The 144,179-nt window shown below is 43.1% G+C and overlaps 1 protein-coding gene across 1 annotated transcript; it reads left to right on the forward strand.

Annotated features, from left to right (window-relative positions):
- Nucleotides 1-42,973: 42,973 nt before the first annotated feature.
- Nucleotides 42,974-105,265, forward strand: LOC137378035 (bactericidal permeability-increasing protein-like). Its single transcript, XM_068048076.1, has 16 exons — nt 42,974-43,028; nt 43,333-43,476; nt 45,340-45,439; nt 50,361-50,489; nt 60,388-60,543; nt 65,021-65,084; nt 65,235-65,295; nt 69,664-69,755; nt 70,330-70,506; nt 73,269-73,328; nt 73,482-73,649; nt 73,753-73,820; nt 93,873-93,915; nt 95,524-95,587; nt 96,479-96,555; nt 101,497-105,265. Exons 2-16 carry the CDS (start codon nt 43,347-43,349, stop codon nt 101,536-101,538), a joined length of 1,431 nt encoding a protein of 476 aa, XP_067904177.1. The 5' UTR covers nt 42,974-43,028; nt 43,333-43,346; the 3' UTR covers nt 101,539-105,265.
- Nucleotides 105,266-144,179: the final 38,914 nt, after the last annotated feature.

The raw sequence follows: 144,179 nt of genomic DNA on the forward strand, positions 1-144,179 counted from the left end.
CCTGGGCTGAATTTTACGCCGCCCCAGCGGGTTGGATGGTGGCGTGGGGGCGGCGTAAAATTGAGCGGGAGGCTCCGGGGGGCCTACCAGCCCTGCTTCCACCTCCGGCCACGTTTACGGTGTCGGGCAGGGGGTGGGGAACGGCCTGCCTGCCCAAGGCCAATCAAGGCCCTTAAGTGGCCAATTAAGGGCCCTCGCCCACCTCCACGGGTATTTTACCCGAGGCAAGTGGGCATGCTGCAATAGCTGCCGGCTTTCCGCGCCACGGGGTTGGAGGGTGGTGGTGCCATGGCAATCAGGCACAACGTGCCCGATTGAGTGCCGACCCGCCTCCCAACCCACCCCCTGGACCCAAGACACCACCCTCCCCTTTCCCCCAAACGGCCACTCCACCCTCACCAGAGAAAGACCGATCCCCCTGGTGAGGCAATCTTAACTTACTTTCCCTCGAGGCTCCCAGGTGGCGGCTGGGCTGCAGTCCCAGCAATGGCCACCGCTCATGGCGCTGCTGGGGCTAAGAGCTGCCGCCCCACTGATTGGCCGGCAGCTCACTGAGGGGGGACCTCCTCCCTCAAGTGGGTGGAACTCCCGCCTCCGGACAGTTAAAGCCCAGGGATCCATAAAATATGGGACGGATCCCCAGGCTAGACAGAATTCCCGTCCGCCCAAGGTAAAATTCAACCCCCCGACTCTTGCTGTGGTAAAATTCCATGGAACCAGTGCATCACTCAAGGCAACTACTGCACCCCCACTGCTGACATGAATGATATCCGTGGCTTCTTCACTGCCACAAAGATCATTTATGGCCCAAGTACTCAAGGACCAGCTCCTTTGAGGCCTAAGCCTGGGGGAGATCTGATCAAGGAAAGGGAAGCTGTCAGCGCTCTTTGGAGGGAGCATTTTGAAGACATTTTCAATGAAGAATCCATTGTTTTCGAGTCCATCCCACAACATCCAGTTAGAGACGCGGTTGGAACTCCAGCAATGCCTGGGAGGTGATGAAAGCCAAATGAAGAAGAACAAGGTGGCAGGAGGTGATGGAATTTCCGCTGAAATCCTTAAGCACAGAGGAGAGGAACTAACATTATAGATCTGGAATGAAGAGGAAGTCCCGAATGATCTCAAGGATACAAGGATTGTGACAATCTTCAAGAAAGAGAACAAATCCAAAACGATTACAAGAACTCTCCTGAACCGACTCATTATACTTGCTGAAGAGCTACTCCCCGAATCTCAATGTGGGTTTAAGAGACACTGCTGACATGATTTTCACACCTCGCCAAGAAAAATGTCGAAACGACGTCAACCTCTCTACATAGCATTTTTTGACTTGACAAAAGCCTTCGACTGTGCAAATCATGAGGCATTCTGGAAGATTCTGTTGAAGTATGGCTGCCCTCCAAAATTCGTCACCTTCCTTTGTCTGCTTCATGATGATGTGCAAGCGATGATCCTTAGCAACTGATGCATTACAGACCCCTTTGAAGTTAAGACAGGAGTTAAACAAGCTTGTGTCATCGCCCCAACTCTTTTTTCGATCTTCCTAGCAGCCATGTTCCGTCTGACTAGAGACGAGCTCCCTGCTGGAGGGCAGCTTATTTATCAAATGGACGGTAAACTATTTAATCTCAGGCGACTCCAATCAAAAACTAAGACCACCCCGACTTCAGTTATTGAGCTTCAATACGCTGATGATGCTGCAGTAAGTGTTGTGTCGGAAACGGATTTTCAGAGAATCATCGACGTATTTACTGAGGCATATGAGAAGATAGGACTTACACCGAACATTCAGAAGACCAAAGTCTTCCAAATCAGCAAGTTCCAAATGCACAAGCCCCAGCCCCATTGATTAGGATTCATGATAAGTGCCTGGCAAATGTAGAACACTTCCAGTATCTTGGAAGTTATCTTTAACAGAAGGCTGACATGGATGAAGAAATCCAACATCACCTGAAATCTGCTGATGCAGCCTTTGGCCACCTGAGGAAGTGAGTGTTTGAAGATTGTGACATCAAAACTGAAACCAAGCTCATGGTCTTCCATGTGGTTGTGATCCCTACCTTACAGTATGGGGCTGAAACATGGACAACGTATAGGAGGCACTTCAAAGCACTGGAGTCATGTCATCAACGCTGCCTGTGGAAGATCCCACATATCAAGTGGGAGGACAGGTGCGCCAACATCAGTGTCCTCTCACAAGCAGGCACCGAAAGCATCGAGGCTATGATTATCCACAATCAGCTTCGTTGGGTTGGTCATATGGTTCAGATGTCAGATACAAGGCTGCCAAAGCAGGTCATCTTCTTCATGCTCAGTCAGGGCAGACAAACCAGAGGAGGACAGAAGAAGCTGAAACCCAACATGAAGAAATGTAACATTGGCATCAACTCCTGGGAGACCATCGCCCTGGACCGAACCAGATGGAGGCAGAGTCTATGGGAAGGATCCCAGCATTCTGCGATCCAATGACGACAAAATGAAGAGGAAAAGTGAGCGGTGGAAAGAAGAAGCCATGACCCAAACTAATAATACATGACCAGACATCCGACATGACAACAAAAACACTTTGTGCCATAACGTCTGTAGATCCCGAATAGGCCTCATTAGCCATCTTCGGACTCATGGAAGACAATCATTCTCACCTGCAAGGGATAGCCAATAACAATAATATTAGTATCCCTGCTGACATCAGTTAACTCAGCACAGACCTGGGATTTAGCCGTCCTGCTTGGCTGAAGCACAGCAAATAGTGTTTACCTTTGTTATGACCAAGGCGGGAGCAACACACTGTCAATTCAGTCCCATCACTCCACAGGTTGCAGCGTATTATTAAAGTTTTCCCACCCAACTGGAAAACGGCCAAATTAAACACTCTAGTAACCCCCAGAATAAAACAGACCAAACCAGGTATCTTCAGACAATAACAAATTAACTATTTATCAAAACTAAATCTGAAACATTATTAAGATAAACCTATGCCTAAAGCCCTTATAACTTCTTATTTTGACCTAACTTCCCCATTCACACACATAAACAAAAACTATCGGTTAACCATTTAAAAAAAATGTTTTATAGATTAGCTGTTTCTTAAGAATAAATAAATAGCTGGGTTAACAAGTCTTTGTGGGCTATGTTCCTGATGGGTGAGGTATCAAAGTGTAAAAATAACGAAATGCCACTTCAAGTGTCCACGCGGATTTGATGAAATAGTCTGTTGGTAGATAGGTATTTGGCTGCAGCAGGCATCAAACAGTTCTTTAAACAAGAAGTATAGCAACGGATCCAGTAGGATTTTAAAATTGACAGTCTCTCAGTCACAACTTTGCTCCAGCAATAAAAATGGTCTCTTCAAAGGATTTTTTTCCTCCTAAGGCAATTAACATGGCCTATAGCTCCTTGTAGAATTTCTGTTGAGAAATAGACCGCTGTTTCCTTCAGGAGCATGCTTCACTGGTGAGTCTCTAAAAACTGGTTTCAGCTGGTTTTTATACACAGTTAAGTTGAAACATTATACCATGTGACCTCCCTCTCCTGCTGTTGCCTAGGTAGCAAGTGCAGCTGGTACACTGTGCCTCAGAAATCCAAAAACATTTTGCTTTGCCTTAAAGGTACACTGTTTTTAACAGCGTCTTAAAGGCACATTGTTTTAATCTGAGGAGAGAATAAATACGGTTCCCCATCATCAGACTAGCAGGTGGAGTGGCCCCTTCCTGTTGCTAATGCCCACAAATACCATCATGGTGTCAGTTGTGGCTCAGTAGTAATATTATTGCCTCTGAAGGTTGTGGGTTCAAGTCCCATTCCAAAGACTTGAGCACATTCTATAGGTTGACACTCTTGGTGATGCATTGTCCTTTTGGATAAGACCACTGTACTAGAGGAGCAAGAGAGTTGTCCTTGGTGTCATGGCTAATATTTATCTCTCAACCAACATCACTTATTTAAATAAAACTATCTGGTTATTATCACTGCTGTTTATGGGATCTTGTGTGCAAATTGACTGCAGCATTTCCTACATTACAACAGTGACTGCACATGAAAACTACTTCATTGGCTGTAAAGCACTTTGGGATGTCCTGAAGTCATGAAAAGCTCTATATAAATGCAAGTCTTTTTTTTTAATATGGGTGATCTTTGAATTCAAACTCTGAGTACACTTAAACATTTTAGACTACGGTATTTCTGATCACAGTGTTAGGTATTCAAAGGGAAGGATGTTGGGTGTGTTACGACTGAGGCAGGAGGAGTGCACTGTTTATTCTAGTCCTACTTCACAGGTCACAACACATATTTTAAAATTTCCCACTTACCGATACGATCAATCACATACTCTATTTTTCCCAGAATAGAACACACTAACCAGGTTTCTTTAATGAACAATAACATTATCAGTTTATTATAAAACAAGTCTTAACTAGTAATGAAGTAAAACATAAGCACACAGATTGAAATTTTAAAGTCCCCTTTTAACCCAGCCCCTCACACTGACACATACACACACATACATACACCTGTTAGCCAGCAAAATAAGAGGGATTTTTTTTTTAATTCAGAGCTCTGTTACAGACAAAAAAAGCACTTGGGTTGAATACTTGCTCATTCCTGAAGAAAACAATAGATGAGATTTGTTGTGTTCCCAAACTGGCATACAGTCTAACTTCCAAGTACATGTAGACAGGTCACTGGGATCTTTTAGAACAGTTCTTTTCAGGTGGAATTTAGCAGGCTTTTCTTCAAAGACAGGAGACAAGATGAATTGACACAGTGGACTTCTCAGAGTTGTTGGAAAGCGAGCTGGGTTGTGGTCTTCTCTCTTTCCCTGACACTTCTTCAGCAGCAGGCTAACTTTATATCATTCCAGAAGGTAAAACACACTGACACTATAACCAGAAACTTCTGAATTTTCTGCCCTCTCAGGTGCGTGTTGCTGCTCTGAGGCTTGTCCTATCAAGGGGCACTGTCACATCTCTGCCCATATTTTCCCTGTTACCAGGGTTTCTGTTCTATTTTTAACACACTTCATGTGACAACCAGTAAACATTGTTGCCAAACCAGTTCTTTCAGTCTCCCCTTGATGACCCTCTTGAAAAAAACTGCTCCAGCATTTCTTCAGTTTGACTATGAATTCCTCAAAAAAAATTTAACAGAGAAACAGAAGCATTTTCATGGCACCTCTACCCTTGGAAGAATGAAACACCATTGTTAAATGCATTTAATTATAAAGTGTGGAAAAACTAGAATATTAAAAATTTTAAAACATATTTTCGCACTCATACTCATTCACTCTTTTCTTGTAGTTAACACAATTCTGCTCTGTACCCTCTTTTCATTCAGATAACTCAAACAAAGTTAAATTGTCGATAAAGCATCTACAACAACATATTTTTTGCCCTCAATGTGGATAATCTTTAAGTGCTAAGGTTGTAATAGTAAACTCCATCGGAATAGTCTAGCATTCAGGTTTTTACATTTTTCCACCAAGTTTATTGCCAATCAGCCGACTGCAACCTTCCAAATGGAGCCTTCAGTTTTTCCAAGTGAGAAATTGAGTAGGAGTCTGTCTTTGTTACTGCATTAACTTTTCTGTAGTCTATGCAGAGTCTAGTTGAAATGTAAGGTTTAGGCACTAATAACACTGGCGAGTTCCAGCGGCTTTGACTGAGTTCTATTAGGCGGTTTTCCAACATGTATTGGATTTCTGCTTTTACCTGGGCCTATTTCTCTGGACTTAAGTGCTAAGGTTGCTGTTTTATATGAACAGATTCCCCTACATCCACATCACATGTGACTCGGGTTGTACGTCCTGGCTTATCCCTACAGACTCTTTTAAATACTGAGTAGCTTGGTCAGGTGGTCTTGTTGTTCTGCATCTAAATATGAAACCATAGTGTCCAATCTCATTGGCAATTCAGTATTAGCTAACCGGATAGTAGAGGTTCAATTTGACAATTGTCTAGGCCTCCTTCTGCCTCATCCTCACTATCCCTTTCATCCTTCATTCTCCCTACTGCTTGACATACCTTTGCTTACTTATCCTCCTCCTGGCGATGATATTGTTTCAATATATTGATATGACACAGCCGATTCATTTTCCAGCAATCTGGGGTGTTAATCAAATAATTTACTTCATCAATTCTCTTGACCACTTTATATAGACCACTGAACCATGCTTTCAATGGTTCACCCTGTAAAGGCAGTAATATTAACACCTCATCCCCTGGTTGAAATGTTCAGGTCTTGACATGCTTGTCTGCCCACTTCGTCATAGTTGTTTGGGAAGCTTTAAGATGTTCCTGAGCCACTTTGTTCTCGTCAGCCATTCCCGGAATGCAGATACACAATCTAGCACAGAACATTCATCCCTCTGTTCCAAAACCCTTTAATGAATTTGAGAGGACCTCTGATCTCATGTCAATAAACTAATTCAGAAAGGCTAAAACCTGTAGATTCATTAGGTGAATCCTTAGTGCCAAACAAAAGAAATTCTAGCCCTTTATCCCAATCAGATTCATGACAGTATGCCCGGATCATTGTTTTGAGGGTCTGCTGATAGCTTTCTAAAGCTCCCTGTGCCTGTGGGTGGCATGATGAAGACTTTAACTGTGTTAAATCCAAGTTACCCATAACATTCTGAAAAACTTTAGACATAAAATTGGAACCTCGATCCGACTGGATCTCAATCGGTAATCCATGTCTAGTGAAGAACTGGGTTAACTTCTCTACCACTACCTTAGCAGAAACTGTTCTCAAGGGAATGGCCTCTGGGAACCAAGTAACCGTACCCATGATAGCACGTGTCCTTGATAGGTGTCCCACTTTCGTTTTCAGTAAAGATCCTACACAGTCTACCAACACCCTACTAACTGGTTCTTCAATAACTGGTATGGGAATTAGAGGTGCCGGTTTATGGCAGGTTGCGGTTTTCCCACAATCTGGCACATGTGGCATGTTGTACAAAACTGCATCATGTCCTTGGAAAAACTTGGCCAGTAAAAATGTTGATTTATATGTGGTTGGTCTTCTGGATCCCGTATGCCGCTCTATAGGAATTTCATGCGCTAACCTTAACAATTCCCAGTGATACTTTGGTGGTCTCACTATCTGATTAACCACCGTCCATTCTTCATCCTCAGCTCTGTGAGGAGATCTCCACTTCCTCATCAGAATCCCATCTTTAATAAAATAGCTTTCTGGAACTTCTTTTGCCTCAGCTTCCGTTAGAGCTGATTGTGCCACTTAATTTAACTCTGGATCAGCTTGCTGAACCAGGATCAGAGAAGATAAATAACATTTCCTTTGGATTATCCAAATCCCCAAAGTAAGTTTCAGATATTCGGCTATCTGACGGTAGTGCCAGTTTTACTTCCGACAATGGAACCTGTTTAGCCATTGCTCAGGTTACTACATATGAAGACAAAATTCCTGGAACCTTTTCCTGTAACTGTTCTGTCTCTTTAACTTCATTTGTTTTTTTTGTGATTACTGGAGATGTTACTACTTTTGTTCTGGCCAAATCGTTTCCCAGGAATAGGTCAACTCTGTCTCCCGGCAAACTATGGATAACTCCTACAGTTACCGTTCCAGACATTAGGTCACACTCCAGGTGCACCCGATACAAAGGTTTGGGTATATACTCCCCGCCAATACCATTCACTAAAATTTTAGTGTTCAATGCACTCTCTGGTGGAAATGTTGTGCCTTTCCCCAGCAAAAGAGTTGGGTTACTCCTGTATCCCGAAGTATAACTATAGGTTTACCTGCCTCACTTGAGGGATAAGGAGTTACTTTTCCTTTTGACAAGAATTCCCTATAACTTTCAGGTACCTTATTCACAACCCCTACACTCACACTGGTTTTTGTATTTAGGCTTACAGCTGCAGTCAGAGCTACAGTCTGATCTGTCATACTCTCCGTCAGGGCCCCTTTCACTACATTGGCTTTGTGCACCCCAATAAGTCCCATGGTTTACCTCGCAACTTCCAGCATTCTGCACGAAGGTGTCCCACCTCGTGACAATGATAAGATTTAGGCTTGTGGACCTCACCTCCACCCTCAGCATCTTCCTTTCTGGCATGAGAAGGAGATCCCAGTGCATTCCCAGCTGTCCCTTCTTGTCCCCAGCTACTTGCCTTCCTTTCACCCTCCCACCTTCTATCCTTCTCGGGTTTGTTGGGGTGACGGACAAAGGGTTTGGGCTTATACACAAGCTCATAATCATCAGCAATTTCCACTGCCTGTCTGTCCGTTGAAATCTTCTGGTTCTCTACGTGGGTTCTTACTAATATAGGGAATGAATTTTTAAATTCTTCCAGGAGAATTAATTCCCTAAGATGGGTTCCATCTTTCGTGCCCAGATCCAACATCAAAATTAATTTGCTTTACCCTCTCAAATTTTATATAAGTCTGCCCAGACAGTCTCCGGAGGTTCTGAAATTTCTGTTGGTAAGCTTCAGGGACTATCTCATACGCAGCAAGAATAGCCTTTGTTGCCAATTCATAATCTGCAGAAGTCTCCTCAGAAAGCATGGCATAAACTTCATGAGCTCTGCCCATCAATCTGCTCTGCATAAGCAGTGTCCAGCTTTCCTTCAGCCACTTCATCTGTTTGGCTATCTTTTCAAAAGAAATGAAAAATGCCTCTACATCCCTTTCCTCAAATTTCAGGAGGGCTTCTCCAAATTTAAACAGCTGTCCTCTTGATCCTGAGTTGGACACAGATCTTCCCTACTAAAACTTTCACTGGAGTCAAGACCACCCTTTTGTCTTAGTTCCATCTTGTTAAATTCCAAATCCCTTCCTTCTCTTTCTCTTTCCCTTTCTTTTTCCTCAAGTTCAAGTCTTTTCATTGTCAATTCTCTTTCAAGCTCAAGCTCAAGATTTTTTAAATTTCCATTGCTTTTTCTTTGTCAAATTCAAGCTGCTTCATCTACGGTTGGCACTGCTGCACAGGGGCGGAGTAAAAAATGTAGGAATGCAATAGTTATGGGGATTCAATTGTAAGGGGAATAGATAGGCATTTCTGTGGCCGCAAAAGAGACTCCAGGATGGTATGTTGCCTCCCTGGTGCTAGGGTCAAGGATGTCTCTGAGCGGTTACAGGACATTCTGAAGGGGGAGGATGGTCATGGTACACATTGGTACAAACGACATAAGTAAAAAAAAGGATGAGGTTCTAAAAGCAGAATATAGGGAGCTAGGAAGTAAGTTGAAAAGTACGACCTCAAATATAGTGATCTCAGGATTACTACCAGTGCCACGTGCTAGTCAGAGTAGAAATAGCAGGATATATCGGATGAATACGTGGCTGAAGAGATGGTGTGAGGGGGAGGGTTTTAGATTCCTGGGGCATTAGGACCGGTTCTGGGGGAGGTGGGACCAGTACAAACTGGACTGGTTACACCTGGGCAGGACGGGACTGATGTCCTGGAGGAGTATTTGCTCGAGCGGCTGGGGAGGGTATAAACTAAAATGGCAGGGGGATGGGAACCTTTGCAAGGAGTCAGAGAAGGGGGGATCAAAGACAAGAACAAAAGACAGTAAGGGGAATAAGAAAAGTGATAGGCAGAAAAATCAAGGGCCAGAATCAAACAGAACCACAGTGAAAAATAGTGGGAAGAGGACAAGTAATGTTAAAAAGACAAGCCTTAAAGCTTTGTGCCTTAATGCGTGGAGCATTCACAATAAAGTGGATGAATTAATCGCGCAAATGGGTGTAAACAGGTATGATATAGTCGGGATTACAGAGACATGGCTGCAAGGTGACCAGGGATGAGAAATGAACATCCGGGGATATTCAGTGTTTAGGAAGGACAGACAAAAAGTAAAAGGCGGTGGAGTTGCATTGCTGGTTAAAGAGTAAATTAACGCAATAGTGAGGAAAGATATTAGCTCTGACTATGTGGAATCTGTATGGGTAGAGCTGAGAAACACTAAGGGGCAAAAAACATCAGTGGGGGCTGTATATACATCCCCAAACTGTCGAGGTGATGTTGGGAATGGCATTAAACAGGAAATTAGAGATGCATGCGATAAAGGAACATCTGTAATTATGGGTGACTTTCATCTGCATATAGATTGGGCAAATCAAATTAGTCACAATACCATAGAGGAGGAATTCTTGGAGTGTATACGGGATGGTTTACTGGACCAATACGTTGAGGAACCAACTAGAGAACAGGCCATCCTAGACTGGGTATTGTGTAATGAGAGAGGAATAATTGACAATCTAGTGGTACGAGACCCCTTGAGGAAAAGCGACCATAATATGATAGAATTCTTCATCAAGATGAGAGTGACGCAGTTGATTCTGAGACAAGGGCCCTGAATCTTAATAAAGGAAACTATGAAGGTATGAGGCGCGAGTTGAACATGACAGATTGGGAAACATTACTTAAAGGGATGATGGTGGATAGGCAATGGCAAATATTTAAAAAGTGCATGGATGAACTGCAACAATTGTTTATCCCTGTGTGACGCAAAAGTAAAACGGGAAAGGTAGCCAAACCATGGCTTACAAGGGAAATTAGAGATAGCAAGAGATCCAAGGAAGAGATGCCAGGAAAAACAACAGACCTGAGGATTGGGAGCAGTTTAGAATTCAGCAAAGGAGGACCAAGGGATCGATTAAGAAGGGGAAAATAGAGTACAAGAGCAAGCTTGCGGGGAACATAAAAACTGACTCTAAAAGTTTCTATAGGTATGTGAAGAGAAAAAGATTGGTGAAGACAAATGTAGGCCCCTTACAGTCAGAAACAGGGGAATTTATTATGGGGAATAAAGAAATGACTGACCAACTAACTGCATACTTTGGTTCTGTCTTCACAAAGGAGGACATAAATATCATACCAGAAATGTTGGGGAGCACAGGGCTTAGTGAGAGAGAGGAACTGAAGGAAATCAGTATTAGTAGAGAAATGGTGTTGGGGAAATTGATGGGATTGAAGGTTGATAAATCCCCAGGGCCTGATGTTTACATCCCAGAGTATTTAAGGAAGTGGCCCGACAAATAATGGATGCATTTTTGGTCATCTTCCAAGATTCTATAAACTCTGGAACAGTTCCTACAGATTGGAGGGTAGCTAATGTAACCCCACTATTTATAAAGGGAGGTAGAGAGAAAGCAGGGAATTATAGACCAGTCAGCCTGACATCAGTAGTGGGGAAAATTCTAGAGTCCATTATCAAAGATTTTATAGCAAAGCACTTAGAGAACAGTGGTAGAATCGGGCAGAGTCAGCATGGATTTACGAAAGGGAAATCATGCTTGATAAATCTACTAGAATTCTTCGAGGAGGTAACTAGTCGAGTTGATGAGGGGAGCCAGTGGATGTGGTTTATTTGGACTTTCAGAAGGCTTTCGACAAAGACCCACATAAGAGATTAGCATGCAAAATTAAAGCACATGGAATTGGGGGTAGTGTATTGCGATGGATAGAAAATTGATTGGCAGACAGGAAACAAAGAGTAAGAATAAATGGGATAAATGGGTCTTTTTCTGAATGGCAGGCATTGACTAATGGGGTACCGCAGGGATCGGTGCGAGGACCCCAGCTTTCACAATATATATTAATGATTTAGATGAGGGAACTAAATGTAATATCTCCAAATTTGCAGATGACACAAAACTGGGTGGGAGGGTGAAATAAAAACAAGAAATGCTGGAACCACTCAGCTGGTCTGGCAGCATCTGTGGAAAGAGAAGCAGAGTTAACGTTTCGGGTCACTGACCCGAAACGTTAACTCTGCTTCTCTTTCCACAGATGCTGCCAGACCTGCTGAGTAGTTCCAGCATTTCTTGTTTTTATTTCAGATTTCCAGCATCCACAGTATTTTGCTTTTATTTGGGTGGGAGGGTGAGTTGTGAGGAGGATGCAGAGAGGCTTCAGGGTGATTTGGACAAGTTGAATGAGTGGGCTAATGCATGGCAGATGCAGTATAATGTGGATAAATGTGAGGTTATCCACTTTGGTAGCAAAAACAGGAAGGCAGATTATTATCTGAATGGCTATAAACAGAGAGAGTGGAATATGCAACCAGACCTTGGTGTTCTCGTACATCAGTCGCTGAAGGTAAGCATGTAGGTGCAACAGGCAGTAAAAAAGGCAAATGGTATGTTGGCCTTCATAGCGAGAGGATTCGAGTACAGGAGCAGGGATGCCTTGTTGCAAGTATACAGGGCCTTGGTGAGGCCACACCTGGAATATTGTGTGCAGTTTTGGTCTCCTTATCTGAGGAAAGATGTTCTTGCTATAGAGGGAGTGCAGCGAAGGTTTACCAGACTGATTCCTGGCATGGTGGGACTGACGTATGAGGAGAGATTGAGTCGCTTAGGATTATATTTGCTGGAGTTCAGAAGAGTGAGGGGGATCTCATAGAAACCTATAAAATTCTAACAGGACATGACAGGGTAGATGCAGGAAGGATGTTCCCCAAGGTGGGGGAGTCCAGAACCAGGGATCATAGTCTAAGGATATGGGGAAAACTTTCCAGGACTGAGATAATGAGAAATTTCTTCACCCAGAGAGTGGTGAGCCTGTGGAATTTGCTACCACAGAAAGCAGTTGAGGCCAAAACATTGTATGTTTTCAACAAGGAGTTGGATATAGCTCTTGGGTCTAAAGGGATCAAAGGGTATGGGGCAAAAGCGGGAACAGGTTACTGAGTTGGATGATCAGACATGATCGTAATGAATGGCGGAGCAGGCTCGAAGGGCCGAATGGCCTACTCCTGCTCCTATTTTCTATGTTTCTATGTAACCCAATTTTAGCCAATTCAACTGCTCTATCTGCTGGTTTGCTTTCTTCTTCCTCCAGTTTCAAATAGTATGCTATTACTTCAATTAGGTCTGCTTTCTTAGAGTTAAAACCAGGAGCTAACACAAACAGTTCTGCAAAATCCTTTAGTTTAACCTTGGTTAAGTTCCTCAAATCACTCAGGGATACATCCTCCTTCCCCAAAAAAGTCACAGCATCTGTTAAAGACATTCCGGTGGTGTAAACATTACTCTATTACACAAGAAACATGGTTCTTTTTTATTTTTCTTTTCTCAATTATTATTACCCCACTTACAATTGTATCTCATCGGCATTGGGGGTTTATCCCGGCAAGAGAGCCCCCAATTATATCATGTTATGATCGAGGTGGGAGGAGTGCACTGTTTATTCCAATCCCACTTCCCCACTGGTCACAACATATATTTTAAATTTTCCCACTCACCGGTACGGTCAGTCATATACTCTATTTTTCCCAAAATAGAACACAATAACCAGGTTCCTTTAATGAACAATAAAATTATCAATTTATTATAAAACAAGTCTTAACTAGTAATGAAACAAAATGAAAACAAAGATTGAAATTTAAAGTCCCCTTTTTGCCTTAGCCCCTCACACCAATACACATACACACGTATACCAGTTAACCGGAAAAATAAAAGGGATTTTTAAAAATTCAAGGCTCTGTTACAGACACAAAAACACTTGGGCTGAATACTTGCTCATTCCTGAAGAAAACAGCAGATGAGATATGTTGTGTTCCAAAACTGACATACAGTCTAACTTCCGAGTACACGTAGACAGGTCTCTGGGATCTTTTAGAACAGTTCTTTTCCGGTGGCATTGAGAAGTAATTTAGCAGGCTTTTCATAGTCAGGAGATGAGATGAATTGACACAGTGGAGTTCTCAGGGACTTTTAGAGAGTTGCTGGAAAGCAAGCTGGGTTGTGGCCTTCTTTCCATCCTTGACAGGCTAACTTCATTTCATTCCAGAAGGTAAAACACACTGACACTATAACCAAAAGCTTGTGTATTTTCTGCCCTCTCAGGTGCAAACTGCTGCTCCTGGGCTTGTCCTATCAAGGGGCACCTGTCACTTCTCTGCTGACATCTTCCCCTGCTACCGGGATTTCTGTTCTATTTTTAACTTGATTCATGTGACAACCAGTAAACATTGTTGCCAAACCAGTTTTCAGTGTCTCCTTGATGACTCTCTTGACAAAACTGCTCCAACATTTCTTCAGTTTGATTATGGCATCATCGAGCCCTAGAAAAACTGAAGTCAATGGGAATTGGGGGAAAAACTCTCCGCTGGCTGGAGTCATACCTAGCACAAAGGAAGATGGCTGTGGTTGTTGGAGGTCAATCATCTGATCTCCAGCACATCACTGCAGGAGTTCCTCAGGGTCGTGTCCTAGGCCCAACCATCTTCAGCTACTTCATCAATGACCTTCCTTCAATAATAAGGTCAGAAGTGCAGATGTTCATTGATGATGGCAGAATTTTCAGTGCCATTTGCGACTCCTCAGATACTGAAGCAGTCCGTGTAGAAATGCAGCAAGACCTGGACAATATCCAGGCTTGGGCTGTTAAGTGGCAAGTAACATTCGCGCCACACAAGTGCCAGGCAATGACTATCTCCAACAAGAGAGTATCTAACCATCTCCTCTTGACATTCAATGGCGCTGAATACCCCACTTTCAACATCCTAGAGGCTACCATTGACCAAATCCTGAACTGGAGTAGCCATATAAATGCCGTGGCTACAAGAGCAGGTCAGAGGCTGGGAATCCTGAGGCAAGTCACTCACCTCCTGACTCCCCAAAGCCTGTCCACTATCTACAAGGCACAAGTCAGGAGTGTGATGGAATACTCTCCACTTGCCTGGATGGGTGCAGCTCCAACAACACTCAAGAAGCTTGACACCATCCAGGACAAAGTAGCCCGCTTGATAGTCACCCCATTCACCAACATTTACTCCCTCCACCACCAACACACAGTGGCAGCAGTGTGTACCATCTACAAGATGCACTGCAGCAATGCACCAAGGATCCTCAGACAGCACCTTCCAAACCCGCGACCTCTACCAACTAGAAGGACAAGGGCAGCAAATGTATGGGAACACCACCACCTGCAAGTTCCCCTCCAAGTCACACACCATCCTGACATGGAACTCTATCGCCATTCCTTCACTGTCGCTGGGTCAAAATCCTGGAACTTCCTTCCTAACAGCACTGTGGGTGTACCTACCTCACATGGACTGCAGTGGTTCAAGAAGGCAGTTCACCACCACCTTCTCAAGGGCAATTAGGGATGGGCAATAAGTGCTGGCCTGGCTAGTGATGCTCACATTCCATGAATGAATAAAAAAAACTATGAATTACTCAAAAATGTATTTTAACAAAAAACAGAAGCACCTTCATTACAGGTGGAATTTTACTTGAGTTAAAAAAAATGGAATTTACGAAAATAGTTAACTGTATGGTGTGTTCAGATTCACGTGTTGCCTACATTTAACGCAGTTTTGGGTTTTAGCAACAGACAGGGGTTATACTTCTCTGCTGGTCAGGTGGCATAAATTGCCAGCTATGATTCTGAGACAGGCCCAGTGGCAAGGTTCAATTCCTGGACTCTGCTGAGTTCCTGATCACAGTCTGGACTGAGTAGGGCAGCAGTAATTCCCTTGATGCAGTTAAGCAAGAAATATTTAAAAATCAGCTTCTCTCAGTTCCTGATTGCACTCCAGTAGCTTCAGACAGAAAGTGAGTGTGCGTGTGTGTGAACAGTGGGTGAGAGTAGAATTGTGCTCGCTTGATCCCTTTGAATAACCTGTGGACACATTCACTTGAGTCTGGCACTGTGCAGCATCTAGTGCCCTGAGAACTACATCGCAGCAGGTGTTGAGAGGTTTCAGCAAAGGAAAAAATAAACAGAGTTTGTAGGGTGTTTCCAATCATGGGGTGGGGGGTCATTCAGTCTTGCTGGTGACGACCGAACCCACTTATTTCTGGTCGAAGGCTTATCCTTATGAATCTCACACTGAAGGATGATGAGTCATCTCTCCCCAGACAAGAAAGATTTGCATGTCTATAGAACCTTCCTTGTCTCAGGACAACCCAAAGTCATTTCAAACCCATGAAGTACTTTTTGAAGTGTATTAACTGTTGTAATATAGGAAAAGTGGCAGCCAATTTGTACACAGCAAACTCCCACAAACAGCAATGTAGAAATGAATGAATCATCTATTTTATTGATGTTGGCTGAGGAATAAATGTTGGCCAGTGACACAGGGAGAGTCCCCACGTTCCTCTTTGAATGATGTCATGGGATCTTTTATGTCCACCTGAGAGGACAGACAGGCCCTCGATTTAACGTGTCATCCGAATGGCGGTACATCAAACAGTGCCGCACTCCCTCAGTACCACACTGTTGTGTCAGCTTAGATTTTGTGCCTAAGTCTCTGGAGTGGCCTTGATGACATTCTGACTCAGGCAAGAATAACTCACTGAGCCATAACTGTCAATCATTAAAACATACTAAAGCATCTTTATCTTATGCACTCTTACACTACAGGGTTTCCTTTGGCCAATTCATTCTGATTCTGTCCTTACCTGGGAGATTCTGGCCGTTACAGTGCTGTCACAACAGCTTGTGCAATACAGCATTGAATTTATTGCACAAGTATCAGTTCCTCTGCCCTAACTGTTAAATTCCCCAGGGAGAGAGCTTGAAAGTCGTTTGTTGCGACAAAACCCACAAACCAACTGAATCAAACAGTACAAAGTGGAAATGGATGTATCATGTGCACACTCTGAAATGACTGGCTACATTCAAATCTGCTCCTGGTTACAGACTTACTGCTATTTACACTAATACAGATTCTGTAGCTTATACAATGGGTTCAACCCTCAACAGAAACAGTTGAAATCAAGGGTAGTATTAGGACTTCTTAAATATGCAAAATGGAGCCTATTGAAACAGGCCGGTTTATGTGTATTAATGAGATGGTGCAGAGTGTAGCTGGTCTATCGGAGAGTCCTGCAGCATAGTTTGGTTTGTAATTGAACGCAATTCCTTGTGGCTCAGTAAAGTGGTTTTGCTTATTATCATCATTCATTCTCCCTGACACTCCCACCTAATCTGGTTCCCAAAAAAATGAGCAGCAGTAGGCCATTCAGCCCTTTGAACCTCTTCTGCTGTTCAGTTATATCACGGCTGATCTGCATCTTAATTCCACTTACCTGCCTTAGTTCCACATGCCTTACTACTCTTGCCCAATCAGAATCTATCAATCTCAGTTTCAAAATTTTCAACTGATCCCCAGACTCAAAAGCTTTTTGGGTGAGAGAGTTCCAGATTCCCATTACCTTTTGTCTGAGGAAGTGCTTATTTGTCATTAACCCTCAAGAAATGAGCTCTTGTTCTGGACTACCCCTGCAGAGCAAATAGTTTTTCTCTATCTACCCTATCAAATCCTTTCTTCTTCCTAGGCGGTCCTTTGGGAACGAGGATGACTTTCTTCCACTCCAGGGTTATGGGTCCTTAGGTGACTGAATAGTCTAATTCTGGATCCACACACTCTGCCACAGGTGGGGCAGGCAGTGTTTGCCGAGGTGAGTGAATGGGACGCTTGAATTTCTGAGCACTCCTACCGCTGTTTGCACTTGGTCGCTGCCTGGGCATATCAACATTGTTTGAACTGACTGGCACTGTTGCAGATGCTTCGTTGAGTCATAGAGCGATACAAACATTGAAACAGGCCCTTCGGCCCACCAAGTCCATGCTGATCATCAACCATTTATACAATCCTACATTAATCCCATTTTTCCCTCTCACATCCCCACTTTCCGTCAATTCTCCTACCACCTACCTACACTAGGGGCAACTTTTACAAAGGCCAATTTACCTATCAACCCGCAAGTCTTTGGCATGTGGGAGGAAGCCAGAGCACCCGGAGGAAACCCACGCAGTCACAGGGAGAACTTGCAAACTCCACCCAGGCAGTACCCAGAACTGAACCCAGGTTGCTGGAGCTGTGAGGCTGCAGTGCTATCCACTGCACCACTGTGCTGCCCTTTCATCAGTTCTGATGAAGGGTCACTGACCTGAAACATTAACTCTGCTTCTCTCTCCACAGATGCTGCCAGACCTGCTGAGGATTTCCAGCACTTTTTGTTTTTATTTCAGATTTCCAGCAGCTGCAATATTTTGTTTTTGTATTAATATAGTCTTCAGCTCTCTTTCACACTCTCACTGTGTTTTCTTTCCACAGGGCACACGTCTCACTAAGAAAAGAAGAGAACATTATGGAGGCTGTACTATCCCAGCAATCACAGCAGTAATTGTTACAAATGTTTCCATTTTTGGTAAATTTTGAGAATTTGTGTTTAATACCGAAAAGGATTCCATAGATGCTGGAACTTTGGTTGTTTCTTTTGAGAAAAGGTCAGCAGAAGGTTTGGGTCAGAGTTTCAACTGTAAGCAGTTACTGGAAGGCACCTGTTTTCAAAATAAAAACCCAGCAGGGGTTGTTTTTTTGACTTGGAAAGATGTTTGCAAAGGAATGACAGGCAAAGATTTATAGACATCAGGGAACTTGACTTCTGGAAAGCCTTGGTTTCAAGTGGAACTGTTTAAAAAAAGCCAGTTGGTTGCCTGCAACAGAAGAAGGTCCAGCCAGCTTAGCTTTTACTCTTGAAAAGAAATCCTGCATCAAGTGTGTTTCCTATTTCCTCCTGTATTTGAAGAAACTGCTATAAGACCTAACTGAAACCTCCTATTGCTGCATCTCTTGTAAAGCCTACCCAAACTAATCTTCAACATCGCCTGGAAGGAATTATTCTGGGAAGATCCTAGTGACAGCCACCTCTAAGCATTTGGGACGCCTAATCAACACAAAGGACATCTTTCCATACCTTCCTTTCAAACTATGTGTTTTTTTCATGTGTGTGTGTGTGTGTGTGTTGATAATAAACGGATAAACTTTTTAGATTTAGATTTTTTAGATTTAGAGATACAGCACTGAAACAGGCCCTTCGGCCCACCGAGTCTGTGCTGACCATTAACCACCCATTTATACTAATCCTACATTAATCCCATATTTCTACCACATCCTCACCTGTCCCTATATTCCCCTACCACCTACCTATACTAGGGGGCAATTTATAATGGCCAATTTACTTATCAACCTGCAAGTCTTTTGGCTGTGGGAGGAAACCGGAGCACCCGGAGAAACCCACGCAGACACAGGGAGAACTTGCAAACTCCACACAGGCAGTACCCAGAATTGAACCCGGGTCGCTGGAGCTGTGAGGCTGCGGTGCTAACCACTGCGCCATTGTTTGTTAAAGAAACCTCGTTGGTGTGCTTTCTTCTCAGGAAAAATAGAGTCTATCATTAACTGTTTCAGTAAGTGGGAAGATTTAAATATATGTTTATTCCTGTGGAGAAGGTGGACTAGAATAAACAGTCCTGTCCTCCCGCCTCAGTCACGACATATATTTGCAGTCTCTTGCTGGGATTAACCCAGTGCCGACAACGTTTAATTGTATGTGGGGTAATAATAAGGAGAATAAAAGAACCAGGTTTCTTGAGTAATGGAGTAAGATCTATACCACTGGAATGTCTTTAACAGTAGCAAATTTTGGGCGGAAGAAGTATGTATCCCTGAGTGATTTGAGGTACTTAACTAAGTTAAGCTCATCGTATTGGCAGCACAATTGGGGTTAGAGTTAAAACTTGCAGCTAAGAAAGCAGACTTAATTGAAGTAATAGCACAACATTAAGGAATTCAAATTTAAAAAGATGGAACTGAGATAAAAGAGTGGTTTTGACGCCAGTGTAGATTCTGGTGAGGAAGAATCTGACTCTAGCCCAGGACCTCGTGGAAAGCTGATTAAATTTATACGAGCTCTTCCTACATTTGAGGAAAGGGATACAGAGGATTTTTCATTTCTTTTGAACGGATAGCCAAACAAATAAAATGGCCAAAGGAAAGCTGGCCACTGCTTATGCAAAGTAGGTCGATGGGCAGCGCTTATGATGCTCCTCCAGATTATGAGATGGCAAAAAAGGCTACTCTCGCAGCATATGAGTTAGTCCTTGAAGCTTACCAACAGAAATTTCGGAACCTCTAGAGATTGTCTGGGCAGACTAACAGAATTTGAGAGGGAAAAGCAAGTTAATTTTGATCGTTAGATCTGGACAGCAAAGATGGAAGCCACTTTTGAGAATCTTAGGGAATGAATTCTCCTGGAAGAAGTTAAAAATTCACTTCCTCCATTAGTAAGAACTCATGTAGAGAACCAGAATGTTTAAATGCCAAACAGGCAGCAGAAACTGCTGATGATTATGAGCTTGTTTATAAGCCCAAACCCTTTGTCCATCACCCCCACAAACCCGAGAAGGATAGAAAGTGGGAGGATGAAAGGAAGGCAAGTAGCCGGGGACAAGAAGGGACAGCTGGGAATGCCCCAGGCACTCCTCCTCAGGCCAGAAAGGAACATGCTGAGGGTGGAAGTGAGGTCTGCAAGCCTAAGTGTTATCATTGTCACAAGGTGGGACATCTTCATGCAGAATGCTGGAAGTTGTGGGGTAAACCCATGGGATTTATTGGGGTACACAAAGCCAATGTAGTGAAAGGGGTCCTGACCGAGAGTATGACAGATCAGGCTATAGCTCTGACTGCAGCTGTAAGGCCAAATACAAAAACCAGTGTTTGTGTAGGGGTTGTGAGTAAGATACCTGAGAGTTATAGGGAATTTTTGTCAAAAGAAAAAGTAACTCCTTATCCCTCAAGTGAGGCAGGCAAACCTACAGTTAACCTTCGGGATACAAGAACCACACAAACTCTTTTGCTGGGGAAAGGCAGAACATTTCCACCAGAGAGCACACTGAACACTAAAGTTTTAGTGAATGGTATTGGTGGGGAGTATATACCCAGACCTTTATATCAGGTGCACCTAGAGTGTGACCTAATGTCTGGAACAGCAACTGTAGAAATTGTCCATAGTTTGCCGGTAGACGGAGGTGACCTACTCCTAGGGAATGGTTTGGCCGAAACAAAATTAGTAGCTTCTCCCGTATTTTTACTGGCCAGGTCTTTCCAATGACATGTTGCAGTTTTGTAAAACATGCCATACGTGCCAGATTGTGGGAAAACCGCAACCTGCCATAAAACTGGCACCTCTAATTCCCATAGCAGTTATTGAAAAACCTTTTAGTAGGGTGTTGGTAGACTGTGTAGGACCTTTACTGAAAACTGTTGAAAGCACAGTTCAGTGTTCCATTTAAAGTGGTCAAGAGAAGTGGTAACATAAATTATTTGAATGACACATCAGATCACTGAAAAAAGAATTGACTGTGTCATATCAATGTGTGAAAACAATATTATCGCCAGGAAGAGGATAAGCAAGCACAGGTATGTCAGATGTAAGGACAGTGAAGAATGAAAGGTGTCATGATCCTGTAGGTTTTTTTCTGGGAATATGGGGTGTACCTTTAAGGTTTGCAAAGGATCAGTACTGCTTTAAGAACCAGCAAGCCTCAGGAGTTAGAGAAAATGCATTTTTGTTGCCTTGGATGCAGCCATTTGGAGACTGCGATTCAAAGGGTTACCATAGATACAGCCACTGGGAGTGGGCATCATGCGATACATTTGTTACAATTCAATTTTGAACTGGCTTTTTAGTTGAAGACAGTTTGTTCTAACAGGACACACACACACACACACACACAGACAGCTGTGGCGTTTAGCACCTGAAGAAGAGCTCTCAACCATTTAAACTGAAGGAATAGGATTTTAGTCTGTTTAATTATTATTATCTCTCAAAATTCTAAAAAAAAAGTCAAGCCAAAACGGAAATCTCTGGTGATTCGAATTGAAGAAAGGGAAGTTAGACTGTGACAACTTTTTTTTCCCTCAAAAACTCGAAAGTCAAATTAATTCATTTAAAATATGTTTGCAAGTCGTTAATTGTTGAAATTTGCTGGAGAAGGAAAGCATCACATACTGCTAGAATTAGACTACATTCTACTCTGGAAGAACCTTTTTTTCCAATCAAACGGCAGTGAGGACTTCAAGTAACATTGGACTGTAAATTTGCAAGGACTCTAATTTTTTCTATTTTAATTGTTGTATATATCTTCATAGTGTTTAAGAATCTAGTTTTTCTAATTAAATAGTTAATTTGTTGATTTAAAGACACCTGGTTTGTTTAGCCTCATTTGGGGGTAATAGACGGTACAATTTGGCTGGGTCTTTCTTTAATTGGAATGTTTAAATGATATGTTATGCAATCTGTGGAGCAATGAGATTGAATTAACAGTGCATTTCTCCCACCACAATCAGAATCGTATATTTTGATTGGGGGCTTTGACTGGAGTGGTTGGTTGTAACAAAGGGATAGAGAGGATGAGGCAGAAAGAGGCTAGACAATTCTCAAATTGAACTTCCTACTCTACGGTTAGTTAATACTGAATTGCTAGGAAGATTGGACACCAAGATTTCATATGTGAATGTAGAACAAGGAGAAGACCTAACAGTATCAGTGCAGTGGTGAGTCGTGATATAGGTATAATAGATTGTGATGTGGAATCAGTTTGGGTGGACATAAGGAATAGCAAGGGGAAGAAGTCATGGGTGGAAGTTGTCTATAGGCCCCCAAAAAGTTGCCTCACTGTAGGACAAAGTATAAATTGGAAAATAACGGAGGTGTGTAAGGAGGGTGCTACAATTGTCAAGGGTGATTTTAATCTGCATATTGACTGGACAAATCAGATTGGCGGAGGTAACATGGAAGACGAATTTGTAGAGTGCATCAAGGATTGTTACTTAGAGCAATACATTGCAGAACCTACAAGGGAACAGGCTATTTTAGATCTCGTAATGTGTAATGAGGTAGGATTAATAACAGATATCGTACTTAACGATCCTCTAGGGGCTAGCGATCACAACATGGTTGAATTTCAAATTCAGTTTGAGGGCGAGTAACTCAGGTCTCAAACCAATGTCCTGAACTTAAACAAGGGCAATTACAGAGGTATGAAGAAAGAGTTGTCTAAAGCGTGCTGGGAAAATAGACTAAGGGGAAGGTGAGTGGATGAGCAGTGACAGGCATTTAAGCAGATATTTAATAATGCTCAGCAAAAATTTATCCCAGTCAAAAAGAAGGACTCAATGAGAAAGGTGAACCACCCGTGGTTAACAAAGGCAGTCAAGGAGATTATCCAATCAAAAACTAAGGCATACAAAGCTGTGAAAAATAGTGGTAGGCCAGAGAATTGGGAATTTTTTTTAAGGAACCAGCAGTGGATGACTAAAAAGCTAATAAAGAGGGAGAAAATTGATGAAAGTAAATTGGCAAGAAATATAAAAACAAACAGAAAGAGCTTCTATGGGCATATAAAAGGAAAGAGTAGCTAAAGTGATTGTGGGACCCTTGGAGGATGCGACTGGAGAATTGATAACAGGAAAAAGGGAAATGGCAGATAATGTAAACCAATATTTTGCATCGGTCTTCACGGTGGAGGACACTATAAATATCCCACAGATATCAGATAAGCAAGGAGCTAATGGGAGGAAAGATCTTGTCTCGATCACAAGGGACAAGTAATTAAGAAGGCAAATGGAATTTTGGCCTTTATTGCTAGGGGGTTGGAGTTTTAAAATAGGGAAGTCTTGTTACAACTGTACAGGGTGTTGTTGAGGCCGCACCTGGAGTACTGTGGACAGTTTTGGTCCCCGTATTTAAAAAAGGATATACTAGCATTGGAGGCAGTTCAAAAGAGATTCACCAGGCTGATTCCTGGGATGAAGGGGTTGACTTATCAAGAACGGCTAAATAAGTTAGGCCTTTATTCAGTAGAGTTTAAAAGAATGAGGGGTGATCTTATTGAAAGGTACAAGATTCTGAGGGGGCTTGACAGGGTAGATGTTGAGAAGATGTTTCCACTAGTGGGGGAATCTTGAACTAGGGGACATAGTTACAGAATAAGGGGACACTCATTTAAAACTGAGATGCGAAGGAATTTCTTCTCTCAAAGAGTAGTGAATGTCTAGAATTCTCTACCACAGAGAGTTGTGGAGACTAGATCACTGAAAGTATTTAAAGAAGTAGATAGATTTTTGAAATATTGGGGAGTTGAGGGCTATGAGGAGCTGGCACGAAAGAGGAGTTGAGTTCTGGGGCAGATCAACCATGATCTTATTGAATGGTGGGGCAGGCTTGAGGGGCCAAATAGCCTATTCCTAGTTCTTATGTTCTTATAAAAGCCAGTTGGTTGCCTGCAACAGAAGATCCAACCAGCTCAGCTATTTCTCGTGAAAAGAAATCCTGCATCAAGTGTGTTTCCTATTTCCTCCCGTATTTGAAGAAACCTTTATTGCTATATTTCTGCTATAAGACCTAACTGAGACCTCCAGTTGCTGCAGCTCTTGGAAAGCCTATCCAAACTGATCTTCAACATTGCCCGGAAGGAGCTGTTCTGGGAAGATCCCAGTGACAGCCACCTATAGGCATTTGGGACGCCTAACCAACACAAAGGACATCTTTCCATACCTTCTTTTCAGTCTAAGAGGTTTGTTTTTCCTTCTATTTCGTTGCAACAGTTGTAAACAACAATCCCTTTTATTTTTTTCCCAGTGCATGTATGTTTTTGTGTGTAAGGGCTAGGATAAATAAGGGGCTTTAATATTTCAATTTGTGTGTATGTTTTACTTCATTATTGGTGAAAACTTGTGTTACAACCAGGCGTGGAAGAGGTCTAGGGCTCCCCTCTCGGCCTTTTCCTGGTTTGGCCGTAAAAGGGTTTAACTTTTAAAACACTGTGTTTTTAGTTTCCCCTCAGTGAGTCCTTGCTCACTGCTCTCTAATTATAATTGTAAAGGAATCAACCAGACAGGTTTTCTTAGATTTAAACAAGAAAGGTGTAAGTTTATTAACCTTAAAACTCTATCTCAGGTAAAACTACTAAAAATACGCGATGCTACCCTGCTAGCAGACATAAGTGATAAACACACACACACAAATAGATACAGAGGAGGAGAAAGGATTAAAGGGGAAAGATTTGAAGTAGTAGATGGAAATCAGTTACTGGTTTTGGGTTGGATGTAAAGTCGTTAATTGAAGTTAAGTCTTGCAGTTCTCATTGGCGCCCAGTGTACACTTTCAAATGTTTCGCTGGTACCAGAAGTTGCAGGGGTCTTCTGTCTTGAGGATTAAGTTAGTTTTAGAGATACAGCACTGAAACAAGCCCTTCGGCCCACCGAGTCTGTGCCAACCATCAACCACCCATATATACTAATCCTACACTAATCCCATATTCCTACTACATCCCCACCTGTCCCTATATTTCCCTACCACCTACCTATGTGGAAGTGAGCAGAAAGGTATGGCACTATGCTTAATGGGAAATATAGCCAAGTTAGGAATAGTAGCTTTGCTGAGCTTTGATTTTAAGTGGCAGAAACCACAATGAAATAGTTAAAAGTAAAGGCAGAGAGTGTGAGACAGTAAAGACTAGCCGACACTGGTAATTGCAAGGACATCTGTTCTTTATGGCCTGATTGTGTGACTCCCTCTGGTTTGGAACAAATGGACTCATATGAATCAAATGATGTCCATCCCTGTGTGAGTGATAAGGAGTGCTAGGCCCCTCTTATCTTCGTGAACTGCCACTACTTGATGTTGCTGCAGACTGCACGAAACACCCAGGAATGTACACCTAATAGAGATAGCAGGATGCGCCGCAATTACTTTTCACAGGGTAGAGACAGACTCATGATCCATGTAGGGAGTGAGACCAGCATGGTTATTGATGATTCCTATGCTCTTGTTAATTAGCTTGCTTATCCGCTTTGTTTTATCTTGCTGGTACAAAACAATATTTTATTAGTCACAAGTATGTATTGAGAATGGAGTGTATTGTAACCTCAGTAACAGATGTACTGCATGTCACCACGTGGGTGAAGTCGAATTGTACCGCACTGATTGGTTAAACAAGGAGGTGTAGCATGAATCTTAATGTATAAACAGTGGTACCTGTATCACAAACTTTACTTACTCTGGGGGGGACCCGACAGACTCTGGTGGAGTCAGTGCCGCTGTTCTCAGAGTAAGTCCGCTGGCGACTGCGCAAATAAAGTAATTGATTTTACCTACACATCCGACTCGGTATATTTACTGAACCAGACTGAAGGCAAAAAGAACTCAGATTCACATTTTGGTGTCAGAAGTGGGATCTCAACAGACGACCGCCGATCATCAGCGAAATCAGAATCAGACTAGTCTTGGACGGAGAGAGAGGAAATGGGCCCCCGACGTGAGTAGTTGATATATGACCACGTCGGTTTTCCTCTGTCCCGTAGTCCGATAAAAGTTTGATCACTCGCTGATGGTCAGGTAAGATCGTCTGGACGAGATCAATGATCAGTCTGGCGGATTAGAAAGACAAGGATCAGTCGGTATAGGTACCGACTGAAGGTTAAAGTTTTATGTCAGGTTCAGTTGGATAGTTTAGACTACGGCTGATGGGGACTGAGGTTAAAGTTAAAGTAGGTCGCGACTGAAGGTTATGGAGGTCGTTTTAGAATGGCTGAGATTAAGGTTTTATTATTTTATTGTGAATAACTGTGTAGATAATTTGTAAGTAATTTTGACTGTTTAGATAATAATTTGTAAGTAAATTTTACCTCTTGGACTGGAGGGGCGAACAACGCAGTTTGTAGTTTGTAATAATAGTTCGTGATGATAGTTGTGAAAATGGGAAACTGTTTAGATAATACAAGTGATCCATCCTGTCCATTACAAGTACTGTGTGATAAATATCCGGATAAAGGGAAAGACTTTAGACAATTATCGGCAGCCTTGTATAAGAAATTAGGAGATCAATGGCCCTTAGGAGGGACAAAAGATTTGGAAGTGACTAAAAAAAACCCAAGAAAAAATATGGAAACAAAATAAAGGCAATAGGGCCAAAGAATTAATTGGATTATGGAGACAATATTGTCAGGAGGAAAAAGATAGAACCCTCCTATCAAGTTGGCACGAAAACGCCCTTAAATTAGGAATACCGATTAGTGAAGGGGGAAACCAAAAGACTCTAAAAATTCTGTTGATCCCAACATTGACTGCGCCTGTTCGTCTCCTTGTGTGTGGTTCGTCCTTTGTTTGTGTTACTGTGTCTATTCGTTTTCTTGTGTAGTTTGTTTTCTTTCGTTTTAATGCTGCTTGATTCATAGAAAAGAACTAGGGTTTGAGAAAGTAGAAGGAAGAATGGGCTCGACGGCTTGTAAGGAAGAAGGGTTGCCCCCGGGGACAAGTAAATCATGTCCTCTGGAGAAAGGCGACCCACGTCCGTTTGGTCCCTCGAGAAAGACGCAGAAGCGCCACGGTAAAAATGTGTTTTAAAGATAGGTATGTTTTAGAGTAAAAACGAGTTACTGTGTCTTTGATTTGAATGTGAGAATGTTGGAAGCTTCCGCGAATGAATTGAATGTCTGGGATGTACAACTTGTGTTCTGTACAACTGACTGTCGTTAACTCTTTGTTGTCTGGCCTTAATGATGAGAGAATGAGTCTGTTACTTTTTCTATTTTTACAAGTGTATATTTTGTGGGAACCTTGAGTCATGTTTTGGTTGTGAATTAGTTGAACCTGTGTGTGTTCCTTGACATTGGGACAGGAAATTTTGAAAGAGATTTGGTATTTTGAATTCCCCATTACAGAAATCAATTTTCGAAGTTGTTTGGAATTGAATGAGTGTGAAAAGTGGTTGTTGAGTGTGTTCATTTCGATTTAGTGTTGTGCACCCAGGAATGGGATATAAAATTGAATTATATTTTAAGTTAAAATTTCATTTTTTTTAAAGTTGGTTTTGCAACTGTGAAAAGGCAATGAACAATTTTCTAAGAGATAAGCTTCAGCCTTGAAGGTCTGAAGAGGTTTGGCAGAAATCCAATTTGAAGTTTACCACTCCTGCTTTAATTGGAGTTCCAGGTTAAAATCTGTTCTAGTTTTTGGAGTTTAAATTAAAGACATGTTTTACTGACTGTTTTAAGTAGCAAATGTTAGGAATTGGATATTGGTCTAAGGGAGAGAAGGATAAACAAAGGAGATATAGGAAAGATTCTGTCTGTTTAAAGTTTGTTTAAGAAGCTGGTGTTAAATATTTTGTGTTAAGAATGTTAAATAACTTTTTCTTTAGTTTTTGGTTTTATTACAGTCATTTGAAAAGGCGCCTGAAGAAAGAACAAGAAAATGACATAATTTACCTATCTTTTAAAATAAGCACGTGCTATTCTGTTCTGTGTGTAGTTAATAAGTAGTATAAGTTAATAAGTTTGAATTGAATTAATACTGTTAAGGTTAATTGACCTGTTAAGTTGAAGAACTGGAAATTTCATTTGTTGCCACAATGAACTTTCAAGTTTATTATGTCATGTTTTGGAGGAGTCTTCAGTTCCGGACAGAGGACTCACTCACATAACATTGGCAGTTTTGATTTTTAAATATTATTGCAGTGAATTGGAATTTGGAATCATCTTTGTTAAAAAATAAATAATCCTTGGATTAGAAACCTCTTATAAAAGATGAAAAAATAAGTTTGGAAACAATTGGAGTTTAATCTAAAATGCTGTCTTTCCTGATGGAGATGGTTTCCTTTGAAGTTGATAATGTTACTAAGGATTTTGTTGTTTGAAAATCCTAAGGATAAAAAAAAACATTTAAAAAGGAGTTTAGTTCTTTTCCATTAAAAAAAAGGGTTACGTAAAGCGGCGCAGCGGAGAATGCTCTGCTCCGCCCCCTTGGAGACAAGCAAGAAATTAACCCTGCTGCAACCATCCTTATCAATGAGACAAAGTGCTTCAGAAGGAGAGATAGTTGCAAGCACTTCTGTCTTTAACGTACAAAAAGTACAACCAAGTCTGGGCATAAGAAATTGGAATCGATAAACAAAATTTAATTGATATGAGTGGTTATTTAAAGCATTCAAAGGGAAATTTACTGTTATTTGAATTTGGAATAATCTGAAATGTTGAAAATCCAGTTTAATTTGGCAAGTGATTTAAGGAATTAAAATGTCATCTAAGGTTAAAAAAAACATAAACAATATACACTAATGTCTGGAATCAAATGGAAATGTTTGATTTCTGTTTTAAGGAATTATTATTATTAATTGTAAAGGTTCTCCAGGGCTCAAAATGAAATAGAATTCTAATTAATGGGAATTGGAAATCAGATCTGGCTGATGCAAGCGCTAATAAAGGAATTCTGGGGATAAACAAATAGTGAAATAAACAGCTAATTTCCAAGAAGCCTCGAATTTTCCAGTGAATGTCAGGAAAGTGTAGATAAGACTAGCAATTGATAGTTTTCTCTTGGAGATATGAGTTTTTAAGAGAGCTACATTTGAAAGTCTGGCCATAACCTGGGACATCAGGATCCTGCAGGGGGAGGTAAGCAAAGATCTCAGATAGACACCACCAGCACCCCCCCTTTTCCTCACCGCTGATATTTGATCTTTTGATAACATCACCTGAGAGTTCAGAATATGTGGGATGACAGTGGGATACCAGTGTAAGTGTGCAGATGTGATTTGTTAATTGGAAAGTAACGGAAGCATTCGTGGCATTTTCAACTTCAACCCTAAGGATACCAAAAGGATTGAAAAAAATAGATTAAAATGAAGTGTGTTTTTTCCGATCAGAGAAGAAAAAGGTTTTGTAAAGTGACGCAGCTGAGACAATTTTGCTCCGTCCCTTGAAAAACCCCGCTGCAGCTGCTGTTTTTCCATTTAACCCACCACACAATTTTGCATTGCTGAGAGTAAAATGTATACATATTGGACATTGTTAAATTTTAAATTTCTAAATTGACAGATAGAATTGGACAAATTAACCCATTGGGCTCAGGGGCAGAGCCACAATGGATTCTTTGTGGGGTTTTTTTAAGCAGGTGACGACAGGCCATGTGAGAATTGATGCCACGGCAAAAGATCCAGCAGCTTTGAGAATTTAAGACCTTAATTGCAGACATCAAATATCACAGCATCTTTATCAATGAGACAATTTTCAGCATCTGCAGTATTTTGCTTTTATTTTAGTAGACAATTTAATCTACCAGGTGTGTCAGATTTTGACAGCAAAGGCCCTCAAGGGACCTTTTGTGTCAAAATCATTGGGGGGGGTGTACAAGGGAAGGAGCCAACAATCAAACCAGCATTCAAAATTTATTAAACGGACAACAAGCACCAATCACCCCGATTACCCCCACATTTTAATTACTAACGAGTAAGGTTACGACCCAACAGCCACAAGTGACTGGTCTCCCTTGCCCGGCCTTGACTACAGGACCAGAAAATGGACTTGCAATAATAAAAACTAATAAAATTGTATATGATAACATAAAACTTGAGTTGGTACCGGTAATATTGAATATCTCAGATATCCAGCTACCTGGCTGGTGCCCTAAGACCCGAGAGTTGTACAAGGTATTACTGTAACAATTGCTGAGACAGGAATTTGGTAATGAGGGAATAATAAAGGGAAAGAGACATAAACGCAGCTTAGTGAATGACGCAGCCACAGTCCTTAATAAGGGAACTTCAATTGTCAATACTACGATTAGATTAGAGATACAGCACTGAAACAGGCCCTTCGGCCCACCGAGTCTGTGCCGAACATCAACCACCCATTTATACTAATCCTACACTAATCCCATATTCCTACCAAACATCCCCACCTGTCCCTATATTTCCCTACCACCTACCTATACTAGGGGCAATTTATAATGGCCAATTAACCTATCAACCTGAAAGTCTTTTGGCTTGTGGGAGGAAACCGGAGCACCCGGAGAAAACTCACGCAGACACAGGGAGAACTTGCAAACTCCACACAGGCAGTACCCGGAATCGAACCCGGGTCCCTGGAGCTGTGAGGCTGCGGTGCTAACCACTGCGCCACTGTGCCGCCCTATAGATTTGGAAAATGTGGCCCAGAATGTGAGAACTCTTAGTCAGCTAGTAAAGGATATTTTGAAAAAGGAACAAATGGGACTGAGTGGTGTAGCTAAAGTAGGAAAGACTTGATGAATACGGTGACAGGAAGGGCAATGAGGTTGCCAGGGGATGTCATAGCAGGAAATAGGACCCGCAAGAGAAAGGGTTAAAGATTTGTGAAGGAGCTGTGCAGACAACTGCACAAGGTGAGGCAGGAGGTTCTATAGAAATATGAGAGAAACAGACAAAGGTGCCTGTTGTGGGAGACAAAGTAATGGTAAAGGGAAGGGTCGATAGAAATACATGGTCCCAACTGAGAAAATATAATCAAGGGAATAATGGTAGTATTGATAGGCATTTGGATTATTATTAGATGGGTTACTAACTGGGCAAGGATTGTGGGGAATGAAACCCGAGCACAACGGGACCATATAGATAATTTCGAAAGAGTAGAGATGATAAGAATATAAATTAACTCCTGGATTCCCCAGGACATGTTCGGTCCCCACAGGTAGACATGTATCCCTCATCGGAGGATACTCACAACATGGACAAGTACTAACACCTGGTGACCACCAGGGCAGTGTGTTTAAATTACAGATATAACCACTAGTGGCGAATGGGAAAGAACCGGACTGCAGTGGCTGTGGGGCCTGATACTAATATCCGGAGAGGAAGAACAAAGACCCGGTAATGGATGCACAACGGATTAATGAAAGGAGTATTAATATGGACTATATGAACTATGGGGCATTGCACAACATGTTGGATGGGAAGTGTGTACGGTGTTCCACAGATGACCGTGCTAACTGCGTGACCAGACAGAAAGGGGACAGGGTAACTGAGAGCTGTGTCTTTGGAATTGTTTGTGCCCCTCCCATTGGGCAACAGATCATAAGGAAAGTTGAAAGGAACATGGATGTGTGTGGGTACATCGAGCCCAAGGGAAGCGTTGTATGATAATGTTAAACATGAGATTGTGCCTGTCCTGGTTAATATCTCAGGGATGCAAATGCCGGGATATTGTACGGAACAGGCAAGAAATATGTATAGTGTATTAAGTAAGATTGTAATGCAGCAGGCTGCTGATGCCATGGGTGCCGTCAGATTTCGAGGTCAGAATCAACTTTATAGGACAAGGAGAGGGATAGTTAATGACGTTGCTACCGGATTCAATACCGGTGCCTCCATTGTAAAATACAGTTAATACTGGCCATAATATGGGGCATACTAGCTTGCCGTTCATACAGGCGCTATGTGCAGCGAAGGAGGATGAAAACCAGAGCAAAGGCAAGGGAGACAATTTGTCTATCTAGAAATATTCTTTTAGTAACCAGTAACATATAATATTAATGAACAGTGACATTTCAAATAATGAGAGTGTTTGTAGTACATACAGTTTGTGAATGTTAGAACAAATTCGAGAAAATTCGAGGCAAATTGATGCAAGACAGGTGCCAGTTTGGATCAATGACACCCAGTTGGAATACTTAACTAGTCACACAAATGATAAAATTACCAGGTGCCAAATCAGAAAATTTAAAGTATGGAAAGATCAGGAATGTGTAAATACAGGATCTATGAGTATTGGAGTAGTGTTGGGAATACCTGTAATTCTGAGAGATAAGTTAGGGATGCAATTATACAAAGTAGAAAATACAGGAGTGATAAGGGGAAAGATTACATAAAATACAATGATATTTTACCCTATATTATGGAAATTGGAAAAGAGGTAATTGGAACAATATTGTCCATTGACTGAGTGTAGTCTGGAAAACCAGGTGGTCATACGTCCTCATCCTAAATATAAAACGGCAGAATCAAAATGTGGGTTTAATGCCACTGTAAATTACACCATGGAGACTGGGAAAGCATTGTCAGAGCTAACCCATGTGGCCTATATGGGAAAGGGGAGATATCGCTTAACCACCACAGTGAAGGAGTACCAGTATGGACATAAACGGACCTGTCTGGTGAGCAACAGTACATTTTGGTTCAACCCACAAATACCAACCCGAGTAGGGAAGATGGCGTTGGTACAGATACATAAGCAAAAGACAGAAACAATAACTGTGACAGAAAGTTTTAAGGTGGATTTGACTATTCAGCCATTGCCCACACGCTTGGGTAAAGAGAGACAGCAGCTAGAAGTCATTGCTGTAGTGTACTACAATTTGGAACAACAGTCGAAGATGCAACAAGATGAGATTGACAAGATAAATGATTCTACCTGGCAGGAGAACTTATGGAACTGGGGGTCAGACGTGCAGATACACCCCTGGTTTAGAATTATCTCCCATGTCCTGATAGTGGTTTTGGGTATCATGGTGTTATATGTGACCTACTTAATTTGGCAACTTTAGAACTTAATTAGGCGATATAAGAGGATGTATGAACTCAGGTTGGACAGCTGCCCAAAAAGGCAATCTGCATTCGAACTTACTCTATAAATGGATAGGCAATTAGTTATGCCACACAAGGGTAAATGTATAACCTATTCAAATATTGTTAAAATGAATTAGTGAAAGATCAGTATACCCTAAGAATGAAATTGCGACTGTATTATGTTCGCACAATTGATTGATTATGTAATAGTGATGTTTAAATTGTGCTTTCTTCAATATTACACTGCTTATGCTTATGCTTTGCGAATGAAATTGTAATTGTACAAGTGTACCACCTTTTATTTTGTAAGCATATAGTTGAAGCCCCTGCAAAACTTTTGCCTTTACAGAGTTCCCGCAGGTCCCTATTATGGCACAAGCAGGCAACGTATTGAGTGCGACCCCTCTGGGTGTTGAAGGCTGTTTCTAGACAAATAGAGACCATTAAAGGCACCTAGGTGGGATGAAGGGATTGACTTTTAAAAATGTTTTGAAGAATCAAAGGGGGGACTGTGAGAACAGAATTTAGATGTTAGAATTTTTAAGAACAGAATTACATGGGAACATTTAAGATGGAACAATTAATCAATCATGTATTGCTAACAAGCTAGCTTCAGTGCTGCAGGGAGGGACAGCTTATCAGAAATGACTTCATCACTTCAGGGCTGCAGAGGCAACGTGGCCTTGCAGCTGGTACAGTGAGAGAGAGACAGAGAGAGAGAGAGAGAGAGAGAGAGACATTGTACCTCAACAGCACTCTTCTTATCACCCTGACATGACAATCCTAGGGAACAGTTAGAATGAAAAACATAATGACCAGGCTAATACATGCCCCCTTGTTCGAGGGTGGCTCAGCCTACCCTTCTGATTCAGCAGTTGCTGAGTTTTTTCTTTATTTGCTTTAATATTTTACTGTTTAAATGTTATTTGAGTAAATAGATCCATATAATCCTAGTGACGATATATAATCATATACAAGTTGATCGGTAGAGAGAAGGTTATCATAGAATGATAAAAGGGGGGAATGTGGAAGTGAGCGGAAAGGTATGGCACTATGCTTAATGGGAAATATAGCCAAGTTAGGAATAGTAGCTTTGCTGAGCTTTGATTTTAAGTGGCAGAAACCACAATGAAATAGTTCAAAGTAAAGGCAGAGAGTGTGAGACAGTAAAGACTAGCCGACACTGGTAATTGCAAGGACATCTGTTCTTTATGGCCTGATTGTGTGACTCCCTCTGGTTTGGAACAAATGGACTCATATGAATCAAATGATGTCCATCCCTGTGTGAGTGATAAGGAGTGCTAGGCCCCTCTTATCTTCGTGAACTGCCACTACTTGATGTTGCTGCAGACTGCACGAAACACTCAGGAATGTACACCTAATAGAGATAGCAGGATGCGCCGCAATTACTTGTCACAGGGTAGAGACAGACTCATGATCCATGTAGGGAGTGAGACCAGCATGGTTATTGATGATTCCTATGCTCTTGTTAATTAGCTTGCTTATCCGCTTTGTTTTATCTTGCTGGTACAAAACAATATTTTATTAGTAACAAGTATGTATTGAGAATGGAGTGTATTGTAACCTCAGTAACAGATGTACTGCATGTCACCACGTGGGTGAAGTTGAATTGTATCGCACTGATTGGTTAAACAAGGAGGTGTAGCATGAATCTTAATGTATAAACAGTAGTACCTGTATCACAAACTTACTTAAAAGCAAAATACTGCGGATGCTGGAAATCTGAAACAAAAACAAGAAATGCTGGAATCACTCAGCAGGTCTGGCAGCGTCTGTGGAAAGAGAAGCAGAGTTAACGTTTCGGGTCAGTGACCCTTCTTCGGAACTGACAAATATTAGAAAAGTCACAGATTATAAGCAAGTGAGGTGGGGGTGGGGCAAGAGATAACAAAGGAGAAGGTGCAGATTGGACCAGGCCACATAGCTGACCAAAAGGTCACGGAGCAAAGGCAAACAATATGTTAATGGTGTGTTGAAAGACAAAGCATTAGTACAGATTAGGTGTGAATACACTGAATATTGAACAACAGCAAGTGCAAACCTGAAAAAAACAGTGGGTAAGCAAACTGAACAAAGTAAGATGAAATGAAATAAATGCAAAAAAAGATTGTAAAAGATGTAAAAAAGAATGTAAAAAAAAAGGAAGAAAAAATAACTAAAAATGAAAGTAAAATGGGGGGCTGTCATGCTCTGAAATTATTGAACTCAATGTTCAGTCCGGCAGGCTGTAGTGTGCCTAATCGGTAGATGAGATGCTGTTCCTCGAGCTTGCGTTGATGTTCACTGGAACACTGCAGCAATCCCAGGACAGAGATGGTAGCATGAGAGCAGGGGGGAGTGTTGAAATGGCAAGCAACCGGAAGCTCAGGGTCCTGCTTGCGGACTGAGCGGAGATGTTCCGCAAAGCGGTCACCCAGTCTGCGCTTGGTCTCCCCAATGTAGAGGAGACCACACTGTGAGCAGCGAATACAGTATACTACATTGAAAGAAGTACAAGTAAATCGCTGCTTCACCTGAAAGGAGTGTTTGGGGCCTGGGATAGTGAGGAGAGAGGAGGTAAATGGGCAGGTATTACACCTCCTGCGATTGCAGGGGAAGGTGCCCTGGGACGGGGACGAGGTGGTGGGGTAATGGAGGAGTGGACCAGGGTGTCACGGAGGGAACGATCTCTTCGGAAAATCGCATCTTCCCCTCCCTTCCCCTGTCAGCATTCCAAAGGGATCGTTCCCTCCGTGACACCCTGGTCCACTCCTCCATTACCCCCACCACCTCGTCCCCGTCCCAGGGCACCTTCCCCTGCAATCGCAGGAGGTGTAATACCTGCCCATTTACCTCCTCTCTCCTCACTATCCCAGGCCCCAAACACTCCTTTCAGGTGAAGCAGCGATTTACTTGTACTTCTTTCAATGTGGTATACTGTATTCGCTGCTCACAGTGTGGTCTCCTCTACATTGGGGAGACCAAGCGCAGACTGGGTGACCGCTTTGCGGAACATCTCCGCTCAGTCCGCAAGCAGGACCCTGAGCTTCCGGTTGCTTGCCATTTCAACACTCCCCCCTGCTCTCATGCTACCATCTCTGTCCTGGGATTGCTGCAGTGTTCCAGTGAACATCAACGCAAGCTCGAGGAACAGCATCTCATCTACCGATTAGGCACACTACAGCCTGCCGGACTGAACATTGAGTTCAATAATTTCAGAGCATGACAGCCCCCCATTTTACTTTCATTTTTAGTTATTTTTTCTTCCTTTTTTTTTTACATTCTTTTTTACATTTTTTACAATCTTTTTTTGCATTTATTTCATTTCATCTTACTTTGTTCAGTTTGCTTACCCACTGTTTTTTTCAGGTTTTTTTTCAGGTTTGCACTTGCTGCTGTTCAATATTCAGTGTATTCACACCTAATCTGTACTAATGCTTTGTCTTTCAACACACCATTAACATATTGTTTGCCTTTGCTCCGTGACCTTTTGGTCAGCTATGTGGCCTGGTCCAATCTGCACCTTCTCCTTTGTTATCTCTTGCCCCACCCCCACCTCACTTGCTTATAATCTGTGACTTTTCTAATATTTGTCAGTTCCGAAGAAGGGTCACTGACCCGAAACGTTAACTCTGCTTCTCTTTCCACAGACGCTGCCAGACCTGCTGAGTGATTCCAGCATTTCTTGTTTTTGTTTCACAAACTTACTTACTCTGGGGGGGACCCGACAGACTCTGGTGGAGTCAGTGCCGCTGTTCTCAGAGTAAGTCCGCTGGCGACTGCGCAAATAAAGTAATTGATTTTACCTACACATCCGACTCGGTATATTTACTGAACCAGACTGAAGGCAAAAAGAACTCAGATTCACACCTATACTAGGGTCAATTTATAATGGCCAATTTACCTACCAACCTGCAAGTCTTTTGGCTTGTGGGAGGAAACCGGAGCACCTGGAGAAAACCCACGCAGACACAGGGAGAACTTGCAAACTCCACACAGGCAGTACCCAGAATTGAACCCGGGTCGCTGGAGCTGTGAGGCTGCAGTGCTAACCACTGCGCCACTGTGCCACTCTGTGGGTCCCTGGAACTTTGCATGAGAGAGAGAGGGAGCCATTGCTTCTCTTTCTTCTTCAAAATGTAGTCTGTCTCAAAACTTTACTGTGACCACAATTCAAATAATTCCCAGGTTGGCCAACAGGTTAGTCAAGTGACTAGCTCTTTGTTTCATACAGCATCCCTTGCGAAGTTTGTTAATTCTTCAGAGCTTACCAGGCACACTCAGTAGGGGGAGGGGGGGAAGGCGGAGGCTGGAATGCTGGCTCTTATACCTTCAATGACTCTCAATGTCTCTTGATCATCACTATTGACAAAACCCATCCAGCTAACTGAATCCAGGAGTACTTCCATAGTGTCTCTGGGCAACTGTCTCTCAGAAGGCAAATGTGCAGCCATGTTTTCAGCCACTGCTCTGTGGTCTTTTTAAACAAGTTATTTCAATTACCAGTAAACGTCCAAATAATATTCCATATGACGAAATTAATATGTTTCCATTTGGCAGGAGTGGTTTCTGTCACACTTGATTTATAATAAACTGATAATGATGTTGTTTATTAAAGAAACCTGGTTGGTGTGCTTTATTCTGGGGAAGCGAATCACAAACCACACACGCAATCCAGTTGCTCAGCATTTTTTAAAATTCCTGCTTAGGTTGTGAGGCAGAGATTGATCAGCTTTTCAGAAAAAACACAGAAAACAAATCGAAAAGAGCCTGTGTTCAGAACTTTGTGATTGATTGTGAATTGTTCAGAAAAGACTGAGAGGCTGTTTCAAGGAATGAGGCAACTGGTCTCTTCAGGAAATATTGCATAAATTTAGCTCAGGCAATGGCAGAACTGGTTTGTTCAGGTAATACTATACATGGCTGTCTCTCTATCACAACCTTTCTCCACTCTTGATTTTATTGATACTATACAGTCGTCCTTTCTCTGAACTATCTTATTCCCCATGCATTTCAAACATAACCTTTGTCCTACCTGGCGACTTTGAAAGAAATAACTAATGCCTGTAAAAATGGTACGGCAATTATCATGGGGGATTTTAATCTACATGTAGATTGGTCGAACCAGCTCAGTCAGGGTAGCCTTGAGGAGGAGCTTGTTAAGTGTATCCGTGATAGTTTTCCTGAACAGTATGTAATGGAACCGACGAGGGAGCAAGCTATCCTAGATCTAGTCCTGTGTGGTCAAAACCTCCCTGTACATGGATGACGTCGCCGTCTTCTGCTCGGATCCGCTGTCCGTGCGCAGACTGATGAGCATCTGCGACCAGTTCGAACTGGCCTCGGGAGCCAAAGTTAACCACGGCAAGAGCGAGGCCATGTTCTTTGGGAACTGGGCTGACCGATCCTTTGTCCCCTTCACCGTCAGGTCAGATTACCTGAAGGTGCTGGGGATATGGTTCGGAAGTGCCGGGGAGTGCACCAAAACATGGGAGGAGCGAGTAGCCAAGGTACGACAAAAGTTGGGCATGTGGGGGCAGCGATCTCTCTCCATTGTGGGTAAGAACCTGGTCATCAGGTGCGAGGCGCTCACGTTGTTGCTCTACGTGGCGCAGGTCTGGCCCATACCCCACTCCTGCGCCGTGGCAGTCACCCGAGCCATTTTCCGCTTCGTCTGGGGATCTAAAATGGCCCGGGTCCGGAGGGACACGATGTTCAAATCTCTGGACAAGGGCGGGAAAAATGTACCCAACGTGGCCCTCATCCTGATGACCACCTTCGTGTGCGGCTGCATCAAGCTATGTGTAGATCCCCAGTACGCAAACTCCAAGTGTCACTACGTGCTGAGGTTCTATCTGTCCCCGGTGTTGCGAAGGATGGGCCTGGTCACATTGCCGCGGAACGCACCATGCAGTTGGGCGGCGCCGTACCACCTATCCTTCGTGGAGCAGTTTCTGCGGAAAAACACCTTTGACCACCGGTCCATCAGGCAGTGGTCTGCACGGAATGTCCTCAAGGCCCTACGGGAAAAGGAAACGGTGGATCCTGTCGGATGGTTCCCCGAGCAGACCGTCAAAGTCATTTGGCGGAATGCCTCATCACCAGAACTTTCAAACAAGCACCAAGACGTAGCTTGGCTGGTGGTGAGAAGGGCCCTCCCCGTCAGATCCTTCATGCACACCCGAAGTCTCGCCCCCTCCGCACAGTGCCCCCGCGTTGGCTGTGGTGGGGAAGAGACGGTCGCCCACCTCCTCCTGGAATGTGCCTTTGCAAAGCAGGTGTGGAAAGAGATGCAGTGGTTTTTGTCAAGGTTCATCCCAAGCAGCTCTGAAACACAGGAGTCTGTGCTCTACGGGCTGTTCCCAGGGACGCACACCGAGACAAACATCAACTGCTGCGGGAGGACTATCAATTCGGTGAAAGACGCCCTTTGGTCTGCCCGAAACTTGCTGGTCTTCCAGCGCAAAGAGTTGTCCACCACCGAATGTTGCAGACTGGCACATTCCAAGGTCCAGGACTACGTGCTGAGGGACGCACTAAAGCTTGGGGCAGACGCAGCAAAGGCTCAATGGGGAAAGACCACAGTGTAAGGTTCCCCCACCAAGCTGGACTGAGGGGCTGGAACCATGGGAAGCCCCTCGAACTGTATCGTTAATATTCTCAATTGCTGTAAATGTAAAACTGTAATTGACATGACAATTGTGAAACGGAAGGGTTGGGAAGAAACTCATGACATTATTGAAAGAAACTGATCTCTTTTGCAATGTTTGTATTTTTTCGTGCTGTTTGGAAACTGTTTGGCAATGTAATTTTTACAGATTTTTATGAATAAAGTATATTTTGGAAAAAAAAAGATCTAGTCCTGTGTAATGAGACAGGAATAATTAATGACCTCATAGTTAGGGATCCTCTTGGAAGGAGTGATCACAGTATGGTTGAATTTAGAATACAGATGGAGAGTGTGAAGATAAAATCCAATACCAGGGTCCTGCGCTTGAACAAGGGGGACTACAATAGAATGAGGGAGGACTTGGCTAAAGTAGACTGGAAACAAAGATTTTATGGTGGGACAGTTGACGAGCAGTGGAGGACTTTCAAAGCAATTTTTCAAAGTGCTCAGCAAAAGTATATTCCAGTGAAAAGGAAGGACTGGAAGAAAAGGGGTAATCTGCCATGGGTGTCTAAGGAAATAAGGGAGGCTATCAAATTGAAAGAGAAGGCATACAAAGTGGCCAAAAACAGCATGAAACTAGAAGATTGGGAAAACTTTAAAGGTCAACAGAAAGCCACAAAAAGAGCTATAAAGAAAAGTAAGATAGAACATGAGAAAAAATTAGCACAGAATATAAAGACAGATAGCAAAAGTTTCTATAAATATATAAAACGAAAAAGAGTGGCTAAAGTAAAAGTTGGTCCTTTAGTGGATGAGAAGGGGAATTTAGTTATGGGATATGATGAAATGGCCGAGGCATTGAACAGGTATTTTGTATCGGTCTTCACAGTGGAGGACACTAATAACATGCCAGTAATTGACAAAGAGACGAACGTAGGTGAGGACCTGGAAACAATCATTATTACGGAAGAGGTAGTGTTGGGCAAGCTAATGGACCTAAGGATTGATAAGTCTCCTGGCCCTGATGGAATGCATCCCAGGGTACTAAAAGCGATGGCAGGAGAAATAGCAGGTGCACTGGCGGAAATTTTCCAAAATTCACTGGACTCTGGGGTAGTCCCAGCTGATTGGAAAACAGCAGATGTGACGCCACTGTTTAAAAAGGGAGGTAGACAAAAGATGGGGAATTATAGACCGGTTAGCTTAACCTCTGTAGCGGGGAAGATGCTTGAGTCGATGATCAAGGAAGAAATAGCAGGGCATCTCATTAGAAATTGTCCCGTTGGGCAGACGCAGCATGGGTTTATGAAGGGCAGGTCATGCTTGACAAATCTTTTGGAATTCTATAAAGACATTACAAGCAAGGTGGACAATGGGGACCCAGTGGATGTGGTGTACCTAGATTTCCAAAAGGCCTTCGACAAGGTGCCGCACAAGAGGCTGCTGCATAAGATAAGGATGCATGGTGTTAGGGGTAAAGTATTAGCATGGATAGAGGATCGGTTGACTAACAGGAAGCAGAGAGTGGGGATAAATGAGTGCTATTCTGGCTGGCAATCAGTCACTAGTGGTGTGCCTCAGGGATCGGTGTTGGGACCGCAATTATTTACAATTTATATAGATGATTTGGAGTTGGGGACCACGTGTAGGGTGTCAAAGTTTGCAGATGACACTAAGATGAGTGGCAGAGCAAAGTGTGCAGATGACTGTGAAACTTTGCAGAGGAACATAGATACATTGAGTGAGTGGGCAAAGGTCTGGCAGATGGAATACAATGTTAATAAATGTGAAGTCATTCATTTCGGTAGGAATAACAGTAAAAAGGATTATTACTTGAATGGTAAAAAGTTGCAGCATGCTGCTATGCAGAGGGACCTCGGTGTCCTTGTGCATGAATCGCAGAAGGTTGATCTGCAGGTACAGCAAGTAATTAGGAAGGCAAATGGAATTTTGTCCTTCATTGCTAAAGGGATTGAGTTTAAAAGCAGAGAGGTTATGTTGCAGCTGTATAAGGTACTGGTGAGGCCGCACCTGGAGTAGTGTGTGCAGTTTTGGTCTCCTTACTTGAGAAAGGATGTACTGGCATTGGAGGGGGTGCAGAGGAGGTTCACTAGGTTGATTCCGGAGTTGAGGGGGTTGGCTTATGAGGAGAGACTGAGTAGATTGGGATTATATTCATTGGAATTCAGAAGAATGGGGGGGATCTTATAGAAACATATAAAATTATGAAGGGAATAGATAAGATACAAGTAGAGAGGATGTTTCCACTGGCAGGTGAAGCTAGGACAAGAGGGCATAGCCTCAAGATTAGAGGGAGCAGATTTAGGACTGAATTGAGAAGGAACCTCTTCACCCGAGGGTTGTATATCTGGGGAATTCCTTGCCCAGTGAAGTAGTTGATGCTACTTCAGTAAACGTTTTTAAAGCTAAGGTAGATATCTTTTTGAACAATAAAGGAATTAAGGGATACGGTGAGACAGCGGGTAAGTGGATCTGCGTCCACGAAAAGATCAGCCATGATCTTATTGAATGGCGGAGCAGGCTCGAGGGGCCGGACAGCCTACTCCTGCTCCTAGTTCTTATGTTCTTATGTACTCTAGTTCATCCAGGACTTCAAAATTGTAGGTCTCCTCATTTCCCTCAGTCTTCCTTTAGAAACTTTGAAAACCACGCCCGGCATCATCTAACTGCTGTATCTACATTTATCCTATCATCTCTTTACAACCTTGGTGTTGTACTGCATTTTGGCTTTGGTCCTTCCATGTTTCTCAATTTAAAAGAACAAGGAATGGGGCTGGTTCATTCGGTGAGACAGTAGAGTCATAGAGGATGTAGCCCCAGGCAATAGAAGTGTGGCTCATTCATTAATAACAACAGCTTGCATTTATTTCTGGGTGTTAACCTGGAAAGACATCCCAAAGAGTTTCACAGAGGTATCAGAGAAGCAGATGTTGATCCAAAGAAGGAGAGATTAGAAAGGCTGACTAAAAGCTTGTTCAAAGAGGTGGGTTTTAAGGAGGGTCTTAAAAGAGGAGTGGGAGGCAGAGAGGCTTAGAGAGTGGGATCTAGCTAGCTGAAGGCATAACAGTCATCTGTAAAGGGAGCAGGTTTTCACAACAGGCAAGTATTAGAGGAACTGAAGGGGGAGGGGGCTGGTGGGGACATGTTGCAGGTCATTAAGAAATTACAAAGATTGAGAGGGTGGAGGGATATAAAAACAGGAATTAGAATGAATTTGAGGCACATTGTGGACTGGCTGCCAATGTAAGTACATGAGGGCAGAAGTGATGGGTAAGTGGGATGAGCTGAACTTTAGAGAGAGTGGAGGAAAGAAGGCCAGTCAAGAGATTGTTGGAATAAATGAGTCTGGAGGTGACTAAGGGTTTCAGTGACAGATGTGTCAGGACAAGAGATGTTACAGTGGTGGACATAAGCAATCTTTGTGATAGAGAGGATGTGGGGGCAGAAATTCAGCCCAAAGCATTCAGGCTAAAAGTGAGAAAATAAACCAAACTCTCAGATGTCTAAAAGTGAAAATAACATTTCTCTGCCACCTCTGCATTAACAGTGTGAGTCAAGGTGATGGTGAAGATGATCTGGATTGTGAAGATGATCTGGATTGTGACAGTCACTGTCCTGTTTTTCTCTTCGCACACCTTGTGTACAAACCCAGGATTGAAAGTGAGAGTAACACAGAAAGCCTTGGACTATGGTAAGTGTGGATAAGCCATTTATCCTAACTCTCTCTGCTTTTCTTGTGTAAGAGTTGAAAGACTCTGAGCAATTATGGTGTCACAATTCAAACTGCTACACTTGGCCATGTATCAGCTCTCACAGAGTGATCTCACTCTCAAGCAGTTGGGTTGAGAAATCTAACTTATTTTGACATATATGACCGTTTTAAAATAAATGTGATGTTGTGGCTAACATTTCCCCAATGTTGACACCTCTTGGACCTTGAAGCAATCCTAATCAGCTCTTAGATATGTGTGCTTACAAATCCATCAACTTCCCCTATTGCCCTTGAGCTAAATCCAATGTGCAGAGCTTGATTCTGAAATTTGGTTTTTGCTTGATCCATTGCACCACCAGGATGACTTTTCACCTTCAAAACATCACCCATCTCTGCCCCTACCTCTCTCTCACTGCTGGTGATACTCTAATCCGTGCTTCTATCACCATGAGGCTTAATTTATCTAATGCTCTTCTATTCTCGATATTTTGCAACTAACTCGGAATATTGCTGCCATTATCCACTCACAACATTGCATTTCTGTCACTCTCCTTCTCACTGGGCTCCACTGGCTCCCTGTCACCCTTTACTGACTCTTTAGACCCCTGTGTACCACTGACGCCCTGTATCCATCCACTGGCTCCTTGTATACCTAGCTCTTTTTACTCCTCAGTATCACAGACTCCCTCTACCCCTGTGTTATCATTGACTCCCTGTACCCCTCCACTGGCTCCCTCTGCCCCTCTGATCAATTTCCCTTTCTTTTGAATGCCTGCACATCCTTCCAGTACCCTATCTTGGGACCCATTTGACCTGGTGTCTCCTCTTGCACTCTTCGATCCTGTGACTTTTCATTCCACGTCATCTCCTATCCTCAGCTGGTGGCTACACTTGCAGCTACTACATTCCTGCCCCAGCCCCTGGAACTTTCTCCTTAAATCACTCTGCTGTACCTCCGAACTCTCTGCTTTCAAAAACCTTCTCTACAATTAACCGTATCCAAAATGTCCACAAATGGATATTATTGTGTAATTGTCTTTACTGATATATAATGATCTCACCAAGTGGCACCAAGGTGTATTTGTGGGCACTAACATGGATTGCTGTGCGTGGATCCAATGTAACACGCATTCATGTGGACGAATCTATGTTGTCATGTACAAATCCAGTGTCATCCAATAGAAATAGCTGACTAGCCACATGTGGCTATTGCAACACCATTTTATCCAAAGGCGCTCAATTTATACCCAATACAGATAAACATAATTAACATGTGTATATTTACTAAAACATCTAGCATCATTCAGTAACAAAAGGAAGTATCTCTCACAATGATCACAAACTCTCACACACCCTGCTTTTCATGTTACCATTTTACCAACAAATGCCTAAAAAGGTTAAAGTTCACATGAGAATATGAGTATTATAATCCCAAATCCAACATGCCTATTACTCATTGTTAATTTACTAACCAGAAATGCCACACTGGGATTCCTGATTAGCCATGTGTGCCTCATGGTCAATGTTTACACCAGTGTTAACTCTGTGTACTTGTATGTAATGGTCGTTGAAACATATCCCCACACTTTCCCCTCGCACAAAGCTACAAGTGACTTGGCAGCATCATGATATGTGGCAATGCCAGGGGCCTTACAGGACTCACACAGGAGTTTCCAGTGGAGCAGATGATGTGGGGAGTATAAGATGTTCCAGTTCCCAGTAACAACCAGTAGCTGAGGAGATTGTGTATTGTTGTGTGGCTGAGAGCATGTGTTGACTGGTTTGTCCTCCAGTGTATACTGGAAGGCTCTGGTGTTCTCTAGCATCTGGTTTGTCGTGCAGGTCGGCAGGTCGGGATCCCGATGTTGCAACAGAAACTGCGGGAGATTCGGATTCCAGACATCAGAGGCAAGAAACATCACCTCCGTTACCAAGTCACAGGGTAAGTGAGTGCAGTGAGTGCAGTGTTCTCCAGGAAAATGTTTGAGGATAATTTGCTCCAAATTGACCACATTCATTTTTGAATGATCGAGAAATCTGGTCGCGTTGTGTCTGTTTCTCAGGTGATAAATGGTTACCAAGTCCCCAGTACGGTGGGCAGAAATTGCACACACAGTTGCAGCTAGAAGTGGACCACCCACCAATTTGGGTTAGAACAAATGAAAGGAATCCTTTCCCCAGCCCTGTAATGTGCATTAGACTCACAGCTTGTGAAAATAAGAGGTTTTCGAATAAGACAAAAATCAACAAGAAATCATAGAATCTCACAGCAAAAAAAAGCAGCCATTTAGCCCGTTGTGCCTGGACCAGCTCTTTGAAACAACTTTCCAATTAGTCCCACCCCACCTGCTCTTTCCCTCAAAGCTCTGCAGAATTTTCCTTTTCAATTATGATTCCAATTTCCTTTTGAAAGCTACTATTGAATCTGCTCCCACCAGGCAAATGATTATATCATTGTTATGCAGACACCTCTATCACATGTGCAAGTCACTCCTGTCCTTACACCCATTTTGTGTATAAGGAGAGGAATGAGATAAAAGGGAAATTGATTCACATAGATATGCACAGACCAGGGAAGCCATTCAGGGCATCTAGCTTATCCTTCTGTAGAAACCTATGATCCTCCCATTAGAGCATATCAAATAAAGAGATGTAGGAGTAGAACATACGGCCCCTGAAGCCTGCTCCAGACAAACCAAATATAATGAACTGCCTCTTGAGTGATTCCAGACCTTCTACATCCTACCCAGCAAACAATTCCAGGTGTTGATCACTCTTTCTGTGAGGTTCCTATCTATGTTACCTCCTCCAATCCTAGAAATCCGAGATCCTGCATTCCTTTAATTCTGCCCTTTTGTGCATCCTCAATTTCCTTCCCCACACCCCCCTACCACCCCCCAGCACATTGGTGGACATGCTTTCAGCTGCCTAGGCCCAAAGCTCTGGAATTTTCTACGTTAACCTTTCTGTCCCTCTACTGCTCTCTCCTCATTTAAGACACTCCTTAAAAACCCACCTCTTTGACCAAGCTTTTGATCACCTGCCTGAACATCTCCTTATGTGGCTCAGTGTCAAATTTTGTTTGATAAATTACTCCTGTGAAGCACATTGAGACATTTAATTATGCTAAAGGTACTACATAAATGCATGTTGATGTTGTAATGTTTGTTAATATCAGTCCTGAATTTGCCTTTTGCCTGTTTACATCTGTATCCCTCTGTCTTGTAATTGTGGTTTAACTTGAAATGTTGCTCAGGATTGACCTACTCTATTCCGCTTGCTATCTTATATAGCAGTGCAAGGTTCTGACTCATTTACCTCTATTCAAGGCTGAATAGATTAAACTTTCCTAACCTTTCCGAATAACTCAATCCTCGGACCCTTGAGATCAGCATCTTGGCCCTGCCCTGCACTATTTCCGTTGCTTGGATATTGCCTGTGACTCAATGACCAGAACTGAGCACAGTATTCAGGATGTTGCCGAGCCAGACTATGACACAGCTTCAGTGTGACAACCCACACCTGGTCAGACCCCCATCAACAGTACTGCATTAGTTCTGGGCACCGTGCCTCAGGAAGGATTTATTGTCCTTGGAGGAGGTGCAGTGCAGATCCACCAGAATAATATCAGGGCAAAAGGGTTAATTTATGAGAATAGATTGCACAAACTTAGCTTGGGGAGAGTTCTGATCAATGAGTTTAAAGGGATTGGATAACGGGATTCAATAGGGTAGATAAAGAGAAAGCATTTCCTCTGGTGAGGGAATCAAAAACGAGGAAGTTAGAGCTATATCAGTTAGATGTAAAATCAGGAATCATAAAGCCAGTCTCTCTCTCCAAAAGGCTGTGACACAGATACTGAGAGTTAATTGTAGCTATCAGGACTGAGGTAGATAGTTTTTTTTTGATAGGTATGGGTATCAAGAGATATGGAACAAAGGGGTGGAAATGGGGTTGAGATACAGGTCAGCCATGATCTGATGGAATGGCTGGAACAGACTCGAGGGCTGAATGGCCTATCCTGTTCTTATGCTCATGACTTGGCAATGTAGAACCAGAGAATCATGGAAAAATTATGGCACAGAAGGAGGCCGTTCAGCCCATCATGTCTGCGCCGGCTTAAAAACTAGCCCACCTTCCAGCACCTGGTCCGTTATCTTGCAGGTTACAGCTCTTCAGGTGCAGGTCCAGGTACCTTTTAATGAGTTGAGGGTTCCTGTCTCCACCACCATTCCTGGCAGTGAATTTCAGACGCTCACCACCCTCTGGGTGACAAAGTTTTTCCTCAGGTCCCCTCTAATCCTTTTACCAATCACCTTAAATCTGTGCTCCCTGGTAATTGACCTCTCCACTAGGGGCGTCCTTCCTGTATACTTTATCTCGGCCCATTATAATTTTGCACACCTCAATTAAGTCACCGCTCAGCCTCCTCTGTTCTAACGAAAACATGCCTCGCCGATCCAATCTTTCCTCATAGCTGCAACTTTCAAGCCCTGACAACATTCTTTTAAGTCTCCTCTGTACTCTCTCCAGAGCAATTATATCCTTCCTGTAATGTGGTGACCAGAACTATATGCAATAATCCAGCTGTGGCCTAGCCAGCATTTTATACAGTTCCAGCATTACATCCCTGCTTTTATATTCCATACCTCGGCCAATAAAGGAAAGCATTCTATATGCCTTCTTCACTACTCTATCTCCCTGTCCTACCACCTTCAGGGAGCTGTGGACATCCACTCCAAGGTCTCTCACTTCTTCTATCCCTCTCAATATCCTCCCGTTTATTGTGTATTCCCTCACTTTGTTTGCTCTCCCCAAATGCATTACCTCACATTTCTCCGGATTGAATTCCATTTGCCACTTTTCCGCCCACTCAACCAAACCATTGATATCTTTCTGGAGTCTACGACTCTCCTCTTCAATATCAACTACATGATCAATTTGTGTGTCATCGGCAAATTTCCCAATCATGCCTCCCACATTTAAGTCCAAATCATTAATGTATACAACAAAGAGCAAGGGACCCAACACTGAGCCCTGTGGAATGTCACTGGAAACAGCTTTCCATTCGCAACAACATCCGTCGACTACTAACCTTTGTTTCCTGTCCCTGAGCCAATTTTCGATCCAACCTGCCACATTCCCCTGTATCCCATGGGCTTTCATTTTACTGACCAGTCTGCCATAGGGACCTTGTCAAGTGCCTTACTAAAATCCATGTAGACCATATCCACTGCACTACCCTCATCAATCCTTCTTGTGACTTCCTCAAAAAACTCAGTTAGTAAGACATGACCTTTCCTTAACAAATCCATGCTATTGCTGATTAATTGGTGCCTTTCTAAGTGGCAGTTTATCCTGTCCCTCAGAATTGATTCTAATAATTTACCCACCACTGAGGTCAGACTGACCGGCCTATAATTATTTGGCCTATCCCTCGCACCCTTTTTAAACAATGGTATAAGATTCGCAGACCTCCAATCCTCTGGTACCTCACCCGTATCTAGTGAGGATTTGAAGATGATCCTCAGCACATTCACTATTTCCTCCGTGGCTTCCTTTAACAACGTGGGATGCAATATAGTTAAGCAGACTGTAATGTGCTGCTCTGCAATGGTTGGTTTAGAATATCCTGTCCTCCACAGATCTCTTTTGGTCCCAATATTTTTCCAATGTATTGGATTTCACTGTCATCGTTCTTCCTGCTTGTCTAGGTGGTGCATTGGAGCCAGTCACAGGAAATTCGCCAGTAACAATTAAACAAAGAGGAGCTGCATGAGTTGCTGCTGCCTGAGACCAGGAGCTGGGCTTCTGGGAGTTTTGCTCCGGGAAACTAGCCCAGTCATTTAATTATCAGGAGAGGGAAGTGGCCTCTACCTCTACTTCACTGGAGACCAAGGATCAGCCTATGCTTCATTGTGCAGGGTGTCAACCATGTAGCAGTTTGTGGATTCTGACACAGAAGGTAGTAAAGTCCCACTCCAGAGACTTGAGCTCAAAATGCAGGCTGACACTGCAGTGCAGTACTGATTGAGTGCTGCACTGTTGGAGGTGCTGTCTTTCAGATCTACCCTCTCATGTGGATGTAAAAGACTACCAGGCACTAAAAACCGATTATCCGGTCATTACCATGTTGCAGTTTATGGAATCGTGCTGTGTGCAAATTGGCTGCTGTGTTTCCTATATTACGATAGTGACTACACGTCCAAAGCATTTCATTGGCTGTAAAGAACTTTGGGATGCCCGAAAGATGTGAAAATACAAATTCTCTCTTTAGAGATAGGAAGACGCCAGCATTTAAATAGGACAGCGCTGTCATGAAGACAGGATATTCTAATTCACCTCAATCACGGGGTAATTCACCAACTCAGCTTTCAGCCATCTCTTCCCCCGAATAGTTCTTGTTAAATCAAAGTCATTGAGCGTTAAAGCTGTTTTGTGTAATATACTTCCTCCAGAGATTTCTAATGTTCACCTGCGTGTTCCTTCTTATACTCCCACCCAAATCTGTAACTAACAGGGGAGCAAACATAGTGAGGTGTACCAGTAGGTTTATGTTATGTCGACATTACAGGAAATACTGTGTATCAGCAGTTGATATTAAGCCTAATATTATGGATCCTGCCATGGAGGATTTATTGGGAAGGTAATAGAAATTAGTAGGATCTTGTGTAATGGCATTGAACAAATTAAGCTGCATTTTAATGCTAGGGTGAATTTGCTTTTAAGTTAATATTTCTGGAAATAACATTATAACAATTGTGACCTCCTTAAACTTTCTATTCCATGTAACTCACTGCACTCAGACCCTGCCCACAGCTGTGATGAGAATTAAACAATAACTTGTGTAAATGTCTTTACAGATTGCGCATTACAGATTTTGGTCTGCCTCAGTCTGCAATAGCATTCTCTGCGGGGACAGGCATTAAGCTCGCCATTGTCAATGCCTACATACGCATAAGTGGAAAATGGAGAGTGAGGTATCGTTTTGTGTAAGTATTTAATCTTTGTTTTATTTTTTAATCACTTTCCTTCTGTTCCCTCCTGAAGGGGCTGATTCATTCCACGGTGCAGTTTTGTCTACTCAATGTGCTGTGCCTAATCTGCACTTACTCTAAAGAATTCACAACAGCAGTCTGGTGAAATGTATCTCAAATGTTTTATTCACACATTAAATCATCAAGTACAAGCACTCACAATCAATAGATCAACAGATCAACTGGGAAAGTGGGCAAGGGATTGACAAATGGAATTTAACGCAGACAAGTGTGAAGTAATGCATTTTGGGAAGTTAAACCAGGGCAGAACACATACAGTGAATGGCAGGGTCCTGGGGAATGTTGTTGAGCAGAGAGACCTTGGGGTGCAAGTGCATAGCGCCCTGAAAGTGGCAACACAGGTAGACAGGGTGATGAAGAAGGCGTATGGCATGCTTGCCTTCATCGGCCGAGGCATTGAGTACAAGAGTTGGGGCGTCATGTTACAGTTGTATATAACGTTGGTTAGGCCGCATTAGGAGTACTGTGTGCAGTTCTGGTCGCCGTACTACAGGAAAGATATAATTAAGCTAGAGAGGGTGCAGAAAAGATTCACAAGGATGTTGCCTGGCTTGGAGAGCTTGAGTTATAAAGAGAGATTGGATAGGCTGGGTCTGGTTTCCCTGGAGCGAAGGAGGCTGAGAGGGGACATGATAGAGGTATATAAAATTATGAGAGGCATAGATAGGGTAGATAGCCAGAGTCTGTTTCCCATGGTAGGGGTGACTAAACCTAGAGGGCATAGATTTAAGGTGAGAGGGAGGAGGTTTAAAGGGAATCAAAGGGATAAATGTTTCACACAAACAATAGTGGGTATCTGGAATGAGCTGCCTGAGGTGGTGGTGGAGGCAGGAATAGTAGCGACATTTAAGAGGTATCTGGACAGGTAATTGAATGAGCAAGGCATAGGGGGATATGGAATTAATGCAGGCAGGTGGGATTAGTACAGTTAGGCATTATGGTCGGCATGGACGCGGTGGGCCGAAGGGCCTGTTTCTATTGTGTACGACTCTATGACTATGACTCTATGACTCTACAACTTTCACAGTATACTACCCATCAAAATATGAGGTGATCAGTCTCGGACTTGTGGCTGTCCTTTGTTCTCTGAATCCCAAATTCAGGGTAATTCTTGTGAGTGTTGGTCCCGGATTATCGTGCCGTCCCAAGTTTCAGTCAGGGGTTAAATCTTGTTTCCAAGACCCACCCCTCTTACTTACTCATAGGGGTCTTGTATAATGACATAATGATAATTCCTTATTTAGCTTCGTCAGAGCCTGGTCAGCACTTCTCATTTCTTACACTCCCTCATTGTCTAACTGTAGGTCTAATCATATCTTGTGTCCAAGGCAACTCCTTATCTGGCTTGTGCAAGGACACTGAATCTGCTAGCACCGTGGCTAATCTCATCCTGTTTTCCTGGGCTGTCTGCAACTCTCGGGGCCATCTGTTTGCTGCTCCCCTTTTTACACAACCCCCACAGTTTCGACACACTGTGTATTGTTGTATAACTGGCTCAGTGTCTCAACTAAGTTCTTCTATGTTTTTACTGGGTCCACAGTGCCCCCTTTGATCTTGCAGGGCTATGCCTAAGGGGTCCCACTCTCACATCTCTTAGGTAGTACACTTGTGCAATTACTATCTCATTTCCAAGGCAAGAGCGTAAACAGTGTCATGTTAAAGAAAGCACAATTTAAGCATCCCCATTACATAATTAATCACTGTGTAAATACAGTCGTAATTTCATTGTCAGAGTACATTTACCATTCATTAAATTCATTTTAAGTACCCACGAATAGTTTATATGATTACCCTCATGTTACATACTTAATCATCTATATTTTTATAGAGCAAGTTCGAATACTGATTGCCTTTAAGGTTACTGTCCAACCTGTGTTCACACATCCTCTTACATTTCTTAATTAATTTCTTAAGTTTCCAAATTAAGTATGTCACATATAACACCATGAGAACCAAAACCACTAGCAGGACATGGGAGGTAATTCTAAACCGGGGGTGTAGCTGCACCTTTAACCCCCAGTTCCATACTAAAATAAAAGCAAAATACTGCGGATGCTGGAAATCTGAAACAAAAACAAGAAATGCTGGATTCACTCAGCAGGTCTGGCAGCATCTGTGGAAAGAGAAGCAGAGTTAACGTTTCGGGTCAGTGACCCTTCTTCGGAACTGACAAATATTAGAAAAGTCACAGATTATAAACAAGTGAGGTGGGGGTTGGGCAAGAGATAACAAAGGAGAAGGTGCAGATTGGACCAGGCCACATAGCTGACCAAAAGGTCACAGAGCAAAGGCAAACAATATGTTAATGGTGTTTTGAAAGACAAAGCATTAGTACAGATTAGGTGTGAATATACTGAATATAGAACATCAGCAAGTGCAAACCTGAAGAAAAGAAAACCTGAAGTTTTTTTCAGGTTGTTTTTCTTCAGGTTTGCACTTGCTGATGTTCTATATTCAGTATATTCACACCTAATCTGTACTAATGCTTTGTCTTTCAAAACACCATTAACATATTGTTTGCCTTTGCTCTGTGACCTTTTGGTCAGCTATGTGGCCTGGTCCAATCTGCACCTTCTCCTTTGTTATCTCTTGCCCAACCCCCACCTCACTTGTTTATAATCTGTGACTTTTCTAATATTTGTCAGTTCCGAAGAAGGGTCACTGACCCGAAACGTTAACTCTGCTTCTCTTTCCACAGATGCTGCCAGACCTGCTGAGTGAATCCAGCATTTCTTGTTTTTGCCCCAGTTCCATACGTTGTCCCACCAAGTGGAATCATCTATCTCGTCGATCTCATCTTGTAGCATCTTCGACTGTTATTCCAGATTGTAGTACACTACAGCAATGGCCTCCAGTTGCTGCTTCTCTTTACCCAAGTCTGTGGGCAATGGCTGAATAGTTTATTCGTATTCCCGGTGGTAATTTATCAAGTCCTCCTTCATACTTTCTGTCACAGTTACCGTTTCTGTCTTTCGTTCATGTACGTCCACTAACACCATCTTTCCTACTCTGGTTGGTATTTGTGGGTTGAAACAGAACATACTGTTGCTCACCGGACAAGTCCGGTCGTGTCCTACTGATATTCTTTTGCTGTGGTAGTTAAGCAATATCTTCCCTTTCCCATATAGGCCACATGGGTTAGCCCTGACAATGCTTTCCGCGTCTCCATGGTGCAATTTATAGTGGCATTAAATCCACATTTTGACTCTGCTGTTTTATATATAGGATGACCACCTGGTTTCCCAGACTACACTTAGACAAGGTTGTCTCAATTATCTCCTTTCCAATTTTCACAACATAGGGCAATATATCATAGTATTTTATGTAATCCTTTCCCCTCATTACCCTTATATTTTCTATTTCATCTAATTGCATTCCTAACTTATCTTTCAGAATTACAGGTATTCCCACACTACTCCAATACTCATAGATCTTGTATTTACACACTCCTGACCTTTCCATACCTTAACAAGTTTTCTGAGTTGGCACCTGGTAATTTTATCATTTGTGTGACTAGCTAAGTCCTTCAACTGGGTCTCATTTATCCAAACCGGCGCCTGTCCTGCAGCAATTTGCCTCAAATTTTCCCGGGTTTGTTCTAACATCCACGAACTGTACGTACTACAAACACTTTCATTATTTTGAAATATCGTGAACCGCCTTTACCTTTTCTATTATCTCATTAATAGTGTAGCATGACCTTCCAGTACTCTTACCAGTCCTGTCACCACATCCTTCAAATCCTGTCCTACTTTATCTGCACCACTCTGTCCCTTTTGCTTCTTTTTCAAAATATCTTTTACTAGCTGGCTGAGAGTTCTAACCTTCTGGTCCACACTTTCCAAATCTATAGTATTGACAATTGCAGTTCCTGTATTAAAGACCGTGGCTGTGTCATTCACTAAACCACATTTCTGTCTCTTTCCTTTTATTATTCCCTTGTTACCGAACTCTTATGCCAGCAATTGTTGCAGTAGTACTTGTACAACTCTCAGGTCTTCTCAGGGCACCAGTCAGGTAGCTGGATATCTGAGATATTCAATATTACCGGTACCAACTCATGCTGTATATTATCATATACGATTTTATTCGTTTTTTTATTATCGCAAGTCCATTTTCGGGTCCTGTCGTTAATTCTGGACAGTCTGGGTTCATCCAGGATGTTGGGGCTGGGGTTTCACCTGTCATGTCAGTTAACAGTGTGGTGGTATGAGGTGGAATTGTGGACTGGGGCGGCTTCCAGTAAACTTGCCATAGTCCACTCCCACTGCATTGGGAGATCTGATCATCCTTGATTTTTGGCCTAAAGGGGTGAGGTTACTTAATCCTTTACTGCATCCACTCCTCACATAGCCTTGTGGTAGGGACCAACATATGCTAGCATGGCTCCCATTCGCAGGGCAGCCCTGCTGCAGTTTTTGAAAAGGCAAAGCCTTTGGAACACATTGTGACGATGCTGTGACATTTGATGTCTGCAATTAAGTTCTAAAATTCTTAAAGCTGCTGGATCTCTTGCTGTGGCATCAATTCTCATGTGGCCTTGGAACCTACCATCACCTGCTTCTAAAAAACACAAAGAATCCATTGTGGCTCTGTCCCTGAGCCCAATGGGTTAATTTGTCCAATTATATCCGTCAATTTAGAAATTTAAAATTTAATTATGTCCACTATATATAGATTTTACTGTCAGCAATGCAAAAATTGTGTGGTGGATTAAATAGAAAAACAACAGCTGCAGCGGGGTTAATATTTTGCTTGTCTCAAAGGGGGCGGAGCAAAACTTTCTCCGATGCGTCACTTTTCGTAACTTTTTTCGAAAAAAAGCCTTCCCGATTGAAAAGAACTCAACTATATTTTAAACTGTTTTTTTCCAATTATTTTGGTATCCGTAAGCTTTGAAAACAACAAAATCATTAGTAACATTATCAACTTTAAAGGAAAGCATCTCCATCAGGGAAGACAGCATTTTAGATTAAACTCCAATTGTTTCCAAACTGTTAGCATCTTTTGTCAGAAGTTTCTAATCCAAGGGATTTTTTACAACAAAGATGATTCCAAATTCCAATTCACGGCAATAAACATTTAAAAATCAAAACTGCCAATGTTATATGAGCAAGTCGTATGTCCGGAATTAAAGACTCCCTCAAAACTTGACATAACAAAATTGAAAGTTCATTGTCATCACAAATGAAATTCCTGTTTTCTCAACTTAACAGGTCAGTTAACCTTAATAGTATAAACTTAACTCAGACTCATTAACTACACACAGAACAGAATAGCATGTGCTTTTTAAAAACAAAATGGTAGATTACATCATTTTTCTTGTTCCTTCTTCAGGCGCCATTTCAAATAACTGTAATAAAACCAAAAACTAAAGAAAAAGTTATTTAACATTCTTAAAACAAAAGATTTAACACCAGCTTCTTACACAAACTTTAAACATTCCAATCTTTCCCATATCTCCTTTACTTATCCTTCTCTCTCTTAAACCAATATCCAATTGCTGACAATTGCTCCTTAAAACAATCAGTAAAACAGGTATTTAATTTAAACTGCAAAAAAAAACAGATTTTAAACTGGAACTGCAATTAAAGCAGTGTTTTAAACTTCAAATTGGATTTCTGCCAGACATCTTCAGGCTTCAAGGCTGAAGCTTATCTCTTAGAAAATTGTTCATTGCCTTTTCACAGTTGCAAAACTAACTTTTCAAATAAAAATAAAAACTTTAATTTAAAATATAATTCAATGTTATTCCCCACTTCTGTGTGCACAATCTTAAATTGAACTAAACACTCCAACAATCACTTTTCACACTTACTTAATTCCAAACAACTTAGAAAAATTGATTCCTATAACAGGTTATGAATTCTAAGTACTGAAAATCTGTGTCAAATTCCCTTTCCTGATGCCAAGGAACACTCAGGTTCAACTAGTTCACAACCAAAACATGGCTCAAGGTTCCCACAAAATCTGGCTTGTGTAAGGACACTGAGTCTGCTAGCACCATGGCTAATCTCATCCTGTTTCAGCCTATTTTTCTGGATTGTCTGTAATTCTCTGGGACATCTGTGTGCTGCTCTCCTTTTTACCCAACCCCCACGGTTTCGACACACTGTGTATTGTTGTGCAACTGGCCCGGTGTCTCAACTAAGCTCTTCTATGTTTTTACTGGGTCCACACTGTCAATCCTCTCGTACGTCATCCAAAAGGTCCCTGTTTTGAGTTGGGCCTATAAGCTGAGGGTTGAACACTGATCAGGAGTGGTAACCTGGCTGATTTTACCCCCTCTAGGGTGCACACAGCCCAATTTGCCACTACTGCCCAGCTCCCATCATTTAACACAGTGCTGGCCAGCAATTGGATTTTGGGCCTTCCTACTGTGTATGGTTTAGTCCCACATTGGAAGGTGCATTTGGAAAGTGTGGGGTAGACTTTGTGCAATATTGTAAAACGGGTGATGGTGAGTTCGCAGCCTGTTTACATCCCTCCCAGTTTTCACTTTCATTGAAGTCAATGATGCGAGAGACATAAAACAGCCTGTCCACTCCCTAACACTCGTTTTACACTATTGCACAGAGTCACCATCAATCATCTACATTGTGTATTATTTTTAAGTTGCTTTTTCTGGTTTATTTTCTTGACTCTGGTTGTGAAGGTGGGCAGGTGAACTGTTTTCAGATACGGCCTGTACTTGAAGGGAGATAAATTCAAAACTAACCAGTGGAAATAATGGGAGGAATTTTATCCAAAAAAAAACAACAGTTCAAATCCATCCCCAACCTGTCCCTGAGACACCCACTTCCAGGTTTAACAGAGATGGGACAGAGGGAAGGCAGGCAACATACTCCCAAGAGACCAGTTATTTTTAATGAAGCTGGCAGCCTCTGATTTGCAGGTTTAAGCCAGGCTGGCTGGAATTCCCAGGCCTGGGGGAAACCCAGCAGTGGAAGGGAACTGATGACAGACAGTCTTGGGGAGAAAATAAATGCTTTGGCGGCACTCCTTGTGATCCAGGAGCAGGAGTGCACCCCTCCCAGCCCCCAAGCTCCACCCCCCATTAAACACTACCTCCACCCCCACAGGGTTTTTCTGTATTTATTCATGCATGGGTTATGGGTGCTGCTGGCTAGGCCAGCATTTATTGCCCATCCATTATTGCCCTTGAGAAGGTGGTGGTGAGCTGCCTTCTTGAACCGCTGCAGTCCATGTGGGGTAGGGACACCCACAGTGCTGTTAGGAAGAGAGTTCCAGGATTTTGACCCAGCGACAGTGAAGGAACAGCGATATAGTTCCAAATCAGGATGGCGTGTGACTTGGAGGAGCGGTGTTCCCATGTGTCTGCTGCCTTTGTCCTTCTAGGTGGTAGAGGTTGCGGGTTTGGAAGGCGCTGTCCAAGGAGCCTTGGTGTGTTGCTGCAGTGCAACTTGAAGATGGTACACACTGCTGCCACTGTGCATCGGTGGTGGAGGGAGTGAATGTTTGTAGATGGGGTGCCAATCAAACGGGCTGCTTTTTCCTGGATGGTGTCGAGCTTCTTAAGTGTTGTTGGACCTGCACCACCCAGGCAAGTGGAGGTTATTCCATCACACTCCTGACTTGTGCCTTGTAGATGGTGGACAGGCATTGGGGAGTCAGGAGGTGGGCTACTCGCTGCAGGATTAGATTAGATTAGAGATACAGCACTGAAACAGGCCCTTCGGCCCACCGAGTCTGTGCCGAACATCAACCACCCATTTATACTAATCCTACACTAATCCCATATTCCTACCAAACTTCCCCACCTGTCCCTATATTTCCCTACCACCTACCTATACTAGTGACAATTTATAATGGCCAATTTACCTATCAACCTGCAAGTCTTTTGGCTTGTGGGAGGAAACCGGAGCACCCGGAGAAAACCCACGCAGACACAGGGAGAGCTTGCAAACTCCACACAGACAGTACCCGGAATCGAACCCGGGTCCCTGGAGCTGTGAGGCTGCGGTGCTAACCACTGCACCACTGTGCCGCCCAGCCTCTGACCTGCTGTTGTAGCCATGGTATTTAAATGGCTACTCCAGTTCAGTTTCTGGTCCATGGTAACCCCCAGGATGTTGTTAGTTGGGGATTCAGTGATGGTAATGCCATTGAATGTCAAGGAGAGATGGATAGATTCTCTCTTGTTGGAGATGGTCATTGCCTGGCACTTGTGTGGCGCAAATGTTATTTGCCACTTATCAACCAAAGCCTGTATATTGTCCAGGTCTTGCTGCATTTGTACACGGACTGCTTCAGTATCTGAGGAGTGGTGCTGAACATTGTGCAGTCATCAGCGAACATTTTCATTTCTGACCTCAAGATTGAAGGAAGGTCATTGATGAAGCAGCTGAAAGTGGTTGGGCCTAGGACACTACCCTGAGAAACTCCTGCAGTGATGTCCTGGAGCTGAGATGATTGACCTCCAACAACCACAACCATCTTCCTTTGCAATAGGTATGACTCCAACCAGCGGAGAGTTTTCCCCTGATTCCCATTGACTCCAGTTTTGCTAGGGCTCCTTGATGCCATACTTGGTCAAATGCTGCCTTGATGTCAAGGGCAGTCACTTTCACCTCACCTCTTGAGTTCGGCTCTTTTGTCCATGTTTGAACCAAGGCTGTAATGAGGCCAGGAGCTGAGTGACCCTGGCGGAACCCAAACTGAGCGTCAGTGAGCAGGTTATTGCTAAGCAAGTGCCGCTTGGTAGCACTGTTAACAACGCCTTCCATCATTTTATTGATGATTGAGAGTAGACTGATGGGGTGGTAACTGGCTGGGTTGGACTTCTCCCGCTTTTTGTGTACAGGACATACCTTTGTAATTTCCCTCATTGCCGGGTAGATGCTAGTGTTGTAACTGTACTGTAACAGCTTGGCTAGGGTGCAGCAAGTTTTGGAGCACAGGTCTTCAGTACTATTGCTGTAATATTGTCAGGGCCCATAGCCTTTGCATTATCCAGTACCTGGAGTGGAGTGAATCGAATTGGTTGAAAACTGGTATCTGTGGTCAGGGATCAGATGTACACACGCTCCCATTAGCAGCTACAGGCTCTGTACCTGTGGTTGTAGCCTGCTCCGTATTCCTCCTGTCAGACCGAAAGCGAAGTCTGTCAATCAGGTTGACTTCCAGAAGGGGAATGTATTGAAGAGAAAAGACACTTAAGATCCAGGTTTTCCATCCAAAACTCTGTGCCCTGTCTCCACAGCCCGCTCCCATCAATATCAGAGCTGCTGTTTCAGTGAGTGAGAGGTCAATCTCTGGAACAGGCTCCCTAGGAAGATGGTGGAAACAGTATTGATTCATTCAAATGCAAATTACATAGATTTTCCTTTTGAAAATAACATTTTGGGATACAGTGTATGAGTAATTTGAGACTTGACATGGTAAGGTCAGTATGCTTGGGAGGAACAGATGCCTTTGGACCTACATTTCCCAAAGCTCTCCATCATCTCGTGTCTGGGTCTGTTGCAGACTGATTCATGGAGATAGATATCTGCCATTAGTCAACAACTCCATTATCGCTGTAACTACATGCTGAAAGGGTGTGATAAAGACCAGTGACCAGGTGGTTTGAATGGACTATTTCTGTGCTGTAAATACTATGTAATACTATAAGAGTGCCCAATTCACATAAATGCTCCTCACAATCCAATCCCTCATCCTCTCACAGGGTGGAACTTAATACTTCACACTTAGCTGGGGCATTGGGAACGGGCTTTGCTATGGGGACTCAGTTCATTTATCAGTCAGTCATATAGTGTATCATTTCTCCATCTAATGTCTTGTGACTGCTCCTGTGTGTTTGTCTCTACAGAAGGAAAAGTGGTTCATTTGTCCTGTCTGTGAGCGGATTGTCAATATCAGAGACAATAGGAATGACCCGGGATGCTACTGGCCGCCCTGCAGTGCACAGTGCTGGCTGCACAGCCAATGTTGGCAGCTTAAAAATCAAGTTTCATGGAGGAGGCAGGTAATGGGCACAGTCCTTAAGGAAAGAAACACATTTACCTGTCCCCTGCACAAGTTCCTCCTCTCCCTCTCTCTCCTCCTCTCCCTCTCTCTCCTCCTCCTTCCAGAAGCTTGCTCAATTGATCATTCCTCATTTGAGCCTAGACAGTGATTGGTGGTCAGCTATTTGGCAGCAGGGGACAGGATCAGAGACAATTCTGATCTGATCTTCCCTTCCTCCCAGCCAAAGACTTGCAGGTTGGTAGGTAAATCGGCCATTATAAATTTCCCCTAGTGTAGGTAGGTGGTTGGGGAATTGAGGGATGGTGGGGATGTGGTAGGAATATGGGATTAATGTAGGATTAGTATAAATGGGTGGTTGATGGTCGGCACAGACTCGGTGGGCCGAAGGGCCTGTTTCAGTGCTGTATCTCTCAATAAATTAATTAATTGATTAACAGTGGATCTGCTAACTTACCTCATTATTGTTTCTGGGATCTTGTGTGTTAATTGGCTGCCATATTACAACAGTGACTGCATTTCAAAGACTACTTCATTGACTGTGAAGCACTTTGGAATGTCCTGAGGATGTGACGGCCATTAGAGAAATGCAAATTTGTTCCTTCTCCTCTATTTTTAAGATGTGTTTTTATGGTCACGTTCCTCCTCCTCCTGGCCAGTCTTGGCCCTCAGCTCAATCCTACAACTGTTACTCTTAGCCTTGTCCATTTCCTTATAATTGTTACAGTTTTTCTCACTGAATCCTGTCCCTGCTGTTTCCAGTAGCTGGGCTGCCTGACTCCCACTGTCAGTATATTTTTCTACTATCCCAGCAATTTTCACAGCCCTGCTCAAGGCCTCCAGTTCCTGATTCCTGGACTGAATGTCCAAGGGCCCCCAGACCCATTCTGGACTCTGATGCATGAGGCCCTCTACTGGTACCTTAAAAAAGAATTAACCATGGAGAAATTCAAAGGATTCAGCAGGTTTTGTTTGTGTGTTGCTGTGGTTAAGGTTCTTGGCAGGGTCACTAGGCAATTCACATTAAAAACCCCTGTGTAAGTTCTGACCTGTTCTGCTAAGCAGACACAGGAGGAACGCCTGAGAGTTTCGGTTTACAGGCAGAGGTCCCGTGATGGCACCAAGGTAATTGCTGCACTAATCTGACTCACAGGCTATCAGGGATGCTATCTTTTAGCTGAGATGTCCGCCCTCTTAGATGGGTGCGAAAGATCCCACGGCACTCTTTGAAGAAGAGCAGGGGAGTTCTCATCAATCTTCATGCCTCAAACAACATCACTTATTTAAAAAAAACACAGATGACCTGGTTACTCATCTGGTGGGCATTTGTGGGAGCTTGCTGTGCACAAATTGGCTGCCACATTTCCTACATTACAACAGCAAATACACTTCAGAACTATTTAATTGACTGTGAGGCACTTTGGAACATCCCGAGACTGTGAAAGACGGGTGGCACAGTGACGCAGTGGTTAGCACCGCAGCCGCACAGCTCTAGTGACCTGGGTTCAGTTCTGGGTACTGCTTGTGCAGAGTTTGCAAGTTCTCCCTGTGACCGCGTGGGTTTCCGCCGGGTGCTCCGGTTTCCTCCCACAGCCAAAGACTTGCAGGTTGATCGGTAAATTGGCCATTATAAATTGCCCCTAGTGTAGGTAGGTGGTAGGAGAATGGTGGGGATGTGGTAGGGAATATGGGATTAATGTAGGATTAGTATAAATGGGTGGTTGATGGTCGGCACAGACTCGGTGGGCCGAAGGGCCTGTTTCAGTGCTGTATCTCTCAATAAATTAATTAATTGATTAACAGTGGATCTGCTAACTTACCTCATTATTGTTTCTGGGATCTTGTGTGTTAATTGGCTGCCATATTACAACAGTGACTGCATTTCAAAGACTACTTCATTGACTGTGAAGCACTTTGGAATGTCCTGAGGATGTGACGGCCATTAGAGAAATGCAAATTTGTTCCTTCTCCTCTATTTTTAAGATGTGTTTTTATGGTCACGTTCCTCCTCCTCCTGGCCAGTCTTGGCCCTCAGCTCAATCCTACAACTGTTACTCTTAGCCTTGTCCATTTCCTTATAATTGTTACAGTTTTTCTCACTGAATCCTGTCCCTGCTGTTTCCAGTAGCTGGGCTGCCTGACTCCCACTGTCAGTATATTTTTCTACTATCCCAGCAATTTTCACAGCCCTGCTCAAGGCCTCCAGTTCCTGATTCCTGGACTGAATGTCCAAGGGCCCCCAGACCCATTCTGGACTCTGATGCATGAGGCCCTCTACTGGTACCTTAAAAAAGAATTAACCATGGAGAAATTCAAAGGATTCAGCAGGTTTTGTTTGTGTGTTGCTGTGGTTAAGGTTCTTGGCAGGGTCACTAGGCAATTCACATTAAAAACCCCTGTGTAAGTTCTGACCTGTTCTGCTAAGCAGACACAGGAGGAACGCCTGAGAGTTTCGGTTTACAGGCAGAGGTCCCGTGATGGCACCAAGGTAATTGCTGCACTAATCTGACTCACAGGCTATCAGGGATGCTATCTTTTAGCTGAGATGTCCGCCCTCTTAGATGGGTGCGAAAGATCCCACGGCACTCTTTGAAGAAGAGCAGGGGAGTTCTCATCAATCTTCATGCCTCAAACAACATCACTTATTTAAAAAAAACACAGATGACCTGGTTACTCATCTGGTGGGCATTTGTGGGAGCTTGCTGTGCACAAATTGGCTGCCACATTTCCTACATTACAACAGCAAATACACTTCAGAACTATTTAATTGACTGTGAAGCACTTTGGAACATCCCGAGACTGTGAAAGGCGGGTGGCACAGTGACGCAGTGGTTAGCACCGCAGCCGCACAGCTCTAGTGACCTGGGTTCAGTTCTGGGTACTGCTTGTGCAGAGTTTGCAAGTTCTCCCTGTGACCGCGTGGGTTTCCGCCGGGTGCTCCGGTTTCCTCCCACAGCCAAAGACTTGCAGGTTGATCGGTAAATTGGCCATTATAAATTGCCCCTAGTGTAGGTAGGTGGTAGGAGAATGGTGGGGATGTGGTAGGGAATATGGGATTAATGTAGGATTAGTATAAATGGGTGGTTGTTGGTCAGCACAGACTCAGTGGGCCAAAGGGCCTGTTTCAGTGCTGTATCTCTAAATAAATAAATAAATGCAAGTTCTAATTTTTTTCTTCAAATAACCGCAGGCAACTGAGAGTGTTTCTAGTACTGATGGTGCTGGCCAGTGTAAACAGTAAATGAAGTGTTTCTTGGGATTATTGACATTGATGTTTCTGGGTTTTGTTAGGTTTAATCCGAAGATTATCATTCACTGGGATTTATTTTGGTTTAATGATGAAATCAAGTGCCTTATTCGCATTGTTACGACCGACTGCTCCTGTCAAAGCCCCCAATCAAAATATATGATTCTGATAGTGGTGGGACCTACACACTGTTCATTCAATCCCATCGCTCCACAGATTGGCTAACATATCATTTAAAAACTTTCCAAATTAAAGAAAAACCCATCAAATTGCACCATCTATTAACCCCCGAATGAGGCTAACCAAACCAGGTGTCTTCAAATCAACAAATTAACTCTTTAATTAAAAGAACTAAATTCTTAAACACTATGAAGATATAAACAGCATTTAAAATAGAAAAAATTAGAGTCCTTGTAAATTTACAGTCTGAGGTTGCTTGAAGTCCTCACAGTCGTCCAATGTGGGAAGAAAGGTTCTTCCGCAGTAGAACAGTCCGTAGTCTAACTTCAGTCGGTGATGCTTTCCTTCTCCAGCGAATTTCAACAATTAACAACTTGCAAACACTTTCAATGGAATCAATCTGATTTTAAGAGTTTTTTAACGGATAAAGATTGTAATGGTCTAACTTCCTTTTCTTCAATTTAAATTACCAGAGATCTCTATCTTTGTTCGATGTTTTTAGAATTTTGAGAGATAATAATAATCAGACTAATATCCTCTTCCTTCAGTTTAAATGGTTGAGAGCTCTTTTTCAGGTGTGCTCATTACAGCTGTGTCTTCTCTCTGTGTGTTCAAACTGTCTTACATACTGCTAGTTCAAACTGAATTGTAACAAATGTATCGCATCAGGCTCGCTCCCAGTGGCTGTTTCCATGATATCGAGAATGCACTCTTTGAATCACAGTCTCCAAATGGCTGTTTCTAAGCTAACAAAAATGCACCTTCCTGTAACTCCTAAGGCTTGCCAGCTCTTAAAGTAATACTGATCCTCTGCAAGCCTTAAAAGCAAACCGCATATTCCGACAAAAAAAACTACAGGGTCATGACAGCATGAAGGGCAGCTGATAAACCATTTGGTGACTTTAATTTCAAGAATATACCTTAACTTACCTGTGAATTTTGCTGCATATCAAGAATTACTTTGAATGCCACCTAATTTTTAAGAGACTGCTGTACAGATCGTGCAAAGAGTTTTTATTTTAACCAATTGTAACTTTTTTTTATTTTACAGCTGGCTGTTCAATAAATTCTCCAGGTTCCTAGAGAAACCCCTTCGCTCTTCTCTTAACCGAAAGGTACAACTCTTCATATCCAATTGCACATCAAATAATTCAGCTGCCTGTTTGTACAACAACAGTGAACTCACATTACAAACCCTTCAAACCCTGGGCCGGGTCAAGTATCTGTTAATCTTCTAATTGCCATTTACTTTATTTTTGATACAGATTTGTCCAATAGTCTCCAATGCAGTCAATGGACTGGAAAAACATCTGGAGACCATGAAGAGTAGGTTGCTTTATTTTTCACAACACCACTCCACCCACGATCTTCCAAAGCCTCATGCAGGAGATACTTTGTTGTCCAGTGGCTAGATCTTCACCTTAGACAGTTGTCATATAAAACAAAAGAAAATAAACTGCAAAAGCTGGAAAACAAAAACAAAAATAGCTGAGCCCACTTGTGGGAGTGGTGTACAGGCCACCTAACATTAACCACACTGTGGGACGGGATATAAAGGAAGAAATAATGTCAGCTTGTCAGAAAGGTACAGTGATAATTATGGGGGATTTTAACCCACATATAGACTGGAAAAATCAGATGGGCAGAGGTAGCCTAGATGAACAATACATAGAATGTTTTTAGGATACTTTCTTGGAACAATACGTTCTGGAGGCAACCAGAGAGCAGGCTACATTAGACCTGGTATTCTGCAACGAGATAAGATTAATTAATAATCTCATAGTTAAGGTGCCTCTAGGTAGCAGCGGTCATAATATGATTGAATTTTACATTCAGTTTGAGGGAGAGAAGAGTAGGTCCAAAACTAGTATCTTAAACTGAAATAAAGGCAATTATGAGGGCGTGAAAGCAGAGCTAACTAAAGTGAACTGGCAAATCAGGTTAAGGGATAGGTCAATAGAGATGCAGTGGCAGACATTTAAGGGGATATTTCAGAATACACAGAATAAATACATTTCAACGAGAAAGAAAAATTCCAAGGGGGGACTCACCATCCGTGGTTAACTAAAACAGTTAAAGATACTATCAAACTTAAAGAAAAAGCCAATAATTGTGCTAAGATGGGAGGCAGGTCAGAAGATTGCACAGAATATAAAAAAGAGCAAAGAATGACTAAAAGATTGATAAGGAAGGTAAAATTAGAGTACGAGAGAAAGCTAGCTGGAAATATAAAGACAGAGAGTAAGAGTTTCTATAGATATTTTTTTAAAAAAGTTAACAAAGTGAGCGTTGGTCCTATAGAAAGTGAGTCTGGGAAATTAATAATGGATAATAAGGAGATGGCAGATGAATTGAACAGATATTTTGCATCGGTCTTCACTATAGAGGATGCAAGTAACATCCCAGTATTAGCTGTAAATCAGGAAATGGAAGGGAGGGAGGAACTGAAGATAATTACAATCATCAGGGAAGTGGTACTGAACAAATTGTTGGAGCTGCGGGCTGACAAGTCCCCGGGTCCTGATGGGCTTCGTCCTAGGGTGTTAAAAGAATGGTTAGTGAGATAGTTGATGTGTTAGTTTTAATTGTCCAAAATTCCCTAGATTCGGGAAAGGTTCCGTTAGATTGGAAAATATTCAAAAGGGAGGGAGACAGAAAACAGGAAACTACAGGCCAGTGAGTTTAACATCTGTCTTAGGGAAAATGTTAGAAGCTATTATTAAAGATGTTATAGCAGGGCATTTAGAAAAATTCAAGGTAATCAGGTAGAGTCAACATGGTTTTGTGAAAGGGAAATCATATTTAACCAATTTATTGGAGTTCTTTGAGGGAGTTGCATATGCTGTGGATAAAGGGGAACCGATAGATGTATTGTACTGAGATTTCCAGAAGGCATTTGATAAGGTGCCACATCAAAGGCTATTGAAGAAAATAAAAGCTCATGGTGTAGGGGGTAACAAATTGGCATGGATAGAAGATTTGCTAGCTCACAGGAAACAGAAAGTAGGCATAAATGGGTCATTCTATGCTTGGCCAGATGTAACGAGTGGTGTGCCACAGGGATCTGTACTGGGGCTTCAACTTTTTACAATTTATATGAATGACTTAGATGAAAGGACCGAAGGTATGGTTGCTAAATTTGCTGATGACACAAAGATAGGTAGGAAAATAACTTGTGAAGAGGACATAAGGGGGCTACAATGGGATATAGATAGGTTAAGTGAGTGGGTAAAGACCTGGCAAATGGAGTATAATGTGGCAAAGTGTGAAATTGTCCACTTGGACAGGAAGAATAAAAAAGAGGCATATTATCTAAATGGTGAGAGATTGCAGAGTCTGAGATGCAGAGAGATCTGGGTGTCCGAGTAAATTAATCACAAAAGATTAGTGTGCAGGTACAGCATGTAATTAGGAAAGCTAATAGAATGCTATCATTTACCGCGAGGGGAATTGAATACAAAAGTAGGGAGGTGATGCTTCAGCTATTCAGGGCATTGGTGAGACCACATCTGGAGTATTGTGTACAGTACTGGTCTCCTTATTTAAGGAAGGATATAAATGCTTTGGAGGCAGTACAGGGAAGGTTTACTAGACTAATCTGGAATGGGCGGGCTGTCTTACAAGGAAAGATTGGACAGGCTAGGCTTGTATCTGCTAGAATTTAGAAGAGCAAGAGGCGACTTGATTGAAACATATAAGATCCTGAGGGGTCTTGACAGGGTGGATGTGGAAAGGATGTTTCCTCTTGTGAGAGAATCTAGAACTAGGGGTCACTGTTTAAAAGTAAGGGGTCACCCATTTAAGACAGAGATGAGGAGAATTTTTTTCTCTCAGAGGGTCGTGAGTCTTTGGAATTCTCTTCCTCAAAAGGCAGTGAAAGCTGAGTCTTTGAATAGTTTTAAGGCAGAGATAGATAGATTCTTGACAAGCAAGGGGGTGGAAGGTTATCGGGGGTAGTTGGAAATGTGGAGTAATCAGTTCAGCCATGAACTTAATGAATGGCGGAAGGGCTGTGTGGCCTCCTCCTGCTCCTAATTCATATGTTCATATGTACTTAACCTGTATTTAACCAGCATGAATCACTGGATAGTTATCAAGAGCAGGAACCCTGGCTGATTTCTCCCCCACCAGTCTAGATTGTTGACTAAAATTCTCCAGCTGAGTTCAGCTAACTGAGAACCTCAAATCTCTCTGGTCTGTATGGCTCAGTTCAGTATTGAAAGGTGCATCTATCTATAGGTTGGCTTTTGATATGAAACTCCCATTAGGATGACTGTTTCTTATTCCTCTCCGTATGGAAATCATTCCCCTTCCATTTTCCCTCCAGTGGAAGAAAAGAAATCAGGAAATTATGAAATTAATATGGCATCTTTCATGGCTTTAGGACATCACAAAACACTCTACAACTAATTAGATACTTTTGAGTGTAGTCACTTTTGTAATGTAGGAAACATGGCAGCCAATTTGTGCATAGCAAGATCCCACAAACAGCAATGAGATAACAACCAGATAACCTGTTTTTTCATGGTAGCTGAGAGATAAGTGTTGGCCAGGATGCCAGGGAGAACTCCCTTCCTTCTCTTTCAATTAGTGCTATGGCATCTTTTATGCCCGCCTGATGTGGCAGCTGGAGCCTTGGTTTAACATCTCACCCCTGGGACCTCTGACAATGCAGCATTCTCTCCTTCGGACTCAGAGGCGCGTGTACTACCACCAAGCCAAGGCTGACACCTGTCCTTTACTGAGTTAGAGGTGGGTTTTTAGTACGATTTTGAAGGCAATGATGGCGTTGGTCAGATAACGTTTTTTGAGAGAATTCTGAAAGTGGGGCATTGTGGTTAAGAGTTTAGCCTCTGATGATGGAGAAGGAATACAGAACCAGGAATAATGTAGAGTCAGAGGATCAGTGAAGGAAGGCTGGGAGGTGCTGAAAGGGAAGGTCACTAAAGCAGGAAACAGCAAGGACATGCAGGGGTTTGAAGATGAGGACAAGGATCTTGAAGTGATTAACTGGAGTACAGGGAGCCAATGGAGCTTGGTGATGAGTGTGCAGGAGACAACATGGAATGAAGTTCTGAATTAACTGAAATCTGTGAAGGTTGGAAGCGAGGAGCCTGGTGAAGAGAACATTTAAGAGATCGATGCTGAAAGTGACAAAGGGATGGATTAGGGCTTCAGCAGCAGTGGGGAGTAAGAGAGCTGTGTTCTAGAGGTGGAAGAATGTAGTCTTGGCAATGGACCAGATATGGAGTAAAAAAAAACTCATCTCGGGGGCAAACAGAGCAGCAATGTTGATTTCGTTTCTTTTTGACATTGAGCTGAAGGAATGTCCAACTCATTGAGAGATGGAGGACATCAAGGCCAAGCCTAGTTTTGCCCTCACTAAAAGTCCACACATTCACCTTGGAACAGGAACCAACTGCAGTCCTGACCTTTACTCTGGCCCAGATCAGATAATTGAGCATAGACTGGGAATCAAACCTGGGATCTTTCAGGTTGGTGTAGCTCAACATTAATCTAGACAACTCTTTAACCCACTAGGACATTGGCAGAATTACTGAGAGATCCAAAGCTGTGTACTTTAGAAGTTCATAATTTTTAGAATACATAATGTGACCAATTCAAAGACAATAATTTTTTAACTTTGTGAAGCCCAGTCTGATATTTAATGATTTTTTCCCTCTATGTTCCCAGTCTCTTACCGCATTGACAAATATGTTGAGCTTGACTATTCCCTGGTTAATCCAATTGCAATCACAAACACCTTCATGGACCTGGATTTGAAGGTATCTACTGATTCTGGCTGTGTGTGTGTGTCTGTGTGTGTTTATTCATGGGGAAGTGTATTTTACATTTTGCTTTGAAATGTGACCCTTGGGCATAGGACATTTTTCAAGGCAGTTTTTCATCAATGCCTTGTTTTTATGTGTCGTCAACATTATGGGGGCCTGTGTTGTTTTTTTTTAAGCTTTTCCTCAGCTTTCCTGAGTTTTGTTTGGTTGGCTTGTAGGGTGAGTACCCTCAAAAACTACACAGTAATGTCAAATGTAATTATCTGAATGAAGTGTGATTTGGATTCTAGCCAATAAGGGATATAGGGTCTGTCCCTTCGGCCGTTTCTGATCCATCTGCTCCTGTCATTACTCCCTTTGCTGCATTTTTTGCCACTGGCTCAGCGAGCTCGGAAGATAATTTGTACACAGGAACTTGAAAAAGGCTGAATAGATATGTCAAAAAATGAAATGTCAGTTCTGGAAACGTGCCTCCCCAATAACCTAGAACCTCTGAGAACAATAATCTGTCATCTCTGTTGATATGTATTGCAAACCTGACGTTTGATGTATTAAATCATTTTTCTAGGGTCAATTTTATAGAGTGGGACAACATAAAGAGCCTCCCTTCCGTCCACCCCCAGTTAGCCTCTCCAAACAAGCTAAACACATGATGTACTTGGGACTGTCGGACTTCTTTGCAAATTCAGCAGGATTTGCCTATTATGAAGCTGGAGCCTTGCGTATGAACATCACTGATAATATGGTACGTAGACTGTTCGTTCCATTTGTTCACAACCAGTGTAGATCCTGAAGTATTGGTCTCTTGTTCAGAGGACACAGTGTTCTCATTCAAATTCCACATCCTCACAGACTGGATGAGTTTTTGGAATGGAATGTTGCCAGTCATTGGAAGGCTCCATCACTGGAGGAACATCTGTTTGTGCTGCCAAATAGCTGGAATGTGAGATGATTCTCAGGGAGCCATTAGTCTGAATTTGGACTGGATGGTCCCATTTGAGTCGGCTGGCTAAAACTTCAAAACATGTAAACCAGATCCAAAAACTGTGTTTTTAAAACTACTTCTGTATCTCATGACGTGTGAGGTATGAAGTTTTCAGTGAATTTTCAATATCAATGAAACAGTAAAACATAAGAAGTTAAATCTTGAATGTTCAGTACCCCTTTCTCCAGCCCTATCTTTTTCACTTGGCGACTGTAAACTCAATGGCCTGGATGTTACTGAAATTCCGATGTCTGGCTCCGTTGCAGGGGGTGGGGGAGGGTGCGGGGCAGGGCTGGAAGATTGTGCCCACCATGGAGCCTGATGCCAGGAGTGCTGGGCCAGATTTTCCTGGTGGCAGCAAGCCCCACTACCACTGGACGACAGGACCCGGCTTAACATATTTAAATTAATCCAATGAATGCATTTAAATAAAATCAACAGCGATCTTACCTTCAGGCCGCGATCTTCCGAGCAGCAGTCGGCACTCACGCGCCTTCACTTTCCCGACCAGGGAAAGCTGGTGCCACCGTGGTGGGGAATGGGGGAATTTATGATTTTTACTGCAATGGGGTGGGGGGGGGGGGTGGCGGTGGCAGGGAACGGGATCAAATGTCAATTACTAATGTAGGGGAGGGTGGGAAGGGGTGACCTTTGCAATTTGATCAGTTTGGAGGGTGAAAGGTCAAGTCTTGCAGGCAAGTGTTTTGAGGGGGAGGGGGGAGGAGGGCAAATATCATATTTAATTGTTATTGAGGGGGGAAAAGGGGCAATAGGTTCTAATGTGGTACATTGGGGGGGTATTCCTTTAAAAATTTAAATGAGTCGGCAGGGCTGGCTGCCGTTTAAAAATGGATCGCTGAGCCTGGAAGGTGGGAGAAGAAAATCCAGCCCAATGTATTTTGCTAATTGTTGTTACATCAAGTTGCTCCTCAAGGATGAAATAGAAGGCAGTACCGGACTACATATCTCAATTGTCCAATGAAATCCCAACATGTATTTTCAAACCTGCTCTGTTTTCCTGACTTTCTGAGATTTCAAAATGTCTTTCAAGCCTAAAGCTTGAAATTATTCACTTTGGTAGGATAAAAAAGCAGAATAATTTTAAAAGGTGAGAAACTATTAAAATGTTGGGATTCAGAGGGATTTGGGAGATCTTGTTTATGAATCACAGAAAGTTATCATGCAGGTGAGGCAAGCAATTAAGGAGGACAATAGTCTGTTTGCCTTTAGTGCAAGGGAGTAGGCATACAAGAGTAAGGAAGTCTTGCTGTAGTAATGTAGAGCTTTGGTGTACTGTGTACAGTTTTAGTCTCTTTACCTAAGGAAGGATATACTTGTCTTAGAGGGAGTGCAATGAAGGTTGAATCCTGGGATGCGAGGACTGTCCTGTGAAAAGTGATTGAGTAGAATGGGCCTCTATTCTCTACAGTTTAGAAGAATGAGAGGTGATCGCATTGAAACATATAAAATTCTTAGAGGGCTCGACAGGGTAGATGCTGAGAAGCTGTGTCACCTGGCTGGAAAGTCTAGAACTGGGGGGGGGGGGGGGGGGGAGTTAGTCTTAGGATAAAGGGTCAGTCATTTAGGATTGAGATGTTTCTTCACTCAGAGTGTTGTGAATCATTGGAATTCTCTACCCCAGAGAGCTGTAGGTACTCAGTCAATGAGTGTATTCAAGGCTGTGATTGATAGATTTTTGGACACTAAGGGATCAAGGGATGTGGAGATAGGACAGGAAAGTGGAGCTGATGTATAAAATAATGGTGGATCAGGCTCGAGGGACCGTACGACCTACTCCTCCTCCTCATTTCTTATGCTTTAATGTTCCTATGTTCTTATGACCTTTGATTTCTTTTTGGCGGTACAATATCTGAAGGGTAATGTATATTTAGAATATGTTAGTTTCATTTCTGCACATCTTGGTAAGAAGGAATAAAGATTTATTGTATTTTGATGCTGTAATCTTAATATGTTGATCCCTTCAGGTGTGAGAGCAAAAGAAATTAAGCACATTCCAGAGTGAAGCTTCCTTCATTTTTATTTTCCATTTGTGGAGGTTATATCACAGCGTTAGAAAAGAATGGTTCAAAATGGATGTATTAGATTTGAATACCCAGAGTGCAATAAATGTTAGAATTATATCCCTGATTTTGGCCATTTTTCTGTGGTTTTCAGAGTCTGTTTCCTTGTTTTTCGAGTTTGCAGGTTGAGGGACATGACCAAGATCAACGATCAATCACTTTAAACCAATCTAAACTTAATCATAGAGAGCAAATTCTTTAGAAATATTGTATTCTTTTCAATGTTTACCAAATTCTCTGGGCCAGGATCTGTACAATCTGTGAGGCCAATTGGGAACATAATAACTCAAATCCAACCTCAGAAGTGCACACGGGTTTTGAAATCCAGATTATGCTCCATTTATAACTGCTATGTCACACTTCCCTTTGCAAATTGTTTAACAAAATATTCACACAAAATACTGTAACAACTTTGGCTGATTGACTTTTTGTTTTCTCCAGATTCCAAAACACCTTCCGGTCAGATTAAACACATCCACCTTTGGTGTTTTGATACCTCAGGTAAGTGCTTCATGAGGTTTGCATACTTTGTTACCTGATATTAACGGTCTCTATTCACTTCCACCCTGGCACAGTCTCCAGATAATAACACTTTGTACCCTGTCCCCAAGGGGAAAATGATGTAAATATTAATAAGCTTGTACCTGTCTCCAGGTGGAGAAGCTCTATCCCAACATGCTGATACTAATGAACCTTCATGCCAGTCGACAGCCCGTTCTGAAGTCCACATCGAACAACATCACCGTTCAAGTGTATGGTGCTATTGATACATTTGCAATTCTTCCAAATTCATCTCTCGCACCGCTTTTTGTCCTGGACATCGTGAGTACAGTTATGAAAATCTTATTTGTCTGTGATGCATCCTAATATTTTTACATTCAAAGTTGCCATGAGATATTTTATGATGTGTTTCTGATCGTTACAGTATGCCAGTGTGTCTGCTAAGGTAGCTATCTCTAACATGAAACTCATTGGATCCTTGACACTCAACAGGTAAGAAAGAAAGAAAAATTTGCATTTATATAGTGCCTATCACAGGGTCAGTCACTGATGTAATATAGGGAAATTTGGCAACCAATTTGCACACAGCAAGGTTTAACAAACAGCAATGAGATCATTACTAGAAAATCTCTTTTAGTGATGTTGGTTGAGGGATAAATATTGACCAGGACACGGGGAGAACACCCTGCTCTTGTTTGAATGGTGCCATTGGATCCTTTATGTCCACCTTAGAGGGCAAACGGGGTCTCAGTTTAATGTTTTATCCAAAAGAAGTTGCAGCACTCCTTCAGTACTAAACACTGAAGTGTCAGCTTAGAATACATACTCAAGTCTCGAGTGGGACTTGAACCAACAATCTTCTGACCCAAAGACAAGAGCACTACCCACAGATAACAACAGGTAGATGCTTCATTTCAATATTGAGTGCCCAAATGCATCGACCTACCAATTTCCACTCATTGCCAGCTGCCCATAGTCAATTTACATGAACAGACCAGGAAGGACTTAGGTCCAAATATCAGCCTATGCTGAACTCAGAAAGGCCACCAGTAGTTGAACTCAGTGTTGCCGCACCAGGAATATTCAGTCAGAATTCTCTCTCATGATTCTTACTCAGTGACTCCTATGGAAATATGTGCAAGTGTGGGCATTGGGCAAGGAATGCATCAGGTGTGTAACTTTCACTATCTAGCTCAAACATGAAGAATTCCCAAGTAGGTGAGGAATTGGAGGGCTGTTGTATCCCTACAGAAGGTGACTCCTTCATGAGGGGAGAAAGTGTTTATGTAAAAACTCTTACCCGACGCTGAAAAAAATGAAAAGCAACAATAATATTGTTTAATAAAAGCAAAATACTGTGGATGCTGGAAATCTGAAATAAAAACAAGAAATGCTGGAATCACTCAGCAGGTCTGGCAACATCTGTGGAAAGAGAAGCAGAGTTAACGTTTCGGGTCAGTGACCCTTCAATATTGTTTACATTGCAGTGCAGGCAGTTAGTGTTAAGGATCGTAAATGTCATTCCTAACATTCCCCTCACAGCGACAGTTGTGTGCCTGTTGCATTTATGACCTTATTACCGACGAATCAGAAGCTGCTATTTTTACCACAGCCGTCAACTATCTTTACTTGATGATTTGAATTAACTGTGGGAGTGAGCTTCTGTGAAAATGACGACAGGAACCAGCCTGTTTTGATTCATAGCCTTATTTTTAATTTGTTCATGGGATGTGGGCGTTGCTGGCTAGGCCAGCATTTACTGTCCATCACTAATTGCCCTTGAGCAGGTGGTGGTGAACTGCCTTCTTGAACGTCTGCAGTCCTTGGGGTGTAGGTACACCAACAGCGCTGTTAGGAAGGGAGTTCCAGGATTTTGATCCAGAGACAGTGAAGGAACAAAGAACAGTACAGCACAGGAACAGGCCACTCAGCCCGCCAAGCCTGCGCTAATCTTGATGCTTGCCTAAACTAAAACCTTTGGCACTTCCGGGGCCCATATCCCTCTATTTCCATCCTATTCATGTATTTGTCAAGATGCCTCTTAAACGTCGCTAACGTACCTGCTTCCACCACCTCCCCTGGCAGCAAGTTCCAGGCACTCACCACCCTCTGTGTAAAGAACTTGCCTCGCACATCTCCTCTAAACTTTGCCCCTCGCACCTTAAACCTATGTCCCCTAGTAACTGACTCTTCCACCCTGGGAAAAAGCTTCTGACTATCCACTCTGTCCATGCCGCTCATAACTTTGTAAACCTTTATCATGTCACCCCTCCATCTCCGTCATTCCAGTGAAAGCAATCCGAGTTTATCCAACCTCTCCTCATAGCTAATGCCCTCCAGAGCAGGCAACATCTTGGTAAACCTCTTCTGCACCCTCTCCAAAGCCTCCATGTCCTTCTGGTAGTGTGGCGACCAGAATTGCATGCAATATTCTAAGCGTGGCCTAACTAAAGTCCTGTACAGCTGCAGCATGACTTGCCAATTTTTATACTCTATGCCCTGACCGATGAAGGCAAGCATGCTGTATGCCTTCTTGACTACCTCATCCACCTGCGTTGCCACTTTCAGTGACCTGTGGATCTGTACGCCCAGATCTCTCTGCCTGTCAATATTCCTAAGGGTTCTGCCATTTACTGTATACTTCCCACCTGCATTAGACCTTCCAAAATGCATTACCTCACATTTGTCCAGATTAAACTCCATCTGCCATTTCTTCGCCCAAGTCTCCAACCGATCTATATCCTGCTGTATCCTCTGACAATCCTCATCACTATCCCCAACTCCACCAACCTTTGTGTCGTCCACAAACTTACTAATCAGACCAGCTACATTTTCCTCCAAATCATTTATATATACTACAAACAGCAAAGGTCCCAGCACTGATCCCTGCGGAACACCACTAGTCACAGCCCTCCATTCAGAAAAGCACCCTTCCACTGCTACCCTTTGTCTTCTATGACCGAGCCAGTTCTGTATCCATCTTGCCAGCTCACCTCTGATCCCGTGTGACTTTACCTTTTGTTCCAGTCTACCATGCGGGACCTTGTCAAAGGTTTTACTGAAGTCCATATAGACAACTTCCCCTGCCCTTCCTTCATCAATCGTCTTCGTCACTTCCTCAAAAACCTCAATCAAGTTAGTGAGACACGACCTCCCCTTCACAAAACCATGCTGCCTCTCACTAATAAGTTTGTTTGTTTCCAAATGGGAGTAAATCCTGTCCCGAAGAATCCTCTCTAATAATTTCCCTACCACTGACGTAAGGCTCACCAGCCTATAATTTCCTGGATTATCCTTGCTACCCTTCTTAAACAAAGGAACAACATTGGCTATTCTCCAGTCCTCTGGGACCTCACCTGTAGGATACCTCAATGAGGATACAAAGATTTCTGTCATGGCCCCAGCAATTTCTTCCCTTGCCTCCCTCAGTATTCTGGGGTAGATCCCATCAGGCCCTGGGGACTTACCTACCTTAATGCTTTGCAAGACACCCAACACCTCCTCCTGTTTGATAACGACATGACCGAGACTGTCTACACTCCCTTCTCTGGACTCATCATCCACCAAGTCCTTCTCTTTGGTGAATACTGATGCAAAGTATTCATTTAGTACCTCGCCCATTTCCTCTGGCTCCACACATAGATTCCCATCTCTGTCCCTGAGTGGGCCAACCCTTTCCCTGGTTACCCTCTTGCTCTTTATATATGTATAAAAAGCCTTGGGATTTTCCTTAATCCTGTTTGCCAATGACTTTTCCTGACCCCTTTTAGCCCTCCTGACTCTTTGCTTAAGTTCCTTCCTACTGTCTTTATATACCTCAAGGGCTTCGTCTGTTCTCAGCCTTCCAGCCCTTACGAATGCTTCCTCTTTCTTTTTGACTAGGCTCACAATATCCCGCGTTATCCAAGGTTCCCAAAACTTGCCAAACTTATCCTTCTTCCTCACAGGAACATGCTGGTCCTGGATGCTAATCAACTGACGTTTGAAGGACTCCCACATGTCAGATGTTGATTTACCCTCAAACAGCCGCCCCCAATCTAAATTCTTCAGTTCCTGCCTAATATTGTTATAATTAGCCTTCCCCCAATTTAGCACCTTCACCCGAGGACTACTCTTATCCTTATCCACAAGTACCTTAAAACTTATGGAATTATGGTCACTGTTCCCGAAATGCTCCCCTACTGAAACTTCGACCACCTGGCCGGCTCATTCCCCAATACCAGGTCCAGTACGGCCCCATCCCCAGTTGGACTATCTACATATTGTTTGAAGAAGCCCTCCTGGATGCTCCTTACAAATTCTGCCCCATCCAAGCCCCTAGCACTAAGTGAGTCCCAGTCAATATAGGGGAATTTAAAATCACCCACCACTACAACCCTGTTACCTTTACATCTTTCCAAAATCTGTCTACATATCTGCTCCTCTACCTCCCGCTGGCTGTTGGGAGGCCTGTAGTAAGCCCCCAACATCATGACTGCACCCTTCCTATTCCTGAGCTCCACCCATATTGCCTCGCTGCATGACCCCTCCGAGGTGTCCTCCCTCAGTAAAGCTGTGATATTCTCCTTAACCAGTAATGCAACTCCCCCACCCCTTTTACATCCCCCTCTATCCCGCCTGAAGCTTCTAAATCCCAGAACATTTAGCTGCCAATCCTGATATAATTCCTAGTCGGGATGGTGTGTGGCATGGAGGAGAACTTGTGGGTGGTGGTGTTCCCATGCATCTGCTGCCCTCGTCCTTCTAAGTGGGAGAGATTGGGGGTTTGGAAGGTGCTGTCGAAGGAGCCTTGGAGAGTTGCTGCAGTGCATCATGTCGATAGTACACACAGCCTTGTGCATTTCCAACTGTGAATCTATGAAACGAGGTAATGATGTAAAACAGGTCAGCTCTCAGATCCCACTAATACAAGGAAAAACAGGTAAAATTTCTTTTGTGAAAGTATCCAGCACCAAGTCCTTGAGGTAGGTTACCAACCCTCCAGTGTTTAATTTTCTTTGATCACTTTCCTTTATTAACTATAAAAATAACAGAGATTGAGAAAATATGTCTCTTTGACTTGCAGGAGGTAGGTCATGTGATATAACCTCCAGGTGTACATCCAACCAGAGTTGGCAACCTTACCTGGAGAGTGCTGTTATTTGGACATGCTGAGAAATATTTCTAGTTTGGTAGGCCCTGGATCTTGGCCGTGGAAAGGAGGATGTGTAGGTGGCCTATAAAAGTTGTTAACCTGGAAACTCCAGTTCTGGGAGAGAGACAGAACGAGATGGAGCAAGAGAAGCCGCTGTGCAGGCCATCGAATTTGCTTATCAAGGCAATGCAGAGAAACAGTTAAAAAACCAAACAGAATAACTGGATACATAACCAAAGCAACGGACTATCAGTCTACAGAGATGTTAATAATGGCCCAGACAATCAACACTTAGAATGTTGTGTTCACAGTTCAAAATGGAGATACAGGTATTAGAGATTGGATGGAAGAGCAATAAAACTGATCCCAAATGAAAAAAGCAAAAAAGATTAGAGAAGCTCAAGTGCTGTGGTATAGTGAGAAGGTGATTAAGGAGTGACCCCACTGCAGTATATAAAGTATTAAATGGCAGAGATGAGGTGAATTCTGAAAATCATTTTGTCAGTCAGTCGAACAAAGTTTCATAAACTTAATGAAAATTCTTAACAGATCTTGGAAACAAATACTTTTACTCAGAAGATTTGGAAAGTAGTGGAAGCAAAGGGCAGTTCAAGAAGTGTTTGGATATTGGGCTGGGTGGATGAAAATGCTAGAGGGGCAAGTTCAATGATTTTGAATGGCCTTTGTTTGTCCTTAACTTTCCTTATCTTCTTAAAATGGAAACTCAAATATTGGTAGCATTTTGTGAAACTTACCCCAAAGCAGTGTGAGTGTGGACAGAAAGACAGGATAAGAGAGGGAAGGAGATTTGAGAGCCAAGAACTCAAAATCAGACACTGTTAACCAAGTAATTCATTTGCTTTTTTAACCACCTTAGCAGCTTACCCTGCCACCTTTTAAGGATTTGTGTATATGGACACCAAGTTCTCTGCTCATCTATGCTTTTAAAATCATGCTATTTATAGTATACCATCTTTCCATATTCGACCTCTCGAAATGCATGACTTCATATTTCTTCACATTGAACTCCATCTGCCATGCTTCTGCCCATTTCACCATTCTTTCTATGTTATCCTGAAGCCTATAACTATCCCTCATCACAGTCTACTATTTTGCCAGGTTTTGCAATATCTACAACCTTTATAATGCTGCTCCCTACACCCGAGACATTTATATAAACTGCAAAGAGTAATGGACCCAAAAAAGACCTGATGCATCACCAGTCCACTTGTCTGAGAAACATTCATCGATCCACTATCTTTTGCCTTCTGTCACTGAACCAATTTTGTATCTATACGACTAATTTCACCTTTATTCCGTGGGCTTTCATCTTTTTAATAAGCCTCCTGTTTGACACTTTGTCAAAAGGTTTCCAAAAATCAATATATACATCTACTGCACAACCTTGATCAACATTCTCTGTTATCACAATTTGCCTTTAATAAATCCATGCTGGCACTCTTTGATTAACCCATGCCTTTCCAAATGAAAGTTTATTTTGTCCCTGATAATGGTTTCCAATACGTTCCCCTCCACCAATGTGAAACTGACTGCTCTGTAATTTCCTTCTTTATCCCACTCCCCTTTCTTAAATAGTGGTATAACATTACCAACTCTCCAGTTCTCTAGCACTTCTCCCATATTCAGTGAGGATTAAAAGATTGTGATCAATGCCTTTGCTATTTCTACCTTTGCTTCTATCAGCAATCTAGGATGCTGGACCACATGACTTACCAACTTTCAGTAATGTTGATCTTTTTAGTACATCTTCTCTATTACTTTCCTGGCGATAACTTTTCTCTCCTCTTTTATTGTAACCTTAACATCATCTGCTTCCTTTGTGAACACAGATGCAAAGTACTTCTTTAATACTTTAGCCATGTCCTCTGCCTTTACATGAAGATTTCCCTTTGGGTCCTTAACAGGCCCAACTTTCCCTAGCTAATCACTTACATTTTATAAGTTCAATTTAATGTGTGCTAGTCTTTTCTCATGACTTCTCTTTGCCTCCTGTATTATTTTTTTCAGTTCCCTCCTGTACTTTCCATAATTTTCCAGGTTATTATCTGAATCGTGCTCTTGACATTTGTCAGAAGCCTCCTTTTTCTGTTTTATTTGAACTTTTATTTCCTTTGTTAGGCAGAGTGCATTAGCTTTGGATGCTGTACGTTTACCATCAAAGGGATATGTTTAGTGTGTATCAGAACTATCCCTTCACTCCACTGCTCTGTTACTGCTTTATCCTGCAATCACCTTTTCCAATCGACCTCTGTTGGTTCCTTCCGAAATCATTGAAATTAGCTTTTTCCCAGTTCAGCATTTTTACCTTTGATAGTTTCTGATCTGTTTCCATAATTGTTCTGAACCAAATTATGTTGTGGTCGCTGTTAGCCAGATGATTTCCTACTGTACCATACTCCACTTGCCCTACATCATTTCCCAGAACCAGATCCAACACTGCTTCCTCCCTTGTAAGCCCACCGACTCCCACAGCTACCTTGATTATGCTTCCTCACACCCCACTTTCTGTAAGGATTCTATTCCATTCTCCCAGTTTTTCCATCTTCATTACATCTGTTCGAACAATGCAAATTTATTTTTATTCATTCCTGGGATGTGGGCGTCACTGGCCAGGCATCTTCATAGTTTAAACTATTGTTTCTTTGGAGTCTGTGCTAGTGCCTGCTTCATATACTTACATAGCAATAATCGCTGCAGTGAAGGACTTGAATATATATATAAATATATATATATAGTGGGATTCCTCAGGGTTAGTTCCAGGACCATTGCTTTTCTTGCTGTATATTAATGACTTAGACTTTTTTTTAATTCATTCATGGGATGTGGGCGTCCCTGGCTATGCCAACATTTATTGCCTATCCCTAATTGCGCTTGAGAAGGTGGTGGCGAACTGCCATCTTGAACCGCTGCAGTCCATGTGGGATAGGCATACCCACAGTGCTGTTAGGAAGGGAGTTCCAGGATTTTGACCCATCGACAGTGAAGGAACGGCGATATAATTCCAAGTAAGAATGGTGTGTGGCTTGGAGGGGAACTTGCAGGTGGTGGTGTTCCCATGCATGTGCTGCCCTTGTCCTTCTCGATGGTAGAGGTTGTGGGTTTGGAAGGTGCTGTCTAAGGAGTCTTGGTGCATTGCTGCAGTGCATCTTGTAGATGGTACACATTACTGTCACTGTGCGGAGGCAGTGGAGGGAGTGAATATTTGCTTTGTCCTGGATGGTGTCAAGCTTCTTGAGTGTTGTTGGAGCTGGAGAGTATTCCATCACACTCCTGACTTGATGGTGGACAGGCTTTGGGGAGTCAGGAGATGAGTTACTCGTCGCAGGATTCCTAGCCTCTGACCTGCTTTTGTAGCCACGGTATTTATACGGCTAATCCAGTTCAATGGTAACCCCCAGGATGTTGATAGTGGGGGATTCAGTGATCGTAATGCCATTGAATGTCAAGGGTAGATGGCTAGATTCTCTCTTGTTGGAGATGGTGATTGCCTGGCACTTGTGTGGCATAAATGTTATTTGCCACTTATCAGCCCAAGCCTGGATATTGTCCAGGTCTTGCTGCATTTGTGCACGGACTGCTTCAGTATCTGAGGAGTCGTGAATGGTGCTGAACATTGTGCAATCATCAGCAAACATCCCAATTTCTGACCTTTTGATTGAAGGAAGGTCATTGATGAAGCAGCTGAAGATGGTTGGGCCTAGGACACAACCCTGAGGAACTCCTGCAGTGATGTCCTGGAGCTGAGACAATTGACCTCCAACAACCACAACCATCTTCCTTTGCACTGGATACGACTCCAACCAGCGTAGAGTTTTCCACCTGATTCCCATTGACTCCAGATTTGCTGGGGCTCATTGATGCCGTACTCGGTCAAATGCTGCCTTGATGTCAAGGGCAGTCACTCTCACCTCCCCTCTTAGCTCAGGTCTTTTGTCCGTGTTTGAACCAAGGCTGTAATGAGGTCTTGAGCTGAGTGGCCCTGGCAGAACCCAAACTGAGCATCAGTGAGCAGGTTATTGCTAAGCAAGTGCCACTTGATAGCACTGTTGATGACACCTTCCATCACTTTGCTGATGATTGAAAGTAGAGTGATGGGATGGTAATTGGCCGGGTTGGACTGGTCCTGCCTTTTGTGCACAGGACATACCTGGTCAATTTTCCATATTGCCGGGTAGTTGCCGCTTTTGATAAGTCCTGCTTAAGAAGGTAAGAGCCCATGGGATACTGGGCAATTTGGAAAATTGTATCCAAAATTGGCTTAGTGGCAGGAGGCAGAGGTTGATGGTCGAGGGTTGTTTTTGCGAGTGGGGGCCTGTAACCAATGGTGTACCGCAGGGATTGGTGCTGGGAGTCTTACTGTTTGTAGTGTGCATTAATGATTTAGACGTGAATATTGGAGGTATGATCAGTAATTTCGCCGATGACACAAAAATTGGTGGTGTCGTAAATAGTGAGGAGGAAAGCCTTAGATTACAGGACGATGTAGATGGGCTGATAAGATGGGCGGAGCAGTGGCAAATGGAATTTAATCCTGAGAAGTGTGTGATGATGCATTTTAGGAGGACTAACAAGGCAAGGGAATATACAATGGATGGTAGGACCCCAGGAAGTACAGAGGGTCAGAAGGACCTTGGTGTACTTGTCCATAGATCACTGAAGGCAGCAGCACAGTTAGATAAGGTCGTTAGGAAGGCATATGGGATACTTGCCTTTATTAGCCGAGGCATGGAATATAACAGCAGGGAGGTTATGATGGAGCTGTATAAAACACTAGTTAGGCCACAGCTGGAGTACTGTGTACAGTTCTGGTCGCCACACTATAGGAAGGATGTGATTGCACTGGAGAGGGTGCAGAGGAGATTCACCAGGATGTTGCCTGGGCTGGAGCATTTCAGCTATGAAGAAAAACTGGATAGGCTGGGGTTGTTTTCCTTTGTGCAGAGACGGCTGAGGGGAGACCTGATAGAGGCACACAAAATTATAAGAGGCATAGATAGAGTAGATAGGAAAAAACTTTTTCCCTAAGTGGAGGTGTCAATAACCAGCTCGCATAGATTTATGGGAAGGGGCAGGAGGTTTAGAGGGGTTTTGAAGAAATTGTTTTCACTGAGAGGGTGGTTGGAATTGGGAACACACTGCCTGAAGGGATGGTAGAGGCAGGAACCCCCACAGCATTTAAGAAGTATTTAGATGAGCACTTGAAATGCCATAGCCTTCAAGGCTACGCGCCAAGTGCTGGAAAATGGGATGAGAATACATAGAAGCTTGATGGCCGGCATGGACACGATGGGCCGAGGGGCCTGTTTCTGTGCTGTATAACTCTATAACTCTATGCCAGTGTTGCAGCTGTACTGGCACAGCTTGGCTAGGGGTGCGGCAAGTTCTGCAGCACAGGTCTTCAGTACTATTGATGGAATGTTGTCAGGCCCCAAAACCTTTGCAGTATCCAGTGCCTTCAATCATTCTTGATATCACGCGGAGTGAATCAAATTGGCTGAAGACTGGCATCTGTGATGCTGGGGCCTTCAGGAGGAAGCTGAGATGGATTATCAGGTTGGCACTTCTGGCTGAAGATTGTTGCAAATGCTTCAGCCTTGTTTTTTGCACTTATGTTGTAGCCTCCACCATCATTGAGGATGGGGATATTTGTGGAGTCACCTCCTCCAGTTAGATTCGATTCGAGATACAGCACTGAAACAGGCCCTTCGGTCCACCGAGTCTGTGCCGAACATCAACCACCCATTTATACTAATCCTACACGAATCCCATATTCCTACCAAACATCCCCACCTGTCCCTATATTTCCCTACCACCTACCTACACTAGTGACAATTTACCTATCAACCTGCAAGTCTTTTGGCTTGTGGGAGGAAACCGGAGCACCCGGAGAAAACCCACGCAGACACAGGGAGAACTTGCAAACTCCACACAGGCAGTACCTGGAATCGAACCCGGGTCCCTGGAGCTGTGAGGCTGCGGTGCTGTGCCGCCCTAAAGTTAGTTGTTTAATTATCCACCACCATTCACAACTGGATATGGCAGGACTGCAGAGCTTAGATCTGATCCGTCCATTATTGGATTGCTTAGCTCTATTGCATGCTGCTTATGCTGTTTGGCATGCAAGTAGTCCCGGCTTGTAGCTTCACCAGGTTGACATCTCATTTTGAAGTATGCCTGGTGCTGCTCTTGGCGATGCCCTGCTGCACTCTTCATTGAACCAAGGTTGGTCTCCCGGCTTGATGGTAATGGTCGAGTGTGGGATATGCCGGACCATGAGGTTACAGATTGTGGTGGAGTACAATTCTGCTGCTGCTGATGGCCCACAGAGCCTCCTGGACGCCCAGTTTTGCATTGCTAAATGTGTTCGGAATCTATCCCATTTAGTACAGTGGTAGTGCCACACAACACGATGGAGGGTATCCTCAATGTGAAGCTGTGACTTTGTCTCCACAAGGACTGTGTGGTAGTCACTCCTACCAATACTGTCATGGGCAGATGCAACTGCGGCAGGCAGATTGGTGATGACGAGGTCAAGTATATCTTTCCCTCTTGTTACAACCAGGTGAGGAAGGTGTCTCGGGGTCTTTCTCAGCCTTCACCTGGTCCTATTATAGCAGGATTTTGTTTTGAGCTCCCCCTTGGTGAATCCTTGTTCACCGTTTCAAAATTATAAGGCAAAGAAATGAGCACAAACAGACTTTCTTAGGTTTAAAGAAGAAAAGTGAAATTTATTAAACTTAAACTCTAATTCGGTTAACGCCTACAGATACATGCCACGCCCCATGCTAGCATGCATACGCAATAGGCACATGCAAATAGAGACAGAAAAAAGAAGAAAAAATAAAGTAGAGAGGTTTGAGGCAATCTCTGAAGATGGATATTTGTTACTGTGCTTCGAGCTTGATGTAATCTTGTTTGTAGGTAGATCTTGCTTTTCATTGGGGCCCAGTATTCTTCTTAAACCTTGTTCACTGTTGGAGACTTTTCTCTCTTGGGGTTCATATGTCTTCAATGGATTCTGAAGCTGGTGAAAGCAGACAGGAGAGGTGGCAGCAAGCCAGCCACGAGAGGTCTTTTCAGTCTAGCAGCAAACAGCTTTCTGATTTCAAATTCTCTGTGGCAAGTTCAAATTCAAAAGCTCAGGTTGCCCAGCAGGTTAGTCATGTGACTAGGGGTGTGTGGCCACGTCCGTTTGTACATTCGGCCATCTTAGCAGTCAACCTGGAATGTAAGCTCCTCCACCCTCAACATCTGGTAATCAAAAGTCCATTGTGGATTAAATTGGAGCAGGGAGTGACTATGCAAATGTCTTTCCAGTTGAGAGTCTGTTTTTACTCCAAGAACAGTTTAAAAATCAATGTTCATGTAGCAAAATTAATGTGCCTCTTTCTTGGCAGGTGGGGGCCTGCATGGCACCTCCACACCCAGGGGAATGAAATGCAATTTGAAACAAAATGGTGCATTTCATTAAAAGGTTTGAGAGAAATATAAGATACAGAAAGAAAAATCATGCATTTCTCTCATTCGTTTCCATTCATTCAGCAATCTTAAAGCCTATTAAAATTGTTTGTCCTGGGTGCCAATGCTGCTTTAATTTGCCCTTTTTTGGTATCCCAGGAGCCATGTGGTTCTTTGGGGAAGCTTTTCTTCAGTTTTCCCATTGCGATGACTGCCTAGGGTTTTGTTCCTGTTGATGTAATTTTTTTCAGGAGAGTTAGGAGTGGACAGGTCTATCCTGAACTCTCTTTCAGCGCTTTGCTGAGTCATGCAAAGACTTTTGACTTCAAGGGATGGGTGGTTCTCTTTTTCTCTGACTGTGGGGGATGATTCTTTGTTAATTTCCCCTTTGTTCTCTGGGACACTTCTACCTGCAGGTATGTATGCAGACTTGACTGCACTCTCCTGTGACATTTGGATTAGGTGAGGCCTCACCCTCGTGGTTTCTGTGCCCCCTGGAGATCTCTCTTTGTCTCTGCAGGTTCCTGTAAAATAGTATTAGCAAGGTGGGGTGCTTCTAGAGTCTGTATTTACATAGGAGGATGTGGGGTCTAAAGTTTCACATTTTACAGGCTTGGCTGACCAGAAGTAGGGGTTTTCATCCGTGATTCCTCCCGGACTTCCCTTAACCTGTCCTCATGGTCACTTTTTCCCCTTCTCTTTCTAAACTTTTGCCAGCCATGTGCCTGCCTGTCCCCTTTCGTTCTCGGCAGGGGTCCCTTACAGTTCACCAGCCCTTGGCCGAAGGGTCCTCCTAGCACTGATACAGGACTTAGGGGTGCAGGATTCACTGTAGGTTAGGGTTTCCCCTCAACCTGGCACATGTGGAAACTCCTGCAGTATTCCACCACATCTTTGTGGAGTTTTGGCCTGTCAAACTGCTGTCTTATGTGGGCTTTGGTCTTTCATATACCGGCATGTACAGCCACTGTAGTCTTGTGGGCCCTTCTTAATATTTCTCCCCGGTACCTCTGTAGCACCAGTAACTGGTGATCTACTGTCCACTCTTTGCCCTCAGGTCTGTGAGGAGAACTCCATTTCCTCATCAGTACCTCATTCTTTAAATAGTAGCAATCAGGGACTCCCTCTGCTTCACTTTCAGACTGGGCAGCCTGTGCAACTCTCGCAATACTGGGTCAGTTCGCTGAGCCTCAGCTAGGGAAAATCCATTTAATTCATTCCCTGGGTCTCCTAACTTTCCAGAGAAAGTCTCGGACAGGCAGACCTCATGGTCATCTGCCTGCAGTGTCAATGCAGTCTCCTCTGGGGAAGCTGGGTTGATCCACTACACATTCAGGGATACTGCAGGGGACCATCTCCTGCCACTGCCCTGTCTCTCTGACCTCCTGCGATCTTTCTTTCACTACTGGGGGGGGCTACCACCTTCACCCCCACCGGATTATTACCTAGAAGCATCCACAGGCAAACTAGGGACGATCCCTACGGTCACCGGTCCCGAAAATAGGTCACACTCCAGGTGCACCCAGTGTACAGTCTCCTGCTTTCCTTTCTCTCCCAGGACTGCCTAAGCTCCTGTCACCTTCCCACCCTTTGTCTTTTTCGGATTTGTGGGGGTGTTTTGAAAAGGTTTCCCCCTGGAAAACCGCCTTATGAATTAAAGCAAACTCATCAGTTAGAACGCCCACTTGCTGGGCTCATGGGTTTTTATTGAGAGTGGGTGAGAGCTTATAAATTTCTCTAACAAGATTACTTCTCTGAGAGGCTCATAGCTGAGCTGTATTTTAAGAGCCCTCAGCCACTTGTTCTCATTCTTCTCCTGCCTCCCAGAACCATGATAGGATTCCTCTTATCCTCACCTTCCACCCCACCAGCATGTCATCCTCTGCCATTCCCACCACTCCACTGTAATGCCACCTCCAAACACATTTTTCCCCTCCCCTTTCAGCACACTGAAGGGACCGTCCCCTCTGCGACACCCTGGTCCACTCCTCAGTCAGTCTGAATACCCGCTCTCTTTTCGACGGCACCTTTCTATGCAAGCGCAGGAAATGCAACACCTGCCCTTTTGCCGCCTCCCATCCCCTTCTTGTCCAATTACTGCTCCCTATGCACCATGAAAGTTTTTGTTATTTAAACTTTCCTGCCCTCCAGTAGTGCTTCTGTGCAGAGGGATCTGGGTGTCCTCATGCATGAATCGCAGAAAGCTAGTTTTCAGGTACAGCAGGTGTTAAGGAAGGCAAATGAAATTTTGCCATTTATTGCTAAAGGAATAGAGTATAAAAGTAGGGACGTATTGCTGCAACTATACAAGGCATTAGTGAGACTGCACCTGGAATATTGTGTACAGTTTTGGTCCCCTTACTTGAGAAAGGATGTAGTTGCGTTGGAGACAGTTCAGAGGAAGTTCACTGGATTGATTCCAGAGATGGGAGGCCTGTCTAATGAAGAGAGATTGAGCAGTTTAGGCCTTTACTGTCTGGAGTTTAGAAGAATGAGAGGAGATCTAATTGAGGTAGATAAGGGGATTGACAAAGTAGACATAGAGAGGATGTTTTCTCTTGTGGGTCAATCTAGAATGAGAGGTCATAGTTTTAGGATAAGGGGTAGCAGATTTAAAACAGAGATGAGGAGAAATTACTTCTCTCAAAGGGTCGTGAGTCTGTGGAATTCACTACCCCAGAGTGCGGTGGATGCCAGGACATTGAGTAAATTTAAGGAGGAGATAGACAGATTTTTAATTAGAAATGGGTTGAAGGGTTATGAAGAACGGGCTTTTACTTGCTCAAAACCTATTAGATTTCCATCTTTTCCCTGTTCTGATGAAAGGTCATCGACCTGAAACGTTGGGGGAATTTTATGCTCTCCCCCATGTCGGGTTTGGAGGCAGGAAGAGCATATAATCGGGTGGGATGGTGGCTGAAGGAGATGTAAATGGGAAAAGCAGAATTATCACTCACAGTTGTCATCCAAAAAGGTAATAGAGGTTATGATCTGAAATTGCTGAACTCAGTATTGAGGGCTGTAAAGTGCCCCATCAAAAGGTGATGTGCTGTTGCTCAAGCATATGGTGAGCTTCATTGGAACAGTATAGGAGGCCAAGGAGAAAGGTCAGAGTGCGAGTGGGTTGGAGAATTAAAATGCAGACTGCATGGAGGCATTCCACAAAGCAGTCACCCAATCTATGTTTGGTCTCCCCAGTGCACAGGACTCTGCACCATGAGTAGCGAATACAGTATATTAAATTGAAAGAAGTACATGTAAATCATTATTTCACTTGAAAGGAGTGTTTGGGGCCTCGGATGTTGAGGGCATATATTGCATCATCTACACTTACATGGAAAAGTACCCTTCAGAAGAAGAGGGATTGTTGGAGGTGATTGAGAAATGGATCAGGGTGTTGAGGAGGGAACGGTCTCTTCAGAATGCTGAAAGGAGAGCTGAGGGGAATGTGTTTGGTGGTGGAGTCATGTTGGAAATGGCGGAAATGACAGAGGAATGTGAATATGGAGGCTGGTCAGGTGGAAGGTGAGGAGAAGGGGAACCTATAGTTATTCGGGGAGAGAGGAGATGGGATGAGAGCAGAAATGCAGGAAATGGAATGGACACAGTCGAGGACCCAGTGGCAAAACACTTGTTTTGGCTGTTCCTTTTATTGCAGTTCACTGCATTTGCAAATAGTTTACTTTGAACATTCTCCCTTTTTCTGAATTTGATTGCACACTAGCAAATCAAGAAACGAGGTGGAAGGAAATGTAGTCATGGTAGTTGTGGGAGTCAGTGGGTTTCTAGTGGATATAACAGTTTCCTCTCTGTTTCTCAACAGAAGCCTAATAGATTCAGTCCCAGAGCTATCTAGTAAATCCATTCTCTTTAGAACTGTAACATCCATAATTAATACAGCCATTCCCTCCTCCTCTCTTACCTTCTCCATCATTCCTGAATACTTAGTAACCAGGAATATTCAGAATTTCTGTCTTTGTTTGAGTCATGACTCTGTTAATGCAACCTCATCATAATTATATTTAGCAATTTGTACCTGCACCTCACCGACCTTATTATTTACATTACAGACATTGACCTACATACAATTTAATATCTCTTGTCATTTTTTGCTATTTTCCTCAATCTGGTCCTTTTTAAAATCTTTTTTCCCAGCTCTTAAAACTCTGCCTAAAGGTGCTCAACAATTTTTTCTACCTGTCATAGGTTCCAACATGGATCACAACTTCCTGCAGTTTCCCTTCTCCTAACAGAATGTCCTGCACCCACTCAGCGATATCTTTACTCTAACACCAGGGAGCACCATTCACAAATCATGTTTGTGGTTACAGAAACACCTGTCTATGCCCCTATCGAATGCCGTATGACTACTGCATTTCTACTCTCTCTGTCCCCTGTGTGCAGTCAAATCGTCCACAGTGCCAGGGGTTTGAATTTACTGCATTCCCTCAAGAAGTCATCACTGCCCCAGTGTTCAAAACTGAAAACCAGTTAGTGAGAGCCACTAGCTTGGGGGATTCCAGCACTACCTGTACCTTCCTCTTACCTTGTCTGTTGGTCACCCATTCCCTCACCTTCTGCAGCAGTGAGGTGACCACCTCCTGGAACATACGTTTGAGGAAACTGTCAGATGCACTGCAGTGACTCCAGCCCTTCCACAAGCTCCAAAACTCAGAACTTGAGTTCAAGCACTGTCATGGTTTATTTATTGGATTCTTTCTTGCTGATCACAGCACACACTGGCTTCAAGTTGCTTGCTGTTTCTGCAGGCTACAAACACTACACATTTTAGACTGACTGATATACACCTGAGAATAAGATAGAAATATAAAATACTCAAGAAGTCTTTTGATATACAAGGCGAAACTGCCGTGGTCTTCAGATGAAAACTCACCGAACAGGTCATTAAAAGTGTTTCAAACAAATCAATTCAATTTAAATACAAGCAGCTTGGTTTAGAGGACATACTTATTTGACATGCAGTTCTGAGATATATTGGGTGAAATTGGTCTTTGTTAGTAACAAGAAATCAACTGGTAGCAAATCAGAAGCTTGTTTTAAGAAAATAGGGCACTGTGTAAATAGCAGTTGATTTGCTATGAGCTCATGTCATTACTGGCAAAGGCCAGTATCACCTGCATGGTTTTTTATTGCCACTTTGTTCTGGGCATAACTACATTAGGACAGGAGTTGGTTGGAATACTGTGAAAGGTTAATCAGAGGCTTTGTGTATGAAGTAAGCAGCTGTGTTTCGAGGGTCAGTTTTATGTTGAGGATCAGCACAGCATGAGCAGCTTTATTGTTTTTGACATTTTAAGGAGAGGGTAAAACTTTGTTGTAGCTGCAAAATACACGATGTAATGTGCACTTTTTAACCTATTTTAAGCTCAAAGTCCACTTAAACAAATGATCAGTGGTGAAAAAGATATAGGATTAATACCCCAAAATGTATTAACCGGAAACAGATGATGTAAGGAAGACAGAGCAGAATGTGGGTCAGTAAAAGAAAACTGAACCCAATATATTGTTACAAAGCCGACTGTACACTGCTACAAAACCCATCACACAGATTGTAAAGAGTATAGGAATGCAATCAGAAATAGAGTTGCAGCTGCAGTAAAAAGTCAAACGGCATTAGAAATAAACAAACATACATTTGCCAAAAGCAGAACTAGCAGAAGGGAACCAAGAAGAGATTGAACTGATACATTTACTATTGAGGATCTGGCAAAGTGAATATCTATTGTACAGCAGGGCCAAAGGGGGAAGAACGCATCAAATAAAAAGAAGAAACCAAAGCAAAGTAGTACCCAGGAGAGAAATACTGTATTAAAACTAAAGGTATTTTTATACCTATGTTATCATGACATCCTTTTGTGCAGAGTAACTTCCATGCAGCCTGTTCTGGAGTTTTAGTCTCTATAGGTTTTCTGGATTCCACTTTTATATAGAAACTTGAAGAGATCAAATGCAAAAGACCAGCTCCCAGTTTATATTGCTAATACAGCTCTGATAAGAGGTTCTAAGTCTGGAAGAATTCAGAAGGAAATAAAAAATGCTAATTGTTACCATAATGTAGCAAAGACTATAGAATCAAAACAGAAAGAAAGAAAGTCTTAAAGGACAAGAAATGGGCTGTAACTAAAAACTGCACAGGAGTGTCAAATGGAAAAAGATTGAAGAACTGAGAGAGACACAGACTGACCCAGAAACATGATTACATGCAAAAAAGCAACTTACACTTCAATAGTGCCTTTCGTGGTCAGAAAGATATCATAAAATGCTTTAGATTAAGAAGACTAAACAGCCAGTGGACACTGAGTAAGGAGGGGAAAAGGTGAGAAATGGAGAAGGTTAGGCTGGGAACCAAAGGCATAGATGCAAGAAGGATTTTGAGGAGGATTTTGAAAGCAGGGTTGGAGCTGGTGAGGCAGAGGAAATTGGATAGGGAGACCCAGAGGGCAGAACTAGAGTGGCTGAATAAGCAGCTGCAAATGGTGAAACAGAAGGCGTGGGTGGCATGAAGAAAACTAGAGTTTGAAAAGTAAAGGGTATGCAGGTGTGATTGAGCCTGGAGAAGATCACTGAAGTAGACTGGGGTAAAAGACATGGAGAGCTTTGATGAAAACAAGAACTTCTGAAGTCAATTCTTTGGGGATGGGGTACTACTGGAGTGATGAATGTCCAAGACAATGGCCGGAATTTTACGCCCTCCGCAGGAGCGGGCTGGAGGCAGGAGTGGGATAAAATTGAATGTGAGGCGGGGTGTTGCCATTCCTGATGCCTTGCCCCCCCCTTGCTTCAATTTTACCAACCGCGACGGCGAGAAATGGCCCACCAGCCGCAGGCCAATTAAGGCCCTTAAGTAGCCAATTACCTGCCACTTAAGGGCCTCCTCCCACTGCCGTGGGTATAAAACCTGGCGGCCTCCTGGCAGGCTGGAAGGGGCACTCCCTATGGGGCATCCTGTGCCCCACGGAGGGCCCCCCACAGTACAAGTCACCCCAACTGCACTACATTCCCCCCACCTGCCTTGCCAGGGATCGGCCAGTTGTCCCTGGCGAGACCAAAACACCACTTACCTCCAGCGTCAGTGTCAACAATCGTCCTGAGATGGGTGTTGGCCCAGCAGTGGCCACCGCTCCTGGTGGCGCTGCTGGGACTGAGGATCTGCCAGTCCCCTGATTGGCCAGCAGCTCCTGGAGGCAGGACTTCCTGCCTCAGTGGGGCAGAAGTCCCACTCGAGGCCAATTAAGGGCCTGGGCCACGTAAAATCTCTGCATGGCTCCCAGGCCTGGCGGAGGCAGGCTTGGCCTGACTTTTAAGGCTGTCGGCGGGTCCTCTGCCCAACATAAAATCCCGGCCAATGTGTGAGCAAGGATGTGGGCTGCAGTGTGGATGAACTGAAGCATGTACTTCCTCCATATATTTCCCCAAGACAAAGTTTTGTCCCTATAATGGATTCCTCGAATTGCTCTGCATTCAGAGAGTTTAGGATTGTCCTGTTATCTGTGAATTTGCATACATTAATATTTCAAATAAACTATTCCAACCACGAAAATAACTTGAATTAGTTTCTGAACAAAGACTTTGTTTCCAGTCCTCCATGTTGAATTTTGCTCAGGAAAGGCAGCTTCCATTTTAACTCTCTTTATTTTGAAAGCTGTACAAAATAGACAGAAATTTCCTCATTTTTCTTAGAGACCAAGTCCTGTCAAATGCTCACTATTAACTAGCTCAGCACAGATCAGGGGTTAAACCTGAGATTTTCCTGGTTGCTATGGTACAGACCGTCACTGCAGGGTACATTATCTATTGAGGGGGTTTAAATGTACAGTCTGTGTGCTCGGGTTCTATCATTATTATAAACTATGATTATTGGCAATGTCCTCTGACGTAGAATACTGCTCTTTTACATTTTTTTTGAATAGTCTGCGCTTGTCTCTTGGGCGTTCTGATGTTGGCCCTTTCAAGGTAAGAACAACTTTTTCCACGGTGAACAATTTTGTTTGTTTATTGTGAAACACACTGAGACCAATGCTTGATGGTGCTGTGGTTAAAAACTCAAGTCTTGCCACTGACTGCTCAATGTAGCAGCTTTAGTCATTTATAATATATAATATATAATAAAAGCAAAATACTGCAGATGCTGGAAATCTGAAATAAAAACAAGAAATGGTGGAATTACTCAGCAGGTCTAGTAGCATCTGTGGAGAGAGAAGCAGGGATAATGTTTCAGGCCAGTGACCTTTCATCAGAACTGGCAAAGGTTAGAAATGTAATAGGTAAGCTAATAAAGCAGGGGCAAGAGATAGCAAAAGTAAAGGTGTTGATAGGACAGGGTCACAGAGAATAACTGACCAGAAGGTCATGGAGCAAAGGCAAATGGTATATTAATGGTGTGTTGAAAGACAAAGCATTAGTGCAGAGAGGGTGTTAATGGACAGAAAAATGAACAGCACTGGCCCAAACCACAAACATGAACGAAACAGTTCAAACAGGCAAGCACATGGTAAGAAAAATGAATGATGAAACAAACTAAAATAAAGTAAAAAGAAAAAATTAACTAAGTAAAAAAGGGGCCCCATCATGCTCTGGAATTATTGAACTCAATGTTCAGTCCGGCAGGCTGTAACGTGCTTAATCGGTAAATGAGATGCTGTTCCTCGAGCTTGCATTGATGTTCACTGGAACACTGCAGCAAGCCCAGGACAGAGGTGTGAGCATGAGAGCGGGGCTTGGGGGGGTGGGGGGGGGGGTGCGTTGTGTTCATCGTTTTTCAAATGAACTGCTCAGAATAATGCTTCACACCTCGTAGATCATAATCTATTCATCGTGACTTGTGGCAACCTGGTCCCAGCTCAATATCAAGGACTGGTGACCAAAGCTCTTGTGGCAAGTACTCAACCACTCCCTATCTTCATACCAAGCAACTATTTATGGGAAAGGTGCTCTTTACCCTTCCTCCGGTCTAAGAGGCTCTTGACCATTTATGGAAAGACTTTATCTCCTTCAGTGGTAGCAAATTTAATGGTATTTTCAGGCAAAAATGGATAAAATTGCAGACCTCAAACACAAAATAGCAGTAAAGATTCCATGTAAACAGAATTTAATTTATTCAGTCATGATAAACCAGTGGCCCTAAATTATCAACAGACTGAACCACAGAAATCCTGGGATACCATTCATGAAAACAGAATTTGACTTATTCAGTTTCCATGAATGGGGAGCCATATCAGTAGTTCCTCTCCACTCATGTAAAGATACATGTAGCTATTTTAGTTGAAGAAGTTCATATGTTTTAGTTTAAAATATTCAGTGCCTTTTAAAAATGTCTTTATTTTGAAACTTGTGTGTTGCTTATATTATCCTGGCTGAGGCCATGTAAAATGGGCAACTCTGTAAGACTTATACCTCCCAACCTAACTCCATGTTGGTCCTCTGATCTCTACACATTTGGCCTGTGTTTCTGTACTCAACCATGAACTTCACACTATTCTAGAAGGGCACTTAAAAGGAGAGAAAACTGTTAATACTTCCTTTCTAATAATGAAAAAACTCATGCTCTGGTTCTTATTGCAGGTAGACGGTTTAGACGGGATATTGAACATTGTAATGAAGATAGTGGTATTACCGAAAATCAATGGTAAGTCCATGGCAGAGAAATCAAAGATGAAAGTGGACAGTAATATGAAGCACCATCATCACTTAGAATCCAACTTCCCCACAGCATAAAACTCACAGGCTGAAATCTAGAAGAATACACTTTGCACAGTGCTAATATCAGAGACTGTTTCTGACACTATATCTTGCAAAAAAAGGTGTTGCTGGTTTAGATGTTGGTAACTTAATTTATACCTTTCCCAATATTACACTTCATTGAGTAAAATCAGGCAGGGTGGGGGTAACCTGCATTGAACCGATCCCGTCTGTCTCCTGATTGGTTTAAAATTGGTCTCAGTTGTTACATAAATTACAGAAAGAAATAGCATTAGTTTATCATCTTTGCCACATCTTCAAGACATCTCAAAGTGCTTCACAATCAAAGAATTACTTTTGAAGTCCAGTCACTATTGTTATATCGGTAAATGCAGTAGGCAATTTGATCACAGCAATGTCTTCCTAACAATTGGGATGAATGATCAGTTACCGTTGAGGGAAAAGTATTAACAAGGTCACCAGTCAAACTGCCTGCTCTTCTTGAAATAGTGCCATGGGATCTCTTACATCCATCTGAACTGGTTTCATCAATAGACAACTGCTTTAGCTCTCCATTACTACTGCACTGTACTCTGCTTCTAGACTGAGACCCAAACCCAAAACCTCCCAACTTGAGTGCTACAAACTGAGCTAAACCAATGTTCCATATTATTTTTTCCCCAAGTTTAAAAAAAAATATTTTACCCTTGTTGCGCAATAAATTAATACCCAAATATAGGGATGTTGAAGGAGTGTAAGGAATGTGAGAAGGACTTGTGTGAAACTACAATCATTTAATTCTGTGAATGATGTCGAAAATTATCATTTCTTTTACCAGCAAAACTGGCCAATGGAGTTCCACTTCCACATGTGGATCACTTAAGCTTTGTAAACCCATTACTTCAGGTGAACCAGGTGAGTAATTGCAGGATACAAGATCCTCATAGTGATGTTTATTATGCTTGACAGACCAATCTATCCAACAGGAAGAAATCACAAGAAAACACTTATCTCTTAAAGAAACAAATGAGACTAAGTCATTTGCTTCTTCTTTCTTCTCCCACCTGGGGATGGTTGCCCACAGTTTTTCTTTAATTGGCAAATAACATTATGATATACAGTTTCTGCATGATTTCACCCAGAGATTAGCATAATCTGGGCAGAATCGAATGAAATAGTACTAAAGATAATGGAATTTTAAATCCAAAGCAACCCCTGCCCGCAAAACCAGGCAGGCCTCCAAGGTGGAATGGTGAATTTCCACCGATTGTGCCCATTCAGGAGTGTTCATCACTTTGTGCCTAGATTTCCAGGTGCACAGGCACCAGAAGTCACATGAATTCAGTCTTACTCAACTGGAACTGCCGGCACAAGCTGTCCATCGAAGCCTAACCCAGCTCTGTCTCTTGCTGTTACTGCATTGCTTTAAATTCTATTTAAATAGTCTAAATTCAGTCAATTACAGCAGAGCAGGACACACATGTGGCTTAAATTGACTGCTGGTCATAGGTCTGTTGTACCAAGGGCAGATCAAAACAGTCAATTGAAGCCAATTAAAAAGAAAAACCTCGAGTATTAAATCTGTCTTCATTATGATCAACTATGCAGCTTGATAGTATTGATTCATGGCAGATTCTTCTACATTCTGGGTAATGTCAATGAGTAGGAGTGAAAATTTGAGCGTAACTTCATTTTGGCAAAACAAACACACTGTCCAGTGCATTCTGAGCACATTTTGCTGATTACATCTCTAGCTATAATCTATTTCATTACAATGTTACGCCCGAGGTGGGAGTAATGCACTGTCAATTCAGTCCCATTACTCCACAGGTCAGAGCATATTATTAAAGTTTTCCCACTTACTGGAAATTAACCAATTAAACACTTTATTAACACCCCCAGAATAAAACAGAACAAACCAGGTATCTTTAAACAAAAACAAATTAACTATTAATAAACTAAATCTTAAACAATACTGAGATAAAACTATGTCTAAACACCTTATAACTTCTTATTTATCCTCACTTTCCTGTGCACACACATTCAAAAACTGAAGGTTAGGAAGGCATATGGGATACTTGCCTTTATTAGCTGGGGCATAGAATATAAGAGGAGGGTGGTTATGATGGAGCTGTATAAAACGCTGGTTAGGTCATAGCTGGAGTACTGTGTACAGTTCTGGGCACCACATTGTAGGAAGGATGTGATTTCACTGGAGAGGGTACAGAGGAGATTCACCAGGAAGTTGCCTGGGCTGGAGCATTTCCGCTATGAAGAGAGACTGGATAGGCTAGGGTTGTTTTCCTTAGAGCAGAGAGAGTGAGGGGGACATGATTGAGGTATACAAAATTATGAGGGGCATTGATAGATTAGATAGGAAGAAACTTTTTCCCTTAGCGGAGGGATCAACAACCAGGGGGCATAGATTTAAGGTAAGGGGCAGGTGGTTTAGACGGGATTTGAGGAAAAACTTTTTCAGTCAGCGGGTGGTTGGAATCTGGAACTCACTGCCTGAAGAGGTGGTAGAGGCAGGAACCCTCACAAAATTTAAGAAGTATTTAGATGACAACTTGAAATGTCATAGCATACAAGGCTACAGGCCAAGTGGGATTAGAATAGTTGGCCGGCACAGACACGATGGGCCGAAGGGCCTCTTTCTGTACTGTATAACTCTATGACTCTATAATGGTTAACCGGTTTCAATAAAATTAGAGCTGTTTCTTAAGAATAAATAAAGAGCTGGGTTGTAAGTCTTTATGGGTTCCATTCCTGGTTCGGTGAGGTGTCCCAGACCGATTAGTCAGATGCTGCTCGAATTCTCCAGGCGAACTCGACGACCAGTCTTTAAATGGGTAGGCATTCAAAGCACTTCGGTTGCAGCAGGCATCACACAGTTCTTTTAACAAGGAGTACAGCAACAGGTCTATTTGGATTTTTATATTAGGAGTCTATCAGTAGAAACTTAACAGAGTATTCCAGAACTCACAGAAAGACAAAAAGGCAACAGAAAGTCACTCCTGAGCCAAATACTTCTTAGATTGGAAGTAAAAAGGAATTTGCTACCTTCAACAATACAAAGATTTCCTTTCCAGGGTTTGTTCCCTGCTTAGGCAATAAGCAGCCTGTGGAGCAATGTAGATTTTTCTGCTAAGAGAGAGAAATCCTGCTTTCAGTGAGCACACTTTGCGGTTCTCCAGATCAAACTGGTTCTAACCAGTCTTTACACAGGTAACTGATACAATACAGCAGGTGGCCCCCTCTCTCTCATGCTATTGCCTAGCTGGCACACTGTGCCCAGAGAAAGAGAACAACTCTCAAAGGTACACTGCCCCTCTTAGTTTTTAAACAGAGGACAGAAAAAAACTACACTTCCATGACAACACGAAATATCATTCTTGATCAATTGGATGATCTTTTTCATTTTTGGTACAACATTTATTTGTAAACTTGTGCCTCACTACAGAATACCCCTGTAGACACTGGCCTCCTGCCCTGAATCACTTTACCATTTCACATGAGACCTGCACAGGTTTCCATGAGAGGATGACATGTAAATAGGAACATAGGAGCAGGAGTAGACCATTCAGCCCATGGAGCCTGCTCCGCCATTCAATACGATCATGGCTGAACATTCACTTCAATGCCTTTTCCCCACACTATCCCCATATCCCTTTATGTCATTTGTATTTAGAAATCTGTTAGTCTCTGCTTTAAATGTACTCAATGACTGAGCTTCCACAGCCCTCTGGGGTAGAGAATTCCAAAGATTCACAACCCTCTGAGTAAAGAAATTTCTCCTCATCTCTGTCCTAAGTGGCTTCCCCCTTATTTTGAAATTGTGTCCGCTGGTTCTGGAATCCCCAACCAGGGGAAACATCTTACCTACATCTACCCTGTTTAACCCTTTAAGTATTTTGTAGGTTTCAATGAGATCACCTCTCATTCTTTGAAACTCTAGAGAATACAAGCCCAGTTTCCTCTTCATAGGACAGTCCCGCCATCTGGTGAACCTTTGTTGCACTCCCTCTATGGCAATAATATCCTTCCTAAGATATGTGGACCAAAACTGCACACAGTACTCCAGGTACAGTCTAACCAAGGTTCTATACAATTGAAGCAAGCCTTCACTACTCCTGCACTCAAATCCTCTTACAATGAAGGCTAACATACCATTACCTTTCTTAAGGTGCTTGCTGCACCTGCACGTTACCTTTCATTGACTTATTGACAAGGACCACCTTTGTACATCTATACTTTCTAATCTCTTATAATTTAAGAAATACTCTGTACATCTATTCCTCCGACCAAAGTGGATAACCTCACATTTTTCCACATAATATTCCATCTGCCACGTTCTTGTCCACTCACTACGTCTGTCCAAATCCTCTTGAAGCCACTTTGCATCTTCCTCACAACAACATTCCCACCTAGTTTCGTGTCATCCGCAAACTTGGAAATATTACATTTGGTCCCCACATCCAAATCGTTGATATATGTTGTAAACATCTGGGGCCCAAGCACTGATCCCTGCAGTACTCCACTAGTCACAGCTTGCCAACGCGAGAATGACTTGTTTATTCCTACTCTCTGCTTTCTGCCTGTTAACATCTCAGGAGAACTTTGGGAGAGACCTCTCACTGGCCAACTCTGAAGTGTGGTTGGAGAGGACCTTGTCCTAACATATTTTCTATAGTAATGAGTACAAACTATACAGTCGTCTGTTACCTGACTAAATAGTATAATACTGAAGATTCTAAATAAAGAGGAATTAGAAACAGAGCACTAGAAAAGTAATCATATCACGACTTGATTTTTAATTGGAATAGAAAATCAGAAGAACTGATTCATTCTACCCTGATATCCACACTACCTTCTATGTTGCCTCAGTATTTACTTTGCTTCAAACACTGTCCTTTCTAACCTGGGTTCAAATCCTTTCCAGGCAGTTGAGATGAAGATCTGTTCTCTAATAGCTTAGGGCAAATTAGATCCAGTACCACAGTTCAAGTGCAATATAAATTAAATGGGTTTGCAGGAACAGAGGGACCTGAGGCTTCACATACACAATTCTTTGAAGGTGGCAGAACAAGTTTATAACCCAATTTTAAAAGAAAATGTGGCATCCTTAACTTTTTAAATAGGAGCACAGGAAGCTTGGTGAACCTTTACAAAACTCTGGTTAGGCCTCAGCTGGGGTATTGTGTTCAATTCTGTCCACCACACTTTAGGAAAGATGTCAAGGCTTTCAATGGGTGCAGAGGAGATTTACTGGAATGGTACCAGAGATGAGGGACTTCGGTCATGTGCAGAGGCTAGAGAAGCTGGGAATGTTCCTTATAGCAGAGAAGGGTAAGGGGAGATTTAATAGAGGTGTTCAAAATTATGAGGGGTTTTGAAGGAGTTGATGCAGAAAAACTGTTTCTACTGTCAGGTGGGTCAGTAACCAGAGGACACAGATTTAAGGTAATTGGCAAAAAATCCAGGAGGAAAATGAGAAATTATTTTACGTCATGAATTGTTACAATCTGCAATCTACTGCCTGACAGAGCCATGGAAGCAGATATGCAGAGCTATGGGGAAAGAGCAGGGGAGTGGGATTAATGGGATAGCTCTTTCAAAGAGGCACAATGGACCCAATAGCCTGCTCCTGTGCTGTATGATTTTATGATTCTATCCCTTCCATTTGGCATTAAGGGAAAGAAATAAATAGTAAGATGTGGCATGCCAAGCTTTGGAAATGCATGGAGTTCGAATCTAGAGTTAAACTGTGATGCTGTGATTCAAAGCATGCAACAGTGTTGTGCTGAGAAAGAAGGAAGGATCATTTGTAATGTTGTAATGTTGCTGTTTTTTCAGAATATTCTGGTGATTGGGACTGATCTCCGTTACAGTTCTTAACCAGCTGCCGTTCCCAGCAAAACATGGTGATGGAAACAAGACCATGCACTTGACTGCTTTGATTACTTGGAACAATCCAACTATTTCTTAAGCTGAGAACTGGCAAAGCTTACACAAGGCCATACATTAACATTTTCCATATTTTCAGTTAAATGTTAATTTCTAATTTGACACTTTTCAATCAAGCAAGACACCTAATGAAAAAAAAAGCGACAAGGAAGTGAAACTAGTTTCAGTCGTTGTGGTTTGGTCCTCATAAATAAGAAACAAAGTCTCACTTTGTGGATAAGTGAATGGTTTCAGAACAGAAATCAAAACAGAAATTGCTGGAAATACTCAGCAGGTCTGGCAGCATCTGTGGAGAGAGAAACAGAGTTAGTGTTTCAGGTTGATGACTCTTCATCAGAAATTCACGTGAAAGGTTATTGCCCTGAAACGTTAAGATCATAAGATCATAAGAACTAGGAGCAGGAGTAGGCCATCCGGCCCCTCGAGCCTGCTCCGCCGTTCAATAAGATCATGGCTGATCACTTCGTGGACTCAGATCCACTTACCTGCGCTCCCACCATATCCCTTAATTCCTTTATTGTTCAAAAAGATATCTACCTTAGCTTTAAAGACGTTTACTGAAGAAGCGTCAACTACTTCACTGGGCAAGGAATTCCATAGATTAACAACCCTCTGGGTGAAGATGTTCCTTCTCAATTCAGTCCTAAATCTGCTCCCTCTAATCTTGAGGCTATGCCCTCTTGTCCTAGCTTCACCTGCCAGTGGAAACATCATCTCTACTTGTATCTTATCTATTCCCTTCATGATTTTATATGTCTCTATAAGATCCCCCCTCATTCTTCTGAACACCAATGAATATAATCCCAATCTACTCAATCTCTCCTCATAAGCCAACCCCCTCAACTCCGGAATCAACCCCGTGAACCTCCTCTGCACCCTCTCCAGTGCCAGTATCTCCTTTCTCAAGTAAGGAGACCAAAACTGCACACAGTACTCCAGGTGCGGCCTCACCTGTACCATATACAGCTGCAACATAATCTCTCTGCTTTTGAACTCAATCCCTTTAGCAATGAAGGACAAAATTCCATTTGCCTTCCTAATTACTTGCTGCACCTGCAGACCAACCTTCTGCGATTCATGCACAAGGACACCTAGGTCCCTCTGCATAGCAGCATGCTGCAACTTTTTACCATTCAAGTAATAATCCTTTTTACTGTTACTCCTACCGAAATGAATGACTTCACATTTATTAACATTGTATTCCATCTGACAGACCTTTGCCCACTCACTCAATGTATCTATGTTCCTCTGCAAAGTTTCACAGTCATCTGCACACTTTGCTCTGCCACTCATCTTAGTGTCATCTGCAAACTTTGACACCCTACACGTGGTCCCCAACTCCAAATCATCTATATAAATTGTAAATAATTGCGGTCCCAACACCGATCCCTGAGGCACACCACTAGTGACTGATTGCCAACCAGAATAGCACTCATTTATCCCCACTCTTTGCTTCCTGTTAGTCAACCAATCCTCTATCCATGCTAATACTTTACCCCTAACACCATGCATCCTTATCTTATGCAGCAGCCTCTTGTGCGGCACCTTGTCGAAGGCCTTTTGGAAATCTAGGTACACCACATCCACTGGTTCCCAATGTCCACCTTGCTTGTAATGTCTTTATAGAATTCCAAAAGATTTGTCAAGCATGACCTGCCCTTCATGAACCTATGCTGCATCTGCCCAATGGGACAATTTCTATTGAGATGCCCTGCTATTTCTTCCTTGATAATAGACTCAAGCATCTTCCCCACTACAGAGGTTAAGCTAACCGGTCTATAATTCTCCATCTTTTGTCTACCTCCCTTTTTAAACAGTGGCGTCACGTCTGCTGTTTTCCAATCAGCTGGGACTACCCCAGAGTCCAGCGAATTTTGGAAAATTACCGTCAGTGCAACTGCTATTTCTCCCGCCATCTCTTTTAGTACCCTGGGATGCATTCCATCAGGGCCAGGAGACTTATCAATCCTTAGGTCCATTAGCTTGCCCAACACTACCTCTTCCGTAATAATGATTGTTTCCAGGTCCTCACCTACGTTCGTCTCTTTGTCAATTACTGGAATGTTATTAATGTCCTCCACTGTGAAGACCGATACAAAATACCTGTTCAATGCCTCGGCCATTTCATCATATCCCATAACTAAATTCCCCTTCTCATCCTCTAAAGGACCAGCGTTTACTTTAGCCACTCTTTTTCGTTTTATATATTTATAGAAACTTTTGCTATCTGTCTTTATATTCTGTGCTAGTTTTTTCTCATGTTATAACTTACTTTTCTTTATAGCTCTTTTTGTAGCTTTCTGTTGACCTTTAAAGTTTTCCCAATCTTCTAGTTTCATGCTGCTTTTGGCCAATTTGTATGTCTTCTCTTTCAATTTGATAGCCTCCCTTATTTCCTTAGACACCCATGGCAGATTACCCCTTTTCTTCCAGTCCTTCCTTTTCACTGGAATATACTTTTGCTGAGCACTTTGAAAAATTGCTTTGAAAGTCCTCCACTGCTCGTCAACTGTCCCACCGTAAAATCTTTGTTTCAAGTCTACTTTAGCCTAACAAAGTCTAACTTGGTTTCTCTCTCCATAGATGCAGCCAGAACTGCTGAGTATTTCCAGTGTTTCTATTTTTATTTCAGATTTACACATATGCAGTATTTGGCTTTTATTTGAGACCAGGATTTACTCCCCCTCAATGAAGTCCATATGGCATTAAGTTTGTTGAGTATGTGTTTGTGGAGTTCTCACTATCTCCTCTGCAGTTCCTGGTAATTTCTTGCTTCTTTTTTAAATCAAATACAAACTTTGATGAACATATATTTGAGTCTGTGCGATCCACCTTATTAAGTGCTTCTCAACGTACATTTGTGAAACTAAATTAACAATCCTACAAAACTGAATTTCCATCCTCCCACACACTAGTTGATATTTCTTGCATACAGATTCTTTTCAAAAACACAATGAACATGTCCATCAACCACTGTGACATCCAGGGCCATGATCTTGCAATGGTATTCAAATGAGTGGGTTGCTGAAGTTTTTTTTATGCTGTTCTATCTGCAGCTACACCAAAATTCAAAATATAAATGTGCTGAGGAAAAGCATCAATAAAGGGTTTCAGTATTTTACTGCCTAGCTACCCCTCAGTAGTAACCTAACATGGATTTCATTGTTCACTAACAGATCTGCCATGGTTTTCATCTGATGATGAAACAATATGCTATTTTATAATAAAAGGGGTGTTATAATTAAAGTATAATGGTGTTTGGCTGCAGTGTGCACTGTCTAAATGATGCACTGCAGAAACACGCCGAGGCATCTTCAGCAGTCCCTCCCACTTAATAGGTACATCACTTCCAAGTTTTTCTCCATCCTGACTTGAACATATATCACTGTTCCTGGATCTCCCTACCTGACAACATTGTGGGTGTACTTTCACTAGACAAACTGCAGTGAGTTATGTAGGTGGTGTTGTGGTACGTGAAACCACCTTAAGACCTGTAAGTGAAGGTCACTGGAGGAAGTGATGTCATGTTACACATGACCAGGGAGTTGTGGGCATGGCCAACAGAGTAAGATGTGTTTTTAGATGTGGCTTGTGCAGTAACTGTATGTATATGTTCAGCTTAAAGTATAATAAAAACTCATGTTTTCTTTGGCTATTACTTGTAGTCCTGTGAGTCTTACAATAGTTCACAAATTAAAGGAACATGTAATATTACATGGTGACAATGTTTGGGGTATATATTTTTCTTAAGACCACCAAATATTACATCGTGACGATGTTTGATTTTTTTCTGAAGAACAAACTGAGAGAATACAAAGAATAGCAGGTTGCTTACCTGGAGTGGCTGATGATCCCACAACAGTGCAGTGAGCTAGGACCACAGACAGGACCCTGGGAGGTGTTGAAACTCTGAGGCAATTTGCCAGGAAAATGGAGATTTAAACTAATCTGGCAGGGGGTCGAAAAATCTGAAAAACAGCAGCCATTACTGTTTTTGTTTTACTAATTGTTTTTTGCTTCATAAGCAGGGCCTAAGCTGAAAAGAAAGGGAAGAACTCAACAGCGCCACTCGAGGTTCACAGCACAGTAAGAAAGCCTGGTTGTGGCAGCTGCTGGTACTGCAATGTGCAGCTGGCTGCAGCCAAACAACTGCTCTGTTGTTGCGACCAAGGCGGGAGGAGTGAATTGTTAATTCTATTCCCACTTATCCACAGGTCACAACATATGTTTAAATTTTCCCACCTACTGATACAGTGAATCATGAACTCTATTTTTCTCAGAATAAAACACACCAACCTGATTTCATTCACAAACAAAAAAAATCAGTTTATTATAAATCAAGTCCCAACCAATAATGAAGTAAAACGTACATACAAATTGAAATATTAAAGCCCCTTATTTATCCTAGCCCTCATAAACATCCATTGGTTACCCGGGAAAAATAAAAGGGATGTTTGTTTACAGCTGTTACAAATAAACAGAAAGAATAATTTTAAAAAACATTTAGGCTGAAAAGAAGGTACAGAAAGATGTCCGCACTGAATGTGAAGAAGGGTGTTTGCTAAGTCAGTGAATTTTAAATGTGAATCTCTCAAGTCTAGTTTTTGTTTTGTTTACATCTAGCAATTGATTGAAATTCCTGTTTCAGTTAAGAGGTAAGTTAGGTTTCTTGCAGTTTTAAACAGGGATATACTAACACTCTGAGGGTAGCTGTAGCTACTTAATTAGGTAGCGAGCTTAAATTGGTTTCTGAGCTTTAGCAGAGCTCCAGCAGAGCTGACACACATTATTTTCTGAGTATAAATTGAGGGGGCTTGTCTGCATTGAGTGCTGCTGGAGGGCACAGTGCAAAGAAGGGAGTTTGGTAAGGAGGGGAACTATAAATTAAGAAGAAAATAAATTTGAGTGCACAGAGGTAAAGTGGGAGTTTGGTGCGTGAGGGAGGGGTTCCTTTCTTTCTCCTACCTTTTTTCAGCCTCCACTAGCTGCCTCTCTCTTCACTACAGGGGAAGAAGTTGATTGGTAAGTAACTGGTAAGTTATTTTACTTCTGATTGTAATAAAAAGTTTTTAAAGTAACGTTATGGCAGGTCAGCTCAGCCAAGTGGAATGTATGCCCTGCGGCATGTGGGAAGTCATGGACTCATCACATATCCTAGACGAACACATCTGCAGGAAGTGCGAAAATCTTGAACTCCGGGTTTTGGAACACGTGCGGTGCTGGAGTCACTGTTGAGCATCCATGAAGCAGAGGACTTCATGGTTAGCACGTTTAGGGAGTGGTCACACCACAGCTCAAGAGCATGCAGGTAGAGTGGGAATGGGTAACCACCAGGCAGGCAGTGCAGGAGTTCCCTGAGTCTATCTTGCCTCTGACCTGCTCTTGTAGCCACGGTATTTATATGGCTACTCCAGTTCAGTTTCTGGTCAATGGTAATCCCTAGGATGTTGATAGTGAGGGATTCGGCGATGGTAATGCCGTTGAATGTCAAAGGGAGATGGTTAGATTCTCTCTTGTTGGAGATGGTCATTGCCTGGCACTTGTGTGGCGCGAATGTTACTTGTCACTTACCAGCCCAAGCCTGGATATTGTCCAGGTCTTGCTGCATTTCTACACGGACTGCTTCAGTATTTGAGGAGTCACGAATGGTGTTGAACATTGTGCAATCATCAGCGAACATCCCCATTTCTGACCTTATGATTGAAGGTAGGTCATTGATGAAGCAGCTGAAGATGTTTGGGCCCAGGACACTACCCTGAGGTACTCCTGCAGTGATGTCCTGGAGCTCAGATGGTTGACCTCCAACAACCACAACCATCTTCCTTTGAGCTAGATATGATTCCAGCCAGCGGAGGGTTTTCCCCCTGATTCCCATTGATTCCAGTTTTGCTAAGGCTCCTTGATGCCATAGTCGGTCAAATGCTGCCTTGATGTCAAGGGCAGTCACTCTCACCTCACCTCTTGAGTTCCGCTCTTTAGTCCATGTTTGAACCAAGGCTGTAATGGTCAGGAGCTGAGTGGCCCTGGCAGAACCCAAACTAAGTAGCTTATTGCTAAGCAAGTGCCATTTGATGGCACTGTTGATGACACCTTCCATCACTTTACTGATGATTGAGAGTAGGTCGATGGGGCGGTAATTGGCCTGGTTGGACTTGTCCTGCTTTTTGTGTACAGGACATACCTGGGCAATTTTCCACATTGCAGGGTAGATGCCAGTGTTGTAGCTGTACTGGAACAGCTTAGCTCGGGCGCTGCATGTTCTGGAGAACAGGTCTTCAGTACTATTGCCGGAATATTGTCAGGGCCCATAGCTTTTGCAGTATCCAGTGCCTTCAGTCGTTTCTTGATATCACACGGAATGAATTGAATTGGCTGAAGACTGGCATCTGTGATGCTGGGGACTTCAGGAGGAGGCCGAGATGGATCATCAACTCGGCACTTCTGGCTGAAGATTGTTGCAAATGCTTCAGCCTTATCTTTCGCACTGATGTGCTGGGCTCCCCCATCATTGAAGATGGGGTTATTTGTGGAGCCACCTCCTCCAGTTAGTTGTTTAATTGTCCACCACCATTCACGGCTGGATGTGGCAGGGCTTCAGAGCTTAGATCTGATCCGTTGGTTATGGGATTGCTTAGCTCTTGTCTATCACATGCTGCTTACACAGTTTGGCACGCAGATAGTCCTGGCTTGTAGCTTCACCAGGTTAACACCTCATTTTGAGGTATGCCTGGTGCTGTTCCTGGCATGCTCTCCTGCACTCTTCATTGAACCAGGGTTGGTCTCCTGGCTTGATGGTAATGGTCGAGTGGGGGATATGCCGGACCATGAGGTTACAGATTGTGGTTGAGTACAACTCTGCTGCTGCTGATGGCCCACAGCGTCTCATGGATGCCCAGTTTTGCATTGCTAGATCTGTTCGAAATCAATGCCATTTAGCACTGTGATAATGCCACACAACGCTATGGACGGTATCCTCAATATGAAGGTGGGACTTCGTCTCCATAAGGACTGTGCAGTGGTCACTCCTACCAATACTGTCATGGACAGAAGCATCTGCGGCAGGCAGATTGGTGAGGACGAGTTCAAGTATGTTTTTCACTCGTGTTGGTTCCCTCACCACCTGCCGCAGACCCAGTATAGCAGCTATGTCCTTTAGGACTCGGCCAGCTCGGTCAGTAGTGGTGCTACCGAGCCACTCTTGGTGATGGACATTGAAGTCCCCCAGCCAGAGTACATTTTGCACCCTTGCCACCCTCAGTGCTTCCTCCAAGTGGTGTTCAACATGGAGGAGTACTGAGTCGTCAACTGAGGGAGGCCAGTAGGTGGTAATCAGAAGGAGGTTACCTTGCCCATGTTTGACCTGATGCCATGCGACTTCATAGGGTCCGGAGTCGATATTGAGGACTCCCAGGGCAACTCCCTCCCTACTGTATCCCACTGTGCCACCACCTCTGGTGGGTCTGTCCTGTCAGTGGGACAGGACATACCCTTGAATGGCAGTGTCTGGGACATTGTAAGGTATGATTCCGTGAATATAACTATGTCAAGCTGTTGCTTGACTAGTCTGTGGGACAGCTCTGAAGGAGGTTACCTTGCCCATGTTTGACCTGATGCCATGCGACTTCATAGGGTCCGGAGTCGATATTGAGGACTCCCAGGGCAACTCCCTCCCTACTGTATCCCACTGTGCCACCACCTCTGGTGGGTCTGTCCTGTCGGTGGGACAGGACATACCCTTGAATGGCAGTGTCTGGGACATTGTAAGGTATGATTCCGTGAATATAACTATGTCAAGCTGTTGCTTGACTAGTCTGTGGGACAGCTCTCCCAACTTTGGCACAAGCCCCCAAATGTTAGTAAGGAGGACTTTGCAGGGTCGACAGGGCTGGGTTTGCCGTTGTCGTTTCCAGTGCCTAGGTCGATGCTGGGTGGTCCGTCCGGTTTCATTACTTTTTATTGACTTCGTAGCGGTTAGGTACAACTGAGTGGCTTGCTAGGCCATTTCAGAGGGCATGTAAGCGTTAACCACATTGCTGTGGGTCTGGAGTCACATGTAGGTCAGACCAGGTAAGGACAGCAGATTTCCTTCCCTAAAGGACATTAGTGAACCAGATGGGTTTTTACAACAATCGACAATGGTTTCATGGCCACCATTAGACTAGCTTTTAATTCCAGATTTATTAATTAAATTCAAATTCCACCTTCTGCTGTCGTGGGATTCGAACCCATGTCCCCAGAAAAATACCCTGGGTCTCTGGGTTACTAGTCCAGTGATAATACCACTAAGCCACTGCCTAATCCCTGATTGGGGAAACCGGGCCTGTATTCTTTAACGTTTTGAAGAATGAGAGGTAATCACATTGAAACCTACAAACTACTTAAAGGGATAGACAGGGTAGATGCAGGTTAGATGTTTCCCCTTGTTAGGTAGTCTAGAACCAGGGGACACAATTTCAAAATAAGGGGGAAGCCACTTAGGACAGAGATGAGGAGAAATTTCTATACTCAGAGGGTTGTGAATCTTTGGAATTCTCTACCTCAGAGGGCTGTGGAAGCTCAGTCATTGAGTATATTTAAATCAGAGATAGACAGATATCTAAAATAAATTACATAAGGGGATATGAGGATAGTGTAGGAAAAGGGGATTGAAGTGAACTATCAGCCATGATTGTATTGAATGGTGGAGCAAGCTCCACGGGCTGAATGGCCTACTCCTGCCCCTATGTTCCTATGTCCTTTGCTTTGGTTAGGTGTCCCAAATGCATGTCGATGGCTGTCAATCTTCCTAGAACAATTCTTTCCAGGTGATGTTGATGATCAGTTTGGGTAGGCTTTCCAAGAGATGCCACTACAGAGGCTCCAAATAGGTCTTACAGGAGGAATGCAGCAACAAAGGTTTCAATTCCCACACATTTGATGCACATATTCCTTCAAACATGCAGGTTGTCTTCAAATACAGGAGGAAATAGGAAACTGAAACACTGGATGCTGGATTTGTTTTCAAGAGAGAGAGCTGAGCTGTTCTTCTGTTGCAGACAAAACACCAACTGGCTTTTTAACAGTTCAAATTGAAACTGAAAACATTCTGCAAGTCAAGCCTCCTGATGTCCAGAAATCTAGGCCTGTTACTCCCTTGTCAACATCTCCCCAAGTCAAAAACAACTCCTGCTGGGTTATTTGAAAACAGGTGACTTCTAGTAACTGTTTACGGTTCAAACTCAGTACAAACCTCTTGCAACCTCCTTTTGAAAAAACACCCAAAGTTCCAGCATCTATTGATCTTTTCAATTTTAAAACAGAAATTCTCAAAATTTAACAAGAAAATGGAAACACTCGTAGCAGCTCAGCCCTTGGAGAAATGAAACATCATTATTAAATGCGTTAAAACAGAAGATGAAAACATTGTAAACACATTCTTACACTCATCCCCATTTACTCTTTCCCTGCAGTTAATACAATTTTGCTTTGTACCATCTCTGCATTCATATAACTCAAACAAAGTTAAATTTGCGATAAAGCATTTGCAATAACATTATTTTTGCTCACAATGTGGATAATCTTTAAGTGATAGGGCTGTACTAGTAAATTCCAACAGAACAGCCTGGCATTCTGGTTTTTAAATTTTTTCACAAAATTTATCACCAAGTCAGCCAATTGCAACCTTCCAAACAGAGACCCTAGTTGTTCCAAGTGTTACTATAAACCAGCACATCACCAAGCTAAACCACAGTTAGGAACACTGGCTACCACCGGGTTCACTAGTCTCTCAAATGTTGTTGGGACACTCCCTAGCCTGTACGGTATCACCTGGCACTGGAACAAACCATCCGGTGTGACAAAAGCTGGTATTTCTTTAGCTTGGGGGTTAGAGGAACTTGCCAGAATCCCTTTAACAAATCTATTTTTGTAAGAAACATGGCACTGCCCACTCTGTCAATACAGTCTTCCATGCGACGGATTGGGTAGGAGTCTGCCTTTGTTACTACATTAACCTTTCTGTAGTCTATGCAGTCTAGTTGAACCATCAGGTTTAGGCTTATACTATTGGTGAATTCCAGCTGCTTTGACTGGGTTCAATTAGGTGGTTTTCCAGCATGTATTGGATCTCTGCTTTTACCTAGGTCTGTTTCTCTGGACTCAAGTGGTAAGGATGCTGTTTTATAGGAATGGATTCCCCTACATCCACATGATGTGTGGCTAAAGTTGTACGTCTTAGCTTATCCTTACAGACTTTTTTAAATGCTGTGAGTAGCCTTGTTAGGTCTTCACCTTGTTCTACATCTAAATATGAAAGCATCGTGTCTAATAGAAACATAGAAAATAGGAGCAGGAGTAGGCCATTCAGCCCTTCGAGTCTGCTCCGCCATTCATTATGATCATGGCTGATCATCCAAATCAGTAACCTGTTCCCGCTTTCCCCCCATATCCTTTGATCCCTTTCGCCCCAACAGCTATACCTAACCCCTTCTTGAAAGCATACAATGTTTTGGCCTCAACTGCTTTCTGTGGTAGCGAATTCCACAGGCTCACCACTCTCTGGGTGAAGAAATTTCTCCTCATCTCAGTCCTGAAAGGTTTACCCCGTATCGTTAGACTATGACCCCTGGTTCGGGACTCCCCCACCATCGGGAACATCCTTCCTGCATCTACCCTGTCAAGTCTTGTTAGAATTTTATAGGTTTCTATGAGATCCCCCCTCACTCTTCTGAACTCCAGCGAATATAATCCTAACTGACTTAATCTCTCCTCATACGTCAGTCCCGCCATCCCAGGAATCAGTCTGGTAAACCTTTGCTGCACTCCCTCTATAGCAAGAACATCCTTCCTCAGATAAGGAGACCAAAACTGCACACAATATTCCAGGTGTGGCCTCACCAAGGCCCTGTATAATTGCAGCAAGGCATCCCCGCTCCTGTACTCGAATCCTCTCACTATGAAGGCCAACATACCATTTGCCTTTTTTACCGCCTGTGGCACCTGCATGCTTACCTTCAGCTACTGGTGTACGAGAACACCCAGGTCTTGCTGCATATTCCCCTCTGTCAGTTTATAGCCGTTCAGATAATAATTTGCCTTCCTGTTTTTGCTACCAAAGTGGATAACCTCACATTTATCCACATTATACTGCATCTGCCATGCATTAGCCCACTCATTCAACTTGTTCAAATCACCCTGAAGCCTCTCTGCATCCTCCTCACAACTCACCCTCCCACCCAGTTTTGTGTCATCTGCAAATTTGGAGATATTAAATTTAGTTCCCTCATCTAAATCATTAATATATATTGTGAATAGCTGGGGACCTAGCACCGATCCCTGCGGTACCCCACTAGTCACTGCCTGCCATTCAGAAAATGACCCATTTATTCTTACTCTTTGTTTCCTGCCTGCTAACCAATTTTCTATCCATTGCAATACACTACCCCCAACCCCATGCGCTTTAATTCTACACGCTAACCTTATGTGGGACTTTGTCGAAAGCCTTCTGAAAGTCCAAATAAACCACATCCACTGGCTCCCCCCTCATCGACTCTACTAGTTACATCCTCGAAGAATTCTAGTAGATTTGTCAAGCATGATTTCCCTTTCATAAATCCATGCTGACTCTGTCCGATTTTACCACGATTCTCCAAGTGCTCTGCTATAAAATCTTTGATAATGGACTCTAGAATTTTCCCCACTACCGATGTCAGGCTGACTGGTCTATAATTCCCTGCTTTCTCTCTACCTCCCTTTTTAAATAGTGGGGTTACATTAGCTACCCTCCAATCTGTAGGAACTGTTCCAAAGTCTATAGAATCTTGGAAGATGACCACCAATCCATCCACTATTTCTAGGGCCACTTCTTTAAGTACTCTGGGATGTAGATTATCAAGCCCTGGGGATTTATCGGCCTTTAATCCCATCAATTTCCCCAACACCATTTCTCTACTAATACTGATTTCCTTCAGTTCTTCTCTCTCACTAAGCCCTGTGTTCCCCAACATTTCTGGTATGATATTTGCGTCCTCCTTTGTGAAGACAGAACCAAAGAATGCATTTAGTTGGTCAGCCATTTCTTTGTTCCCCATAATAATCTCCCTAGCAATTCAGTTTTAGCTAACTGGATAGTAGGAAGTTCAATTTGAGAATTCTCTCGGCCTCCTTCTGCCTCATCCTCAATATCCTTCTCATTTTTTCACGGTCCCTACTACCTGACATACCTATGCTTGATTATTCTCTTCCCAGCAATAGAATTGTGTCATGAAAACCCCCACCTGCCAAGAATGAGGCATATTAATTCCGTCTCATGAACATTAATTTTAAACTGTTGCTTGAGTGGAGAGATGACATGTTTAAAGAGAACAGCAGCTGCTGGCAAAATAATTGCATTCTAAGAGACAGTGGCCTAGGAAAAGACAATGGGAACTGCTCACTGATTCAATTAACAGAGGTTGGTCTGGGCAATGGTGATCCACATCCCCTTCCTGCAACGGAGAGTTTGAAATCCACAAACGCAGGAGTTTGTCTAAACGGCGAGTCACATGACTAACCTGCTGACCCAGGTCTGGTTTTGAACTGCTCACAGGACAGCTTGGGTCAGACTGCAGATTGCAACTGGACTTGGAACAAGAGCCTCTCTCCTGTCTGGCTCCTTCTCTCTCTCATTAATCTCCGGATCCACTGAAGTCATTTAAACCTCAAGAGAGAAAAGACTCCTATGTCGAAACAAATTTTAAAGCGTGCACTGGGCCCCAATGAAATGGCAAGACTTATCAGCTACCAAAGTCACTACATCGAATTCAAAGGACCATAAATAAATGCCAGCTATTGCCTCAAACCTTTGTCCTTTATTTTTTCTGCTTCTATCTCAATCTGTGTGTGTGTTTATCACGAATGTACGCTGGCATGGTCGCGTTGCATGTTCGTAGTTGTTAACCGAATTAGAGTTTAAGATGAATAAACTTCCACCTTTCCTGTTTAAATCTAAAAAAAACCTGTCTGATTGATTTCTTTGCCTTACAATTGGAAAGCAGTGAACAAGAATTCACTGAGAGGGTGCGAAAAACATGGTGTTTTTAAAATTAAACCCTGTTATGGTGAAACCAGGCAAAGGCGAAGAGGGAACCCCGAGACCCCTTTCTCACTTGGTCGTAACAATTGTTTTAACATACAAAGTGATTCTTGACAACGCAGCCGGCCGCTGACATCATCAGACCTCGCCAAGATGCGCACAAGCGCAAATGCGTTCGTGCTCTCTGCATGCATTGCATTCTGCATTTCCAGGACTGGTTGGCACATGCGCAGATGCCACCATCACATAACACGGGGGGAGGTGAAATGGGGGAGAGACCGGGAGGGCAACAGAGGGGGAAAAAGCGCGGCGGAAGCAGAGGGGGGAAAGAGCGGGGGGAAGCGGAGGGGAGAGAGTGGGGGGGAGGGGGAGACAGCAGGGGGAAAGTGGAGGGGGAGATAGTGGGGGAGAAGTGGGGAAGAGAGCAGGGGGTGGGAGCAGGGAGGGAGCGGCTGAAGGCCTTGGTGGTGGCAGGTGCAGATGCGCTCCCCTCCTTCCCTCTCACCCACCTGCTCACTCTCTTACCCCCCCCCATCCACTCGCTCTCTTTTCTCCCCTGCCCGCTCACTTTCTTTCTAACTCCCCCTGCCCCCCGCTATCTCACCCCATCCCTCCCGCTTTCATCCCCTGCCCCCCCGCTCTCTTCGCCCAGCTCTCTCTCCATCCCCGCACTCTCACCACCTGTCCGCGCTCTCCCCCCTCACTCTGTCTCCACCTCTGCTCTTTCCCCCCTGCTCTCACTTCCCCCCCTGCTCTCTCCCCCTCCCCTGATCTTTCTCCCCCCCAGCTCTCTCTCCCACCCTCTTTCCCCCCCCTCTTTCCTTCCCCCTTTCACCTCCGCTCTTTCCCCCTGCCCTGTTCTGTCCCCCGCTCGCTCTCCAGCCATTGTGTGCTGCCATGGGTTTACATTGCCTTTATGTGATTATTTGAGCAGTGGAATCTTTACTCCTGGCAGCTGCCCGAACATCACAGAGTGTGACATCATGGTGGAACAGGCTGCATTTGCGCATGTGCCAGTGCAGCGCCACCTAGTGGTTGCATTATCAGTAAACGTAGCCTTTAACATATTGATATGACATGGTCGATTCTTTTTCCAGCGATCTGAGGTGTGAATGAAATAATTTACTGCACCAATTCTCTTGACCGCTTTATATGGATCACTGAACCATGCTTTTAAAAGTTCACCCTGTAAAGGTGCCAATACTAGTACCTCATCCCCTGGTTGAAATGTTCAGGTCTTGACATGCTTGTCTGCCCACTTCGTCATAGTTGTTTGGGAAGCTTTAAGGTGTTCATGAGCCACTTTGCAAGCTCTCGGAACACACATACATAATCTAGTACAGAAGATTCATCCCTCTGTTCTAAAAACCTAAACCCTTTCTTTAAATAGTTTTATTCAATGTCTTATCTCATGTCCATAAACTAATTCAAAAGGACTAAAACCTGTAGATTCATTAAGTGAATCCCTAGTAGCAAACAAAAGAAATTCTAGCCCTTTATCCCAATCATGAGGATATTCATGACAGTATGCCCTAATCATTGTTTTGATGGTACCTTTCCAAAGCCTCCCGTGTCTGTGGGTGCAATGCTGAAGACTTTAACTGTGTTATACCCAAATTACCCATAACATTCTGAAAAATTTTGGACATAAAACTGGAACCTTGATCTGACAGAATCTCAATTGGTAATCCATATCTAGTGAAGAACTGGGTTAACGTCTCTAACACTACCTTAGCAGAAATTGTGCTCAAGAGAATGATCTCTGGGAACCAAGTAGCCATATCTATGATAGTGAGTATATATTGGTGTTCCACATTTGTTTTCAGTAAAGGTCCTACACAGGCTACCAACACCCTACTAAATGGTTCCCCAATAACTGCTATGGGAATTCGAGGTGCCGGTTTTACAGCAGGTTGTAGTTTTCCCACAATCTGGCACAGATGGCATGTTTTACAAAACTGACCAACATCCTTGGAAAGACCTGGCCAGTAAAAATGTTGACTTATATGTGATTTGATCCTCACATGTCCCGCTACAGGAATTTCATGCGCTAACCTTAATAGTTCCTGGCGATACTTAGGCGGTACCACCGTCTGCTGAACAACCGTCCATTCCTCGTCCACAGCTCTGTGAGGAGGTCTCCACTTCTTCATCAGAACCCCATCTATAATATAATTGTTTCGGCGGACCAGGGGACTGCTGGGTAAGTAAAAACCTATATATTTGGGCAGTTGAAAATAACTTACTTTTTGTTGCAGCAGCTTGCTCTGAAGCAGAGATAGTGCGAGCGTGTTATCAGCTGGGAAGGTCAGTTTCAGCTTAAAGTAAGTTACCTTTTGTTTCGGCGGACCAGGGGACTGCTGGGTAAGTAAAAACCTATATATTTGGGCAGTTGCTAAACCTGAAACACTACAAGTGTAGTGGCTCCCACCCATCCTCCTCCTCTAACCAAAAAAAAAGGACTCTGGTGTGTTGATAAGGTAAGCTTTTCTATTTCTTCTGTGTCATGTGAATGGTTAAAAATTTACTTTCTTTTTTTGATTTTTCTATTAATTATTAATTGGTTATTTGAAAAAGACCATAGCAGAGAAGTATCAGAAAGTATTTAACTCATAAATTTATATATAGTAATAAAGTAATTAACTAAGTAGAGAATGCTGGGCAGGTGATGTGCTGTAGCTGTATGATGTGGGAGCTGGCTGACCCCATTGTGAACGGCAGTGACCACATCTGCAGCAAGTGTTGGTTGCTGGAAGAACTCCGGCTCAGAGTTGATGATCTGGAATCTGAGCTTCAAACACTGCGGCACATCCGGGAGGGGGAGAGTTACCTGGACGTTTTGTTTCAGGAGGCAGTCACACCTGGTAGATTAAGTAATTCAAATTCAGTTAGTGATCAGAGACAACAGGGTGTGATTGCAAGTGAGGTAGGTAGGGGGATCCTGAGTTCAGGAGTGGAGGAGCCTCAACCTTTGACCTTATCCAACAGGTATGAGATACTTGCTCCATGTGTGGATGAGGAAATGGGCTGCGGGGAGGATGAGCCAACTGACCACGGCACCATGGTGCAGAAGGCCATTCAAGAAGGGGGAGCAAAAAGACAAGTGGTAGTTATAGGGGATTCTATAATTAGGGGGATAGATAGTATCTTTTGCAAGCCGGATTGGGAGTCCCGCATGGTGTGTTGCCTGCCCGGTGCCAGGGTGCAGGACATCTCTGACCGGCTTGAAAGGATATTGGAGCGGGAGGGGGAGGATCCAGTTGTTGTGGTCCACGTTGGGACTAACAACATAGGCAAGGCGTGGATGGAGGACCTGTTTGGGGATTATAAAGCACTAGGAACGAAATTAAGGAACAGGTCCTCAAGGGTCATAATCTCCGGATTACTGCCCGAGCCACGTGCAAATAAGAAAATTAGGGAAGTAAACACGAGGCTAAGGGAGTGGTGTGGGAAAGAGGGGTTCCATTTCATGGGGCATTGGCATCAGTTTTGGAACCGGGAGGATCTGTACCGATGGGACGGTCTCCACCTGAACCGATCTGGAACCAGTGTTCTAGCGAAAAGGATAAATAGGGTGGTCTCTAGGACTTTAAACTAGTGAGTCGGGGGGAAGGGAAAGGGAAAACGACAGAGAGTATGATGGTAAATAAAAAGGTAAGCAGCAGATTAACATGTTTGCAGGAGGGTTTAAGTTCAAGGCAGACGATGAAAGAAGCAGAAGGAAGGATAACTCAGGAGATATTATTAGAGATGTTGGGAATCATGAGGGTAAGAAAGCTAGCATAAAGGCACTTTACCTGAATGCTCGTAGCATTCCTAACAAGGTTGATGAGTTAATGGCACAAATCATCGCGAATGAATATGATTTGGTAGCCATTACGGAGACATGGTTACAGGTTGGTCACGACTGGGAGTTAAATATCCAGGGGTACCAGACTATTCGGAAGAACAGACAGGAAGGTAAGGGAGGTGGTGTAGCTCTGATATTCAAGAATGACATCAGGGCGGTGCTGAGAGATGATATAGGTTCTATAAACTAAATATAAACTTACCTTTTTGTTTCGGCAGTTTCATTTTGCAGCGGCGACAGGGAGAGCGAGGTGGCAGCTGGTAAGTAAGTCCTATATATTTGGGCAGCGGCTGAACTACACCTGTAGTGTCTCCCACCCGCCCTCCTCCTCTAACCAAAAAGAAAAGGACTCAGTGGTGTGTAGATAAGGTAAGGCTTTTTCTATTTATTTTTTTTCGTGTGATTGGAAAAACTTTTCGTTCCTTTTTCATTTATCTAAGTTAAGACTAAGTTAAGCTTAAGATTAAAAATGGCAGGAGATCTCAGACCTGTGTTATGCTCCTTTTGCTCAATGTGGGAGCTCAGGGACACAGCTGATGTCTCTGACTCCTTCACGTGCTGGAAGTGTGTCCAGCTGCAGCTCTTGTTAGACCGCATGACGGCTCTGGAGCTGCGGATGGACTCACTTTGGAGCATCCGCGATGCTGAGGAGGTCGTGGATAGCACGTTTAGCGAATTGGTCACACCGCAGATTAGGATTGCTGAGGGAGAAAGGAAATGGGTGACCAAAAGGCAGAGAAAGAGCAGGAAGGCAGCGCAGGTGCCCCCTGCGGTCATCTCCCTCCAAAACAGGTATACAGTTTTGGATACTGTTGGGGGAGATGGCTCACCAGGGGAAGGCAGCAGTAGCCAGGTTCATGGCACCGTGGCTGGCTCTGCTGTTCAGAAAGGTGGGAAAAAGAGTGGAAGGGCTATAGTCGTAGGGGATTCGATTGTAAGGGGAGTAGATAGGCGGTTCTGTGGTCGAAAACGAGACTCCCGAATGGTATGTTGCCTCCCAGGTGCACGGGTCAGGGATCGGCTGCAGAACATTCTGAAGGGGGAGGGTGAACAGCCAGTTGTCGTTGTGCACATAGGCACCAATGATATAGGTAAAAAACGGGATGAGGTCCTACAAGCAGAATTTAGGGAGTTAGGAGCCAAGTTAAAAAGTAGGACCTCAGAGGTAGTAATCTCAGGATTGCTACCAGTGCCACGTGCTAGTCAGAGCAGAAATGAAAAAATAGTCAGGATGAATGCGTGGCTTGAGAGATGGTGCAGGAGGGAGGGGTTCAGATTTTTGGGACATTGGGACTGGTTCTGGGGGAGGTGGGACTATTACAAATTGGACGGTCTACACCTGGGCCGGACTGGAACCAATGTCCTTGGGGGTGCTTTTGCTAACGCTGTTGGGGAGGGTTTAAACTAATGTGGCAGGGGGATGGGAACCAAATGAGGAGGTCAGTGGACAGTAAGGAGGTAGTAACTAAAGCCTGTAAGGAACTAGATAATGAAGTCAGCGTGACTAAGGGGAAGAGTAGGCAGGGAGCAGATGATGAACGCAAAGGGACTGGTGGTCTGAGGTGCATTTGTTTTAATGCAAGAAGTGTAGTAGGTAAGGCAGATGAACTTAGGGCTTGGATTAGTACCTGGGAGTATGATGTTATTGCTATTACTGAGACTTGGTTGAAGGAAGGGCACGATTGGCAACTAAATATCCCAGGATAGCGATGCTACAGGCGGGATAGAGAGGGAGGTAAAAGGGGTGGAGGAGTTGCATTACTGGTCAAAGAGGATATCACAGCTGTGCTGAAGGAGGGCACTATGGAGGACTCGAGCAGTGAGGCAATGTGGGCAGAACTCAAAAATAGGAAGGGTGCGGTAACAATGTTGGGGCTGTACTACAGGCCTCCCAACAGCGAGCGTGAGATAGAGGTACAAATATGTAAACAGATTATGGAAAGATGTAGGAGCAACAGGGTGGTGGTGACAGGAGATTTTAATTTTCCCAACATTGACTGGGATTCACTTAGTGTTAGAGGTCCAGATGGAGTAGAATTTGTAAGGAGCATCCAGGAGTGTTTTCTAGTGCAGTATGTAAATAGTCCAACTCGGGAAGGGGCCATACTGGATCTGGTGTTGGGGAATGAGCCCGGCCAGCTGGTTGAAGTTTCAGTAGGGGACTACTTTGGGAATAGTGATCACAATTCCGTAAGTTTTAGAATACTCATGGACAAAGACGAGAGTGGTCCTAAAGGAAGAGTGCTAAATTGGGGGAAGGCCAACTATATCAAAATTCGGCAGGAGCTGGGGAATGTAGATTGGGAGCAGCTGTTTGAAGATAAATCCACATTTGATATGTGGGAGGCTTTTAAAGAGAGGTTGATTAGCGTGCAGGAGAGACATGTTCCTGTGAAAATGAGGGATAGAAATGGCAATATTAGGGAACCATGGATGACAGGTGAAATTGTGAAACTAGCTAAGAGGAAAAAGGAAGCATACATAAGGTCTAGGAGGCTGAAGAAAGACGAAGCGTTGGAAGAATATCGGGAATGTAGGACCAATTTGAAACGAGGAATTAAGAGGGCTAAAAGGGGTCATGAAATATCTTTAGCAAACAGGGTTAAGGAAAATCCCAAAGCCTTTTATTCATATATAAGGAGCAAGAGGGTAACTAGAGAAAGGATTGGCCCACTCAAGGACAAAGGAGGAAAGTTATGCGTGGAGTCAGAGAAAATGGGTGAGATTCTAAACGAGTACTTTGCATCGGTATTCACCGAGGAGAGGGACATGACGGATGTTGAGGTTAGGGATAGATGTTTGATTACTCTAGGTCAAGTCGGCATAAGGAGGGAGGAAGTGTTGGGTATTCTAAAAGGCATTAAGGTGGACAAGTCCCCAGGTCCGGATGGGATCTATCCCAGGTTACTGAGGGAAGCGAGAGAGGAAATAGCTGGGGCCTTAACAGATATCTTTGCAGCATCCTTAAACACGGGTGAGGTCCCGGAGGACTGGAGAATTGCTAATGTTGTCCCCTTGTTTAAGAAGGGTAGCAGGGATAATCCAGGTAATTATAGACCGGTGAGCCTGACGTCAGTGGTAGGGAAGCTGCTGGAGAAGATACTGAGGGATAGGATCTATTCCCATTTGGAAGAAAATGGGCTTATCAGTGATAGGCAACATGGTTTTGTGCAGGGAAGGTCATGTCTTACCAACTTAATAGAATTCTTTGAGGAAGTGACAAAGTTGATTGATGAGGGAAGGTCTGTAGATGTCATATACATGGACTTCAGTAAGGCGTTTGATAACTTTCCCCATGGTAGGTTGATGGAGAAAGTGAAGTCGCATGGGGTCCAGGGTGTACTAGCTAGATGAATAAAGAACTGGCTGGGCAACAGGAGACAGAGAGTAGCAGTGGAAGGGAGTTTCTCAAAATGGAGACGTGTGACCAGTGGTGTTCCACAGGGATCCGTGCTGGGACCACTGTTGTTTGAGATATACATAAATGATTTGGAGGAAAGTATAGGTGGTCTGATTAGCAAGTTTGCAGATGACACTAAGATTGGTGGAGTAGCAGATAGTGAAGGGGACTGTCAGAGAATACAGCAGAATATAGATAGATTGGAGATTTGGGCAGAGAAATGGCAGATGGAATTCAATCAGGGCAAATGCGAGGTGATGCATTTTGGAAGATCCAATTCAAGAGTGAACTATACAATAAATGGAAAAGTCCTGGGGAAAATTGATGTACAGAGAGATTTGGGTGTTAAGGTCCATTGTTCCCTGAAGGTGGCAACGCAGGTCAGTAGAGTGGTCAAGAAGGCATACGGCATGCTTTCCTTCATCGGACGGGGTATTGAGTACAAGAGTTGGCAGGTCATGTTACAGTTGTATAAGACTTTGGTTCGGCCACATTTGGAATACTGCGTGCAGTTCTGGTCGCCACATTACCAAAAGGATGTAGATGCTTTGGAGAGGGTGCAGAGGAGGTTCACCAGGATGTTGCCTGGTATGGAGGGCACTAGCTATGAAGAGAGGTTGAGTAGATTAGGATTATTTTCATTAGAAAGACGGAGGTTGAGGGGGTACCTGATTGAGGTGTACAAAATCATGAGAGGTATAGACAGGGTGGATAGCAAGAAGCTTTTTCCCAGAGTGGGGGATTCAATTACTAGGGGTCACGAGTTCAAAGTGAGAGGGGAAAAGTTTAGGGGGGATATGCGTGGAAAGTTCTTCACGCAGAGGGTGGTGGGTGCCTGGAACGCGTTGCCAGCGGAGGTGGTAGACGCGGGCACGATAGCGTCTTTTAAGATGTATCTAGACGATACATGAATGGGCAGGAAGCAAAGAGATACAGACCCTTAGAAAATAGGCGACAGGTTTAGATAGAGGATCTGGATCGGCGCAGGCTTGGAGGGCCGAAGGGCCTGTTCCTGTGCTGTAATTTTCTTTGTTCTTTGTTCTATGGAGAATGAGGTTGAATCCATTTGGGTGGAAATTAGAAACTCTAAGAAGAAAAAGTCACTGATAGGCGTAGTCTATAGGCCACCAAATAATATCACATTGGGGTGGGCAATAAACAAAGAAATAACTAATGCCTGTAAAAATGGTACGGCAATTATCATGGGGGATTTTAATCTGCATGTAGATTGGTTGAACCAGCTCAGTCAGGGTAGCCTTGAGGAGGAGCTCGTTAAGTGTATCCGTGATAGTTTTCCTGAACAGTATGTAATGGAACCGACGAGGGAGCAAGCTATCCTCGATCTAGTCCTGTGTAATGAGACAGGAATAATTAATGACCTCATAGTTAGGGATCCTCTTGGAAGGAGTGATCACAGTATGGTTGAATTTAGAATACAGATGGAGAGTGTGAAGATAAAATCCAATACCAGGGTCCTGCGCCTGAACAAGGGGGACTACAATAGAATGAGGGAGGACTTGGCTAAAGTAGACTGGAAACAAAGATTTTATGGTGGGACAGTTGACGAGCAGTGGAGGACTTTCAAAGCAATTTTTCAAAGTGCTCAGCAAAAATATATTCCAGTGAAAAGGAAGGACTGGAAGAAAAGGGTTAATCTGCCATGGGTGTCTAAGGAAATAAGGGAGGCTATCAAATTGAAAGAGAAGGCATACAAAGTGGCCAAAAACAGCATGAAACTAGAAGATTGCAAAAACTTTAAAGGTCAACAGAAAGCCACAAAAAGAGCTATAAAGAAAAGTAAGATAGAACATGAGAAAAAACTAGCACAGAATATAAAGACAGATAGCAAAAGTTTCTATAAATATATAAAACGAAAAAGAGTGGCTAAAGTAAACGTTGGTCCTTTAGAGGATGAGAAGGGGAATTTAGTTATGGGATATGATGGCCGAGGCATTGAACAGGTATTTTGTATCGGTCTTCACAGTGGAGGACACTAATAACATTCCAGTAATTGACAAAGAGACGAACGTGGGTGAGGACCTGGAAACAATCATTATTACGGAAGAGGTAGTGTTGGGCAAGCTAATGGACCTAAGGATTGATAAGTCTCCTGGCCCTGATGGAATGCATCCCAGGGTACTAAAAGAGATGGCGGGAGAAATAGCAGGTGCACTGGCGGTAATTTTCCAAAATTCACTGGACTCTGGGGTAGTCCCAGCTGATTGGAAAACAGCAGATGTGAAGCCACTGTTTAAAAAGGGAGGCAGGCAAAAGATGGGGAATTATAGACCGGTTAGCTTAACCTCTGTAGTGGGGAAGATGCTTGAGTCTATTATCAAGGAAGAAATAGCAGGGCATCTCGATAGAAATTGTCCCGTTGGGCAGACGCAGCATGGGTTCATGAAGGGCAGGTCATGCTTGACAAATCTTTTGGAATTCTATGAAGACATTACGAGCAAGGTGGACAATGGGGACCCAGTGGATGTGGTGTACCTAGATTTCCAAAAGGCCTTCGACAAGGTGCCGCACAAGAGGCTGCTGCATAAGATAAGGATGCATGGTGTTAGGGGTAAAGTATTAGCATGGATAGGGGATTGGTTGACTAACAGGAAGCAGAGAGTGGGGATAAATGAGTGCTATTCTGGCTGGCAATCAGTCACTAGTGGTGTGCCTCAGGGATCGGTGTTGGGACCGCAATTATTTACAATTTATATAGATGATTTGGAGTTGGGGACCACGTGTAGGGTGTCAAAGTTTGCAGATGACACTAAGATGAGTGGCAGAGCAAAGTGTGCAGATGACTGTGAAACTTTGCAGAGGAACATAGATACATTGAGTGAGTGGGCAAAGGTCTGTCAGATGGAATACAATGTTAATAAATGTGAAGTCATTCATTTCGGTAGGAGTAACAGTAAAAAGGATTATTACTTGAATGGTAAAATGTTGCAGCATGCTGCTATGCAGAGGGACCTGGGTGTCCTTGTGCATGAATCGCAGAAGGTTGGTCTGCAGGTACAGCAAGTAATTAGGAAGGCAAATGGAATTTTGTCCTTCATTGCTAAAGGGACTGAGTTTAAAAGCAGAGAGGTTATGTTGCAGCTGTATAAGGTACTGGTGAGGCTGCACCTGGAGTACTGTGTGCAGTTTTGGTCTCCTTACTTGAGAAAGGATGTACTGGCATTGGAGGGGATGCAGAGGAGGTTCACGAGGTTGATTCCGGAGTTGAGGGGGTTGGCTTATGAGGAGAGACTGAGTAGATTGGGATTATATCCATTGGAATTCAGAAGAATGAGGGGGGATCTTATAGAGACATATAAAATTATGAAGGGAATAGATAAGATACAAGTAGAGATGATGTTTCCACTGGCAGGTGAAGCTAGGACAAGAGGGCATAGCCTCAACATTAGAGAGAGCAGATTTAGGACTGAATTGAGAAGGAACTTCTTCACCCAGAGGGTTGTTAATCTATGGAATTCCTTGCCCAGTGAAGTAGTTGACGCTTCTTCAGTAAACGCCTTTAAAGCTATGGTAGATATCTTTTTGAACAATAAAGGAATTAAGGGATACGGTGAGACAGCGGGTAAGTGGATCTGAGTCCACGAATAGATCAGCCATGATCTTATTGAATGGCAGAGCAGGCTCGAGGGGCCGGACGGCCTGTTCCTGCTCCTAGTTCTTATGTTCTTATAATAGCTTTCTGGAACTCCTTTTGCCTCAGCTTCTGTTTGAATGATTGTGCCACTTTATTTAACTCTGGATCAGCTTGCTGAACCATCATCAGAGAAGAATTATTAAAATTTCCTTTGGTTTATCCAAATCCCCAAAGTAAATTTCAGATATTCCGCTATCTGTCTGTGGTACCAATTTGACCTCTGACAATGGACCTTGTTTAGCCATTACTCGGGTTACCACACATGAAAGAAAAACTTCGGGAACCTTTTTCTGTAACTGTTCCGTCTCTTTAACTTCACTTGGTTTCTATGTGACTATTGGAGAAGCTAATACTTTGCTCCGGCCCAGTCATTCTCCAAGAGTACGTCAAATCTATCTACCTGCAAATTATGAATAGCTCTTACTGTTACCGCTCCAGACATTAAGTCACATTCTAGGTGCACCAGAAGGTTTGTGTATATACTCCCCGCCAATACCATTCACTAAAACTTTAGTATTCAGTGCGCTCTTTGGTGGAAATGTTATGCCTTTCTTCAGCAATAGTTTGGATGGCTCCTGTATCCCTAAGTATAACTATAGGTTTACCTGCCTCACTTGAGGGATAAGGAGTTACTTTTCCTTTTGACAAGAATTCCCTGTAATTCTCAGGTATCTTATTCTCAACCCCTGCACTCACATTGGTGTTTGTATTTGGATTTACAGCTGCAATCAGAGCTACAGCCTGATCTGCTGTACTCTCGGTCAGGACCCCTTTCTCTGCTTCGGCATTGTGTACCCCAATAAGTCCCATGGGTTTACCGTGCAACTTCCAGCATTCTGCACAAGATGTCCAACCTTGTGACGATAACACTTAGGCTTGCAGACCTCATTTCCACCCTTAGCATCTTCCTTTTTGGCCTGAGGAGGAAATCCTGGGGCCTTCCCAGCTGTCCATTCTTGTCTCCAGCTACTGGCCTTCCTTTCACTCTCCCACTTTCTATCCTTCTTGGGTTTGTGGGGATGATGGACAAAAGATGACAGATTTATGCACAAGCTCATAATCATCAGCAATTTCCACTGCTTGTCTGGCTGTTGAAACCTTCTAGCTCTCTGCATGGGTTCTTACTAATGGAGGGAGTGAATTTTTAAATTCTTTCAGAATTAATTCCCTAAGATTCTCATACGTGGCCTTCATCTTTAGTGCCCGTATCTGATGATCAAAATTAATTTGCTTTACTCTCTCAAATTCTATATAATTCTGCCCAGACAATCTCTAGAGGTTCCGAAATTTCAGTTGGTAAGCTCAGGGTCTAATTCATGCGCAGCGAGAATAGCCTTTTTTGCCATCTCATAATCTGGAGGAGCCTCCTCAGAAAGCATGGGATAAACCTTTGGCCATTTCATTTGTTTGGCTATATTTTCAAAAGAAATGAAAAATGCCTCTATATCCCTTTCCTCAAACTTAGGGAGAGCTTAAATAAAATTAAATAGCTTTCCGCTGGGTCCTGGGCTGGGGTCAGATCCATGCTCGCCAGAATCTTCACTGGAGTCAGGACCACCCTGTTGTTTTAGTTCCAACTTTTTAACTTCACCTTCCCTTCCTTTTCTTTCTTGTTCTCTCTGAAATGCTCTCCGTCTTTCCGTTTCCACTTTTTCAAATTCAAGTCTTTTCATTGTCAATTCTTTTACAACTCAAGTTTTTTCAATTCTTTTTCCTTCTCAAGTTTTTTCATTTGTAACTGAATTGTGCTAATTCAACTGCACTACCCTCTAGTTTGCTTTCTTCTATGTTATGCTATTACTTCTGTCATTGACCTGTAATTATTTTTCTCCTCCGATGAAAAACAGTGTGTGCCTTAAGACTCTGTTAAAAACAGTGCACCTTTAAGGGAGCGAACGTTCAGTAATTTCTGAGACACTGTGTGCCACAACTGTATTTCTGTTAACTTGGGCAACAGCAGGAGAGAGAGAGGTCACATAATATTATGTTTCCACTTAACTGTGTGCAAAACTGGCAGAAACTGGCTGAAACAAGTTAGTTTTGAGAGACTTTCCAGCAAGGTGTACTGAAGAGAAAGGAGCTGTTTATTCTCTCTCAGCAGAAATTCTACAAGGAGCTACAAGGCCATGTTAATTCCCGGAGTAAAGAAAAAAAGCCTTCTTTTTCAAGAAACTGTTTGTATTCCTGTGCTCATCATTCAAAGAATTGTTTAATGCTTACTGCAGTCAAAGAGATGAATGCCTATCTACTGAAAGACTACTTTCATCAAATTCACGTGAAGACTTCGAGTAGCATTTAATTATTTTTTGTATTAGAAGACCTCATCCATCAGGAATGTAACGTACAAAGACTTATTTATTTTACTTATTCTTCAGAGATAGCTAATTTTAAAAACTCCACTTTTAAAAACTGGTTAACTACTGTTAATTTTGAGCGTATGTGTGTGAATTGGGGGAGTTAGATTAAAATAAGAAGTTATAAGGTCTTTAGACATACATTTATCTCAATATTTTTTAAGATTTAATTTTTTAAGAAATAGTTAATTTGTTGTTGTCAAAATATACCTGGTTTAGTCTATTTATTCCAGGGGTTACTCGAGTGTTTCATTTGGCTGTTTTCTGATTGGGTGTGAAAGCTTAATAATATGCTGTGATCTGTGGAGTGAGGGGACTGAAATGACAGTGCATTGCTCCCATTGCAGTCATAACATATTTAATTGGAGGTTCATCTGGCATCATAATCAGACTAATTGGGGGGGAGGGGGCTTGCGTTTGGAATCATATTAATTACTCGCCTCTGGGCTAACATATAAATTGGGGTCTTGCGTCTAGCATCATATTAAGCTCTCACATCTGGAATCATATTAATTGGAAACTCGAAGGTTGGGATCCAAATCTAACGCCAATTACAAAAAAAAAGGAACCAGGTTTCTTATGTTTAAAAAGAGCAGCGACAGCGGGAAAGAAGGAGACTGAGTGAGACCAGCGGTATTTAAAAGGTGCAGCAGCAGCGGGAAAGAAGGAGACTGAGTGAGACCGGCAGTGTTTAAAAAGAACAGCGGCAGCGAGAAAGAAGGAGACTGAGTGAGACCAGCGGTGTTTAAAAAGAGCAGTAACAGCGGGAAAGAAGGAGACTGAGTGAGACCAGCGGTGTTTAAAAAGAGCAGCGACAGCGAGAAAGAAGGAGACTGAGTGAGAGCGGCGGTGTTTAAAAAGAGCAGCGACAATGGGAAAGAAGGAGACTGAGTGAGACCAGCGGTGTTTAAAAAGAGCAGCGCAGCACGCCTGAGTTTTGGAAAAAAAAGCCAACAGTGACATCACAGGAGAGCTGCAAGGTGATTGGTTGGTGAATAGCAGCTGTTAGAATATCTTAAAAAATAAGGGGTAAGTTTTTTTGTTGAAAATAAAACCTCTGGTGATAAGGTGAGTACCACTAAAGTGTTTTTTTTAAGGACTTTAGATTGAAGTGGGTAGAACAAGGCCCCTAGTATAATTTATATATTTTTTTAATTTAGGGAGTAACTAATTAATCTAAGGGTAAGTCATGGCAGGAGAGCTCAGCCTCGTGATCTGCTCCTCCTGCGCTATGTGGGAAATCAGGGACGCTTCCAGTGTCCCTGACGACCATGTGTGCAGGAAGTGTATCCAGCTGCAGCTACTGGCTACCCGCATTATGAAGCTGGAGCTGCGGGTGGATTCACTGTGGAGCATCCGTGATGCTGAGGAAGTCGTGGATAGCACTTCTAGTGAGGTGGTCACACCGCAGGTAATGGCTGCACAGGCAGAAAAGAGATGGGTGTCTTCCAGATGGAGTAGTAGGCATAGGCAGGTAGTGCAGGAGTCCCCTAAGGCCATCACGCTCTCAAACAGATATACCGCTTTGGATACAGTTGGGGGGGATGACCTCCCTGGGGAAAGCCAAGTTCGTGGCACCACAGAGGGCTCTGCTGCACAGCAGGGGAGGAAAAGGGTTGGAAGAGCTATAGTGATAGGGGATTCTATCATAAGGGGTGCAGATAGAGCGAGAGCTCTATGTGTGAGAGCGGCGGTGTTTAAAAAGAGCAGCGACAGCGAGAAAGGAGACTGAGTGAGACCAGCCGTGTTTAAAAAGAGCAGTGACAGCGCCCTGAGTTTTGAAAAAAAAGCCAACAGTGACATCACAGGAGAGCGGCAAGGCGATTGGTTGTGTGGCCACAAATGAGACTCCAGGATGGTGTGTTGCCTCCCTGGTGCTAGGGTCAAGGATGTATCGGAGCGGCTGCAGGACATTCTGAAAGGGGAAGGTGAGCAGCCAGAGGTTGTGGTCCATATTGGTACTAACGACATAGGCAGGAAAAGAGATGAGGTCCTCGAAAGTGAATATAGGGAGTTAGGCAGAAGGTTAAAAAGCAGGACCTCTAGGGTTGTAATCTCAGGATTACTCCCTGTGCCATGTGCTAGTGAGGGTAGGAATAGGAGGAGAAGGCAAATGAATGCGTGGCTGAAGAGCTGGTGTAGGCGGGAGGGCTTCAGCTACTTGGATCATTGGGATCTCTTCTGGTGCAGAGGTGACCTGTACAAGAAGGACAGGTTGCATCTAAACTGGAGGGGGACCAATATCCTTGCGGGGAGGTTTGCTAGCACTACTCGGGTGGGTTTAAACTAGTCTTGCAGGGGGGGTGGGACCCAAAGTAGTAGTCTCTCAGATGAGATAGTTGAGACAAATGTAGAGGTTAAAGCAAGCAAGTCCAGTAGGCAGGCCGGGCAGGGGCAGGACAGGGAGCGTGGAAGGTCTGGTAGGCTAAACTGCATTTACTTAATGCAAGAAGCCTTACAGGTAAGGCAGATGAACTCAGAACATGGATCGGTACATGGGATTGCGATATTATAGCTATTACGGAAACGTGGTTGAGGGATGGGCAGGACTGGTGGCTCAACGTTCCGGGGTACCGATCTTTCCGGCGTGATAGAGGTGGAGGTAAGAGAGGAGGGGGAGTTGCACTATTGATTAGAGAGGACATCACAGCAGTACTTAGAGAGGATATCCCGGGGGGAATGTCCAACGAGGCCATATGGGTAGAACTCAGAAATAGGAAAGGGGTGATCACTTTGATAGGATTATACTATAGGCCCCCCAATAGTCAGAGGGAAATGGAGGACCATATATGTAGGGAAATCACAGATAGGTGTAGGAATTATAGAGTTGTAATAGGTGATTTTAACTTCCTTAATATTGACTGGGACTGCCTTAGTGCTAAGGGATCAGATGGGGAAGAATTTGTTACGTGTGTCCAGGATAGTTTTCTGAAGCAGTATGTGGATGGCCCTACTCGAGGAGGGGCTACACTCGACCTTCTCTTAGGAAATGAGGATGGGCAGGTGGTTGATGTGTCAGTGGGGGAGCACTTTGGGACCAGTGACCATAACTCTACTAGCTTCAAGATAGTTATGGAAAAGGGTAGGACTGGTCCTCAGGTTGAAGTCCTAAATTGGCGGAAGGCTAATTTCGATGGCATCAGACAGGAACCCTCAAAAGTTGAATGGGAGAGGCTGTTTACAGGTAAAGGGATGTCTGGCAAGTGGGAGTCTTTTAAAAGTGAGATCGGAAGAGTTCAAGGCCGGCATGTTCCTGTTAGATGGAAGGGCAAGGCTGGCAAGTTTAGGGAACCTTGGTTGACGAGGGATATTGAGTGTCTGGTCAGGACAAAGAAGGAGGCATATGTCAGGTATAGGCAGCTGGGATCAAGCGCGTCCCTCAAGGAGTACAGGGGATGTTGGACTACCCTTAAGAAGGAAATTAGGAGGGCAAAAAGGGGTCATGAGATTTCCCTGCCAGATAAGATAAAGGAGAATCCTAAAAGATTCTATAAGTATATTAAGAGTAAAAGGGTAGCTAGGGAGAGAGTAGGTCCCCTTAAGGATCAGCGTAGCAATCTATGTGTGGGGCCACAGGAAATGGGCGAGGTCTTAAATGAATATTTCTTGTCCGTATTTACCGTGGAGAAGGTCATTGAAGCTAGTGAGTTCAAGGAAGGGAACACCGATATCCTGGAGCATATCAACATTACAAAGGAGGAGATGTTGGAGGTTTTGAAGCTCATTCAGGTGGATAAAAGGAGGATAGCTAATGTTGTGCCTTTATTCAAGAAGGGCAGCAGGGATAAGCCAGGGAACTACAGGCTGGTGAGCCTTAAATCAGTGGTGGGAAAGTTATTGGAAGGGATTCTGAGAGACATGATTTATATGCATCTGGAAAGGCATGATCTGATTAGGGATAGTCAGTATGGCCTGTGCATGGGAAATCATGTCTCACGAATTTGATTGAGTTTTTCGAGGAGGTGACCAAGAGGATTGACGAGGGCAGGGCGATGGACGTTGTCTACATGGACTTTAGCAAGGTCTTTGACGAGGTCCCCCATGGTAGGCTGGTCCAGAAGGTTTGAACACATGGGATCCAGGGTGAGCTAGCAAATTGGATACAAAATTGGCTTGGTGATAGGAGGCAGAGGGTGGTAGTGGAGGGTTGTTTTTCAGATTGGAGGCCGGTGACCAGTGGTGTGCCGCAGGGATTGGTGTTGGGCCCTCTGTTGTTTGTCATATATATTAATGACTTGGATGTGAATGTAAGGGACATGATTAGTAAGTTTGCAGATGACACCAAAATTGGTGGTATAATAGACAGTGAAGAAGGTTGTCTAAGGTTGCAACATGATATAGATCAACTGGGAAAGTGGGCAAGGGAGTGGCAAATGGAATTTAACACAGACAAGTGTGAAGTGGTGCATTTTGGAAAGTTAATCCAGGGCAGGACATATACAGCGAATGGCAGGGCCCTGGGGAGTGTTGTTGAGCAGAGAAACCTTGGGGTGCAAGTACATAATTCCCTGAAAGTGGCAACACAGGTAGACAGGGTGGTGAAGAAGGCGTATGGCATGCTTGCCTTCATCAGCCGAGGCATTGAGTACAAGAGTTGGGCCGTCATGTTACAGTTGTACATAATGTTGGTTAAGCTAGAGAGGGTGCAGAAAAGATTCGTAAGGATGTTGCCTGGTTTGGAGAGCTTGAGTTATAAAGAGAGATCGGATCGGCTGGGTCTGTTTTCCCTGGAGCGAAGAAGGCTGAGAGGGGATATGATAGAGGTATATAATATTATGAGCAGCATAGATAGGGTAGATAGTCAGAGTCTGTTTCCCATGGTAGGGGTGACTAAAACTAGAGGGCATAGATTTAAGGTGAGAGGGAGGAGGTTTAAAGGGGATCAAACGGGAAAATTTTTCCACACAAAGAATAGTAGGTATCTGGAATTAAATGCCTGAGAAGGTGATGGAGGCAGGAACAGTAGTGACATTTAAAAGGCATCTGGACAGGTACTTGAATGCATAGAGGGATATGGAATTAATGCAGGCAGGTGGGATTAGTATAGATAGGCATTATGTTTGGCATGGACGCGGTGGGCCGAAGGGCCTGTTTCTATGCTGTAAGACTCTATGACTCTATAAGGTACAGTCCATATCATCAGAATGGCATTAGCAGTTGCAGAAAAGTTTCTGGAAAAGTAGAATGTTTCCCTCAGTTACTTGATAACTAACTAAGAATAAACTAAAAGAATTAGTGGCAAAATTGGGGTTAGAATTGAAATCAGGTGCCAAAAAAGCAGTGATAATTGACCTAATAGCCCAACATCTGGAATTAGAAGATGACGACAAGGAACAAGATGGTTGTAAGTCAGAGGGTTCTGCAGTGGTATTTGCTAAAATTCAGTTACTGTTGAGGAACTTGGAACTTGAACAAGGCGGCACAGTGGCGCAGTGGTTAGCACCGCAGCCTCACAGCTCCAGCGACCTGGGTTCAATTCTAGGTACTGCCTGTGTGGAGTTTGCAAGTTCTCCCTGTGTCTGTGTGGGTTTTCTCCGGGTGCTCCGGTTTCCTCCCACATGCCAAAGACTTGCTGGTTGATAGGTTAATTGGCCATTATAAATTGCCCCTAGTATAGGTAGGTGGTAGGGGAATATAGGGACAGGTGAGGATATGGTAAGAATATGGGATTAGTATAAATGGGTGGTTAATGGTCGGCAGTGGGCCGAAGGGCCTGTTTCAGTGCTGTATCTCTAAATCTAAATCAAAAAATAAGAAAAAGCAATTGCAATAAGAAAACTTGAATTAGAAAAAGGGGAAAGTGAGAAAGAGAGAGCATTTCAGAGAAGAGAAGGAATTTAGGTTAAAAGAGATGCAACTAAGACAAAGGGGTTGTCTTGAATCCAGGGAAAACACATCAGGAAGAATCTGAATTCAGCTCAGGACCCAGCGAAAAACTATTTAAATTTATACAAGCGCTTCCTAAGTTTGGGAAAAGGGACTTAAAGACATATTTCATATCTTCTGAGAAAAATAGCTAACAGATGAAATGGCCAAAGGAAAGATGGATAAGGCTTATACAAAGCAGGTTGATGGGCAGAGCTCATGAAGTTTATGCCTTGCTTCAGGAAGTGGCTTCTGCAGATTATGAGACGGGAAAAAAGGCTATTCTCACTACATATGAGTTAGTCCCTAAAGCTTACTGTCAGAAGTTTCGGAACTTATGGAGATTGGCTGGTCAGACATATGTAGAATTTGAGAGGGTGAAGCAAATTAATTTTGATCGTTGGATATGAGCAATAAAGATGGAAACCACATATGAGAACCTTCGAGAGTTGAGTCTCTTGGAGGAACTTAAAAACTCCATTCCTTCAGTAGTGAGAACTCACGTAGATAACCTGAAAGTTTTGAAAGTTAGGTAAGCAGTGGAAATTGCTGATGATTCGAGCTTGTGAATTGGCCAAAACCTGCTGTCCATCACCCCCATAAACCCGAGAAGGATAGAAAGTGGGAGAGTGAAAGGAAGGCAAGTAGCCGGGGACAAGAAGGAACAGCTGGGAATGCCCTACGATCACCTCCTCAGGCCAGAAAGGAAGGTGCTGAGGGTAGAAGTGAGGTTTGCAAGCCAAAGTGTTAGCATTGCCATAAAATGGGTCATCTTTGTTCAGAATGCTGGAAATTGCGAGGTAAACCATAGGAATTGTTGGGGTACGCAAAGCTAATACAGAGGAAAAGACTCTGACTGAGTCTTAGCAGACCAGGCTAAAGCTTTTTCAGCAGCTGTAAAACCAGATACAAAAACTAAAGTGAGTGTAGAGGTTAAGAATAAGATACCCAAAAGTTATAATGAATGTTTGTCAAAGGGGAAAGTAACTCCATATTCTTTAAGTGAGGCAGGAAAACCTATCATTATACTGAGGGATGCAGGTGCAACCCAAACACTCTTGCTGGGGAAAGAATTAACGATTCCAGCAAAAAACACCTTGAAAGCTAAAGTTTTAGTTCATGGAATTAGGGGAGAGTATATACCTGTACCTTTATATATAGTACACCTAGAGAGTGACTTAATATCTAGGATGGTAACTGCAGGAATTGTCCATATTTTGCCAGTACAGGGAATTGATCTACCCCTAGGAAATAATTTGGCCGGATCAAAAGTATCAGTTTCTCCTATATTTACAATGGAACCAAGTGAAGTTAGGAAAACGGAGCAATTACAAGAACAAGTTCCAGGAATATTTCCTGTGTGTGTAGTCACCCGAGCAATGACTAAACAGGATCCATTGTCGGAGGTAAAAATGGCACCATGAGCAGATAGCCAAGAATCTGAAATCTTATTTGGGGATTTAGATAATCCAAATGAGATGTTTCACAGATCTCCTATAATCGCAGTACAGTAAGCTGATCCAGAGATATACTAAATAGTACAGATGGCTCTGACAGAAGATGAGGCGAAAGGAGTTCCCGCAGGCTATTATATGGCAAACAGGGTTTTGAGGAGGAAATGGAGACCGCCTCATAGACCTGCAGCCGAAGACTAGACAGTTATTGAACAGATAGTGGCACCACCTAAATATCGTAGGGATTATTAAGGTTAGCACATGACATTCCTTTTGCAGGACATAGGGGAATTTGGATAACCAAATCACACATAAACCAACATTATTACTGGCCAGGTCTTACAAAGGATGTGAGACAATTTTGTAGGACATGCCATATATGTCAAATGGTGGGAAAACCACAACCTACCATAAAACTGGCACCACTTAGTTCCTATACCAGTGATTGAGGAAGCATTTGGCAGGGTATTGATAGGCTGTGTAGGACCTTTGCCAAAAACAAAATCAGGACATCAATACACACTTACTATCATGGAAAAGGCTACACGATTTCCAGAGGCCATTCCTTTGAGGACAATTACTGCTATAATAGTAGTAGAAAAGTTAATCCAATTCTTTACAGCTATGGGTTACCTCTTGAAGTTCAATCTGATCAAGGTTCTAATTTTATGTCTAAGATATTTCAGGAAGTCATGGGCAATTTGGGTATCAGACAACTGAAACCTTCAGCATATCACCCACGGTCACAGGGAGCTTTAGCGAGTTACCACCAAACTCTCAAAACAATGATTAGAACATACAACATTATCGCAGGGAGGAGGATAAGCCAGTACGGGTATGTCAGGTAAGCGGGACTGTTGAGAAGGACAAGGATAGTGAGGATGAGGCAGAAGGAGGCCTAGACAATTCTCAGATTGAACCTCCAACTATTAGGTTACGAATACAGAATGGCTCAGAAAATTGGACAACATGCTTTCACACTTAGAGGCAAAACAGGAAGACCTAATCAGACTTTTGAAAATATTTAAAAGAGCTTGTAGGGATAAGTCAAGATGTACAACCTTAGCCACACGTGATGTGGATATAGGGGAACCGCTCCTTTAAAACAACATCCTTACTGCTTAAGTCCAGACAAGTTAGCCCAAGTGAAAGCAGAGATCCAGTACATGCTGGAAAACAATTTGATTGAACCTAGTCAAAGCAACTGGAGTTCACCAATAGTTCTAGTAGTTAAACTTGACGGGTCAACCCGATTTTGTATAAACTACAGAAAAGTCAATGTGGTAACGAAGGCAGACACCTACCCAATTCCATGTTTAGAAGATTGTATCGACAGAGTGGGAAGTGCTTGCTTTCTTACCAAGAACGACTTGTTAAAGGGATACTGGCAAGTTCCTTTGACTCCTCGAACCAAATAGATATCAGCTTTTGTAACACCTGACGTCTTTATCAATGCCGGGTGATGCCATTCGGACTAAAAGATGCCCCAGCCACTTTTCAGAGATTAATGAATCAGGTGGTAGCCAGTGTTCCCAATTGTGTAGTGTATCTCAATGATGTACGAATATATAGTAACTCTTGGCAAGAACTCTTAAATCAGCTAAGAATTCTGTTTAAAAAGTTACAAGCCGTGGACTTAGCGATGTCTGGAAAAATGCAAATTCGGAAAAGCAAGAGTAACTTACCTCGGACACATAATGGGGCAAGGACAGGTATTGACAAAAATGGCAAAGATACAAACCTTAGTAGAGCTCCCTATTCCTAAATCTAAACAGGAAATAATGAAGTTTTTAGAGATGTGCAGTTTTTGCAGGAAATTTGTACAGAATTTTAGTACTGTGAGTACTCCATTAACCGATTTGCTACAAAAAAAGAAAAGCAAAGTAGTATGGTCAGATGAATGCCAGGCAGCTTTTGAAAAGCTAAAGGCAATCTTAATTAATGAACCATTGTTGGCCGCTCCAAATTTCACTAAACCCTTTAACATAGCGATCAACACTAGTGGCCTGGGAGTTGATGCAGTCCTATTGCAGGATGACGAATTGGGCATAGAGAAGCCAGTAGGGTACTTTTCAAGAAAACAAATTTGCCATCAAAAAAAGTATTCCACTGTAGAATAAGAAACATAGAACAGTACAGGCCCTTCGGCCCACGATGTTGTGCCGACCCTTTAACCTACTCTAAGATCAAACTACCTACATACCCTTCATTCTACTATCATCCATGTACCTATCCAAGAGTCGCTTAAATGTCCCTAATGTATCTGCTTCTACTACCACCGCTGGCAGTGCATTCCACGCACCCACCACTCTCTGTGTAAAGAACCTACCTCTGACATCTCCCCTAAACCTTCCTCCAATCACCTTAAAATTATGTCCCCTGATGATAGCCCTTTCTGCCCTGGGAAAATGTCTCTGGCTATCCACTCTATCTATGCCTCTCATCATCTTGTACACCGCTATCAAGTCACCTCTCATCCTTCTTCGCTCCAATGAGAAAAGCCCAAGCTCCCTCAACCTTTCTTCATAAGACATGCCCTCCAGTCCAGGCAGCATCCTGGTAAATCTCCTCTGCACCCTCTCTAAAGCTTCCACATCCTTCCTATAATGAGGCGACCAGAACTGAACACAATATTCCAAGTGTGGTCTAACCAGGGCTTTATAGAGCTGCAGCATAACCTCGCGGCTCTTAAACTCAATCCCCCTGTTAATGAAAGCCAACACCCCATACACCTTCTTAACAACCCTATCAACTTGGGTGGCAACTTTGAGGGATCTATGGACGTGGACCCCAAGATCCCTCTGTTCCTCCACACTGCCAAGAATCCTGTCTTTAAGCCTGTATTCTGCATTCAAATTCGACCTTCCAAAATGAATCACTTCACACTTTTCAGGTTGAACTCCATCTGCCACTTCTCAGCACAGCTCTGCATCCTGTCAATGTCCCGTTGCAACCAACAACAGCCCTCCACACTATCCACAACTCCAGCGACCTTTGTGTCATCGGCAAACTTGCTAACCCAGCCTTTCACTTCCTCATCCAAGTCATTTATGACAATCACAAAGAGCAGAGGTCCCAGAACAGATCCCTGCGGAACACCACTGGTCACCGAGCTCCAGGCTGAATACTTTCCATCTACTACCGCCCTCTGTCTTCTATGGGCCAGCCAATTCTGTATCCAGACAACCAAATTTCCCTGTATCCCATGCCTCCTTACTTTCTGAATGAGCCTACCATTTAGAACCTTATCAAACGCCTTGCTAAAATTGATATACACCATATCCATTGCTCTTCCTTCATCAATGTGTTTTGTCACATCCTCAAAGAATTCAATAAGGCTTGTGAGGCATGACCTGCCCCTCACAAAGCCATGCTGACTATCTCTAATCAAACTATGCTTTTCCAAATAATCATAAATCCTGTCTCTCAGAATCCTCTCCAATAATTTGCCCACCGCCGACGTAAGACTGACTGGCCTGTAATTCCCAGGGTTATCCCTATTCCCTTTCTTGAACAAGGGAATAACATTTGCCACCCTCCAATCATCTGGTACTACTCCAGTGGACAGTGAGGATGCAAAGATCATCGCCAAAGGCACGGCAATCTCTTCCCTCGCTTCCCGTAATAACCTTGGATATATCCCGTCTGGCCCCGGGGACTTATCTATCCTCATGTCTTTCAAAATTTCCAGCACATCCTCCTTCTTAACATCAACCTGTTCGAGCATATCAGCCTGTTTCAAGCTGTCCTCACAAACGACAAGGTCCCTCTCACTAGTGAATACTGAAGCAAAGTATTCATTAAGGACCTCCCCTACCCCCTCCGACTCCAGGCACAAGTTCCCTCCACTATCCCTGATCGGCCCTACCCTCACTCTGGCCATCCTCTTGTTCCTCACATAAGTGTAGAACGCCTTGGGATTTTCCTTAATCCTACCCACCAAGACTTTTTCATGTCCCCTTCTAGCTCTACTAAGTCCATTCTTCAGTTCCTTCCTGGCTACCTTGTAACCCTCTAGCGCCCTGTCCAATCCTTGCTTCCTCAACCTTAAGTAAGCTTCCTTCTTCCTCTTGACTAGCTGTTCCACATCTCTTGTCATCCAAGGTTCCTTCACCCTACCATCCCTTCCTTGCCTCATCAGGACAAACCTATCCAGCAGTCGCAGCAAGTGCTCCCTAAACAACCTCCACATTTCTGTCGTGCATTTCCCTGAGAACATCTGTTCCCAATTTAAGCTCCCCAGTTCCTGCCTAATAGCAGTGTAACTCCCCCTCCCCCAATTAAATATTTTCCCATCCCGTCTGCTCCTGTCCCTCTCCATGACTATAGTAAAGGTCAGGGAGTTGTGATCACCATCACCGAAATGCTCTCCCACCGAGAGATCTGCCACCTGGTCTGGTTCGTTACCAAGCACCAAATCCAACATAGCCTCCCCTCTAGTCGGCCTATCTACATATTGAGTCAGGAAACCTTCCTGGACACACCTGACAAAATCTGCTCCATCCAAACTATTTGCACTAAGGAGGTTCCAGTCAATATTAGGGAAGTTGAAGTCACCCATGACAACAACCCTGTTACTTCTGCACCTTTCCAAAATCTGCCTCCCAATCTGTTCCTCCGTGTCTCTGTTGCTATTGGGTGGTCTACAGAAAACTCCCAATAAAGTGACTGCTCCTTTCCTGTTTCTGACTTCCACCCATACTGACTCAGTAGACAAACCCTCCTCGACGACCTCCCTTTCTGCAGCTGTGATACTATCCCTGATTAGCAATGCCACTCCCCCACCTCTTTTACCTCCCTCCCTATTCCTTTTGAAAAATCTAAACCCCGGAACATCCAACATCCATTCCTGCCCCTGTGATATCCAAGTCTCCATAATGGCCACAACGTCGTAGCTCCAACAATAGGACTTTTACTGGCTCTCAAACATTTTGAAGTATATGTTCGCCAAGATTATAAAGAAACACTAATATACCCTGAAACCGAAATGCTAGAATATTTAGATGGAGTTTGTTGTTACAGCCTTATCATCTAAAAAATGATACATATTTTGGGGTAAAATAATGTTATCGCTGACACTTTGTCATGAATTTTACCATGTTAACTTATATGGATGGCGATGGTATAAAGAAAATGCTGTAAAATATCCATAGAATGAATGGGTGTGAATGTGAAAAACATTAGACTGTTTTCCTAGTTTCTTTTTTTTTGCACTGTAATGAAACGCATTTCTGGAATGGCATTTCATTTCATCAAGCGAAGAGTTGTCACGGACCTGTAATTATTTTTCTCCTCGAATTAAAAACAATGTGTGCCTTTAAGACTCTGTTAAAAACAGTGCACCTTCAAGGGAGCGAAAGTTCAGTAATTTCTGAGACACAGTGTACCACAGCTGCATTTCTGTTACCCTGGGCAACAGCAGGAGAGAGAGAGGTCACATGATGTAATGTTTCCACTTAACTGTGTGAAAAACTGGCAGAAACCTGCTGAAACAAGTTAAATTGGAGACACTTGCCAGTGAGGTATACTGAAGAGAAAGGAGCTGTTTATTCTCTCTCAGCAGAAATTCTACAAGGAGCTGCAAGGCTGAGTTAATTCCGTGAGTAAAGAAGAAAAGCCTTCTTTTTCAAGAAACCATTTGTATTGCTGTGCTCATCGTTCAAAGAATTGTTTAATGCCTACTGCAGCCAAAGAGTTGAATGCCTAACTACTGAAGGACTATTTTCATCAAATTCACGTGAAGACTTCGAGTAGCATTTGATTATTTTTCATATTAGAAGACCTCATCCATCAGGAAAGTAACCTACAAAGACTTACTTTTATTTATTCTTCAGAGACAGCTAATTTTAAAAACTGCACTTTTAAAAACTGGTTAACTACTGGTAATTTTGAGTGTGTGTGTGTGAATGGGGGAGTTAGATTAAAATAAGAAGCTATAAGGTCTTTAACATAAGTTTATCTTAATAGTGTTTAAGATTTAGTATCTTTTGTTGTTGTCTAAAGATACCTGGGTTGGTCTGTTTATTCTGGGGTTACTTGAGTGTTTTATTTGGCTGTTTTCCGATTGGGTATGAAAGCTTAATAATATGCTGCAACCTGTGGAGTGACAGGACTGAACTGACAAGTGCATTGCTCCCACCGTGGTCGTAACACTTCAATTATATCTACTTTCTTAGCTCCTGGTTTTAACTCTAACCTCAATTTTGCTGCCAATGCTATTAGCTTAACCTTGGTTAAGTGCCTCAAATCACTCAGGGATACATCCTCTTTCGCCAAAATAGTTGCAACTATTAAAGACATTCCGGTGTTGTAGATTTGACTCTAATACACAAGAAACCTGGTTCTTTTAGTTTTCTTTTTTCAATTATTATTAGCCCACTTACAATTGAACATCGTTGGTGTTGGGTTTGTTTTGACAATTATATGTTACAACCGAAGCAGGAGGAGTGCACTCTTTATTCTAGTCCCACTTCTCCACAGGTCACAACATATATTTAAATTTCCCCACCTACCAATACAGTCAATCATATACTCTATTTTTCCCAGAATAAAACATTTGTGAATTAACAAAAAAATTATTATAAACAGAGTCCTAACTAATAATGAAGTAAAACATACACACACATTGAAATATCAAAGCCCCTTATTTATCCTAACTAACAAACGTACACACACACACACGTTAACCGGGAAAAATAAAGGGCATTTTTGTTTACAGCTGTTACAAAAAAGATGTCCTTTGTGTTGGTTAGGCTACCCAAATGCGTGCCGGCAGCTATCAATGGGATCTTCCTAAAACAGTTTTTTCCAGGTGATGTTGATGATCAGTTTGGGTAGGCTTTCCAAGAGATGCAGCTACAGAGGCTCCAAATAGGAGTAACAAAGATTTCAGTTCCCACACATTTGATGCAAAGGTTCCTTCAAACATGCAGTGTTTCTTCAAATACAGGAGGAAATAGGAAACTGAAACATTAGACGCAGGATTTGTTTTCGAGAGAGAGAGCTGAGCTGTTCTTCTTGTGTTGCAGGCAAAACACTAACTGGCTTTTTAACAGTTCAAATTGAAACAGAAAATATTCCAGAAGTCAAGTCTCCTGACGTCCATAAATTTTGACCTGCCACTCCTTTGTCAACATTTCCCCGAGTTAAAAACAACCCCTGCTGGGTTATTTGAAAACAGACGCCTTCCAGTAACTGCTTACAGTCCAAACCTTCTGGTGACCTCCTTCCAAAAAAAAAAACACCCAGCATCTCTGGAATCCTTTTCAGTTTTAAAACACAACTTCTCAAAATTTAACAAAAAAAGGGAAACACTCGTAACACTGTTTTAAAAAAAAATTGTTTCATTCTTAAAGAGGCAAGCCTGCAGAAAATGAATCTGTCTAAACAAGAAAAAAAGTGTACCGTGAAAAAGAAAACCTTTACGAAGTCCAATATTTATATAAAACAGCATCATTAAGACAATGGCTTTCAGATATCCAGTTATAGACTGGAAGGGGTCGGACAAAGTGTCTAAATTTAAACTGTTTCGACAGCGAATCCAATTGTGTTTCCTGGTTCAAAAAGTGAGCGAACCAGAAAAATAAGCTATCAAGATTAAGATCGCACTGGGCAACAAGGACCTGCATGGATCAATATGTCAAGATTGTCACCTGAGGATCAGAATTACCCTAACAAGCTATGGACATTCCTGGAAAAGCAACTCACGGTGAAGGTAAATTTCCGAGTACATAGGCTTGAGCTTTTGGCCTACCAGAAAAGGTGTCATGGAAGTTTAGTTTCTTTTTCATCTCTGTTTAAAACTAAGGAGGGGGGGGGAGGTGCTGTGTACCTTTAAGGCAGAGAGAAGCTTTTAGAATCCTTGGGCACAGTGTGCCAGCAGCAAACCTATTTCCTAGGCAACAGCAGGACAGAGGGGGCCACCTGCTGTATTGTATCAGTTGACTGTGGGAAAAGACTGGCTAGTATCAGTAAGATCTGGAGAACAGCAAAGCATGCTCACTGAAGGAAGGATCTCTCTCTCTTAGCAGAAAATTCTACAGTGATCTACCAGCTCTGTAATGCCAAAGAAGGGAAAAAACCATGGAAAGGAAATCTTTGTATTGTTGGAGGTAGCAAATTTCATTTTACATCCAACCTCTGTACCTCAGGAGTGACTTTCCATTGTCTTTTTGCGTCTGTAGAAGTTCTGAAATTCTCAGTAATGTTTCCACTGATAGATTGCCAATTTAAAAATACAAATAGATCTTTTGCTATACTCCTTGTTGAAAGAACCGTGTGACGCCTCCTGCAACCGAAGCGCTCTGAACGCCTGTTTATTAAAGATTGTTCGTCAAATTCGCCTGGAGATTTCAAATGGTATCTGACTGTTCGGCCCTGGGACACCTCACCGAACCTGGAATGTAACCCACAAAGATGTACAACCCAGTTACTTATTTATTCCTAAGAAACAGCTCTAATTTTAAATATCATTTTTGAAACTGGTTTCCCTTTGGTTTTTGAATGTGTGCGCGAAGGTTGGGAGAAATAAGAAGCTATAAATTGTTTTAGACACAGGTTTATCTCAATAGTTTTTAAGATTTAGCTTATAAATAAATAAATAATTTGCTGTTGTTTAAAGATACCTGCTTTGGTCTGTTTTATTCTGGGGGGATTAATAAAGTGTTTAATTTGGCTCAATTTCCAGTAGGTGGGAAAACTTTAATAATATGCTATGTCCTGTGGAGTAATGAGACTGAATTGACAATGCATTACTCCTGCCTCAGTCATAACAAAGGCACAATGAGTCCATTGAACAGTTTGTTTCAAGATGCTGAGACAAGGCTCAGGAATGCAATTTTCTAGATATCAAATTGTTGGAACAGATTATAGAGCTTGTAATTGCACCTACCCCAATAGAGGCCTTTCAAAAAGACCTGCCAGAAAATAAGAAAGGTCACACCATAG

Source organism: Heterodontus francisci, chromosome 16 (assembly GCF_036365525.1).
Source record: "Heterodontus francisci isolate sHetFra1 chromosome 16, sHetFra1.hap1, whole genome shotgun sequence".
NCBI lineage: Eukaryota > Metazoa > Chordata > Chondrichthyes > Heterodontiformes > Heterodontidae > Heterodontus > Heterodontus francisci.

Coding starts and splice junctions, on each gene's coding strand:
- LOC137378035 (XM_068048076.1), top strand. CDS start 43,347: ATGGTGAAGATGATCTGGATTGTGAAGATGATCTGGATTGTGACAGTC. Junction 45,440..50,360: donor CTCCGTTACCAAGTCACAGG/GTAAGTGAGTGC, acceptor ATGTCTTTACAG/ATTGCGCATTACAGATTTTG. Junction 60,544..65,020: donor AAGTTTCATGGAGGAGGCAG/GTAATGGGCACA, acceptor TTTATTTTACAG/CTGGCTGTTCAATAAATTCT.